This window comes from Rhinatrema bivittatum, chromosome 9 (assembly GCF_901001135.1).
Source record: "Rhinatrema bivittatum chromosome 9, aRhiBiv1.1, whole genome shotgun sequence".
Taxonomy (NCBI): Eukaryota; Metazoa; Chordata; class Amphibia; order Gymnophiona; family Rhinatrematidae; genus Rhinatrema; species Rhinatrema bivittatum.
Window position 1 is genome coordinate 207,589,696 of NC_042623.1, and position 144,179 is coordinate 207,733,874.

Sequence of the window (144,179 nt, forward strand, 5' to 3'; positions counted from 1 at the left end):
GGCCTTCTCTACAGCGGGGCCATCCATCTGGAATACCATGCCTCCAGATCTCAGACAGGAACCCTGCCTGTTGACCTTTAGGAAAAAACTCAAGACCTGGCTGTTCCAACAAGCCTTCCCATAACCTGATCCTAATTCTCTTAATCCCTCTTAACCCCCTACTCCTAATTCTCTGAACCTGTAAAGACACAATCTTTATCCATCTGTTAAACCTCACTTCCAGTATTTATTTATTTATTTATTTATTTATTTATTTATTTAAAGACTTTTATATACCGGTATTAGTGGGGACATCATACCGGTTTACATTTGAACAGCAGATAGAAATTACATGTTAACAGGGAGTTACAACTGGGAGGGGGAGTCACACAAGTGCAGAGTGGAAAATAACTTAACTTAAGCAACAAGTGAATAAAAGAGTCCTAAACAAAAGGGAGCAAGTGGGTCTTTAATAAAAGGAGGGGAAGGGGAGGTTTATGTGGGGGATGGAGAGAGCAATTAGGATTGCTTATGACGGGGATAAAAAGTGCATTGTCACTGCATTGCATTGTAGCCACACTTATTACTTTTGTATATAAGTTCCATATTTATAGCGTGTTCTATGTGTGATCCATGGCACAACCAGTGTTTATTTTGTTAAGATTATATTGTTAAACTTCTGTTATCTGCACTTTCAGTTATCCACGTTCCCATAACCCCCTGTTCATTGTAACTTATCTTCTTCTTTAATGTTAATGTTATAATACCCCTGTTCCATGTGAACTGATATGATATGATATGTTTCATGAATGTCGGTATAGAAGAGAGTTAAATAAAATAAATAAATAAAAATAAACTTCACCAGGTAAAGGTTCGCCATGAATAGAGGAGACGGAGTAATAATGGCGTTGGCATATGGACAGTGGGAATCCGAAGGTGTTCCATGAGTTGTCTGAGGATAAAATTTCCACCGGTTCCGGAGTTAACCAATGCCAGGATGTGAAATTCCTGGAGACAGGCCAAGTTAACAGAGGAGAGGGTGCAGTCAGGCCTAGGAGAAGTCCTCCAGCAGATCCTAGGCCTGGGAGTTTCCTGGACGGAGTGGACAGGAGGGTACTGCATAACCCAGTTGACCACAATATATGCAGAGACCAGACTGGTCTCTGCATGTATTGTGGTCAACGATGCTTTTCATTTGAGGATAAATGGCTACGGCCCATCTGCATCAGTTCCTCATCTTCGGTGTTCAGTGTAGTATGAGTGGAAAACATTGGGCGAATGTGTGGAGTACCCGACGCCATCCTCTTGGCTCCTCTGACCTCCTGTGAACGCTCACACAAATGACGATCAATGCGACCAGCGAGGTCCATAAGGGAATCCAAGGCCTCGGGGATTTCTCATGCTGCTAATTCGTCCTTGATACATGGACTCAGACCTTCGAGGAATATAGCACGTAGGCAGCCCAGGTCCCACTGCAATTCGAACGAGAGAGTCCTAAACTCGATGACATAGTCAGTCAGTCAGTCATCTGGAACCTTGTTGCAGATGTAGGAACTTAGATCTGGAGATGGGCTTTCGGCCTGGGTCATCAAAAACAGAGCGGAATAGGGTGAGGAAGCCTGGCAGCTCGTTGAGGATTGGATCCATTCGCTCCCAAAGAGGTGACGTCCAGGCCAATGCTTTTCCGTCCAGAAGGGACAAAATGTATGTAGTTTTGGAAACTACCTCAGGAAAATATGCAAGTTCTAAGGAAAAGTGCATGTTGTACTGGTTCAAGAAACCCCTACATAACAAAGGATCCCCTGCAAAATGAGGTGGTGCCAGCAAGGGCATTGGAGGCCGGAATGATGATGCATGTGCAGCTGAGTTAGGCTTGGCAGGTGTCAGGATGGAGTCCAGCTGATTACTCAGTTCATTTATGGCGTTAACCAAAGTCTCTAGAATCTTTTGCTGTTCTGTAATTCGCTAGTCAAGGCCAGGGATGACCTGAATTGCCAAAAACTGTGCCAGGTCCATGGACTTGGCAATCTGTTAGGATCTGTGGGTGTGTGGGCCCTGGGTGAGGTGAGAGATGGTACTACCCATGGGGAACTGTCTTCTGGGGGTTTGGATATTACAAATGAATTTGATACTGTAAGAAAAGCCCCATTCACAGTACCACTTACTGTATGGAGAATTGTCTATCACACACACACACACACACACACACACACACACAGTGTATTTGACTATGCTGTGTGCGCTAGTGCTGACTGACTCCACACACAAAAAAACCTGTTAAACACTAGGGATGTGCAGAGGGACGCCTTACGTTGCATTCGTGATTCGGATTCGTCAGGGAGCAGATACGTTGCATTCGGCCATATGGCGCCCCGATGCGTTAATACGGCGATTTCTATTTGTGTTCCAGCTAAAATTCAAATTAACTACAACCCCCCACCCTCCTGACCCCCCCCAAGACTTACCAAGACTCCCTGGTGGTCCAGCGGGGGGTCCGGGAACCATCCCCTGCACTCACACCCTCGGTGCCGGTTTCATCATGGCACCGATAGCCTTTGTCACAGGGGCTTCCGGTGCCATTGGTCAGCCCCTGTCACATGGCCATCGGCGCCATCTTGTGCTCCTACCATGTGACAGGGGCTGACCAATGGCACCGGTAGCCCCTGTGACATAGTATGGGCAAAGGCTATCGACGCCATTTTGAGTAGTGGCATCGGACGGCTGGAGTGCAGGAGGTCGCTCCGAGACCCCCAGGGACTTTTGGCCAGCTTGGGGGGGGGGGGGCCTCCTGACCCCACAAGACTTGCCAAAAGTCCAACGGGGGTCCGGGAGCGACCTCCTGCACGCCGGCCGGCCGATGCCAGTACTCAAAATGGTGCCGATCGCCTTTGCCCTCACTATGTCACAGGTACCGACGGTTGGCCTCTGTGACACAGTGAGGGTAAAAGTGATCGGCTGCCAGTATTCAAAATGGCGCTGATCGCCTTTGCCCTCACTATGTCACAGGGGCTGACCGTCGGTACCTGTGACATAGTGAGGGCAAAGGCGATCAGCGCCATTTTGAGTACTGGCTTTGGATGGCCGGCGTGCAGGAGGTCGCTCCCGGACCCCCGCTGGACTTTTGGCAAGTCTTGTGGGGGTCTGGAGGCCCTGCCAAGCTGGCCAAAAGTCCCTGGGGGTCTCGGAGCGACCTCCTGCACTCCAGCCGTCCGATGCCACTACTCAAAATGGCGTCGATAGCCTTTGCCCATACTATGTCACAGGGGCTACCGGTGCCATTGGTCAGCCCCTGTCACATGGGGGTCTCCGTCTGTCTCCTTCTCAAAACAAGCAGCCCTCAACCATGTTTTTTTGTATATAGTATTTAATTTAATTTGTATATTGTTTAACTGTTACTAATCTATCCTCTCTTTTCCTCCTTCTCCCAGTTCTGCTACCCTTGTTAAATGTAACTGCACCTTCGGTCACCACAGTTCCAGTTTGTTGTATCTACTGCACTCCTGTTTTATGTAAACCAGCAAGATATGTTTCTCATGATTGCCGGTATATAAAAACCTTAAATAAATAAATAAATAAATAAATAAATAAATAAATAAATGTTATTTCCTCCCCAAGTCAGCAGTAACAACTACTGGCCAGAATTGGCAGGAAAACCTTACTGAAATAATTGAAAACTCAGCTATAGAAGTATTGGAACGAGCAATGCTCCTGGTATCTTTCATTTCCCTATCAGATTTGCAATGTGTAATGAAAAAGTATTTCAGAAATTTTCCTATCATATATGAATGCGAATGTTAAGATTTACCCTGATCTGGCCGCATCTACACAAGCTAGATGTAAGGGCTTTTTAGCCCTCCGTCAGGAGGTTCTTGAATTAGATTTTTCCTACATGCTTAGATTTCCTTGTAAATGCGTGCTAAAGAGAGGGGGAGAAACCTTTATATTTTTCTCTTCAGAACAATTGAGGACTTTTATAGATGCGAGAAAACCAGTTACATCTACGCCCAATGTACGAGAAAATGAAAATGATTCGTTGTAAGCGTGCCTGTATTTCTTTATTGTCTATATACTTTGATTATGAATTTACTCTCTTTAAATTTCGGGAGCCCTAATAGAAATTATTGATTTATAGTTAACTGAGTATATATTTCTAAAAGCTTTCTAGGCTTTTTCCTTTCTTTGAACTTGTGGTTTGTTTAACTCTGTTTTTCGAACTTGCAAAAACGTTTAGTTTTTGTAATTGGAAATTGATAAAGAATTAAAAAAAAAAAAAATAACTAGCATAGCTGCAATTGCAATCTCCACAGTATCTCACACCCTGACCCTTCCCAAGTAAAGAGAAAATTCAAAATCAGCAGCAGTGCATTGCTTCGCTTTCTGGCATAGTGAGTGTATGAGATCATTATGTTAGGATCTGTGGGTGTGTGGGCCCTGGGCCAAGGTGAGAGATGGTACTGCCCACGGGGAGGAGCCCCTTGAGCCTCACCGTCGGGAGGTGAGGTCTCAGCTGACAGATGCAGTATACGTCTAGAGTCTATTAAAGAGGTAGAGCAGCACTACCCGTGGAGCGGGGGTACAAGAGTAAGGTCACACAGACACCGAGGTGCCACGGTCCTGTGGAATGGGTACTGCAATGGTCCGCAGAGCGGGGTGCACTGGAATGGGTACTGCAATGGTCCGCAGAGCGGGGTGCACTGACGAGGGTTCTCCAGCAGAGATGAGATGGTAGTGGTCCACGGAGCGGGGTACACCAATGAGGGTCCTCAGTAGATATGGTAATGGTCTGCAGCACGGGGAACACCGAAGAGGTCCTCAGTAGGTATGGCAATGGTTCGCAGCATGGGGTACACTGATGAAGCCCTCAGTAGAGATGGTGAGGGTCCTCAGTAGAGATGGTAATGGTCCGCAGAGCGGGATACGCCGATGAGGTCCTCAGTAAAGATGGTAACGATCCACAGAGCGGGATACTCACAGCAGGAGTAGCAATGGTTCTAGGGAAGCCCCGGGGAACAGGTCAGGCAGAAATCCAGGGCGTCAGGCCCTCTGAGGAGCAGATAGCCAGAGATGAAGAGAGGGCCCACAAGGAGCGGGTACCCAGGACATCTCACGCCAAGGAAGCAGGAACTGGAACGAAGGGTCCTTCTGTGAGCAAGGTGGAATCAGCAATGAGGGAACTCATTGCCAAGTCATCCGTAGGCAGGGCCAGTCGGCTTAAATGTCCTGGAGGGATGATATCATCCGGAGGGGATTCCCCCGAGGTTCCCACCATGATGTGTTTAATACAGGCCCATGCGTACCTAGGAAGATTCCGAGGGCAAGATAGTGGTCAGCAGCGTCCGTGCTGTCCAGGGAGGCCTGGGAGCGGTAGGCAGGTCGGCGTCAGCTGGCAAAAGCTGCAAGACTTCCCAACAGGGTCAAGTTTGTTGCATCCGTTGGGGTTAGACAGCTTCGCCCCTTATGCCTCACCTTTTTCTCGGCTCCTCCTGCTTAACTTGGAAAAAGGCTACTGCCGCGTCTATAAGTCGCCCTCTTCGGCGTCCCCGGAATGGCTATGGAGTTGCCTCCCACCATGTTCCTCCCAAGGGCCTACTAGGGTGCGCGCACGCGCACTACCCACGTCTTATTCCAGCTGGCATGAACCTCGGGGGTGTCCCCCTCAAGTGACGCCAGGCCATCCAGGTATATAGCCTGTACTTGTTTGCTAGCTCACTGAGTTAACAAGGATTGGTCTCGGCCAGTCTAAGCTACTCTGCCGCTTCCGTGCTGCTGCTGGAAGCTCTCTCTCTCTGCCCTTTGGGGTAATCTCTAACCTGGGTACCCGCTCCTCGGGGGCCCTCTGCTTTATTTCAGGTGCCTTTCAGGGATCAGGTACTCGCTCTCCCTGCTTCGGTGCCTGTACCATCTACTTCTGCCTGGTGGAATCGCCAACCTATAGCTACCATCTAGTGAGTATAACTCTCAGTCTGTCTCATCTATAGCATTGCCTTGCTGGGAAACCTACACCGGAATTCCCCTATACCAACGGGGTGATGTTGCGTTCATGCCTGCTCTTGCCCTCACTCCACCCTCTCTACCTCGGAGGCGACTCCCTTCATATGACAGGGCAAAGGTAGCGCCGGCGCCATTTTCTGTCAACGCCCCCGACAGTGGAAGATCAGAACGGGACCCCCCCCACTGGACCCCAGGTAATTTAAGACATTTTGGGGGGGTTCGGGAGGGTGGGGGATTTATTTTAATGGGTCGGGGTGGGTTTTAGGGATGTTTTAGTGTGCCGGTTTTCCCGCCCTCCCCCGATTTACGATTTACATGATATTTAAAAACACAAAACCGCGACGATCCGATTCCCTCCCCCCCCCCCAGCCGAAATCGATCGTTAAGATGATCGATCACACGATACACATCTCTAATGCTGTAGTGCCTGCTATGATGCAAAATGGCGCCGATAGCCTTGCCCTTACGATGTCACAGGGAACACCGGAGCCATTGGTCAGCCCCTGTCACATGGTAGGAACAATGGCCGGCCGGCGCCATCTTGTGCTCCTACCATGTGACAAGGGCTGACCAATGGCACCAGTAGCCCCTGTGACATCGTAAGGGCAAGGCTATCAGCACTATTTTGAATACTGGCAGCCGAAGGCCCGAGTGCAGGAGTCCCCCCCAAGACTTGCCAAAACTTCCCTGGAGGTCCAGCGGGGGTCCGGAGCGATCTCCTGCACTCGGTCTGTCAGCTGCCAGTATTCAAAATGGTGCCGATAGCCTTGCCCTTGCAATGTCACAGGGGCTACCGGTGCCATTGGTCATCCCCTGTCACATGCTCCTACCTTGTGACAGGGGCTGACCAATGGCACCGGTAGCCCCTGTGACATTGTAAGGGCAAGGCTATCAGCGCCATTTTGAGTCATAGCAGGCCTGATAGCCCGAAGGCATGGAGGGAGAAGATCGCTTGTGGGACCCCACTGGACCACCAGGAACTTTTAGTAAGTCTTGGGAGGGATCGGGATGGTGTGTGTGTGTGTGTGTGTGTGGGGGGGGGGGGGTGTAAGAAAGTAAAATTTAAGGGTTTGGGATGTTTTTTTTCCCTGTTTCGCATTTTTCCCCGTTTTTCCAGGTTTGGGTTCCAGTTTTGTTTTTGGCAAAAAACAATCCTTGGGAAAACGAGTTTTCCCACAAAGCGCCCGAACAGAAACCCGACCCAAGCAAGAAAAACGAAGCTCATCTCTGATGCTCATCACTGCAAGGCTCCAAATTTCCAGCCTGGTGACAAAGTCTGGCTATTCACAAAGCATTTAAGACTCAAACTACCTTCAGCACGTTTTGCTCCATGCTTCGTTGGACCCTTTCCCATTCTCCGACTAGGCAATCTCACTTACAGTCTGAAGCTTCCACCAGCATTGAAGATTCATAACGCATTCCATGTCTCACTATTGAAACCATTAGTCCTTAGTGAGTTCTCATCCAAGATGTTTAAAATCATGAGAGGTCTAGAACGGGTAGATGTGAATTGGTTATTTACTCTTTCGGATAATAGAAAGACTAGGGGGCACTCCATGAAGTTAGCATGTGACACATTTAAAACTAATCGGAGAAAGTTGTTTTTTACTCAATGCACAATTAAACTCTGGAATTTGTTGCCAGAGGATGTGGTTAGTGCAGTTAGTATAGCTGTGTTTAAAAAAGGATTGGATAAGTTCTTGGAGAAGAAGTCCATTACCTGCTATTAATTAAGTTGACTTAGAAAATAGCCACTGCTATTACTAGCAATGGTAACATGGAATAGACTTAGTTTTTGGGTACTTGCCAGGTTCTTATGGCCTGGATTGGCCACTTTTGGAAACAGGATGCTGGGTTTGATGGACCATTGGTCTGATCCAGTATGGCATGTTCTAAGACACCTGAAGCTACACCTATTGATGCAGAAGAAGACATCGAATACAAGGTGACGCAATTCTTGATGTGAGAAAGAGAGGCAGAGTATGGGAATAGCTCCTGTCATGGGAGGGTTATGGACCTGAAGAAAACTCTTGGGAACCTTTGGCTAATATCATGGATAAAGAGATGCTTCAGCAATACCACAGAATGCATCCTCAGAAACCAAGACCAGTTAGGAAGCCTGGAGGGCGCCCTATGAAGGGGGTGTACTGTTGCGTCCGTCGGGGTCAGACAGCTTCGCCCCTTATGCCTCACCTTTTTCTCGGCTCCTCCCGCTTACCTTGGGAAAATGGCTACTGCCGCATCTACAAGCCACCCTCTCCAGCGACCTCAGAACGGCTATGACGTTGCCTCCTGCCATGTTCTTCCCAAGGGCCTACTAGGGTGCACGCTTGTGCGCTATCCACGTCTTTATTTCAGCTATGGCGCGAACCTCGGGGGCGTCTCCCTCAAGTGGCGTTACGCCATCCGCGTATATAGCCTGTACTTGCTTGCTAGCTCACTGAGTTAGCAATGATTGGTCTCGGCTGGGCTAAGCTACTCTGCCGCTTCTGTGCTGCCACTGGAAGCTCTCTCTCTGCCCTTTGGGGTAATCTCTAACCTGGGTACCCGCTCCTCTGGGGCCCTCTGCTTTATTTCAGGTGCCTTACAGGGATCAGGTACTCGCTCCTCGAGGGCCTGCTCTCCCTGCATCGGTGCCTGTACTATCTACTTCTGCCTGGTGGAATCGCCAACCTACAGCTACCATCTAGTGAGTAATCTTTCAGTGTGTCTCATCTACAGCATTGCCTTGCTGGGAAACCTACACCGGAATCCCCCTATACCAATGGGGTGAGACGGGTTCCCTCTGCCGAGGGTCCCGAGACTGCTACATCTGGATCACCTCACTACTGCCACCTCTGGTGGTATACATCAAGCTGTATAATAAAAGATCTAATTCTGTGTTTGTGCATCCTGAGTCTAGCCCCGTGCATCCTGAGTCTAGCCCCTTGGGCGTGGGCATCTGCCACATTTCCCAAGAATCTACCCAAATGCAGCTAAACCATAACAAAGTTTGAGCAGAAGGAGGTGCACAAGAGTGGTCGCAGCCATCTGTGACTGATGGGCGTAACACATTGAAGCACAGAGAAGAGCTGGAACAACCTTTTATCAGAGCTAAATCCAAGTTTGCAGTTTTTTTTAAATCATGTGAGAGCATCTATTAGTATGTCCTATGTGCCAGGTGCTATATAGGAAATACAGAGTTTGTTCTGCATGTTCATATTTTATAGTGGGAGGATGTCAACATCACTTGATCCTGACAGTAGTAGTTATATGCTATTTAAAAAGATGCTGCACCATGATTGGTTGTCTGGCTAGTCTCCTTGTCAACTTGTCTCAGATCTGACAAGCCTCTGGCAAGGTGTTGAGGTCATTCAGGCAAGAGCTGGTTGCTAAGTTACCTACAGCTATTTATTTATTTATTTACTTAGAGCAGAGCCATAGACTTCAACGGGCCATAGAAATGAATGGGAAACATAAATGAACGAGACATAGATTATTTGCTTCATTTGTGGAACTCTCCATTTGTTTTGCGGGTCATGAATGAAATGAATATAGGCTACTTCATTATGCATTGCCCATTTAATTCAAATGAATGCTGATCCCTACTTTCAAAATTATTGCAAGTTTTCCAGTTGGTCCCAATTACAATGATTGCTGTTAAAATTAATAACTGCTGCTCCATGCAGATAACCCCAATCAACACCTAGGTTACTCCTTTTCTTCAATTACATTCTTTAGGCACTAGGGATCCTCTGTGTTTTTCTCACACCCTTTTGCATTCCATTACTGTTCTTCATTACCTCTTCAGGGAGGACATTCCCTGCATCCACCACCCTTTTTTAAAAACTTTTATTTCTTTTTTATAAAACAAAAGGCACAATGGTGATATCTTACATATGAAGGAGAAGTATGTAAGCACATACATAAACAATACCCAAACCATAGCATAAAACATTTAGCAATTGTTTATAAATAATTATGCTAACCAGCAGGTATTCTACCCCATATATAAGAACATAAGAACATGCCATACTTGGTCAGACCAAGGGTCCATCAAGCCCAGCATCCTGTCTCCCAGTGGCCAATCCAGGCTACAAGAACCTGGCAAGTACCCAAAAACTAAGTCTATTTCATGTTACTGATGCTAGTAATAGTAATAGTGTCGCAGCCTAGGTGGAAATTGTTATAGTCTAATTAATCTAAATTCTTTTCAGTTACATGTATGCTTATAGACATATGTATTTCCTTATAATGAGATAGATATGAACTTACAACAAAAAGACTTATATTAAATGACACTTCTTCGTGCAATTAAAGATGCACATAAAAAATAAATTGTGTTAAAATACACCAACAAAGGTACCAAGGAAAAATGTATTCTTTTACAGTTTACATATGCACAACCCAAATTTAAATTTTGATGTTTTCATTTTATTTTTTAAGAGTAAACAGTATAAATTATTTACCTACTGAGGGTCCAGCTCTGCAGTGTCACATGACCATCCAACTTCTCAGCACTTAGAAAATGGGGTTAATGAGTCTAGAATGCATTAGAAGCATAATGGACCGTATTTTAAAAATGCAATGGACAGAAAATGGGAGAAGCTTAAATGAAAATGATTCCCAATGTGTTCATGCCCTAAAAAGGGCATATAGTAATCCCTCATTATATAGCAATCTTCACAAAATGGAGTTTCACTATAATAAAATTTAAGTATTGGGATCTTAAATTCATATACAGAACGTTGAAATTCACTGTAAGAGAAGTTTGTCCTGGCATGCTTCCCATACTGCTGAGTTGCTTGTGGTTGATTTCCTGTCCTGCACAGAGAAGGGTGGTGATGTCGAAAGCTTACTGTGGACCAAAGACATTGAAACAGTGCCCTTGATCACAATTTACTGAACTGTTCTGTTCTGTCCTTAGAATGGGAAGCCTGGGGGTGCATAAACTGCCACAGTCCACAGACATTTCCAACAGTGCCAATTGCTGGTCTACCTGATACATTTATCCATACTCTGCCTCATCCTAAGGGACTCAAGCAAAGCAAATTTAAATGGAGATCTCTGTAATGTGTTCATTATTTGCAGGTAAGAGCAGAAGCACAAAGAGATAATGTAAAGTATTACCTTGTATGTGAAATAAGAAGTGCCTTGAGTCTGGTGAAAATCTGACCCAAATATCAAAGGCATAAGGACTTGCAACATCCAAAGTGAAAACAAACTGTGAAAATAAAGATAAAATAAAAGCAAGTTTAAAGCAGCAAAAGCTTTGTGTGGTTAGGCTGTCTTGCCACGGGAGGGATCACATGAAAACCATGGAAAGACAACACAATGTGTAGATCAAAGATCAGAGTCAACATAATCCCCTATAAACATCCGGAACTTATATTGCATTTGAAGTAAATTTTGAAAATGGGATGAATAAGCCTATTTTCAATTAGTTTCAAATTAACTGAAAATAACTGTGACAACAGGAACATTTTTGTATTTTTTCATTTTCAGCAAAAAATGCACACTAATTGCAAATAGCATGTGCTATTTGTGAATACTACACACTATTTGTAAAATAGTGCATATTATTTAAAATAGTGCACATTATTTTATTGTAGTTATATATTCTGCCTTTCAGCCATTTCAAAACAGATTACATTCAAGTAATTCACAAATAGTGTGCACTACTTGCCAAAAAACAAAAATATTAAAAAATGAGTTATAAGCCCCCAAAATGAAAAACAAAAAAATTCCCCAAAAATGAATAAAAAAAAACAAAATTAAAAATAAAAAACTGAATATGCACATCCCTAAAAAGTGGTGTTAAACCAGAAGAAAGCAAAGCTATAATCGGTTTTAAATCAAAGCTGCTTAGATTCTGTAAATCCAAGGACCATGAAGGGCTATACATCGCCAAATGTACCCGTGATTTAGAGGTTAAACTAAAAGCAGCTGTCTTTAGGTGCATTTTTTGCATAAAAAAAAAGCAGGGCAACAAACGTTCCTTCTCATGCAGAACAAGAAGAAGATGAGGCAAATGATCAACATGATAATGACTGTAATCCTAAGGAAGAGGCCGAGAAGCCAAAGGATCAGATAGACGAAGAAGGCATGGTATGGACAGGAGAAGGTAATAGCTCAACTGACCCTTCACCTCTAAAAAGAGAAAATCAAAAGTCATGGCTTTGATTAATTCTTGTGTCTGTACCTTTGTTCATTGGAATGCATCTCCAAGTTTTTAATGGGTGTCAGTGGGAGAATAGGTTATATTATATGGAAGAGAGTACATATATCTCTTATCAAAGAATTCCTGCACATTCAGTATTTTGGATGATCCTAAAAAACTTGATGCTTTAGCGACAGAAAAATATCAAATAAATAAATTAATTGATTAATTATATAGAATAAGAACTTGCCATACTGGTCAGACCAAGGGTTCATCAAGCCCAGCATCCTGTTTCCAACAGTGGTCAATCCAGGCCTTAAGAACCTGGCAAGTACCCAAAAACTAAGTCTATCCCATGTTACTGATGCTAGTAATAGCAGTGGCTATTTTCTAAGTCAACTTAATAGCAGGTAATGGACTTCTCCTCCAAGATCTTGTCCAATCCCTTTTTAAACCCAGCTACACTAACTGCACTAACCACATCCCCTGGCAACAAATTCCAGAGTTTAATTGTTCATTGAGTGAAAATAACTTTCTCCGATTAGTTTTAAATGTGCCACATGGTAACGTCATGGAGTGCCCCCAGTCCTTCTATTATGCAAAAGAGTAAATAACTGATTCACATTTACCCATTCCAGACCTCTCATGATTTTAAACACCTCTATCATATTCCCCCTCAGCCGTCTCTTCTCCAAGCTGAAAAGTCCTAACCTCTTTAGTCTTTCCTCATAGGGGAGCTGTTCCATTCCCCTTATCATTTTGGTAGCCCTTCTCTGTACCTTCTCCATCGCAACTATATCTTTTTTGAGATGCGGCGACCAGAATTGTACACAGTATTTAAGGTGTGGTCTCACCATGGAGCGATACAGAGGCATTATGACATTTTCCATTTTATTCACCATTACCTTTCTAATAATTCCCAACATTTTGTTTGCTTTTTTGATCTCTGCAGCACACTGAACCGACGATTTCAATGTGTTATCCACTGTGAAGCTTAGATCTCTTTTTTTGGGTGGTAGCTCCTAATATGGAACCTAACATCATGCAACTATAGCATGGGTTATTTTTCCCTATATGCATCACCTTGCACTTATCCACATTAAATTTCATCTGCCATTTGGATGCCCAATTTTCCACTCATAAGTCTTCCTGCAATTTATCGCAATCCGCTTGTGAATTAACTACTCTGAATAATTTTGTATCATCTGCAAATTTGATTACCTCACTTGTCGTATTCCTTTCCAGATCATTTATAAATATATTGAAAAGCACGGGTTAAAATAGTGGTGTTAATATCCGTGTTATCCCCTTATGTGCATGCTGTACACAGATAGTTTGAAAATTAGAATCTAGGGATATACTTGAGAGTGATTTGACCATTGTCACAAGAAATAGCAGTGGTATATGGACTCTGGTTTCCCTGGTTCTGTCTATTCTTCCACCCTGGGTGAGGTCATCTGCTAAACAAATGGGCTGTTACAAGTGCTAGCTGCTTATATAAACCATATCCAAGATAGTGTAGCAGTATAGAAAAGGACTGGAGATCCTCCATCTCATGGAGTTGTCATTATCTCCTCTGTGAGGCTGCTCCATGCATCCCCTACCCTCTCAGTAAAAAGGTATTTCTTAAGATTACTGTCGAGATCACACCCTATCACTCTCGTCCTATGACCCCCTGGTTCTAGAACCTCCTTCCGATCAATTGAGACTCGCCTCCCATGCATGGAAGCCTTTGAGATATTTAAATGTCTCTATCACATCTTATTTACTTATTTATTGTAAAAGCTTGTATCCTACACCTATCCTATATTCATGGTGGCTGTCATCATTTGCCCTTCATCCAGGGTATACATATTCAGATCCTTAATTCTACCATGCTTAATAATGAGGCTGCTGACCAACCTCAGGACATACTGCAACCAATTTATATACTTTGAAGGCGTGGTCTCCAGAATTGTATGCAGTATTCCAAATGAGGCTGCAACAGGAATTATCACATACCTGATTCTGCTGATCCTTGCTCTCCCCATACAGCCGAGTATGTATTTGGCTTATGCTGTTACTCCGTCCACCTGATCATCAGATGTGATCCCCCTCAGATCCCACTTTTCTTTCGTGTTTAGAATTATTTCACCCCTCTTCCTTGGGTTTTGCAGCCTAACAGGTAAATTTTCAAAGCTGTGCGTGGGCATCCATGTGTGCGCAGTTCCTGGCATGCGTATATGGACACAATGATTTTATAACATGTACACGGCGACGCAAGGAGGTTGCTGACTTGTGTGTATGCAAGGGGGGGAGTTTTGTAGAAATGTTCAATGACAGGACAGGGCCTACCCCAGTTCCCTCCCAGTCCGTTCCAATAAAGAAGCGGGCTGGGAGGGAACTTCCCTAATCCCCTACCCTTATTTTTCTTCTCTCTGCCCTGACCGCTAATCCCCACCTAACCTAATATTTTTTGGTTTTTAACTTACTTCCTCTCTAGAGCTGAAGTGCCAGCCCCCTACTTGCCCCTTTTCAAAAACCCAGCACTTCCACGCTTACTGCTCTGAAAATGCACTCGGCACATGCGTGGCCTGGCCATGCTCGTATCTCCCGGGATTGGCGCGTACCGGCTTTTTTTTTTATTACAGGAACTGCCTATGCCACATGCACAGGAAGAGTCACCTCTGAGCCATAGTGGAAAGTCATAGGTCCTCTTCCCAAACTATCTTCGGCCTAGCTAGTTTGCACATCTTGTAAGGTCTGCCCTCCAAGCACACAACCCTTAGATGATCCCGCTCCGCCTCACAGTTTGCAGGGTCCTTACCTATGGGGATGGTGCATAAACATTAACCAAAATAATGACTCAGGGCCACTTCTCCTCCATAGAGAAAGAAGCCCTCAACCTCACCTTGTTCCACCCAGACTTCTGGCATTCCAGAAAACGGCTACTGGGCCAGGCCATGTGGACTATGAGATGGATCACTCTGGCATTGGTCCAAACAAGGGAAAAAAATACTATCCTAGTGCAGAGGCAGCCCCAGACAAAGAACACAATCAGCAGGCTCCTCAGCATACCAGCCACAATGCTGACCCCCCACCCAGGAACCCCACTCGGTGCCAGAGAACACAGGCATCTGAGGAGGCTGCCACGATGGATCCTCCACACCAGTGCAATGAGTGACCGCCACCCAAGGGAGTGGATTGGGCCACCAGGAGCAGAGAGAGATGAGACTCTGGGTCAGGGCTGGGCCAACAAGCCTCTCCATCCTTTTCCTTCTTTTCTTTCAATGTAAACCAGCGAGCACATGCTATATGGCAGTCAGCAAGCTACAGACCCACCGCTTGCCGCCAAGAGGAGTCACTCAATGGCCTCAGGAATGAGGTTGGAGTAGGGGTGGGGCAGGGAGATACAACTTTGAGAAGGTCAAAAGAGCATGCCACAATCCAAGCCCCCTGACCATCACGGAGCCCCAACTGGATGCCTGTGCTTCAGCCATGCACCTGCCTCCCTCTGATAGGCTGAGACCAGCCAAAGGTGGCGGACGCCAGGACAAGCATCCAGAGCCATAAAGGAAAGGAAGAGAAGGGAAGCAGGAGATGGAAGGGTGGGACGCCAAATTGCGCAACCAGTCCCAGGGTCACCACCCCACCCAACCAGCATTATGCCGCCGAGTGCAACATCTGTGGATTGCCACCCAGGAAAAGAAATAGGGAAGAAGAGGCCCAGTCTCACCACCCATGAATGTAGTAGCAAAGACATGGAGCAAGAAAACGCCACATAGCCCAGAGAGGAGACAGCTGGAAAGAGCGAGCAGAAAATGTCAGTGGAACTTAAAATCTCCTGCCTGCAATGCCCCCACATACCGAGTCATTATGCTCCCTCTTGGACAATTGTGCAGTGTGGCACTGGCATCGTAGACTGACAACGTCGGCACACCACGTGCAGAGCCAATCTAGCTGCACTGTGCTGTCCGGGGCTGCAATGGGGAGTGGGAGGAGCCACCGCCTGAGCCAGCCATATTGACTTGCCACCAGTGCCATGATGTGCCGAAGGCAAGGAGGCCACAGCTACTGCGATCACCTCACCCAAAGGTCCAGAGGTATGCCAGGCCTGGATGGTCACACAGTCGGGTGGCTCATGTGCCCGTTATTCGCGGCACCCACACATCTGCACTGGGGGGGCCACCCATAAGTTCTGGTGAGAACAATCCTATAATATACAGGAAGTGTGAGCATCTAGTTTTGACTTCTTATCCTTACTTCATTTCATGGCCCATAAAATGTTCAATGCAGTTTCTCAGCTTTTTTTTATATAGAGGACTAACTTCACTCAAGCAACATTGCATGTTGAAAAAGGAACAATGATTGCATATTTATTGACCTTACTTTTCAGTTTTATATTTTCAAGGAAGTTTTCAGTCTTTTATAGTGAACAAAAATGGGAGAAAATCAGTGGAAAAAAATAAGCCAATATTTTCCACAGATTTTCTCCCTTTTTTGTTCACTATAGTAAATACTGAGAAATTCCCAGAAAAGATAAAATAAAACTGAAAACAAAGATTCCTAGGCATATTGTGACTAATAATACAGTCCAGGTTTTAGAATTCGTCCAGCCCCAAAATGCCCTTTTTTTGCTCATTATCAACCATATTACTGCTATTTAATATTCTGAACTCCTATGCTTATGGTATACATTTATTTTTTTTAATCGTCTGGCCTTCTTGACTCTACATCTTTGTGCAAAGGATGCACTTTCAAAAGTGACTTGTAGGCAAGTTTTTTTTTTTTTTAAATCTCTGCTTTTGCCTGAAACTTAAATCTGTTTCAATTTTGTAAACTAGCCATGGAAAAAAGGAAAGAATATCTAATAAAAGTCAGTCTTAATCTGTGTGAGAAAACTGTCCTGTTCTTGCTATAAATATAGAAAATGAACAGATGAGCATGGAGGAAATAGGTTGCATATGATTTTGATGGACTGCTGGATCCCTTATGGGACCATGCACTTTTTGTATGGGAGTGAAAAGACTTGACTTGAAGTTAAGAGAAGCCAGATAATCTATTTCAAGGAGAAATAAAGGAAAATACTAAAGAATATGAATATTATCATTGCACCCTTCATAAGGCTGAAACAAATGATGAGATTTCAGATCCAGTTGCTCCAATGAAAGAAGATCAGACAGTGCATCAACGAGAGAGAAGGAAAGATGATCCACCCCCCACAAGGCTTTTCCATATTCTTTCACCCTCCCTGGACCCGATCTTACCCCATCCATGAAGTTGTAAGCACAAGAAGCAGTTGAAAGGGTCAAGGTCCTATTTTCAAAATGCACCAGCTTGTCCTGAGGTCAGCATCATTTTTTTGTACAATCAGGGCCGGCGGAAGCTCTAGGCAAACAAGGCGGGGGCCTAGGGCACCAGGGTCCCAGGGGCAGCAGCCGTGACAGCAAGAGAAAAGAGGTAGCCACTGCCACGGTGGCAGTGGTAGTGGCAGCTCAGCAGCTTCTGGCAGGATATTTCACTGATAACCGACAAGCGATCCATCCGCCGTGCTGCCCCCTACCGGCTCGAATCAAATTATGACTCGAGCCGGTAGTTGGATCGAGTGAGGATGGAAAGGTCACTCATCAGTCAGCAGGAAGACAGGAGTACACAGGCACACAAGGGTATTAGGTGCCCTAGGTGCCATAAGCAAACTAATTTGACATGAGCCGGTAGGGGGCAGCGCAACAGAGAGGCAGCATGATGGGGGAGGGTGGGCGCAAGGTAGAAGGTTTGCCTAGGGTGCCTAATACCCTTGCACTGGCCCTGTGTGCAGTTGCAATACAACCTCATATCTGCTGACGCTATTTTTAAAACAGAAGCCAACAGGGCGGGAGGGGCTGGGAATTGCTCCTGCCCATTCTATCTGCTTATTATGAGGTGAATTTTAAAAGCCCAGTGTACGCATTAATTAGGGGATGCACAAATAAGTCAAGCTCACGTGCGCCGAGTGGATTTTTAAAGCCACCTGGATAATACACCTGCACATCTCTAAAGATTTCAAAAAGGTGCGGCACATGTGCATTTCTGGGCGTGAGCCAGAGATGTATGAGTAAATATCCCTCCTGGCATGCACCCAAGTCCCCTGCCGCATAACTTTACTTCTGCTATGGATGATGTGTAAGTTAAAAAAGTAAGGAAAAATAGGCAGATCTGCCAGGTTTGAGGGGTAGGGGCTAATTGGGGGGGGGGGGGGGGGAGTAAGGACTATTAAACTAGAATGGTTTTGAAGAACTTAACTGGGTAAACTGGGGCCGAATTGGTAAAACTGGGAATAGAGTCGGCGCGTGCCCCTTTTAAAATCCCCTAATTTATGCGGTAGAAGCAGCATCTGTGCACCAGCTTGAAAGATACCATCCTTGCTTTCAACACCACCAATGAGGCAAGATCAGGTTGGAGGAGGATGCCAGAATATGGAAAGGCACAGGAGAAGGGAGTCAGCTTTTTATTTTGGTAGTGCTTAGGGATGTTCACCCCATTTTCAAAACAAAAGGAAATAAATTTCACTAGAAAATGAATGCATATCTCTAGGTAGTTTTACCCGTATGTAGGGTCTTCTTGAGTACTTTGTTCAATTTTGGTGATCATATTCATAAGCAGATCATCAGAATATAAGTGATTCAATGAAATGCTACAAAAATCATACAGGGTCTGTAAAACAGACCCCATAAAGAAAGGTTTCAGGTGCTCAAAATATACTTACTGGAGGAAAAAAAGGAGAGGCAGATTTATTTATTTATTTAAAAGATCTTTTTTTTTTTTTTTTAATTCTTTATTTATGGGTTTTCAAAATAATTACAAGAATATACCTTGACTGAAATTACAGAAAATGTTAACAAAGGAAAATATATATTTCCATAGTACATATAATCATATATATGGATAACATAATGTTCATTCATTTGTTTTTACATAGGAAATTACGAGGGGGGGATACCCATAGGAAATAAGAGAAGACATTATTGAAACAAACTTATATATTAAACCGGCTTAGTGTCCTCACACTTCTTAACCCCCAATACTCATCTTATGGCCCTTCCATCTAAAAACTTTCTCAATTGGTCTGGCATAAAGAAAACATATAAATTTCCAGAGTATTTAACAATACATCTACATGGAAAACGAAGGGCAAAGCTAGCCCCTTTGGCCAAAACCTCCGGGCGCATAGCTAAAAATAACCTCCGGCGTTGTTGGGTGGGTCGCGAGAGATCAGGATAAACCCTCACCGGCCCTCCCATGAAATCATTATTCATATTCTGGAAAAAAGCTTTCATTAGGAAATTTTTTTCTACTTCTGTATAGAATTGGACAAAAAGGGTGGCCCTTTCTATGATTTCCATTTCTGAATTCTCCAAATATTGTGTTAAATTATTGGAATCCTCTCTTTCTTCACCCGTGGCAATCTGAGAACTACTCCTAAAAAAGAAGAGTTTTTTCACAGTAGGAATCTTTGTTGATTCAATCTTGAAGGTCTCCATTACGAAACGTTTGAAAGTCACCAAACATGGCTCCCCCATTACTCTTGGGAAATTAACCAGCCTTACATTTGCACAACGCAAATAGTTTTCAACAGACTCCAGCCTCCTTTGAGATGTTATACAATCCTTCATTATTGAGGAATTGAGGGACTGGGTCTGGTTAACCTTAGTAGTTAGATCTTGGATGCAAGTTGTATGGTCTTGTATCAATAGCAAATGTTCTTTTTCCACAGTTTCCACTTTATTTTCAAATTTGCCGATCAATTGGGACTGAGTATTCAGAGTCCGGGCCATAGTAGCCATAAGTTCCCATATGGCTTCAAGAGTAATAACTTCTGGCTTTTTTAACTCCAGGGGTTTCAGGATGTTCCCCCCCATTTGCTCCTGTGGGCTTTCTCTTGCTGTTTCCAGAGATTCTCCACCCTTATCCTCGTCCCCCAAAGTCCTCGAGGACCCTTCACGTACCTCCAACAGGTGGGGGGAGGGGAACCCTGCTCCAATCCGCTCAGAAAATCCCTCACGTTGATCTCCCGCGGCGAACTTAGCGCCCGAGTTTTCAACTTCTCTGTTCGGGCGGAGGGGAGAGCTGCTCAGAAGTCCTCGGGGGGCTGGTGGGCTCAAAGAAATCTCACCAGGCGATATCGCCGCTTCTCTCGGCTCCACCGCAGCGGCGTTAAGAGCTTCCACTATCGGAGACACCGAAGCGAACTCCGTGATGTATCGTTGCCCCGCCGGGCTAGGTAGGTTTGGAGGGTATACCCGTACCCTGCCTTTACGCTTGTGTGGCATTTCGAGTAGTTTGTAAACTTCCAAAAATAATTTAACGGGAAAAAAACACAAGCGGTCTGCGGAGCAACTCGGTTCAGCGTCTCAAGCCGCGGCCATCTTGGCTCCTCCCTCCTCACCTTAAAAGATCTTTTGTACCATTACCTATATGCTCGGGGAAGTTTACAATGTAACATTCAAAATTAAATATAATAAATAAAGCCAGACATCAAAGTAGGAACCACAAAATAGCAAATTAGTTAAAAAGCAACAATAAAATTGGATAACACCAAAAATAAATTACAATAAAGCATAACACAAACCAGAAAATACAGCCAGAAGATAGTATATATTGAAAACCTGTTTAAACATATACATTTCTTAAATTCCTTTTGGTCAGAGGTCATTATCAATGATTCTGGAAGAGTGTTCCATAATTTAGACCCAGAAATGGAAAAAGATTGATTTCTTGTTAAATCCAATTCTGCAATGTTTAGCGCTGGAACTTCCATTAAATTTTTAGCAGCAAATCGTAATCGCCTGGGTAGGCTTGTATGACAGAAGCAGTCAGATATTTCACAGCTTACAATAAATCGTAAGAAGGGGACATTTTCTATAGGCAAGGATTTCCAAGCAAGAGGGGGCAATCACATACATTTGGAGTCAGGAAGGTTCAGAGGAAATGTGAGGAAATTCTTCTTTGCTGAAGAGTTGGTAGGTGCCTGGGATAGCCTACCACAAAGATGTGGAAGAAACCAGTACTGTGGCCGAATTCAAGCATTCTTGGAACATAGGGGAGTGATAGGAACAGGGTTGAGAGGTTGCAGCAATGTAAACAATCCGTCCTTCAGCCCTTGGAGAACACTGCAAGGAAAAATCAAAGGGCACATAAAGTAAGCATAACCTAGGGATACTGCAGGCTATGGGGTTACTGGGATAGAGTCAGCAATTTCTAATACTTAAGTAACTGATCCAGTGCTGGTAGCAGCTCGATACTGTCTAACAAGGTGACAAAGGGAAGATAAAGAAAGCACAATCTAGCGATACTACAGCGATACTAGTTGGCACGAGCAGGCTACAACTCGCCAGAAACTAAATGATCGGTGTTAGCAAGTTTTTGGTGGCTGGGTACTGTCCAGCAAAGTGGGCTGAATTTAGGAATAGGCATAGGGAACATAGGCATGTGCCTCAGGAGCCGAGGTCTGAAGGTGCCCAGAAACTAGGACTCTTCCTGCTGCTCTCTGGGGGCAAAATCCTTCACCTCTGTCCTCTGCCTATGGGCACCATAATTTTAAATTCAGTCCTTGTAATAAGTACAAAACAAGGAGCAGATAAACAAAGCGTGACCTAGCAACTCCACAGGTTATGGGGTATCTGGGTTGGTACCAGCAGGCTAAAACTCCCCAGACACCAACCAGGTCAATTTCTGCAGATTGGGGTACCACAGGGCAATTTTGGTCCCTGTGGCAAGACCACAGGGACCAAAACTAGGCCATTAGTCTCAATATTCTTGGTAGCTGTTTATATTATTAAAACTGACACAGAATATAGGCATCGACAACTATTAGGGATGTGCATACATTCCTATTGAATGCAAAACTGCAAAGAATGCGGCCATTTTTAGTTAATTCCATAGCCTCCTACAAAAGTAACTGAACATTTTCGAGTATTTTTCTGTTTATGACATTAAAAAAAATAAATAAATGGGCCTTCAGCAGCTCTGACTGGGCCAAAAAACTAATTGGCCTACTCTGCAGTGTACCTGTGTTTTTTAAACCAGGATCCAGGAAAGAGGTAAATGAGGGTAAGGTAGGAGTTTCTCAACCCTGACACTTTTAAATAGGAGAGGCACCTAGCCCTTCCCCCAGCCCTGGCCCTGTCCCTCAGACTGGATCCAAGCAGGCCCTGCTGCCATGTCAACTGGGGGCAGGCCTGGGAAGGCCCAGACAAGGCCACCAGAAACCAGAATTTTTTTTATAGGTTTGAGGGGTTTTCTTGTTGTTTGTTTGGGGATTTTCTTTTCATGTTTAATATTTTTTTGGTTTGGCAAATGAAGTGAACCAAAAAAACAAAACATTAAACAAACTGAGAAAAAATGAAAAACAAAACCCAAAATTAAAAAAACATTCCTAAAACCATCAGAAATAATAAAATCCCAAAACAGAAGTGACAGAAAGTAAACAAGGGTAAAAAATTCAACATATATATAAAAAAACCCAATATAAATTAAACATAAACACAATAAACAGACGGTAATTTTCAAAGGTCCGCATGGGCATCCATGTGCATGTGGTTGTCGGTGCGCACATGGACGTGCTGATTTTAAAAATTGCGTGCATCGACATGCATATGTTATAAAATCTGCTACCTGTGCACACATGTGCGCACGATTTTATATTGGTGCTTGTGCATGTGCAGGTGAGTGCTGTCTTGCGCGCATAAGTGGGGGAAATTTAGTAGATGCGTGCAGTGACAGAATAGGCCTTTTCCCCAGTCCGCTCCAATAAAGGAGTGGACTGGGAAGGAACTTCCTAAACCCCCTATCTAACCTGCCTCCCTTTTCCTCTGCTAACTCCGACCCCAAAACTCTGCTAACTACCCTAGATATTTTTACTTTTCTACTTACCCGCAGTCTGGAGCAGCAGCAACTTGCACGATCTGGGTGGCTTCTGGCATACGCTTCAGCGGGACAGTGCCTAATGGCGCTATCCTGGCCAACCCATGCCCTGCCTACACCCTGCCGACACCCCACCTAGACCCCTCCTCTAGTCCATCCCTTTTTCAAAAAGCTTTTCTTGTACACGTACGGGCAGATATGCGTGTGGCTGCGTGAATTTTAAAATCCTCGTGGTGTGCGCACGTCCCATCCACGAGCATATCTGCCTGTTTTGGCATGCACCGAGCTTTTAAAATTCGGTCTATAATGAACATCAAAATACAAATTAAAAAATAGTTGCAACATATGTATATTTATGAATTTATTGTTATTAAATTTTATGACATTTTTTATGAGTTAATTTTATTTCATTGTTTATTGTATTAGCCCTTTATATTTTATTTAAATATTTTTACCTATTTAGATTACATCAAAGCTTGGTGGTAAGACATAGGGGATGGAGGCAAAGGTGGAAGAAAAGATAAAAGTTGAATTAATTATGGAATCTTGTATGCTCATCTATACAGGATGGGAGAAAACCAAGGAGAAAGACAATAAAATTGAATTGGATAAGCAGTGATATCATACAGGTGGTCAAGCAAGCTTCTATGAATGGAGCTGGGATATATCCGTAGCATTATGTGGGCAGGAATAACTAAGTTGATTAAATGGGCCAATATAGCTTTTCATACCATCATATATGACGTTGCTATGCTAAATCCCTGGGCAAAAGATGAGTAGACTGCATTTTGAAATTTTCACACATACTATGCAAGCAACATTCTACCTGAACATAAAGCAGGTACAAGTCACCACAAATTCTTTGTACCTACATCAGATTTCCAAACTGAAAGTCCTCATATCGTTTCCCTTTGAAAATTAGTGCAATATCTGTGGGTAAAAAGTATATGCAAACTTTGAACCAAGACGGGCAGTTTAGAAATTGCCCCAAAAATGTCGTACTCTTTTTTTTAAAATTTTATTTGCCTCTTGCTGTCATAAGCAAGGCCCATACTTACATTTTGAGAAAAAGTTGGGCAAGAAAGGGTACAAAAAGCCTTCTAGACAAGTTACTTGTACAGTTTCAAAACAGTACATACTTTACTTCCTCTGACTTTCATGTGCCCTTGAGAAGGCTTCCTCTCAATGTGGCTCAAAGCTATAGTGAGAGAGAATATTTTTCAGACATCAGATTTATGTGGGTAAGGTTCTTTGGAAATTGCCCTTCTCAGAATTATATATGTCCTCTATCTTGCTAAATCCTAAATTAATTTTCATCTCACATGTGCTTCTTGAAAGAATAAACCTTAGAAATAAAAGTTTTGCCTAACATACTTGGTTATTAATGTCATTTCCCATTCAACAGAAATTTATATATATATATATATATATATATATATATATATATATATAAATATTTTGAATATTTAGAGCCACTTGAGGATCATTTTAAGTTCAAACTCTTCTTTTCATATGATTAAATATGACAGATTTATTGTTTTATAAACTTAATCTTAATCCATTTCCCATAGAACTAAGTATTCAATATTTTAATGTGAAAGACTTCATTGAAATAAAAATCTCCTGAGGCCTGGAAATGGGGCACTGAAAAAGCCACATGGTAAGAAATCCAAATCCTACAAAAAAGCATGTAAACAAGTCAAACATCATTGGAATTATGCTAGAAATCAGACTACAGGGACTGTTCTATCCTCATACAAATCTAAACAATCAGGAGAGCCCAAGACAGCCAATCGGGCTGTCCCAAGCGGGCATTTAAATTCTCTTCGCTCCGGCGCCGCGCTCTCTTGCCTCGACCGACCCGACGGAGTGCAGGCCTGTGCGTTCGGCGCCGGAGACCCGCCGGGGTAAGGCCTAACAACTTTTAAACTCACCCCAGATGGGTCCCCAGTCCGACCACGAGGGTTCCACGCCGCCAGACTGCGCCCGAGCCTTCTTCTCGCTGCGCTCCTCTTCCGGCCGCACAGCCTCTTCCAGCCGCACAGCCAGCCAATCAGGAGAGCCCAAGACAGCCAATCGGGCTGTCCCAAGCGGGCATTTAAATTCTCTTTGCTCCGGCGCCGCACGCTGAGCGTCGCACGCCGAAGGAGCGCAACAAAGGGGCCTGCCCCTTTGTACGCCCCTTCGTACAGACCCTTTGGACAGACCCAACAAACACCTACTAGTTTGTTCACTCGAGCTATTTCTTCTCTACCCTCTCTCTCCCCCAAACTGCTTTACACTCTCACCCAGAGCCTCCACCCCTCCCCCTCCTATATCCTTCACCCACACACATAACACCCCACACAACTTTACTAGCAGCGATTAAACATGTGCTATTCAACCATACCAATCATTTTCAACAGCAAGAGAAACCCAACAAATACACAAGGCTCTCATCCCGCACAACAACCTAACAGGCTCATCCCAATCATGCTATCACCCCTGAATCAACTTTTGGGCTTCACACTTTTCACGTTGTCTCTTCTGAATGCACAATCCCTCTCAAAAAAAACCCACCTCCTGAATGACTTTCTCACAGATGAGCATCCCGACCTGTGTGCCATCACAGAAACGTGGTTAAAGCCAGAAGACACGGTCCTCCTCAATCAACTCCCGATACTTACCTATGATATATTCTCCATCCCAAGATTGAAAAAAAGAGGTGGTGGTCTTTTACTCACCGCCAACAAAAAACTTAAACTGTCGCTTCAAATATCTACCTCCTCCCAATCTCTCGAATTTGCTGTTTTAAAATCCCCTCAACTGCAAATAGGCCTCATATATTCCCCTCCAGGTCGTCTAGATTCAGACCCCCTCGCCCTTAATAGAATGCATTGCCAAACACATGGACACCGACGCACCAGCTATATTGATGGGAGACTTCAATCTCCACGTAGATGCCACACCTCGTTCATCCAACTGTGAAGCCTTCTTAAACACCCTCAACTTCATGGGTTTCAAACAGCTCATAAATGAACCGACTCATAAAGCTGGTCACACCCTGGATTTAATTTTCATAAACCAAAGCTTCACCCTCTCTTCCAACACAACCTGCCGGCCAATACCTTGGTCTGATCACAAGCTAATTAATCTATCTTTACTATACCACCAACCAATCCCCAAGGCCTCCCAGAAATCAACGATTCAATTCAGAAAACTTTGCAAAACTGAAACCCTCATCTCCCATCTAACCCCGGAGCTAATCCACTTGGACCTCACAGACGCTAACTCAGCATTAGCCTCCTGGTCCAAAATCATAAGCAAAGTGGCAAACATGACCTGCCCTCTAACTACCAAAACAATCCAATCCAACAAGGAAACAAAAAAACCATGGTATACCCCCAATTTAAAAACCTTAAAGCGAGAACTCAGGAACAGAGAAAAGACATGGCGCAAGAACCCCTCAACCTCAAATCTTGCAGCCTTCAAAGCTCGCATGCACCAATACAGGATATCCATTCTTCAGGCAAAAAAGGACTTCTACTCACAAAAAATACATAACTTTATCTTCGACCCAAAAGCCCTTTTCTCATTGGTTGCTTCTCTCACTAAACCATCCGCCTGCCCTATTCCAGACGACAAAGCAGCAAATAAAGCTACTGAACTGGCCACCTATTTCAAGAACAAAACTGCCAACCTATTTGACCCGCTCAAGGAAAGGATAGCCCCTTCCCCACCTCATATGTTTACCCCCCCCCCCCCAGCTACTCACCGCAAGCCTTGAGACCCTCGAGTCTGTTTCCACCTTAGAGATTGAAAACGTACTAAAAAAACTGAAACCATCATCCCACCCTTTAGATGCCATTCCAGCCAACCTCCTGATAGCGAGTGCCAAAGACATCTCAAATCCAATATCACAGATTATTAATGCCTCCTTATCACAGGGTCTAGTCCCTACCCCCCTTAAACTCGCTATTCTGAAACCCCTGCTAAAAAAACCAAATCTGTCACCTGATAACCCAGCCAACTTTCGCTCCATAGCAAATCTTCCGATGATCGCCAAAATCTTGGAAAAAATAGTCAATAAACAGCTTTCTGAATACTTGGACAACAACAACCTACTCTCGCCATCTCAACTAGGATTCCGTAAGTCTCGTAGTACCGAATCCCTCCTTCTATCACTTTCAGACAATATCCTCAGGAACCTTGAAAAAAAACAATCCTGTCTACTCATCCTTCTCGACCTACCGGCGGCATTCGACACAGTGAACCACGATATTCTCTTAGATCGCCTCTCAGAAATTGGCATAAAAAACACCTCCCTCAGCTGGTTCTCATCCTTCCTCCAGAACTGGTTCTACAAAGTTAAGGTCAACAGCAAAGAGTCGTCTCCGTTCAGATCCACACTCGGAGTCCCACAAGGATCTTCTCTATCTCCAACGCTATTTAACATTTATCTTCTCCCTCTGTGTCAGCTCCTTTCCAAACTCAATCTAACTAGGGATGTGAATCGTTTTAGGACGATTAAAATTATCGTCCGATAATTTTAATATCGTCTTAAACCGTTATGGAACACAATACAATACAGATTCTAACGATTTATCGTTATAAATCGTTAGAATCGTGAGCCGGCACACTAAAACCCCCTAAAACCCCCCCCCGACCCTTTAAATTAAATCCCCCACCCTCCCGAACCCCCCCCCCAATAACTTAAATAACCTGCGGGTCCAGCAGCGGTCCGGAACGGCAGCGGTCCGGAACGGGCTCCTGCTCCTGAATCTTGTCGTCTTCAGCCGGCGCCATTTTCCAAAATGGCGCCGAAAAATGGCGGCGGCCATAGACGAAAAAGATTGGACGGCAGGAGGTCCTTCCGGACCCCCACTGGACTTTTGGCAAGTCTCGTGGGGGTCAGGAGGCCTCCCACAAGCTGGCCAAAAGTTCCTGGAGGTCCAGTGGGGGTCAGGGAGCGATTTCCCGCCGCGAATCGTTTTCGTACGGAAAATGGTGCCGGCCATACGCGTATGGCCGGCGCCATTTTCCGTACGGAAAATGGCGCCGGCAGGAGATCGACTGCAGGAGGTCGTTCAGTGAGGCGCCGGAACCCTCGCTGAACGACCTCCTGCAGTCGATCTCCTGCCGGCGCCATTTTCCGTACGAAAACGATTCGCGGCGGGAAATCGCTCCCTGACCCCCGCTGGACCTCCAGGAACTTTTGGCCAGCTTGTGGGGGGCCTCCTGACCCCCACGAGACTTGCCAAAAGTCCAGCGGGGGTCCGGAAGGACCTCCTGCCGTCCAATCTTTTTCGTCTATGGCCGCTGCCATTTTTCGGCGCCATTTCGGAAAATGGCGCCGGCTGAAGACGACAAGATTCAGGAGCAGGAGCCCGTTCCGGACCGCTGCCGTTCCGGACCGCCGCTGGACCCGCAGGTTATTTAAGTTATTTGGGGGGGGTTCGGGAGGGTGGGGGATTTAATTTAAAGGGTCGGGGGTGGGTTTTAGGGGGTTTTAATGTGCCGGTTTTTCGATTTTTCGATTTTTAACGATTTTTCACGATATTTTACCCTCCCAAACGGCAACAATACGATTCCCTCCCCCTCCCAGCCGAAATCGATCGTTAAGACGATCGAGGACACGATTCACATCCCTAAATCTAACACACTACATTTATGCAGACGACGTACAAATCCTCATACCGATTAAAGACTCACTACACAAAACCATGCTTTATTGGAATTTGTGCCTGCTATCCATCAACAACCTTCTAGTAAAACTTAACCTGATACTCAACTCCAATAAGACTGAGTTCCTGCTCATCACACCAGACGGCAACTTCTCAGTATCTAACACAAACACCTTAGCCCTTCCATCCCTATCCCCACAGGTCAGAAATCTTGGAGTCATCATCGATAATCAATTTAACTTCAGAAGTTTCATCAACAACACCGTTAAAGAATGCTTTTTTAAACTCCAAGTCTTAAAAAGGTTAAGACCCCTACTACACTTCCAGGATTTCAGATCTGTGATACAAGTAATCATTTTTTCGAAAATAGATTACTGCAACTCATTGCTGATAGGTCTACCTGCTAACACATTGAAACCGTTACAAATGCTACAGAACGCCGCAGCAAGGATTCTAACAAAATCCAACAAAAGGGACCACATAACACCCATCTTAAAGAACCTACACTGGCTCCCAATCAAATATAGAATCCTATACAAGACCCTCTCAATCATCCACAAAGTCATCCACCACGCCACCCCAAATTGAGCTCACGATCCCATTACATCTTCACACTACCTCCCGACTGAGGAGACAAGGTCAGAGAGGCACCCTACAAGCACATCCCGTCAAAACAACACTAAGTAGAAGAACTCTATCCACCGCAGGCCCTATACATTGGAATTCACTCCCACCAGACCTCAGACTCGAACAATCGACACCAACCTTCAAAAAAAGACTCAAAACCTGGCTGTTCATCCAAGCATTCTCTTAACCCACTCATGTATATACAAGACATATGTATATAAATTGTACTCTCCCTGTTCATTATTAGTTTTTATCCAAGTTAAATCACCCTGTTCTATGTAAGACATTATAAACTATTCTTTATTTTGTCATTGTAATTGTTGAAATGTGAACCGAAGTGATTAGTAACTTTGTTACCTGAACTGCGGTATATAAAACTGTTAAATAAATAAAAATAAATAAACATCACCAATGGTATTCTCAGTGGATAAGGAAAAATGATCAATTCTTACTTAATACAGTAAACCCTTGTACTTATTGAAGTTAGTTACATTTGTTTGCATTTTGAGTGTAAAACATTTTTATTTTCACTCATGTTTCTTTTCACTTGCTAATCAAAGTTGTAACCAATTGTACTTACAAAATCAGTTTAAATGTAATCTGCTGTATCTAGTTACTACCAGCAATGGTTGTTTAACAATAATTTTGCACAAACAAAGGGACATGTGAACATTACATTATTCCTGGTTTCCTTTTCTGGTACAGAATTTAAATATAATTATGACTACTAGCCAATTATAGAGCAGCTTTCAAAATGCCTAATGACATCATAATGTGCTGTGATCTCCCTGAAATTATTGAATCTATTTCCAATTATTGAATTGCTCCTATTAGGATTTGTCTTTTATTTCATTAATATTACATTGGAAGTTATTGCAGATTAGTTTAGTTTACTTTGGTAAAAATTGTACAATTTGAAGTGTTAATCTGCATAATCCATATGTATTTTTCTTTAAATGTACCTGTATTAATGGTCAAAACTTAATAAATAAATTAAAAAAAAAAATAGAAACCGTTATTGTGCCAATACCTAATTGTTTTCTGTTTTATTTCAGGAGTCAATTGGTGCTGATGGAGTGACCTTAACGCACGCATGCTGAGGGAGTTGGTAAGAGTGCAAGGGGCGAGAGGGTGCAGGCCAGCGATGGCAGTTGGTGAAAGGGCAAGAGGGCACATGTATGTGGAAGAAGTTGGTGAGAGGGCAAGGAGCGAGGGGGCACAGGCCAGCAACGGCAGTGGGTGAAAGGATGAGGGACGCATGCATGTAGAGGGTGTTGGTGAGAGGACAAGGAGCAAGGGGGTGCAGGCCAGCAATAGCAGTTGGTGAGAGGGTGAGGACATCCACCTGCGAGGATGTTAAGGTCCTCAGGATCACAGATACAATGATGCATAGGACAGACTCCATTAACAAATAATATTTTATTAATAAATTCATTTTAAAAAGTCAAGAAAACCAAAAAAATAACTTTGGGGTGACAGGTCCATCACTCCATCAGCACCAATTGACTCCTGAAATAAAACAGAAAACAATTAGGTGTTGGCACAATAACGGTTTCTTTATTTCATACATCATCAATATCTGCCAAAAAATGAGTGGTTTTTGGTATCATTGGTAAGAACTTACACGAGAAATAATCATCAAAGACCATTCAGCGAACCTCTGAGCCCTGCAATGTTGTGTTCACCCCTGCTGCTGGCTTCATCCTCTTCCTGTCCGAAGTGCAATGCAATGTTATGTAGCATGCAGCAGGCTATAACAATGAATGCGACCTTTTCAGCACTGTATTGCAAGGCACTACCAGACAGGTCCAATCATCAGAATAGGCTTTTCAGCCCACCGAATGTCCGCTCAATGACAGATCTTGTGCTCATATGTGCCTTGTTGTAGCATCTTTCAGCCACAGTGCGTGGGGCCAGGAGCAGAGTAAGCAACCATGACTTGCAGCCATAGCCTCCATCACCTATAAAAGGGGTAACCAATATTGCATCAAAACAATGTCATGAGACCAGCAAACACAAACCCTACTCCAATTGCTAGCTGGCTCATTTAAAACCCCACCATCATACCAACACAATATGACTAAAAAATGTTCAGAAATCAACAGTATGCAATAACATACATCATGTTGGTGAGACAATGATCTTGTACTGGCCCCCACATTCCTCCATACCATTAGGATTTATATTACCCCTCCATATATCCACATTTCTGGCCCATAGCACCTGTTACTTAGCAAGCAGCCAGTCATCGCCATATTTCCCCACAGGGAAATCAATTCCAAGCAATGAAAGAATCATGGCAGCTGCCAGGAAATTGTGACACCATGTGCAGGATTCAAAGATGTGCATCACACACAACTTGCACAATCATGGAATGGAATTGCTTGCAGTTGCAGAATGCACTCTCCTGTTCTGTCTTCGGGATTACTGCGATATGGGTGTGGTCTATCGTGCCCAACACATTGGACATCACAGCTATTTCGAAGAAGCCTCTCAGGGCCTCCTGGATTTGCGCTTCATCATCTCCTTCAAGACTTGTCCCAAGTGCTGTGAGAATGAAGACTGATCGATCCCTCCAGCGAGTCCAACTGTATTCTGGAAACTTCCGGTTGCATAAAAATGCAAAGCACACAGAAGTTTCACCAACCCAGGAATGGCATGGTTATGAGAGGCGAGGGGGTCAATGTCCTCATGCAGATCCTCATAAAGGGTTAAAATTGACTGCAAGCTAAGACGGTATCTTCACACCACTTCAGTCTCGGGCAATCCAATGAGGGTTATTCGTAGACAAATGTTACTTTGCCTGCAGGGTCTACAGATGGCTCTGGCCTGTACCTAGGAACATAAGAACAGAATAACATAACACTTGGAACACAGCCTATCACACTTAAAACTGTGGCCTATCCATTTTTAAAAATGGCACCTGCCATCCAGTGGTCCCTCCATGTGACAGGGGCCGGCCAATGGCACAGATACTCTGTCACATGGTAAGGGCAAAGGCCATCAGCGCCATTTTGATTAGTGGCAGCCGACGGCCCGAGAGCGGGAGATCACTCCCGGGACCCCCACTGGACCACCAGGTACCTATAAAATGTTTTGGGGGGGGGGGGGGGGGGGGGGGGAAGCAAAGGGATTAGTTTTAAAGGGTCGGGGTGGGTTTTTTTGTTTATCGGCTCGGGCGCAGCCGATAAACAAAACCGCGATCAGGCCCGATGAAAAAAACCTCACATGTGAATCCGAACTGATTCCGGTTCCGATTCACATCTCTAATCACTAACCCTTGTACAATAACGCCAGGGAAAGGGCTGGTGCAAAATATCAAGCATAAAAAACTCATTATGGATGCACAAATTTTGGACACGTTATGGCATGGGTGGCAATGGCTAGTGAAGTGATTTAAATGGAATTTAAATCCCATTGTCGCTATTTGATACATGCTGGTTTATACGAGCATTATGGATGCAGTAATACTTTTATTGCATGGGGCACCAATTTTGCACGTCCAAAAAGCACATCCAATCACAGGTTTAGTACACCAGCTTAAGTGCATGATATTGCATCGGCCTATAAGTGAGGTAAGGAGAGCTAACATTCCCTGCATAAGCTGAATAGGAGTAAGAGTGTGACAAGCTGTATGTGAAACCTGATATCTTGGTTCCCAGTGTAGCCGGTCTCCCCTTTGTGCTGAGAACATCATCCAGGGATGCTAGGATGCTGGGGTTTAAGTACAGTGGGTGGAAAATGATCTTCCTGGACCCCTGGGGTGGTCTATATTTCTGATGTCTTATAGTTCACACTCCAGTTGGATGATGCTTATCAACTGCAGAAAAACCCAGAACAGAAGCAAGGAGGTGAATCAACAAAAAGTTTGAATAGCAGTCAGCCCACTCACCATACATTCAGCAAGGGCAAGGCAGAAAAATAAATCAATGTGGGTCCAACTGGTGTTCAAAACTGTTTAACAGATGAGTATCCAGGCCAAAATGAAGAAAATTAAAAATAGCATAAAAAAATATTAAAATGAGAAAAAACATATTTTCCTTGTCCATTCTAGGACTTCTTGCTGGTTTCCTTTCTTCTACACCACCATCTAAGTTTAAGATATCCTCCCCTTGTAGGGTAGGATAACTGGAGTATAGTTCCAGCATATATGGAAACATATCCCCAAGCTCAAAAGCTTCAACAATTCAACAAGAACAAAATATCCAAATCTCAAAAACTCTTCAGTTCTCCTCGTATCACAGCTCTTCAACTGCAGATCAAGACCCCAGAGATGAGGCAATGACCAAAACAGTTAAGCTCCTATTCCTCTTTTAGTTGCTTTCCCACCTCTCTCCAATCCTCTAGTTCCTTCCCACTGAATCACTGAGCATGAGCCAGGGGATTTTATATCCCATTAAAGACGCCCCCAGGAAGGTGGAACTACAGCTGGAGGAGGATTCCAAAAACATCAAAATCCTCCCCCACTAACCAAGCTGGAAAAATACTGGGGAGACAAATGCTGGTGACTGGCAAAGCCCCGCCACACCAGCAGTACGCTAAGGTCAAAGGTCATGCAATGAGGTTTCTTAGAAATGACGTTGGAAGCAAATGCTTAACTAGAAGCCAACCACCTCTGATCTGGCCATTGCCACAGAGCCGATTCAGTCCATACTGGGCAAGAACATAGGCACTGTTGCAAGATCCAGTTGCAGAGGATCATTCTTTTCTTCATTTTACCACTCCTATCCTTCCTCCTCTCTCCCTCCAATTGGCAAAAGGATAACAAAGCTGCTAGCTGTCACCTCAACCTTGCTGCCTTTTGAACAGCTTGGTGTTCCAGGATCTTCAGAGCACTGCACTAGTTAAAGAATGAAACAGCAACGCTGTAAAACCAGCAGCCAGCAAGAAGCAGGCAATGTGCTTCTCTCTCTCCTCCTGCCAACCACTGGGGGGGAAGAGGTTTGAAGGGAGCTGGGAATCAAGAGGAAAGAGGTAAGACAGCCCATGAACTCATGCTCATGATGATGGCAGCATTAAATTGCCTGTGCTGTTAAGCATTTTCAGATTAATGCGGCCAACTTAGCACAGCCATGATCTGCATATAATTAGATTTGGACAATGTGGCAAAAAGTCAATTGACTGAATGCAGTAAATGTGAAAGGCTACCCATGGTAACCTTCAAATTTTACTGCACTTTAGTACATGGGCCCCTAAGTCTCATTCCCAGAATTGGTTAGGGAATCAGTTACTTTTATCCTGATTCCAATTTGTCACTAAAATTCGGTCAATAAAAACACCACCCTGAAAAATACACAGATGGGATGCCACCATATTATATCAAGATTGTCGTGATCCAAAAATTAGCCCATCCCTAAAACAATAACATGTACCGTACTATTGAATACCTACTTATCATCACAGGCATAGATATTGAGATTGACTAAATGTGACATTTTACGTTTCAGTGATGGGCAAGCAAGTTGGACAAGTAGAGGTTCCCAAGTTACTTCTTCAGCCGCAGTGCCAAGCTCTAGGAGTCATATCTGTGCTGAATGAAACAGCATTCTTTGCAGTTTATGATACCTCTTAAAGATCAGCATAAAAATTATCCAAAGCCATTGTACAGGAGGTTTCCCAACCACACTGATTTCATCTTTAGACAAATATCTGAAGACGGGACCCATATTGTCTCCAAAGTTTATGGCCAACATTTTTGTATAATTCTTTGGCTGATCCAGTCAAAGGTATCATAACCTGCAAGGAATGCAGTTTTCCTATATTTTAGAACCTGTCTATAGTATTACAAGCCAGGAAATGCTGCCCAAGAAAAAGCATATGCAAATAAGAGTGAAAGTGAAGAGCAGCTTCGGGGAAAGAAACTGATGGATAAGATTCAGTGCACCGAGGTAAAAATGACTTTGCTTAACAACTGCAGGAACCTAAATCTCTTTACTGAGTGCTTATATTGATCTATTGAATTCTGTGTCTGTTGCTCACTAATAAACTCTTTTTCCACTGAATTTCCCAATAAACCATCTTCATCAGCATTGATTTAGCTCACCATTATCTAAAATGAGGCACCGAAGCCTGTCCATGAGTGTGCCCAGGGACCAAAGGAGTACAAATGGATCATCACCTATATCTGTGTATTTTTACTGGTGGCAGATCTAAGAGCATTTTTCTTAATTATATCTGGCATTTTACCTATTACAACCTCAACTTCTCTCAAGATAAAAACTAAAGAAAAAATGTTATGTACTACAACCGAAGAAAAACAGCTTTCAATAAATAAATCTCTAGAAATCTCTGAAATTTTACAGGGTCAAAGAAGAAGCATTAACAGTTAACATTTATCACTTTCGCTATGTTGTTTCCCTGCATGCATGCTGACAGCTGAAGTTGTCATCCTGTCCTGCTTCCTGTCTGCTGTGGATCCTCATGCAGTGCAAAAAGGTGGGGGAAAAGCAGGAGACTCTGGGGCCCATGCAATTATGTGCTCTAAAAGCGGGTGCTGACTTTTTCAGCGCCCGCTTTTTTAACGCACACATGGCGCCCGCAAGAGGGGGGGGGTGCCATGCAATATGCAAATTAGGGGTTCGTGCTAGGAAGGAGGCACTAGGGTCACTTGCGTGACCTTAGTGCCTCCTTCCTAACGCGACCTGCCACGGCTGCTGGTCATGAAAATGGCCGCCGAGTTTATTAGCTATTAACGCCTATTCCAGGCAGGCCGCCGAGTTTATTAGCTATTAACGCCTATTCCAGGCAGGCATTAACATCTGAGCTATAAATGTGCGTCTGAGACTCATAACTGCTAGATACAAGATTCGCTCATTCCTTCTCCCCCCCCTTTTCGTGACCCCTTTTCCGTTTTAACACTTTCCCACAAATCACACCACACTTTCTTTGGAGTAATAAAGGCCGCAGTTTATTCTTATATTAACCCGAGCCTCGCCAAGTACTTATAATATCATATAACAATCCCCCCCTTTCCCCCCCATTCGTATAACAGTCCAACAGCGCCCCCCACCGTTTCCAGTGGTAGAGCATCCCCAAGTAAACAGTCCAACAGCGCCCCCCACCGTTTCCAGTGGTAGAGCGTCCTCCTGTAAAGCCTCCGAGCATCGGCCCCCCTCTTGCTCTTTGGCAATCTCGTGCAGCAGCCCCCCCGCACTGCACAAGATTCCCCCCCCCCTCTATAAAGTTAACAACCCAATGCAATAAACAACCTTTGAGGCTCGGGTTTACCGCCACTGCGACGAATACAACAGTTCCCCAGAAATACACATTTTCAAAGTACAGGGTGGGAGGGTGGGCAAGCCTCAACCTGCTGCCTCGGTCATTCCTTACCGACTGGCAGTTATTTCCTCCCTCCTTTCCTTTTTCCTCCCTATCCTCCAATCCCGCGCTCCTATTTGAATTCTACCCCCCTCATTGGCTACTTTCTTCCTCGCTCTCACTCCCCCCCCCCCCTTTTCTCCTTCTCCCTTTACCTAATGCCCGCCTTTCCTTCTCTCCCTTGACTACAGTTATGTCCGCAGTGCAAGACAGGCTCGCCCTGCTTGGACTAACTGCTAGATACAAGATTCGCTCATTCCTTCTCCCCCCCCTTTTCGTGACCCCTTTTCCGTTTTAACACTTTCCCACAAATCACACCACACTTTCTTTGGAGTAATAAAGGCCGCAGTTTATTCTTATATTAACCCGAGCCTCGCCAAGTACTTATAATATCATATAACAATCCCCCCCTTTCCCCCCCCATTCGTATAACAGTCCAACAGCGCCCCCCACCGTTTCCAGTGGTAGAGCATCCCCAAGTAAACAGTCCAACAGCGCCCCCCACCGTTTCCAGTGGTAGAGCGTCCTCCTGTAAAGCCTCCGAGCATCGGCCCCCCTCTTGCTCTTTGGCAATCTCGTGCAGCAGCCCCCCCGCACTGCACAAGATTCCCCCCCCCCCTCTATAAGTTAACAACCCAATGCAATAAACAACCTTTGAGGCTCGGGTTTACCGCCATAAAACAATAACTACGTTAGTTGTCATTGTTTCCCCCAACTGCGGTCCTCATAGTACCAATTACCTGTGTTAAACCCTCTTGTATCGTAGTGTTAAACAAATCGATACCTATATCTGAGAGATGCACTCCATCGGAACGAAAATACCCCGGAATCACCTCCCAAGCCCACTCGTGTCTCACCCAAAAACCCCTTTGCCTAACTACCCACTTACCCACCTGTGTATTTAACTTTTTAACCCCCCTACACCACAATTTAGACTGCAGGAATTTAAAGCGAACAATGATGTCCGACCATCCCCAATGGGTATCGGGCATGGCATTCATCAAAGTGCCGAAGTCCTTCTTAATCTTAACGATCAAGTCCTTACAAGATCCTGCTCCCACGTCGTTTCCTCCCAAATGAATAAGCACAATTTTAGGAAGTTCCAAATCTAATGCACGTTGTTCCACCAGGGATAACAAGTTGTCCCATTTCATCCCTCGCTGACTGATCCATACAATCTTCCAGCTCCGCTCTTCCAATTCCAAGTTCAGCCCATACGGTCTACGTTGCGCTCTATTCGCGGCCCAATGGATAAAAGAATGGCCCACGACCCAGACACATTCTTGCCGTCCCCGCACTGACTTTTTTTTTCTGAAAAGAACATATTAGAATGAATACCCGCACCAACATTCACTTAAACCGTTAATCCATGTCATCCCACCATTCCCACAGGTAATCGTATTTTATTATTTACTTCTTTTTTTTTTTTTTTTTTTTTGACTGTTTGACCCATAAGCATCCTCCCTTACTTCTCCTGCCGAACGTAAGACTGAAAAGCCTCTGATTTCCATCTCCCTATGGATTGTATTGCTCTATCCGGCAATCCTCCTTCAGCTGCGGAAGTTGCTGCCCCTATCCTGAACGAGTGTGACGTGAAATGTCGTCCCTCCCAACCCAAACACCTCAAAGCTTTCTTCAAAACCTGAACGAACTGATAGACCGTCACAGGCCATCCATCCCTATGAACTAAGAATAACCCATCGACTGCGGGTCTCACTACCATGAACTTCTTGACGTACCCCACTGGACATACACACTCGTCCGCTGCTGGAATTAATCTTATTAATTGGCCCCTACCATATTGATCTACCTTGGACCGATGGATACACATGGTGACCATCCCTTCACCTACCCAGACATTTTGAACCTTCAAACCCCTGTCCCCGGCATTAAATTTGGAAGATGCTACCAACTCTCCTACCCGCATTGCTCCGAAAAATGCTAGTATGAACGCTGTCTGAAACAACAGCGCTTCATATTCGGACCAGCAAACCTCCGGCAAACATTCCACTATCAGCTTGAGATCCCTGTACCTGATGGGAAGACGCATGTCGGGCAACGCACCTTGCTCCCGTTTCCAGCCCCCTAAGATTCTTTTAATCAAAAAACTATTCCCCGGATTTCCCCATTCATATAACTTCTGGAAAAAGGAAAATCCTGTCAAGTGCGCCCGGACCGCCGCCAAAGAATAACCGCTAGTCTTGGCCCACAAAATGAATTGAACCAGCTGATCTTCCCGTATCTTTCCCCTGTGCCATCCTTCCCCATTTAAATAGCCCCTTACCATCCCATATCCTCTCACATATGCCCTCCAAGTTGACTGCGCCAGTGACTTCCGAATCAGCGTCCAAGCCTGCGACCCAACCGCCACAGCTGATCTGGGAACTTCTCTCCCACCTCCTTCGCTCCAGGCGCCGCTCTTCGGAATTCCTGCCACTTGCAACGAGAGAGAGCATCGGCTATCACATTTAATTCCCCAGGCACATGTCGCGCACGAATGGTCAAATTCAACTGTAAACACCGAAATACCAATTCCCTTAATAATTCAGATACCCTAGGGCATTTTGCTGACTGACGATTAATTACCTGTACTACTCCCAAATTATCGCACCAAAACGACACTCGTTTATTCGCCAATTGCCCTCCCCATAAATATAATGCCACCACAATCGGAAATAATTCTAAAAAAGTAATATTCTTTGTCAATCCCTGCTCCTTCCAAGCCTCCGGCCATTGCTCCGCGCACCACTGTCCACGAAAATATGCACCAAATCCAATCCCTCCTGCTGCATCCGTATACAGCTCCAACTCTGCATTGGAAACCTCGTCCTGTTGCATAATGCAAACTCCGTTAAACGAAGCCAGAAAAGCTTCCCACACTCCTAATTCCTCTTTTATTCTAGACGTCACTCTGATGAAATGATGTCCACTTCTAATGCCAACCGTTGCGCCGGACAACCGTCGAATAAAAGCCCTACCCATGGGAATCACCCTACAAGCAAAATTTAACACACCGATCAGGGACTGCATCTGACGTAACGTCACCTTTTTTAACTGCTTGGTCGACCCTACTAACCTTTTCAAAGTGTCTAATTTATCCGGTGGTAAACGCGCTTCTAAGGTTATGGAATCTATTTCGATCCCTAAAAACACCAAACGAGAAACCGGGCCCTCTGTCTTTTGAATCGCAATTGGCACCCCAAACTGGCGTGCGACCTGTAGGAAACCGTTCAAGAGCCTCTGACATCTATCCGTCCCTTCTGCACCAACAAATAAGAAATCGTCCAGATAATGCAAAATACCCCCTCCCCCCGTGCATTGTTCAGCAACCCAATGCAGGAATGTGCTGAATGCTTCGAAAAAGGCGCAAGACACCGAGCATCCCATCGGCAAGCATTTATCCACATAATACCGCCCTTCAAATCGGAAACCTAGTAAAGGAAAACAAGCCGGATGAATAGGTAGTAGGCGAAACGCTGCTTCAATATCTGCCTTTGCGAGCAACGCACCTCTCCCCGCTGCTAACACTAAGCTGACCGCTGTATCAAATGAAGTATAGCTAACTGAACAACAACTCCGCGGGATAAAATCATTCACCGAACTACCCGAGGGATGCGATAAATTCAATATAAAACGAAACTTCCCCTGTTCCTTTTTCGGTATAACGGCTACCGGGGATAAGTGCATGTGAACAAACGGCGGATCAATAAAAGGTCCTCCCACCCTACCCATATGAATTTCCGCCTCTATCTTTTCCCTTACCAGGTGAGCATGCTTGCTAGCCGACTGAGCATTCCTACCGGTACCCCCCAGAACCTGGACCTACGTAAGGAATTACAAAACCCGTCTTAAACCCGTCCCTTAAAAACTGTGCAACCTTTTATTCGGATACTTCTCCAACCAAGGGGTCATCGCCTGTACAGACACTGGAGAGTCCGCCACACTAAGTAAGGTATTAGGCCTTTCCAACTTTTCCTGGAGTGCCACTACTCCCTTGAACGCATTTAAGGGCCGAGTGTCCTCCTCCGCAAATTGAGCACACGTGTCTGAATTTACAGTCGGGAAACAAGCAAACTGCCCTGTTGAATCGCCAACAGGTATCATTTCCCGCCCCCTTTAGCTTCCCATCTGCCGTGTTGCGGGTGACTTGACCTCCCGCACGAAAGGGCTGACCTAATCCACCACTGAATCCTGTTCCCCCGCTACCACTCTTACCTGTACTGCCTGTGCTCATAGCCTTGCTCCCGCTGATCCCTTTGTACGTCATTTGTGTTAACCACAAATTAATATCTTGCACCGCCCAGGACATCCCTTTGTTGCCTGCCATCTTGTCTCGAAATTTTTCGTCGTAGTTGAGCCATGCCCAACCTTCGTAATCTCTGAACGCTCCAAGGATACTATCGGCGTATGATAGCAAAGCCCCATATTGAGAAGCGTCATAGTGCCCAACTACACTGGCAAGCCTCAAAAATCCACGTACCCAGTTAACTATATTCTTAGCCACCTTAACACCTTTAGGCCTAGAATGCTTCTTCTTATCTTTCTTCTTACCCTTCTTCACCCTCCTCCTCCCTTCCAACAATCTAAAAATATTCACGTACCGTCGTTTCCTGATTTTCTTGCGCAACTTCCTAGGGACCCCTTCCCATAATTCGGCCAACGTAGGACTAGCTGTCTGCCCGACTCCATGTAACGGCCCCTCCTCCAATACTTTCCTATATGTGGGGCCCGAATCAGAAGAAAACTCTGAAGACTCAGAGTCACTGGAGGATGAACTCGAGGGTGAGCAAGGTCTCTTGCGTTTGGACTCCCTGTTGCTCTTCCTAGACTTCTGCGCCTTCTTACCTGCTTCATCCGACTCCCCGCTCAACTGCTCCTCCACCGGATTCCTTCTGCGGCTGCCTGATCTACTACGCACCGGTCGGGGTAATCCGCCAGGGAACTCCCGCTCTCTCCAAGCTTCCTGTCTTGATGTCCCTGGAAACGCTTCCTCGTCCGGATCTGAAAAGAAACACACCTCTCTCCCTCCTCTATCTCCCTCTCCCTGGTTTCCTAGTAAACCCTGATGTCCCCCCCGGGGCGACGCAGGTGCCCTACTCACCCTACTCCCCGCCGGGGGCGAGAACCTGGGGTCAGGAACCCCAGGGGAAGGATAAACGTCCTTCACACCGGCTGCCGCTGGGCGGACGCTCCAAGCTGGCCATCCCCCAAATCCCTCCCGCTCTGGGGCACGGTCGATCCCCGTAAGGGGGAGCGCGGGTGCGCTGGGGGCAGCGCTGGGGAGTGGCCTGTGCCCAACCCCAGTGGCAACCTGGGTGGCTCGCGACCTCCCCCTACCCTGTGAGATGGGGATCCAGCTGCGATCCCCAGGGGTAGGACATTTACGCCGGGGAATTGCTAAGGGAGCAAAGCTGGGCCCGCGGGGGGGGTCCCCCCTCTCACTAAGGCCCGCATTGTTCCGGTTGCTGCCCATGCTAACGGTTGGAGGCACCGGAGGAGGCAAGCTAGATGGGAGGGAGGAAGGGCCGGCAGCGACGCTGGTGCTGCGCTTCCCCGGGGCATGGAGGCGGGGCCGGCAAGGGCGCGGGGTGTGGCCTGGGGCAACGCTGGAGCTTCGCTTCCCCGGGGCGTTGAGGCGAGGCAGGCTACGGCGCGGATTGTGGCCGGGGACAGCGCTGGCGCTACGCTTACCGGGGGGGTTGGAGCGCGGCAGGAGGGGGCGCAGCGGGGGACCAGCGGCCGCGCTAGAGATGGGTTAGCCTGCGCATGGGGTAAGGCGGGCGAGGGCGCCGCGGGGGGGCAAGCTGGCGGCGGGGGCCGCAGGTGAGGTCCGCTCCAGGGAGGATCAGGGGGGGGGAAGGGCCCAGGCTATATAAGAGCGGGCCGCTGGGCTGAGGCTGGCGGAGGCTGTGGCGGCGGCGGGAAGCAGAGGCGGGGGGGGCGGGGGGGAGAAGGGAGGAAGCGCGCGCAGCCGGATAGTCGGGGGAGCGGGTGGGAGGGGGGCTCGCCGCAGGGAGAAAACTAAATTCAAGTGCCGAAGCATTCAATGAAATTTCGGCCGCGAAAACGTCGGATTCGGCGCAGGGAAGGGGGGGATCCTCGGACTCGGGGCCGCTTTCGCCGGAATCCGCCAGCAAGGGGCCGAAGGAGGGGGGCACCGCCGGGGGGGGGCGACGAACGTGGAGGGGGGGGGGCCGGACCGGCGGACGGTTGGGAAACCCGCGATGGCCGGCGAAGAGGAGACGGAGCAGGCAGGTGAGAGGCCTGGGCGGGTGGGAAGGGTGCCCGGCGGGAAGCAGGAGCCACAGAGACGCGGCCCCGATCCCTGGCCTTCTTAGGCATGCCGCGGCGCTGGCAGAAAATTACCACAACAAAAGGTAAAATAAGAGCCAGTCAGGGAAAAAACTATGCAGGTATATATGTTTGTTTGATTTAACAGGAAATAGATAGTACTATCTGGCTTGCGAGATAACTTATAGTAATAATAAATTTTTTTTTTTTTTTTTTTTTATAGCCAGTGAAACTTCCACTTGGAAAGCCTACCTAGGAATAGGATTAGGGTAGCCTAATTACGGCTTCCCATATTATTTATACTTTAAATGAAGGCTTAATGAATTAACGTTGTATATATATATTATTTTTTTTTTTTTTTAATTACTCTGCTCACCCACCTGAAGACAATACAAGCCTCAACCTGCTGCCTCGGTCATTCCTCACCGACTGGCAGTTATTTCCTCCCTCCTTTCCTTTTTCCTCCCTATCCTCCAATCCCGCGCTCCTATTTGAATTCTACCCCCCTCATTGGCTACTTTCTTCCTCGCTCTCACTCCCCCCCCCCCTTTTCTCCTTCTCCCTTTACCTAATGCCCGCCTTTCCTTCTCTCCCTTGACTACAGTTATGTCCGCAGTGCAAGACAGGCTCGCCCTGCTTGGACCATTTATCTTTTTGCATTTGGAGTGGATGAGTAATAGGCTCATTCACATACATTTGCATGTGATGAGCGCACTCTCATTCACTCCGTGTCGGATGCGCATTAAATAGGCGCTAATCCCCCTATTGCATTAGGGGGTGGATTAGCGCCTATTTATCCCATGTCTGACTGCGGGTTATACAGTGCACTCGGCTGAGCACATTGTATTGCGTCGGTCCCTCTCTCAATGCAAATAGGAATAGTAACAGCAAATCTGAAAAATGAGAGTGTGCTGGGGTCTATGGTTTCCATGTTGGGATTAGTTATTCTAGGTTTATCACCAGGTATGTATATGCTATTACAAGAGTCCTACTACACCCATTTTCTTCAAAATATGGTCTGTTTCTTGGTAATATTATTTCTTTTCATTTACTTACTGTTCTCTTATTTTTAACATCAACAATTTTATTCCTCATATTTGTACATTTTAGAATTATAAAAACCACATACATTGGGGTAGATTTTATAATTTTGCGCGAGCGCGTACTTTTGTTCGTGCCTGGTGCGCGAACAAAAGTACGCTGGATTTTATAAGATACGCGCGTAGCCGCGCGTATCTTATAAAATCTGGGGTCGGCGCGCGCAAGGGGGTGCACATTTGTGCAACCTGCGCGCGCCGAGCCCAGCGCGCGCTGCCTGCTCCCTCCGAGGCTGCTCCAATTTCGGAGCGGCCTCGGAGGGAACTTTCCTTCGCCCTCCCTTCCCTACCTAACCCACCCCCCCCCACCGGCCCTATCTAAACCCCCCCTTACCTTTGTTGGCAGATTTACGCCTGCTGAAAGCAGATGTAAATCTGTGTGCGCCAGCGGGCTGCTGGCGCGCCATCACCCAACCCGGAGGCCTCGACCACGCCCCCACCGGTGCCACACACCCGGGCCCGCCCCCAAAACGCCACATCACGCCCCCGAAACGCCGAGTCATTTTCGGAATGCCATCGACACGCCCCGACACGCCCCTTTTACGAAGCCCCGAGACTACGCGCGTCCCAGGGCTCTGCACGCGCTGGCGGCCTATGCAAAATAGGTGCGCCGGCGCGCGAGGGCCCTGCGCGCGTAAATCCGGCCGGATTTACGCTCGCAGGGCATTTAAAATCCGGCCAATTTTATTTTATTAATTATGGACAAGCCCTTTGGAGTCAATTCAGACTCCATCCATGTGAAGTGCCAGTCATCTCCTTCCACCCTCCTGGTCAGTTTTGGTACCTCCTAATTTTTATCCAAACTGCTCACTTTGATAGATCCCTCATCAGAAGGTCATGTGAATCCCTGGCTGATGGGACTAGCTCACTTACCTGCAATAGGGAAAGAAAGAACAAAGAGAATGCCACCTTGAAAGCAGCATCTCATAGGTGGAACTGCACTATGTAAGCACGCAAGGGTGTTGTGCGTAATGGGTCCTCCAATCAGCTGTCCTAACTAGGCCCCTTTCTCTGTTCCATGCCTGAAGGAGTTTCTTAAGAAAAAAATGAACCTGAAGGGTCCCCCTCTCCTCTTAGCTTTGCCAGACAGAATATATTAGCTAAGGAAACCTTAACTGTGCTGAGAGGTAGACCAGATTCTCGGGCATGGGTCACAAAGGGAAATAGCTGGTTAAGGTTTACAGGCCGCATCTGTCGCATGGCCAGGACCTGACAGAAAGTACAGAACCTGTCTCACTCCCTAGAGCAGTAGTTTTCAACCTTTTTTCAGCCGGGACACACCCGACAGATGGTTCTCACGTGTGTGACACACTGAACATGTGACCGTCATGGGACTAAATGTAAACATGCACTCTACATCCACAGGAACCCCCTCGACCCCCAGCAATGAGTGCAGAGCAGATCTAGGGCATTACCCTGTACAACTCACCATACTAAAAAGATATTCTGGTTCTGATGACATCTCAGTAAAAGCAAAACAAACTCCTTTTATTACCAGGCAAAATAGCCTTCCTTATGAAAAGACAGTAATTTACCACTAATGCATATCCTATTGAGAACACAACAAATAAGCACAACAAATAAGATTGTTACAAATACCTACATGCTAGTAAAATATCTCACCTCGGTCACACACCCAGAACTGACCTTTACCAAGTACAGAAAAACCACAAATTATAAATATGGAGACAGAAACTGGAATGGAAAACCAAAAAAGCCACTCTGCATGCAGTGCAAACCTGGAGAAATGGTAAGAGAAATATAGCACCTAACATAGTCCCTGGTTCTGCAATAATGCACACAAACTAACCCGCACAAAGTTACACCTGTATTATGGAACACACTCAAGCAGTAACAACCCTATCTATGAAAAGGCAACACCACAAATATTAAACCAGGCCCTAAACACTGTTGCGTGTCCCGGCCGCGTTGGTGCCACAACCGGGCCTGTTCACCTCACGCTCCCCTCAACCAGCTCCGGCTCCTCATCCCTCTCTGCCACAGCAAGCTCTCCTCACTCGCGGCTTTCCCAGGCATCTCCAGGCCCATTTGGGCCTTCTGATTCACAATGCTCCTTGCGCCGAGGCTCGGCATCCTCCCCGGCACCGGTCCCGCCCCTAGGCATGCGCGCGATCTGTGCAGCCTTTTAAAGGGCCCAGAGTGGGAAACTGGCCGGCAGCACCTGAAGATGACGTCACATAGACTGGGTATATAAGGCGAGGCCCAGTCCCCAGAGCCTTGCCTTGGCAATCAGGTCAACACCTCGGTGTTACTAGTTTGCTGTTCCTTATTCCTGCATTACCTGCTTCTAGTCTTGTTCTAGTGTTCCTGCATTCCCGTGTTCCTGTCTTGTTCCCGTGCTCCTGTGTTCCTGTCTTGTTCCAGTGCTCCTGAGTTCCTTGCTCTCCTTGTCGTACCTCTTCGGACTGATTCACGGTACTGACCCCTGCTTGCCTGACCACGTTTGACAGCTGCCTGGAACTGACCTTTGCCTGCCTTCTGATCATGTTTGACCGCTGCCTGGAACCGACCACTGCCTGCCTTCTGACCACATTTGCTGCTTGGAACTGACCTTTGCTTCTCTTGACTATGTATGGACTGACCTTGGAACTGACCCTTGCTTTGACTGACCACCCTCGGATTGATAACCTGGCATTGAACCTTGTGCTACACTCGGATACTCTGTTTGCTCCCGTGACTACCAGACCAGCCTGCTCGGACACTACCCACAGCCTACATCTGGCTGAACCTATAGGCACCACCTATCTTGCCTGAAGTACCTTCATCTCTTGCTGTATTCCAGAAGTCTCCAGTGATCCTAGTTCCGGTCTTACTCCTCCATTCTTCACCAGTCACGCACCTTTGCTCGTGGTGGGAACACCTCTCCGCTACCTCTCCGGGAGACTCTACAAGGCCCACCTAAGTCCAGGAGGTCCGGGTACCCAAAGGCTCAACCTGCGGAAACCCCAGATTGCTATTGGTGAAGCTCCAGCTAGCCTCTGTCTCTTTGTGTGCTCCGCCTCCTGGTGGCAGGCACTCTCTGGGTCCGACCAGGTCAAGGGTCCACCTCCAGCGAAACAAGCACCAATATACCTCCTATTAGGAAAATAGAACAAGCCAAGCTGCTATAGATCCCCACACAGAAATAATTGTAAAACTATATGAATAAAAGTTACAAAACAGCTGTTAAACAGAATAACATCCAACAATTAAAAACTCCATAAAAATTATTAAAAATTGTCCAAATATCAATAAAATATTTCAAAACAGCAGACATTGCATAATACCCAATAATTAAAATGGCAGTCAATCAAGAAAAATAAACTTAAAAAGCCACCTTTACTTATCCTCTCCAGCAACTCTCCTACTCCTTTCTCTTCCTGGCCAATAGCACTCACCAAAAGCAGCAAGGGCTGCTGAAGCTCTATCCTCTTCCTTACGAGCCGATACAGTATAGTGCGCTCCAACGGACCGCACTGTTAACCCGCCATTGGACGCGTGTTTTCCCTTATCCCTTATTCAGTAAGGGGCGGAAAAAGCGCGTCCAACCCGCTGAACCTAATAGCACCCTCAACATGCAAATGCATGTTGATGGCTCTATTAGGTATTCCCGTGCAATTCAGTAACGGGCGGATTTTAAATGCCCTGCCCGCGTAAATCCGGCCAGATTTACGCGAGCAGGGACCTCGCGCGCCGGCGCGCCTATTTTGCATAGGCCGCCGGCGCGCGCAGAGCCCCGGGACGCGCATAAGTCCTGGGGCTTTTAAAAAGGGGCGTGACGGGGGCGTCATCAAATTACGTGGCATTTCGGGGGCGTGGCGCGGCGTTTGGGGGCGGGCCCGGGGGCATGTCGCCGGCCCGGGAGCGTTCCGGGGGCGTGGCTGCGCCCTCCGGAACAGCCCCCGGGTCGGGTCTTGGCGCGCCAGCAGCCCGCTGGCACGCGCGGATTTACGTCTGCTTCCGGTAGGCGTAAATCCATGGATAAAGGTAGGGGGGGGGGGTTAGATAGGGCCGGGGGGGTGGGTTAGGTAGGGGAAGGGAGGGGAAGGTGAGGGGAGGTCGAAAGAAAGTTCCCTCCGAGGCCGCTCCGATTTCAGAGCGGCCTCGGAGGGAACGGAGGCAGGCTGTGCGGCTCGGCACGCGCAGGCTGCCCAAAATCGGCAGCCTTGCGTGCGCCGATCCAGGATTTTATAAAATCCAGCGTACTTTTGCTTGCGCTGGTGCGCGAACAAAAGTACGCGATCGAGCTATTTTTTAAAATCTACCCCTAAGTAAAATGTGCAGCCAAGCCGCACATTTTACTTTCAGAAATTAGCGCCTACCCAAAGGTAGGTGCTAATTTCTTCAGGCACCGGGAAAGTGCACAGAAAAGCAGTAAAAACTGCTTTTCTGTGCACCCTCCGACTTAATATCACGGTGATATTAAGTCGGAGGTCCCGAAGAGTAAAAAAAGTAAAAAAAAAAATAAAAAAAAATTTGAAGTCGGTCGGCGGCTGTCGGGTCGAAAACCGGATGCTCAATTTTGCCGGTGTCCGGTTTCCAACCCCGTGGCTGTCAGCGGGCTCGAGAACCGACGCCGGCAAAATTGAGGGTCGGCTATCAAACCCGCTGACAGCCGCCGTTCCAGGCCAAAAGGAGGCGCTAGGGATGCGCTAGTGTCCCTAGCACCTCCTTTTGCCCATTTCTACCGCTGGGCCTCATTTAAATACTGTATCGCGTGCACAGGCGAGTGGCCTGTGCGTGCCCACTCTCCCGCAGACTTTACTGAATCAGCCCGTTAGTGCCCACAACCAGTCATGCACACACACACACACACACACACACACACACACACATACACATACCCACACCCAATTAGACCCCTCAACTAGTCTCTTTCACACACACTAGTAATCTTTCTGACCAATCTCTCTCACAGACACACACACACACACACTAGTCGTCTTCCTGACCAGTCTCTCTCTTTCTCAGACAGAAACATATCACCTCCCTGACCAATCTCTCTCTCAATCACACACAAATGCTTTCACACCCATTCAAATCAGCTCTTACCCAGACACCCATTCACACCCAAGCTCTCACCCAGGCACCCATTTACATTTACATTTATTAGATTTATAGACCACCTAACACAGAATGGTCTAGGTGGTTAACAATGAAACACGCATAAAATAATTGACAATAAAAAGAAAACATAAAATTACATTAAAAAGCATAAAAGAATAGCAATTAAAATACTGTTTCAAATCATAAAACTCAAAAATAGGCAGATTTAAACAAATGGGTCTTGAGAAGAACTTTGAACTTTTTAAGAGAGTCACATTTTTGTATTTCAAGTGGGAGGAGATTCCAGAACATAGGTCCGGCAATGGAGAAGGAGCATTCACATGTAATATAGTGGTGTGCTGCTTTTGGCGAGGGGACTTCGAGAAGGAAGTGTTGTGATGAGTGTACAGAACGAGTGGGTTGGATAAATTTGAGTAAGAGTTGACCCATTGACAAGAGATGTCATTCAGAAGTTTATATATTATTGTTCCCAGTTTAAATTTGATGCGTTCAGATATGGATTGCCAATGGAGATGAAATAGAGTCGGTGTAATGTGGTCTGAGCATTTTGTGTCAGACAGGAGTCACACAGCTGAGTTGATTAGGAGTTGGACAGGTAGTAGAGTCGCAGCAGGAAGATCAATGTATAAAGAATTACACCCACACACACCAGCTCTCACCCAGGCACCCATTCACACCCACACGCACAAGCTCTCACCCAGGCACCCATTCACACCCACACATACAAACTCACACCCAGGCACCCACACACACATGCTCTCACCCAGGCACCCACTTACACCCACACACACAAGCTCTCACCCAGCCACCCACAGACACAAGCTCTCACCCAGGCATCCATTCACACCCACACACACAAGCTCTCACCCAGGCATCTATTCATACTCCCACACACAAGCTCTCACCCAGGCACCACTCACACCCACACACCCACACACACACACACAAGCTCTCACCCAGGCACACACTCACACCCACACAAACAAGCTCTCACCCAAGCACACATTCACACCCACACACACAAGCTCTCACCACCAAACCTCTTCTTCCTTCACTGCAGGGATGGGCTCCAGTTCTGGTGCTCCTTTACTCAGCAGGCCTTTTTTTTCACTGCCATGGTGATGGGCTCCCGTGGCGGCCTTACTTGGTTGGGATCAGGTTTCCTCTTCACCACCACAGGGATGAGCTCCTGTGGTGGCCTTGCTTCATTGGGGTTTGACACTGCCATTCCTCCCACCCTACCCCCGAGCTATGCGATGCCCCATTCTTCCTGCCTCACCGGCCAATCAGAGGCTTCCTCCCTTCTTCCTACTCCCACTGGCAAGTAGAAGGGAGGAGGCTTCAAATTGGCCTGCGTGGGGGAAAGAATGAAGGAGGCTTCCCATTGGGCAGAGGGGGCAGGAAGAAAGGAAGCTTCCCATTGGCCCACGGGGGCTGGAAAAGGGAGAAGGGAAGTACAACCAGAGCAGTGGGACACCAGGAGCCACAACACATCTGCCAGTGTTTGGCGACACACTGGTGTGTCACGACACACCGGTTGAGAATCGCTGCCCTAGAGTATGCCTGCCAAGTAAATTTTACCAGGGTCACTAGGAATAGGTGCTGCACATCAGTGCTTCAAGGTTCAATACTGCTTTGGAATAGGTGTCCCATGCTTGTCTGCATCTGGTGCTAGCATCCTGAAAAGAAGACACTTATAACGAGCGAGAGCATCAGCAATTGTATTATGAATGCCAGGTATATGCCTGACCCTTACTGTTGTGTTTAGTTGAACACTATTCATGCATTAAGAGAACCAATAGAGAGTCTGAGACCATTTAGCTGTTTGGCTTGATTGTTGCAATGACAGCAGTACTGTCTAACCTGAACAATATCGTTTTGTTCACCAATTCCCCCCTCTCCCCAAAATTACCAAAGCAACCAGTATAGAGAGAAGCTGGAGAAGAGCAATATTTTTGGATGTCCCAGACTGCCATGCCACCTCCATTGCTCCATGCACCAATTATACCTAAAATAAAGCGCAAGTTCCATGCCACCCAATGCATTAGAGAATAATTCAAGATCAGAATTCGAGACCTCAGGCACCTGCTATGTTTGTTTGATCTGAAGAGAAACCAGACACGAGACTCTGTTAAAACCCACTAGGAAAACCTGCCAAATCTTTAGATTCTCTTTCCCTGCCTTGTTCAGCCTGATGAAATGATGTCTTGCCAATTATATTTGGTGTGGTTTGCATTCCTTCTACAGTAGTAGAAGGAATGCAAACCACACCAAATATAATTGAAAGTAAAACACAGGAGTGTGTTGCAGACTGTTTAGTGGTCTGGTCTACATATTGTATTCAGCAATTTTTTAATAAGTGACAACTATATAACTATTTGCAGTAATATTTAAATGTCCTCTGTTCCCCGACACTGGTCCATGTTTCGCTGTGGCTTCATCGGGAGGAACAGTGCATTCTGCTTTACAGAATTAAAAATTGTCACTTGCTGAAGACTGGTTGTTTATAATTACCCAGGAGTGTATCTGGAACATTGATGCTGGAGAGTACTGGTGACCACTGGGTAAGTTGCCTGAGTGGGGTGGGCCCCTCTTTGTTGTTTTGGTTTTTTTTTCTTTCTCCCCTGGAGTGCCATAGTAACTAGAGATGTGAATCGTGTCCTCGAACGTCTTAACGATCGATTTCGGCTGGGAGGGGGAGGGAATCGTATTGTTGCCATTTGGGGGGGGTAAAATATCGTGATAAATCGTTAAAATCGTTAAAACCCGCTAAAATCGTTAAAACCCGCTAAAACCCACCCCCGACCCTTTAAATTAAATCCCCCACCCTCCCGAACCCCCCCCCCAAATAACTTAAATTACCTGGTGGTCCAGCGGCGGTCCGGAACGGCAGCGGTCCGGAACGGGCTCCTGCTATTGAATCTTGTTGTCTTCAGCCGGCGCCATTTTCCAAAATGGCGCCGAAAAATGGCGGCGGCCATAGACCAACAGGATTCGACGGCAGGAGGTCCTTCCGGACCCCCGCTGGACTTTTGGCAAGTCTTGTGGGGGTCAGGAGGCCCCCCCCCAAGCTGGCCAAAAGTTCCTGGAGGTCCAGCGGGGGTCAGGGAGCGATTTCCCGCCGCGAATCGTTTTCCGTACGGAAAATGGCGCCGGCAGGAGATCGACTGCAGGAGGTCGTTCAGCGAGGCGCCGGAACCCTCGCTGAACGACCTCCTGCAGTCGATCTCCTGCCGGCGCCATTTTCCATACGGAAAATGATTCGCGGCGGGAAATCGCTCCCTGACCCCCGCTGGACCTCCAGGAACTTTTGGCCAGCTTGGGGGGGGGCCTCCTGACCCCACAAGACTTGCCAAAAGTCCAGCGGGGGTCCGGAAGGACCTCCTGCCGTCGAATCCTGTTGGTCTATGGCCGCCGCCATTTTTCGGCGCCATTTTGGAAAATGGCGCCGGCTGAAGACAACAAGATTTAATAGCAGGAGCCCGTTCCGGACCGCTGCCGTTCCGGACCGCCGCTGGACCACCAGGTAATTTAAGTTATTTGGGGGGGGGTTCGGGAGGGTGGGGGATTTAATTTAAAGGGTCGGGGGTGGGTTTTAGCGGGTTTTAGTGTGCCGGCTCACGATTCTAACGATTTATAACGATAAATCGTTAGAATCTCTATTGTATTGTGTTTCATAACGGTTTAAGACGATATTAAAATTATCGGACGATAATTTTAATCGTCGTAAAACGATTCACATCCCTAATAGTAACTTTCCCAAAGGCAGCTGCTATCCCTGCGGCAGCAGTTTTTGCTTTTTATGCTGACACTGGCATAACAACCCTCCCCTGAGGGTTCCTCCTCTGAGACCCTGCAGCAGTGATTCCTGGGGCAGGGGCCTTCATCTTGGTAGCATTCCTGGTTGTCCTCTCTTTAGGGACCATCATCTCCAGGGCTGTCCCTTACACCCAGATCACAATGGGACTCAGCAGAAGGGGTTCACCGGTCAAGATACCCCCCCAGGAAAGCTTGCTGCTCTTCAGTGATGCACCAAGAAATGCCCAAAGACACTCTCTGTTCTCCTCCCCCCCCCCCGCCCCCCATGGGAGACACGTGCTGTCACAGGCAGCGTGATGAAGGGGAACTTGTATGCTGACTGAGCCTGGACTGCAAAGCTGTGCCGGAACATGCGGCCACAAGGCTAGGAAGCCATCCATTGATCACAACTAGTGAGATTCAGTTGGGGAGATAACTGGAAACCGGCCCAAGCAGCATTCAGGGGAATTCTGCCAGAGGTTCCTTCTCCATTCAGGAAGGTGCCATGTACAGAGGGTGCACAGTGCCTGCAGTCCTCTGGAACAAAGAGACAAAGGACTGAGCTCACTTCCCAAGCAACCTTGTTTCAATGCCCTCATAAGGTCTCAATGATAACCTACACATGACATCTTCCTTGCCGGGCTGCCACCTAGTCAGCTTTATGTCCTCCGGCCCCAGCGCATCCCTTCTATGAATTCTGAATGCAGCCAAGCAAATGATGATTTCAAATTTTGATATTGTTTTCTTTCTGTTTGCATTGACAATGAGCAACCAGTAGCCATCCATCAGTAAAAATTATTATACTATGTTGATATTGTGGCGCAGTAATTATGGTAAATATTTAGGAGGGCAATTTTCAAATTGTTTACCTAGGTGCTTAAGGATTTACCTGGGCAAATTGGCCCGTCAAAAAATTGCCTCTCTCAGGTGACTAAAATTATACATGAGATTCCATAGAGTGTGGACATTAAGCCACATTATGAGGAGGTGGCCCTGAAGCACCTTTCGGATGGGAGAGGAAATGTAAACATGCTATTCTACATGCACCGTCCCCCTCCCAGTATCCCCGTTGGTTGCCACACATATAAAAGATGCAAAATGTGCAAGCAGACTTTACATTACTGTAGTTAATTCTCAAAGAGGAAACAACCTAAGAACATAAGAACATAAGAAATAGCCATGCTGGGTCAGACCAAGGGTCCATCAAGCCCAGCATCCTGTTTCCAACAGAAGCCAAACCAGGCCACAAGAACCTGGCAAGTACCCAAACACTAAGAAGAACCCATGCTACTGATGCAATTAATAGCTAGATTCCTTTTGAAAATAAGTGCACCTATATTTTGCATCTAGGTGGGCAGTTGAAAATTGTACCCCCCCCCCAAAAAAAAATGTGTCTGTATAGGACTGGCACCTGAAATGATTCAAATATAATATAATTTTATCATAAAATCACAGTACCAGTATATTAGACTCTAATAGAAAAGATCTCCGTTTTCTATTAAAATATTTTTATACAACATGAACAGAATGAAACTATGAATTAACAGTAGCTGGTAATTCACCCATTTACTCGTGTTATTTTTTTTTAAATTATGAGGATCATGGGTACCTTACCCCGATATTATTATGCTAAGGGTATATTAGCACTCTTAAGAAACAGAATCACCTGACAGCCACAGCACAGAGGTGGATGAAAATAACACAAAAGGATTCCAATCCCAAAGAAGGCCTTTATTTAAAGAAAATGATCATTATGCAAAACTTTAAATTGAAAGCAAATGTGTAAAAAAAGAATTACAAATTGTATGCCACTAATGACTTCAGTAACTGCACATGGGATATTACACAGCAGGTAGGCAGCCAAGTCTTCAATTTTATTTCAGTAGAGGGAAAAAGCAGTTTTAAGAACAAACAAGTAGGGCTTTCTCGCCAACAAATGTGCACAAATCTGTTTTGTGATGGGTTCTAAAGGATGTCAAGATATAAATAAATGAAACCTATCACAAGGTTCTGACATATAAAGAAAATAACTGTATTATTATGGTGCACAACAGACATGCTTTGAATATATGACTTGGTGAGCTAGTCTTCTATGATTAATGGCCATTTTATGGATAAATCTTGAATCATTCACAGGAAGATGTGCCATATGTCAAGTGTAGAAAGAATGTAAGATTGCATAGTAGTCTAACAAAAGAGCCCTGGAACTGCTTTTGAAATTAATTTTAAACTGGGCTGAATCTGAATACAATTAAAAAGTTGAAGCTTTTACAAGTTGTACTGTAAGCCGACAGTATCGAATATTATCCACACATGATGAAATAAAGTTAGTGATTCGTGGATCTCATAATTTGCAATCTTCCCAGCTAGTACCGTAATTCATAGTTTTTTAGGGGTGACTGAAATCATCCAACGGAACTGCAATAATAGTTTCTATCCAGGAATTACTTATGGTAAAGAGAGGTCCATGTTCAGCGCTATTTAGATGGATACATTTTGACTTATCCGGCTAACTGGTGGCGGCTGAAAATATGGGTTGGAGTTACTTAGCCGGATAACTACTTATCCAGCTAAATAGTTAGCTGGCTAAGTGGTGGGTAGGGTGGGGGCGAAACTGAGAGGAGCTGAGCTAGCAGGCAAGTTATCCGGCTACCTCCAGAATTGAGAGTTGGCCAGATAACATCCAGCTAACTCTGATTGTGCCGGAGACCTGTTCTAAAGTTAGCCCAATAGACTTATCTGGCTAACATACAGGCCGATACAGTACCGACGTGTAAAATAAAGTGTGGCAGTGTCCAGCACCTGCTCATTTGATGCACGCACATTTTGGTTCACAAAATCCAAGCAAATCCAAGCGGCGCCAAAGGCGTGCCTATTGCGCGGTAGGCGTTCGCTATCGATTTTACTGTTAGGATGCTATAGAACTCCTATATAGTATCCAGGGTGCAGTGCTTCCATACATGTCATTTCAATGAAACAGGAAATGTCATTTTTAAAATGTAACAAAAATGTAACAAATTCCAACCTTTTCATCGATCTGGAAACTTATCCCATTGTTCCCCCTTTGTGACATCGTCGCCGCATCATAATCCTACCTTGGACGTGTATATAAGTCGCATCGCCAAGTAAGAAAGTACCTTTGTATTTAGTTACAGCGGTACCTTTGGATATCTTTCGGAAGATCGGCAATACTTTCAGCAGGTAAGAGGCATACAAATGGATGCTTCTTTCCAACAGATCCTGCATGGACACCGCATGGACACCGGGAGTCATGTACACTCAGAGGCTGCTTCCTTGAGCACCCAGATGTCCATTATAGGAGGCCCCACTACCTTCCACGTCCGGGTGCTCAAGGAAGCTGCCATGGACGTTGGAAGGGAGCGGAGCCACCAATCATGGACGTCCGGGTGCTCAGGGCAGCCATGGACATTGGAAGGTAGTGAGGCCTGACTCAGACCACGCCATGGACGTTCCTGCCTCTTTCCGGATGTCCATGATCAAAGGCCCCGCTACCTTCCAACGTCCATGGCCGCTGCCCTGAGCATCTGGAAAGGATTGGTAGCGGGGCCTACAACATGGATGTTCCCGCCTCTTTCAGACCGACGTCCTTCGGTCGTGGGCCCCAATAGTCTGATAGTCCGAGCGATGATGTCCCCTCTCCTACTCTGGCGTCTGGATGTCATCCATTGTGCCGTCCATTGCTGGACCCGTGGAGCCCCAGAGATGCCTAATTCTAGACGCCGGAGGAAGGTCAGGTGCAGCGTCCTTCTCCCTGTGTCCATAGAGGCGTATGTGTCTCCGCTGGACCCGCAGAGCCTCAGAGATTCCCAGACAGAAAAATGCTACCGTTGGCTATTCAAAAAGAACACATATACATACCTCCTCCAGGCTTTGTGCCGGGTTCTCCTGTTGGCTGTTGTCTCCAATAGGCCGTCTAGAATTCGCTCATTCTCACCCATAGTAAAAAGATCGCCAAAGCCAATATATACATGTAGTCCATGACACTGTCCGATGCTGTCTGTTGGATATTCAATGACTGTCAAGAGCACAGCACCACACTAACGCCAGAGTCAGGGTAGGCGTTAAAAACAGAGGGTAAAGACACGGAAAATGTGCAGGTTAAAGACACGCTATTTTGGGCGCGCTTTACTGTATCGAGGGGAATAGCTAATCCGGTCATTAAATACCATTAACATACCATCTACATGCGAAGGGAGCTAATTGTAATGCGTCGTTTTCAGCACGCACTAAGGACGCGTTAGAGCATATACTGAATCACGCGTCCGTCTTACGCGCCTAAAACGCGCGTCTAATTCGCATTCAAAAGCACGCAAGCCTGGCCGCGCTTTACTGTATCGGCCCGATAGCCAGGGATATTCAGTGGCACAGCCTTGCCGCTGAATATCCTGGTTAGCCAGATAGCAGCTGCATATGTACCTCACAGCTACTCCACAGAACTTGTGCACATTCCTATTGCCTAATAGGAAGGAGTTTGGATGAGTCCCTGGGTTTGCACATATGTCTCTCCCTTTGCCAGTTGGGGCAGAGGAAGTTAAGTTTATGTATAGACTTAAGAATTTTTACCTGCCTCCATATAATAGTAGTGTTTTCTCTTTCTGGACATTTGAATGTATGCCCTCCAAATAGCTGAAAATGCAGACCAAATTATGAGCCTGATTGACTATTCTGTGTCTATGGGAAAAAAGCTGAGTAAATCCAGCCCTGTGGTTCATAGTGCTTGCAGCCCCCTGGATCTGGATCAAATCTACGTTGCATTATTTAAGTCCTAGGTGTAAAGTGGATCTTATTTGGGAGTGACAAGAGCAAAGCTTTTACATTCAAAACCTCTTTGGATTAAAGGGAGATACATCAATTCTATCCAAGCTTATGTCTCTTCAGTTATAAATTAAGTTTTCTGCGACATATTCCTCCTAAATGATATTAGAAGGAATGAAAATTCAATAATTAGCATCATCATTAAGGTTCACATGGCAAATAAAATCCATATTCAGTTAAGATTTATTCCAACCACAGAACACAAAGGTCCGGATTTTAAAAGCCCTACATGCGTAGGTAAATCCGTTGAAAATGAGCGCTTAAAGGTTTAAAGCCATTCCTACTGCTGTCCATATGCTGACCTGTCAGATGCACACCCTCTCCAGAGGGCAACCACTCCAACAAAGCTGCGCAAAAGGTGTCTGTGCTCGATGTAGGAACACACACACTGCCTGCTAAGGTGTATTGGAATGCAAGCTCAAGGGAGCAACCTCCGAAAGCATTGAGTGAGCAAGCCACACACAGCAGGTCAGTCACCGAGTCACACACTCACTTATGTTAGCAGTAGGGACTACATGTTACAGTTCCTGCTTGTACATATGGTCAAGGCCTATTTTCCAGCGGTTTTCCAGTAAACCAAAAACAGGTGTGTGGCAACTTGCTGTAGCAGGTCATGAGTCAGTGTGACACCTTCCTCCACAAACATTATCTATAGCTGCCCACAGGTAACACTTCTGTAACAGGCATATATCACCCCTACTTAGGTGGCACAAAATGCCTGCTTGTCAAGATGGCAACACCTAAAGGACATCATCAATCATGGCAAGCACATGATATCTGTGGGAGCAATAGGCCTATACAATGAATACTAAAGATGTGAATCGGTTCCGGAATCATTTCCGGTATCGTGTTCGTAGAACCGCGGGAAATCTTTGTTTCCCGCGGTTCTGACCGCTTTTTTTTTCGGCTGTCCTGAGCTGAAAAAAAAACAACCCACCCCGACCCTTTAAATCTAATTATTTATAATCCCCCACCCTCCTGACTCCCCAAAAACTTTCCTAAAGTACCTGCTGATCCAGCGGGGTTCCGGGAGAGATCTCCCACTCTCGAGCTGTCGGCTGCCAGTAAACAAAATGGCGCCAATGGCCATTTGCCCTTACCATGTGACAGGGCTATCGGTGCCATTGGCACATGGTAGGAGCATGGTAGGAGCAATGGACATTTGGCACCATCTTAAAAAATGGCGTGGGCCATCCATTGCTCCTACCATGTGATAGGGGCCAGCCAATGGCACCGATAGCCCCTGTCACATGGTAAGGGCAAAGGGCCATCGGCGCCATTTTGATTAGTGGCAGCCAACAGCCTGAGAGTGGGGGATCACTCCCGGGGGGGGGGGGGGTCGGGAGGGTGGGGGATTCTAAATAATTAGATTTAAATGGTCGGAGTAGGTTTGGGGTTTTTTTTTCTGTGTGCCCTTTCTTCTCCCCCCCCCCCAACGCTTGTTAGTCAAATGCCATTTCCTGAACCCGACTGTCTATTTTTTTTTTCTCATTTTTTTAAATTTTTCATCCTACTTAATATGACAACAATATTAAGTAGGAGACAGTATAGAAAAGCTGTTTTTTCTGCTTTTCTGTACTTTTTTTTGATGCACTTAGCTATTAACGCCTGCTCCAGGGAGGCATTAATAGATGACAGTTAAATGTGCGTCCGAGATGCACATTTTTTTTTTTTTTTTTTTGCATCGGGAGTAATGCCTAAGCCTCATTCACATGCTTTTGCATGTGATGAGCGCTATTAGATTCACTCTGTGTTGGATGCACGTTGAATATGCGCTAATCCCCTTTTTGAATTAGGGGATTGATTAGCGCCTATTCTACCCACGTCCGACTGCAGATTAACAGTGCGCTCGGCTGAGTGCACCGTCTTGCATCAGCCCCAAAATGGCTGTTGTGTATTGAAATGGGGAGGAGGAGGTAGCTGACAGGGTGATGCACCTGCTTGCACTACTCTCTGAGGTGGCCACTCTTTCCTGTGCTACATCCCCACAGTGCCTCTGTCTTTGGTGCTTCTCTTAATAAACCTTAGCTACCAGCTTCTTCTTCATGAATGTGAGGCACTGGGACTAGAGGGCAACCATTCACCCATGGATCACAATGTGTTGCAAGCATGTATGCATTGTTTAGTTTGATAGATTTCAATCTCTCATGTATCTGCCACTGCAAGGAGTTGAGAACTGCAAAACCACTACTTCCATTCCCTCTTGATCACATAAGTCCTCTTTTTTCCTCCAGAATATTTACTATAAGGATGACCCCACCCAGGGTCATGTTCCTGGAAATCATATCCTCTGTGGCATCTTTGAAGGGCTTCTTCACTACTCAATCTTGATTCCCCAGGGGGCAATGCACATCTTTCTTGTTTCCATAGTGTTGCACTGGTGGTGGACCCTTGGCCCGAGGTGGGGTTGACGCTACCTGTAGGGTAAGCCCTATGGGTCCCCACCGTCGGGAGGTGGAGCTGACTAGGAGATGGCGGCCAACTGGAGCTTCTCCAATACCATCCCTCATTCTCCGCAGGTTGAGCCCTTGGGTGCCGGGGCCGTCAGGTTTTAGGCGGGCCTCTGTGGGATGACTCCCAATAGAAGTGGTACAAGGATTGCTGGAACCAGAGGTATCAAGGGACTGACGTAGGTCCGTAGAGACAGGAATCCAGAGACCCGGGCACCAACAGGAACAGGGCAGAGACAGAGGGAGCCCAAGTAGTAGAGGCCAAAGCCAAGAGGCCAATTAGGTACCAAAGGCGTAGTCAAGGCAAGCTGAGGTCAAGGCAGGTGGCTGAGAAAGACAAGGTACAGAGTCCAATGGAGCGAGGGTCAAAGCGAGAGAGTCAGTCCAGAGCGTAGTCCAACGTAGCAAAGGTCAAAGCCAGAGTATCAGTCCTGAGCATGGTCCAGCGTAGCAAGGGTCAAAGCCAGAGTAGCAATCCTGAGTGTGGTCCAAAGTAGCAAGGGTCAAAGCCAGAGAAGCAGTCCTGAGCGTGGTCCAATGTAGCAAGGGTCAAAGCTAGAGAAGCAATCCTGAGCGTGGTCCAATGTAGCAAGGGTCAAAGTCAAAGGTCCGTCCAGCAAGACAAGGAAGGGACCAAGGTACAGGTCAGGAACAAGAACCAGAAACAGGATCAGGATCAGGAACCAGGAACGAAGTCAGAATCAGGAACCAGGAACAATAGGCAATGAGAATATGAACAAATGTGGAGACTTGTTGCCAAGGCAAGGAACTAGTGGCGGAACCCTGCCTTATAAATCAGGGCCTGACGACATCATCCGGGGCAGTGGGCTAGTTTCCCGCTGCAGCCCCATTAAAGGTCAGAATGGTGCGCACGCATGCACCTAAGGCCAAGGCCCACAGGGGGCTGAGCGATGGCATCTCCCCGCCGGGAACTGGGGAGGTCCGCGGAGAAGCCAGAAACAGCCGATGAGGCAGTAGGTGCTTGGGGGCGTAGGCGGCTGCCCACAGCCATGAGAGAAGATGGTCCAGGTCTGGAAGCATTGCTGCAAGGGTGAGTAAGCCCGGTTGCGGGCCTACCACGGACAGGGCATGCAACTCATAGACACATTGTGAAGAGGTGTCTGTTGTTCCACTAACCTCTGCAGCATCATATAGGTGGAATTACTGAGGGTGCCAACAACTTGAATCACATATTTGTGAGGCATCCCAAATTCTTTCTGGTTCTAACGAAGAAGTTTACCTGCCTTCATGTTTCGATGAACATGTCCTACACCTCTCTATCAGGGTCATCAGGAATAGATTCCTGTCATTGCCTCAGCTCCAAAGCAACCCTCACTGCCAGTGCAGCAAATATAAAAACAACGGATATCCTGAAAGCCCCTATCTTCTATTGCCTTTACCATATTTGTACCACAGTCTGTCACAAAGAAACCTGACTGAAGACTCCTGTCTCACCAGTCTAGCTGCCAACCCTCCAGCATGTATTTTTAGCTGATAGAATACTGCACAAAGTATGAGGGCCATGCATCAACTAGGTCTGCAAGAAAGTCCATCTGCACCCTGATAATCCATCCCTGCTAGAGCTTCTGCCAACCCTTGGCTCAGCAAAACCTCCAGTGTGCCTTCAGGGTGAGATAAGAGTGCATAGCATTCGTGCTTGTCCAGATATCATTGGTGAAATGTATGCTACTCCTCTCTGCCTCAGCTCGCTGCACCTGCATGCAATTATGGCAGCAACTGGTTGTACAGGATGGAAGTTCTACTAAATGTAGTCCTGGAGGGCACTTGGAAATTGAGGACTAACGCATGCATGTTCTCTTCTATATGTTGAGGTTGGTCATCAAGGATAATCGGTTCCCTACGCTCCTCATTACTGTATTAGATGCTGCATGACTCTTTCCCTGGGACAGTGCTATGGAACACCACCCCATTTCCTTTATGGTGGATTGCCACTTTAGACACATGGCTGGAGACTGTTGGCCTGCCACCTGACTGCTGGAAAGGGCTGTGGGATGAGCTTGGGGAAAAATCTTGTACGGATGGATATTAAGAAATTTTAATAAACTATAAAACTGTAAACCTTTTACCCCTTTCCTCTGGCTTTTGCTTGGAGTGGAAGAGGGGTCTCCAGGCTAAGTATTGATGTCAATGCTAGCAGGTGCTGCTTCTGCAGGTGATGCTGCATACTAGTATTTGTGAGATGGTCCACTTGCTTCCTTCGACTGATGACCTTTCAACAGTGAAAAAAAAAGGGGGAAAAAGCAGTACAAAGAGGAGCATCAATACACCAAGGCACCATGAGAGCACACTGCGGGTTTTCCCTCCAGATCAGGGATTTCTTCTGTGATCCCTTCTCTACAGACTTGGAAACTGATGCTGGCACTGGAATTGAGGTTGAAGATGGAGCCTGATGATAAATGCCAGGGGCATTGCTCACTAAGGGGTAGATTTTAAAAATTTGCGCGATCGCGTACTTTTGTTCGCGCACCAGGCGCGAACAAAAGTACGCTGGATTTTATAAGATACGCGCGTAGCCGCGCGTATCTTATAAAATCCGGGGTCGGCGCGCGCAAGGGGGTGCACATTTGTGCAACCTGCGTGCGCCGAGCCCAGCGTGCGCTGCCTGTTCCCTCCGAGGCCGCTCCGATTTTGGAGCGGCCTCGGAGGGAACTTTCCTTCGCCCTCCCCCCACCTTCCCATCCCTTCCCCTACCTAACCCACCCCCCCCCGGCCCTACCTAAACCCCCCCTTACCTTTGTTGGCAGATTTACGCCTGCTAAAAGCTGGTGCGCCATCACCCGACCTGGGGGCTGGTCCGGAGGCCTCGACCACACCCCCGGGCCGGCGCCACGCCCCCGGGCCCGCCCCCGAAATGCCATGTCACGCCCCCGAAATGCCACATCGTTCTGGGAACACCCCCGACACGCCCCCCCCCCGCCCCCTCCCCGCCCCTTTTACGAAGCCCCGGGACTTAAGCGCATCCTGGGGCTTTGCGCCCGCCGGCGGCCTATGCAAAATAGGCGTGCCGGCATGCGAGGGCCCTGCGTGCGTAAATGCGGCCGGATTTACACGCACAGGGCATTTAAAATCCGCCCCTCTATCTGTATCTCAATATCATCAACATAATCTTTCTTCTCCATCACTGAAATGGAGGCTGGTACTGACTAAAGTATCCAAATTCTATATTCAATATCTTCTGATTCAGAGATTCCTAGACAAAATTCTTGCTCAGAATTACTTGGTGCAAATACTGCTTCACTGCCTCAGAGAAGGAACCAAAGAGAAGCACATTGGAGGTTTAGAGTGTTGCTCTTCTGCTATCCCTGTCTTGTTGATGCCAGTTTAGGATTACTCTGTTTCCTTCTGCTCTAAAACAAGAGGGAAAGGAACAGGCAATAGTGGTACATGCTCTCCAAATTTCAGTTTCTTCTGCCTGGAGCTGCCTTCTCCTGCCATTCTGAATCTAAAAAATTACCTTTTCAATTTAGGTGCACAATTGCCATTTTTATTGCTGCCCCTGACTAACCTACTAACCCTACCAACATTCCCTCCTCTCTCTACTCGGGGGGGGGGGGGATATTACAAGTTAATTTGATACTGTAACTGTACCCCCATTCACAATACTGCTCCCTGTTTGGAGAAGTGTCACATACACACACATATATAGGGGCGGATTTTAAAAGGCCCGTGCGCCGGCGCGCCTATTTTGCATAGGCCGCCGGCACACGTAAAGCCCCGGGACGCGCGTAAGTCCCGGGGCTTTCGAAAAGGGGAGGGAGGGGGCGTGTCCGGGGGCGTTCCTGAAACAACGCGGCGTTTCGGGGGCGGGCCCGGGGGTGTGGCGCCGGCCCGGGGGCATGGTCGAGGCCTCCGGACCAGCCCCCGGGACCGGAGGACGGAACAGGGCTGCCAGCCGACGCGCGCAAAGTTACGCCTACTTTCAGCAGGCGTAACTTTGCCGACAAAGGTGGGGGGGGGGGTTTAGATAGGGCCGGGGGGTGGGGGGAGGGCAAAGAAAAGTTCCCTCTGAGGCCGCTCCGAAATCGGAGCGGCCTCGGAGGGAACAGGCAGGCCGCGCTGGGCTCAGCGCATGCAGGTTGCACAAATGTGCACCCCCTTGCGAACGCCGACCCCGGATTTTATAAGATACGCGTGGCTACACGCGTATCTTATAAAATCCAGCGTACTTTCGTTCGTGCCTGGTGCACGAACAAAAGTACGCGATCGCGTAGTTTTTAAAGATCTACCCCATAGTGTATGTGTGCTGTGCTATATGTAGTAGTACTGACTGAATCCCCTTTTTCATTTTGGTCATCCTTCTCTGTACCTTCTCCTTCACATCTATATCTTTTTTGAGATGTGGCAACCAGAATTTTACACACTACTCAAGGTGCAGTCTAACCATGGAGCAATAAAGAGGCATTATGACATTTTCCATTTTGTTGACCATTCCCTTCCTAATAATGCTTAATATTGCTTTTTTGACTGCCGCAGCACACTGAGCTGACGATTTCAATGTATGATATCTATTATGACGCCTAAATCTCTTTCCTGTGTGGTAACTCCTAATATGGAACCTAACATCGTGTAACTACAGCATGGGCTATTTTTCCCTATATGCAACACCTTGCACTTGTTCACATTAAATTTCATCTGTTATTTGGATGCCCAGTCTTCTAGTCTTGCAGGGGCCTTCTGCAATTTATTACAATCTGCTTGTGATTTAACTGAATAATTTTGTATTATCTGCAAGTTTGATTACCTCGCTCGTTATATTCCTTTCCAGATCATTTAATAAATATATTGAAAAGCACCAGTCCAAGTACAGATCCCTGAGGCACTCCACTGTTTACCCTTTTCCACTGAGAAAATTGACCATTTAATCCTAGTCTCTCTTTCTTGTCTTGTAACCGTTTTGTAATCCATGAAAGGACACCGCCACCTATTCCATGACTTTTTACTTTTCTTAGAAGCCTGACTTTGTCAAATACCTTCTGAAAATTCAAATACACTGCATTTAACGGTTCACTTATATCCACATGGTTATTAACCCCTTCAAAAAAATGAAGCAGATTTGTGAGGCAAGACTTGCCTTGGGTAAAGCCATGCTGACTGTTCCATTAAACCATGTCTTTCTATATGCTCTGTGATTTTGATCTTTAAAATAATTTTCACTATTTTTTCCTGGCACTGCAGTCAGGCTCACTTTAGTGTTGTTTTTGGAATGAATAATAATAGGGATAAGTATCATCTTAATTAACTTGACACAAATACTTTAGTTCACTGCTTAATCTGGACAATGTTCTTTGAAACCTTATTAATGAAATTATGGGTAGATTTTAAAAGGGCCACACATGAGTCCATAAATGCGTGCAAAAGTCCGTGCTATTTTATAAATATACACATAGGGGCGGATTTTAAAAGGCGCGCGAATAGCCTACTTTTGTTTGCGCTCCAGGTGCAAACAAAAGTACGCTGGATTTTAGTAGATATGCGCGGAGCCGCGCGTATCTGCTAAAAACCTGGATCGGCGCGCGCAAGGCTATCGATTTTGTATAGCCGGCGCGCGCCGAGCCGCGCAGCCTACCCCCGTTCCCTCCAAGGCCGCTCCGAAATCGGAGCGGCCTTGGAGGGAATCCTCTAACGCCCTCCCCTCACCTTCCCCTCCCTTCCTCTACCTAACCCACTCCCCCGGCCCTGTCTACACCCCCCCCTTACCTTTCTCCGGGGATTTACGCCTCCCGGAGGGAGAAGTAAATCCCCGCGCGCAAGCGGGCCTCCTGCGCGCCGGGCCGCGACCTGGGGGCGGGTAGGGAGGGCGTGGCCATGCCCCCGGACCGCCCCGGGCCGTAGCCACGCCCCCGTACCCGCCCCCAAAACGCTGCCGACACGCCCCCGAAACGCCGCGACGGCCGGGCCCGCCCCCGACACGCCCCCGACACGCCCCCCTCGGCGAACCCCGGGACTTACGCGAGTCCCGGGGCTCTGCGCTCGCCGGGAGGCCTATGTAAAATAGGCTTCCCGGCGCGCAGGGCCCTGCTCGCGTAAATCCGCCTGGTTTTGGGCGGATTTACGCGAGCAGGGCTCTGAAAATCCACCCCATAGGTTATAAAATACTCTTCATTCATATATGTCTGCAGCTCTGCACACATATCTTACATGTGGAGAGAGAGACATTTTATATGGACCATTATAAGGGGGCACTTTGTTTTGAGGTGAGTTTTCGGGAAGTGGATTGGGGTTTGGCATCTTTATAGAATTTTAGACCTTACAAGTGATGAAAAGAAGTTGATTTGTACAATGCATCTAGCAGAGACAGCAGTGTACAAATAAACTCTTCTTGTTAGAATTCTCATCACTTATATGGTCCAAAGTTCTTTAATGATGTCAGTTTTACAACGGATACCTCTGAATGTGTCTGTAACAACACCTCCCTAACCCCAACCCACCTCCTGAAAACTCACCCTGAAAAAGTGCCCCCTTACAATGGTCCATATATAGAGTATCAGGCTGAACCTTATAAAAAGTATCTCTCTCACTCTCTCACACCTATTGAGGACCTGTAGCAAACTAGCAAGTGTAACTCGTGCACCAGCTGATGAAAATTAGGGGGTTACGTGTGTCAGTGCGGGCCCTGCTCTTTTTCTGGGCCCGCATAAATCGATGCACGCGCGCCCTTCCCAGCTATTTAAAATTCACACTGCTCCTGCAAGGCCCACCTACATGTGTATGTGACTGTTTTTGCGCGTGCAAGGCTTTTAAAATCTACCTCAGAGCAGACAAAGCATTTGTGAGTCATTCAGACTGGAAATCAATGTACAAAAGTATGCCCTGTTTAGACAAGGGGTCATGACAAAACTGAGGGAAGAAATGATTCCATAAGTACCTTTCCATTAGAAAAGTATTAAAAGGAAAATGGCTGAAATATATAATGCAATGATTGCAAACGTTTCGTCGGTCACGTGGCAAAATGAGATCCTTACCTGGTATCTAATTTTGTTCCATCACATATAAGCACTTAATTTGTATATGAAAAAATATCAAACCTGGTAATAAGTGTATTTGATTCGAGCTCGTGAAAACAAAGCACTGAAAATATGTGACTGGGTCGTCAAAGGGCCAATTTACAGAGCCCCCTTACAGCTTGCATGTCCACAGGTACTCAATGCCTTTTTTTGAATTTGATTCTTCATTAGATGGGTTCCAATAAATTGAAGCTTACAGCTAAGACAGAGGTTTTTAAAAGACTTTCATTAAATGCTCTCCCCCCATCAATATTATTTTTAAATTGCGCCCTATTATCTGTGGGACTACAGACTCACATTCTTGGAGTTACCTTTGATTCAGAGTTGAAGTCTCTCATTTTACAATAGTAGTTCATGCCTCATTTGCACAGCTGCCTGTGATTCATCAGCTTTGTCTTTATTTATCTAGAGAAGATTTGGCGATGTTGACACATGAGTTAATCACTTTGAGGCTTGACAACTGTAACTCTTCTGTTATAGGATTGTCAATAAAGTAAAACAGCTCAACCAGAATACGGCAATTCATATGATATAAGGTCATTGCCTTAGGGAGCTTATCATTACATCTTTAAAATGGTCTTCCTTTGCTACTAATTCAGTTTTGAAATCAGTTTAAAATTTTATCTCTAGTCTTCAAGGTAGTAAACGATAGTGGTCCACAATAGCTTAAGGAAGGCTTATGTTTTATATGCTATGAAGAACACTGCCCTCTTCATAAAAAAAAGTACTTCTTCTAGCCCCACCTTTATTGGAGCTTAATTTAGCTGAAATCAACAAGAAAATATTTTAACGTGTTGTCCCAGAATATGGAACTATAGGAAACTAATTAAAATATGATTTTTTAAAATTCTGTCTTTCATTAATGCTAATACATATTTTTTAGTTTTTTATATTGATTGTATTCTGTTTTTTTGTTTTTCTTTTACTGATGGTGGAGTAAGGTTGTATATGTTGTTATTCTGCATTTTATATTACATTTTTATCCTGCATTAGATATTTGTTATTGTTTTTTTCAGTGTTTTTTGTTATTTTTTTTTGTTCTTCCTTTGACATTGATTGAAAAGGCAGTTATGAAAAATGCAAATGAATGAATATAAAAAAATATATTGTACCTGTGGACCTACAAGCTCATTTTCAAAAGAAAACTCCCTGTGGAATTTCCCTTTGAAAATTTGCCAGGAAACACACCATGGTTACAAAAATACCTATTGACTTTGTAACTGCAATGCAGCAGGAGCAGAGTATTTGCTGGATGGTATCAGCAGTGATCTCAAAATGGAATGACCATTCATACTTTTCCTCTCCAACCTAACCCCAACCCTTCCTCATAGCAAATGTGAATGTTATAAAATTGCATGGCCATGCACACATGTATGCCATATTTTAAGTGGGTGCTCCCAAGAGTGCACAAATGCCACTTCTACTGTGTAAATAGTAGGGATGTGAATCGTTTTAGGATGATTAAAATTATCGTCCGATAATTTTAATATCGTCTTAAACCGTTATGGAACACAATACAATAGAGATTCTAACGATTTATCGTTATAAATCGTTAGAATCGTGAGCCGGCACACTAAAACCCCCTAAAACCCACCCCCGACCCTTTAAATTAAATCCCCCACCCTCCCGAACCCCCCCCCAAATGAGTTAAATAACCTGCGGGTCCAGCGGCGGTCCGGAACGGCAGCGGTCCGGAACGGGCTCCTGCTCCTGAATCTTGTTGTCTTCAGCCGGCGCCATTTTCCAAAATGGCGCCGAAAAATGGCGGCGGCCATAGACGAACACGATTGGAAGGCAGGAGGTCCTTCCGGACCCCCGCTGGACTTTTGGCAAGTCTCGTGGGGGTCAGGAGGCCCCCCACAAGCTGGCCAAAAGTTCCTGGAGGTCCAGCGAGGCGCCGGAACCCTCGCTGAACGACCTCCTGCAGTCGATCTCCTGCCGGCGCCATTTTCCGTACGAAAACGATTCGCGGCGGGAAATCGCTCCCTGACCCCCGCTGGACCTCCAGGAACTTTTGGCCAGCTTGTGGGGGGCCTCCTGACCCCCACGAGACTTGCCAAAAGTCCAGCTGGGGTCCGGAAGGACCTCCTGCCGTCCAATCGTGTTCGTCTATGGCCGCCGCCATTTTTCGGCGCCATTTTGGAAAATGGCGCCGGCTGAAGACAACAAGATTCAGGAGCAGGAGCCCGTTCCGGACCGCTGCCGTTCCGGACCGCCGCTGGACCCGCAGGTTATTTAACTCATTTGGGGGGGGGTTCGGGAGGGTGGGGGATTTAATTTAAAGGGTCGGGGGTGGGTTTTAGGGGGGTTTAATGTTCCGGTTTTGCGATTTTTAGATTTTTAGATTTTTCACGATTTTTCACGATATTTTACCCCCCCAAACGGCAACAATACGATTCCCTCCCCCTCCCAGCCGAAATTGATCGTTAAGACGATCGAGGACACGATTCACATCCCTAGTAAATAGGGGGATTTTAAAATGTATTTATTTATTTATTTAAGTTTTTTTATACCAACATTCCCCTCCCAGTTAAGAGATAGAATATAAGAACATAAGACTTGCCATACTGGGTCAGACTAAAGGTCCATCAAGCCCAGTATCCTGTTTCCAACAGTGGCCAAGACAGGTCACAAGTACTTGGTGGGATCCCAAGTGGTAGAGTCTAAGCGCCCAAGAATAAGCAGTGGATTTCTGCAACTCTACCTTAATAACTTGTTCAAACCTTTTTTAAAAGGAGATACACTAATAGCTTTCACCACATCCTCTGGCAACGAATTCCAGAATTTAATTGTGTGTCCTCCAAACCCTCCTAGTTTATTAGCCTTCACTACCCCAGTAATCCCAGACCCTTAAAACCCCACCAATCTGCTACTTTTCTTTATTTTTTAACTTACATGTCATCTATAGCAGAAGTAAAGTTACATGGCAGAGGATCTTGGCGTGCACCAGATCACATCTGAGGTTCTCGCCCCTAAATGCCCAAGACCCACCCAGACAATACCCACACCCAGCCCCTTTTTGAAAACTTCCAAGATTGCTCGCTCCAGGAGATATGTGCGCATCTCGGCAGATTTTAAAATCCGCTCGGCTCATGCAAACCCGACATATTCGCACATCCCCTAAATTAATGTTCATGTAGGGATTTTAACATTCACCTTTACGGAGAGATAATTTTCTAAAAATTCTGACAGGGATAAGCACTTGTTTATCCGCAAAACAACCTTTGAATATTTTCCTTCTGGGCTTGCCATTTGTGTGGCTGGGGCTATGAAGCTAAATTTAGGTAATTATCGTTGAATATCAAGCTAACCAACTAACAGAGTTATTTTCCAACCTTGCGAAAGGCCATTATCACGTGTGTTAGGGCCTTATCGCGATGGTAGCATTCAAATTAGGTGGAGGGGAATTTATGTGGGTAGATTGCTGCGCGTCTCGTCTGCGTTCGGCCCGCACCCGGGCCTGCTCACCTCACCTTTGCTCCAACGAGTCCCGGGTCGTCCTCCCCCGCTGCTGCTGCTAGCTCAGCTCGGCCTTGCTGTCCTGTGGTCGGGACCGCCGGGCCTTCCACCTCCCACCAGGCCTCATGGCGGGGCTCGGCAACCTCCATGGCATTGGCCCCGCCCCTAGGCGTGCACGCGCGTGGACTGCCCGGCCTCTTATAGGGCCAAGGGTGGGTCCCAGCTCCGCAGTGCACCCTGATTGATGCATATACTTAAGGAAGTGGTCAGACACCACTTCCTCGCATTGGCAATCGGGTCGTACACTCCGGTGTGTCTAGTTTGCCTTCCAGCATCTCCTGTTCCAGTGTCTCCTGTTCCTTCGCCTCTCCATCCCTGGTAGTACCCTTCAAACTGATCTCATGGGACTGACCTTTGCTTGTTCCTGACTATTCTTGATTGGTTCCTGGATCTGACCTCTGCCTGTTCTCTGACTATTCGATCGCTGCCTGGAACCGACCTCTGCCTGACTACGGACATCTCCTGATCACTGCCTGGAACTTGACCCCTGCCCAACCTGACTACTTCCAGATTGACTACAGGTACTGACCACTGCTTCAGCTGACCATTCTGGACTGATACTCTGGCCTTGATCCTCGCTATACACTCTGACTTTCTATTATGGTCTCCTGTACCCTTTGGACCTTCTGCTCTGAACATTGACCATGCACCCTTGTTCGTGGTGAGCATGCCCCTGCGCTTCCTTTCTAGGAGATCCTGCGAGGCCCACCTAAGACCAGGCAGCCCAGGTAACCAAGGGCTCAACCTGAGGGAACCTCGAGTTGCTATTGGCGAAGCTCCAGCGAGCCTCTGTCTCCTCCTGTGCTCCGCCTCCTGGTGGCAGGGACTCTCCAGGTCCGACCACAGGGCCATACCAACCCTGCACCAGGCCAAGGGTCCACCTCCAGTGCAACATAGATGACTTTTGAAAATTACTACAATAGTCTGTTACATTTATACATGTAACTCTTTTGAAAATTTACTTGCAAGGGAGCAGTAAAGTATAGGGGTTTAGTTCTTCTGTTTGTAAGCCCCTTACAGGGCACATAAAATGACAGGAATATCTGATGCCTGTTTAAGAATTACTGAAGTACCAGTCTGTAGGCACACAAAAATAAAGATGATCCAGCAAATGCAAGAGGCACACAGACAAGGGTATTATTTATCGAGATGGATAGAGACCTAAAAATCCTCTGGGACCCCTCTGACTTCACTCCATTACATCCAAAATCTTCAGATCCTACTCCTCTTTCACTGAAAGATGCCTCTATCGAATCAACACCTTGGGATAAAGGAGTATCTCCCATCAAAGGTATTTTCAACAAAACAAAACTTTTATTTCTTAGGTTTCAAGCAGTCAGAAATGAACAATTTTAAAAATCATTGATGAAATCAGGGGTTCACGGGTTCTTACAGCATTGATTTGCAGCAATGTTATCAACAATAATAAAACATTCTTCCTCTAAAATACAAATGTATTTTTAGCTCTCATATCCTACATGGAATTCTTCTCAGTCACAGTCCTATCAATACAGTTCACCCACATTCCAAAAGGCGTCCACAAAGCTGCTGTGATCCATAATTGTTCTGGGTTACCACTGGACACCAAGAAGGAGCCCATTACTAGTTCACCCATGTCTTGGCCTTGCTGGATTGAGTAGACCATCTACCCTCTAAGATGCTGTGAGAGCTCTCCACTCAAAAGCAAAAGACCAAAAAGCCCTCCCCATCTGAACACTAGGGATGTGAATCGTTTTCCATATCGTCTTAACGATAGAAATCGTGTGGCAGGGCAAGAAAATCGTCTTAGGCACGATTTTTTAGTTAAAAAATCGTTAAAAATCGTTTTTTCCGATTAGTGCGCACTAACTCGAGTTAGTGCGCACTAACATGAGTTAGTGCGCACTAACTGGGAGTTAGTGCGCACTAACTGGGAGTTAGTGCGCACTAACTGAAAATGATACAATTTGACACTTTTCAGGTCAGTTAAGGTCAGTTTAGGAATGAATATGTATTCCTATTGGCTGCCCTCTTATTTATTCATGTTACCAAGTTTCCTACTGACAGTATATGGGGGATGGGAAATGGAAACAGTTGGTAGCTTGACAAAACAAGTAATGTGATCAGTCAATGTGACTAGAACTTGTGCCCTAACCCTGATACCAGGGGTATTGTGATCTTCCTGCACACAGTGCCCTATCCCTATTAATACCAGGAGTGTTGTGATCTTCCTGCACACAGTGCCCTATCCCTAATACCAGGGGTGTTGTGATCTTCCTGCACACAGTGCCCTATTCCTGATACTGGGGGTGTTGTGATCTTCCTGCACACAGTGCCCTATTCCTGATACCGGGGGTGTTGTGATCTTCTTGCACACATCCCGATATCAGGGATAGGGCACTGCATGCAGGAAGATCACAACACTCCTGGTATTAATAGGGATAGGGCACTGCATGCAGGAAGATCACAACACTCCTGGTATTAATAGGGATAGGGCACTGCATGCAGGAAGATCACAACACCCCTGGTATCAGGGATAGGGCACTGTGTGCAGGAAGATCACAATACCCCGGAGGAGTGAGGGTCAGGCAGCTCCCCCCTGTCTGTGAAGCCAGCCTCTCACTAGTAATGCAGGGAGGGAGCTGTCTCAGACTTCACCATCCTCCCCCCCCCCCCTTACCCACACACCATTCACTAGCTGGGACATGGGGGAAGTCAGGAGTGAGGGTCAGGCAGCTCCCCCCTGTCTGTGAAGCCAGCCTCTCACTAGTAATGCAGGGAGGGAGCTGTCTCAGACTTCACCATCCTCCCCCCCCCCCTCACCCACACACCATTCACTAGCTGGGACATGGGGGAAGTCAGGAGTGAGGGTCAGGCAGCTCCCCCCTGTCTGCGAAGCCAGCCTCTCACTAGTAATGCAGGGAGGGAGCTGTCTCAGACTTCACCATCCTCCCCCCCCCCCCCTCACCCACACACCATTCACTAGCTGGGACATGGGGGAAGTCAGGAGTGAGGGTCAGGCAGCTCCCCCCTGTCTGTGAAGCCAGCCTCTCACTAGTAATGCAGGGAGGGAGCTGTCTCAGACTTCACCATCCTCCCCCCCCCCCCTCACCCACACACCATTCACTAGCTTGGACATGGGGGAAGTCAGGAGTGAGGGTCAGGCAGCTCCCCCCTGTCTGCGAAGCCAGCCTCTCACTAGTAATGCAGGGAGGGAGCTGTCTCAGACTTCACCATCCTCCCCCCCCCTCACCCACACACCATTCACTAGCTGGGACATGGGGGAAGTCAGGAGTGAGGGTCAGGCAGCTCCCCCCTGTCTGTGAAGCCAGCCTCTCACTAGTAATGCAGGGAGGGAGCTGTCTCAGACTTCACCATCCTCCCCCCCCCCTCACCCACACACCATTCACTAGCTGGGACATGGGGGAAGCCAGGAGTGAGGGTCAGGCAGCTCCCCCCTGTCTGTGAAGCCAGCCTCTCACTAGTAATGCAGGGAGGGAGCTGTCTCAGACTTCACCATCCTCCCCCCCCCTCACCCACACACCATTCACTAGCTGGGACATGGGGGAAGTCAGGAGTGAGGGTCAGGCAGCTCCCCCCTGTCTGTGAAGCCAGCCTCTCACTAGTAATGCAGGGAGGGAGCTGTCTCAGACTTCACCATCCTCCCCCCCCCCCCCCCCTCACCCACACACCATTCACTAGCTGGGACATGGGGGAAGTCAGGAGTGAGGGTCAGGCAGCTCCCCCCTGTCTGTGAAGCCAGCCTTTCACTAGTAATGCAGGGAGGGAGCTGTCTCAGACTGGTATCAGGGTTAGGGCACTGTGTGCAGGAAGATCACAACACTCCTGGTATTAATAGGGATAGGGCACTGTAAGAGATGACTGTAGTAGATTGAATAAAGATCTGATGTTTCTGCTCTCCTCACACCAAACAAAAACAACACACAAGCAGAGAAGCCCTTCTTACAAAGCTGAGCTAGTGAGTTAAGTAGGAGGAAAAGTAAACATACTGGTGCCAGTGTGGCTACTTAAAAAATACACTTACCAACAATCAATTACATATATTTGAACTGTGTACAGTTCCAGCCAGGACCACCTTTCTAAAATGCACAGTGATTGGCAAATTCAACATGTACTAGCATTTCAGGTGCCTGCTAACAAAAATAATAAACAAACAAGTTCTAGTCACGTGAGTGCTGATCATTACATTAATTTTTTTGTCAAGCTTCCAACTGTTTCCATTTCACATCCCCCCAACCATATTGGTAACATCAATAGATAAGAGCACAGCCAGCCAATAGGAATACATACATACATATTCATTCCTAAGTGACCTTTACTGACCTGGGAAGTGTGAACACTTTGTTTCATTTTCTGTTGGTGTTCGTTAGTTTCCAGTTCCATTTCCCATCCCCCCAACCATCACCTCAGTGGTAACCTTGGTAACATCAATAGATAAGAGGGCAGCCAGCCAATAGGAACACATATTCATTCCTAACTGACCTTCAGTGACCTGGAAAGTGTTTATTTGTATCATTTTCAGTTAGTGCGCACTAAATCGAGTTAGTGCGCACTAACGGGGAGTTAGTGCGCACTAACACGATTTAACGATTTTTAACGATAAATCGTTAGAATTTCTATTGTATCGTGTTCTATAACGATTTAAGACGATATAAACATTATCGGACGATAATTTTAATCGTTGAAAAACGATTCACATCCCTACTGAACACCACCTTACATTGACCCAAAGAAATGCCCCCATTGGGCTATCCTTCAAAACACTCTCTAAAGGAATATATCACATCTCTTTAATAAACCTCTGCCTCATCACAATAACTCACAAGCAGATCCCTGACATTTCTTCCTGGAACAAATCTCTAATGTCAGGACCTGATGTAGTGTCCCCATCACGGGTGCACAAAACAGGAGCATATTTGATGATCTTAAGATGGCCAAATAAGTAAATAGGACAATGGAAAAAGCCAAAAGGATGGTTGCATTGGGAAAAAAGTAAAGGGGAGGTGATAACGTCTTTATAGAAGTCTCTGGTGAGTCCTCATTTGGAGTACTGTAACCCATTCTCGAGACCACACATTCAAAATGATATAAACCAAATAGAGTTGGTCCAGAAGGCAGCTACTAAAATGGTCAGTGGTCTTCCTAATATAGCACATGGAGATAGACTTAAAAATCTAAATATATATATCTTGGAGGAAAGCAGGGAAAGGGGAGATATGATTGAGGCTATTAAATACCGACAGGGAAAAAATGCACAGGAGGTAGACCTTTTTCCACAGAAAGGAGGCTCTGGAACGAGGGGTCATGGGATGCGAGTGAAAGGCAGTAGACTCAGGAGTAATCTAAATGAAATTCCCTCGTTGTGGGGTGTATCAACATTAGGCGGTCACAAAGTTTCCTGGTCTTCTATGTCTTGGCCCTTTCCTTTTCTCACACAAAGTTAACATGAGCCCCTTCAAATTTACTTAATTACAACCTCCCACAATCCCAAACCCCCCCCCCCCCCCAAGACTTACTAAAAGCCCTGGTGGTCCAGCGGGGTCTCGGGAGCGATCTCCCTTTCTCGGGCCATCGGCTGCCACTAATCAAAATAGTGCCGGTGGCACTTTGCTCTTACCATGTGACAGGGGCTACCGGTGCCATTGGTCGGCCCCTGTCACATGGAAGGAGCAATGGATGGCCCACACCATTTTCAAAGGGCCACCAGCACCATTTTGATTCCTGGCAGGCCCGACAGCCCGATAGTGGAAGATTGCTCCAGGGACCCTCGCTGGACCATCAGGGCTTTCAGTAAGTCTTGGGGGAGGGGGGGGGATCGGGATGGTGTGAGGGGGTTGTAATTAAATAAATTTGAAGTGTTGGGTTGGGTTGGGTTATTTTTTTTTTAAATGTGCATCTCCCCCCTGCTCTAACCTAGAAAACAAATTTTTCCTGAATTTGGGGGAAAATCAGTTTCGGGATTTGGGTCCTCCGAACCATGCCAAATTAGACAATTTCATTGAAATTGTCCAATTCGGCAAAAACAAATGCACATCTCTAGCAGTTTTAGACACAGTCATTAAATTCACACTCACCCCCACTCTTTAGGTTGGTGGGATTCTCAGGTGGAAAGTATATCCATTGGGAATTCAGGTAGCAAATAACCACAGAGCCCAAAGATGGTGTTCAAAGAAAATGTACTTAAAGTTTGAAAATAAGAATCCTGGCCAGAATGAAGAAAAAGTGGAACAGCATCAGAAAAATCATTATCAAAAAAGGCAATAGTCTCTTTGTCCATGTTAAATCTGCTAGTTGTTCTTCTCCCAACTGAACCAGCACCCTTGGAGGGTAGGATAACCTCTTTAGTTCCAGCATGAAACAAGGGCTGGAAAAGATGACAATCCCCTTGTTCAAAAAATAGATCTTCCACAGTCTCCACAAAAATCTCAAAATCTCCAATTTCTGCTATATACTGGTTGCAAAGGCAAAAGATCCAGAACCCAGCTCTTCAAATACACTGGGGGTTTAACCTTCTCTCAGATTGGTTCACAATCTAAAACAACATAAAGCTCCAGCACTCCTGGATCAATCCTTGGGGAGGAAAGACCATCAGCATCACAGTCCTCACCCTCTTTCTCTAAGCATGCTCCAGGGGCAATTTATATCCCTAAGCTACAACTCACAAATAGGTGGGCATAAAGCAAGGGAAGGACCCCCTAAATGGAAAATATAGGGAAAAATACGAGTGACAGGCAAAGCCGGGTCACATAAGGAAATATTTCTTTATAGAAAGGGCGATGGATGTATGGAATATCCTCACAGTGGAAGAGGTGGAGACAGAGCCGGTGCTACAGGGTGTGCAAACCGTGCATTTGCACAGGGCGGCAACTCTGTGGGGGCAGTGTCTCATACCAGAGTCAGGTCAGTGCGGTGTGCAGTGGTGGAAGAACAACAGCCCCGTTTTGTTCTCCTCCTCTGTACAGGCAGCAGGAGTAGCAGCGCATCACAGTGGAAATTTAGCCTAGATGACTGCCTTTATCGTTCTTTCTCTCTGCCTCGCTCCTCCCTTCCCACAAATTCCCTGACTGTGCCAGTCATGCTCAGCCTCTGCTTACCTGCACAAATGAAGATGGGTCTGCTGGAACCAGAAAATAGCCACAGTAAATGCTGTAATCATGGAGATGCAAAGGGTGGCAAGTGTTCCCTTAAAAAAGTTTCTTGCCACCCTGGTTCCATTCCCCATTCCACCATGCGGGAGTCGGGGGGACTAGAAAGCAGGAATGGCATGCTTGCAAAAAGACTGCATTGTCAAAAAGCAGCAGCAAGCAAACAGAAAATAAACGCGGAGCCGATCTGTGAGCAGGAGCACTCGTGGATTTCCTAGGTAACAGGAAACGCATGTGGAAGAAGGGGCAGGGCTGAGTGTTCCTGCTCACAGATCGGCTCCGCGTTTACTTTGCTTGAAGCTGCTTTTTGGCAATGCAGCCTTTTTTGCAAGCACACCCTTCCTGCTTTCTAGTCTGGAGTCTTCCTGGATGAGCTGAATCAAGCCAGGTGAGGGGAGACCTTAGGATTGTGGCCCTGGGAAGATGCTGGACAGAGAGGGAGCCATGGGAGACATTCTGGGAAAGGAGTTGTTGAAAAAGTGGTGGGAGATAATGGGAAAGTAGTTGAGAAGGAGAGAGGAAAGGTACTGGATGGGAACAGTAAAGGAGAGAATGGTGTGCTGGGGATGGGGAGACTGGCGGAATATGCTGGGAAGAGTGGTTGAAAGAGGGGAGCTGCTGGATGGGGGCTGTGTAGGAGAGAGGGGAGATACTGGGAAGGAGGCAGAGAGTGATGGGAGATGCTGGGAAGTGGGTTGGAAAGGTGCTGAGTGGGGATTATGGAGGGGATTATGGAGGAGAGTATGGTGGGAGATACTGGGTGGAGGTTTGTGGAGAAAAGAAGGTGCTGGGTAGAGGGATGAGGAGGAGATGCTGGGAAGTGGGGCAAAGAGTTGTTGAGAGGGGGAAGATGCTGGACAGGAGGTTTGGAAGAGAAAGCAGGGATGCTAGTAAGGGGTGACAATAATGGGAGATGTTGGGAAGGGGTTGTTGAGGAAAGACAAGAAATGGGTGTGGTTAGGGAAGAGGGGATGCTGGCAAGTGGGGAAAGAGAGGGGCAATGATGAGTAGGGGTTGGGGGAAGAGAGAGAGAGAGAGAGATGCAGGGCAGAGGGAAAGATAATTGTCAGATGATGTAGGAGAGGAATGAAGAAGACAGGAGGAAAGAGAAGAAACAGAAAATGGACAGGAAAATCAGAAGAAAGATGAGAAAAGCAGAAAACAGGAGAGTGGGACCAGGACATGATTACAAAACTAAAATGTCCAGACCACAAAGGTAGAAAAGAATGTGTTTTCACTTTGGTGCTTGAAATGTCAGTTTTAGTACAGGAGAAAATGTATTTCTGTATTTCTCCAGGGTTGCACTGCATGTAGAGTGGGGCTTCTTGGGGGTCCCATTTCATTTTTTTGTCTGAATATTTCATATTTGTGATCACTTATTTGGTATTTGGTGAGGTTCTACCCATGGTGTGCTTGTGTGACCGAGGTGAGGGATTCTGCTAGTGTGTAGGTTCTGTGTAGGGATCTGTCACAGTCCGGCTTGTTCTGTTTTCTCAGTAGGAGGAGTATTAGTGTTCTAGGCCCAGGGTAATTTTGCTGTGCTGCCTTTTCCTAGGGAAGGTTGTGTTGTTTTGGTATGGCAGGTTTGTTATGTATGTGCTGGGTGGGTTTTTTATTTTTTTATCTAACAGGATTTTGTATTCCATACAATACCTGGAAGTGAAGGGAGCTTATGTTGCAGTTACTGAAATGACACCAAAATTTGAATACTTTTGTTGTATTGTGAGTTGCAAAGGGGCAGGGGAGCTTCGGTGGGAACTAGTTTACCTGAAATAAATTATTATGTAAAATATTAAGGGACTTGGTTCAAAATGGACCAGGACCTCCTACACTGAATTTACATTTTGGGAACAGTAGAATTTTGTTGTCCGATTTGACTTTTCTGGTGGATAATAAATTCTTTCATCTGCAGGACACACTTGGCATCCCTGAAATGTTTGTATTGGATCTGAAATATTTTTGTGTTAAAACTTTGACTGTGAGGCCAATTTTCATAGTGTACAGACTCCTAACTTTCAGAGTTAGGCGCCCAAATTGGCCTTTATGAAAATAAATGAGCTGACTTTAAGGTTTTAGTTTCATTAGGATCCTACATTTAAGGAGCCTAAAACATGGGTTGCTACAGGGGTGGAGTAAAGGCAGGGAAAAACAAATTAGGAGCTCTGCTTTGATTTTTAGCTCTAGGCACCTAATTTAGGCTCCTAAGTCAAGGCAAATGAATAGCAGGCCAAAATGTAAGTGAATTTTCATCTGAAAACATAGCTGAACTTAGGCTCCTAACTTACGGGGCCATTCATTGTTTTGCGATGTGCCGTTATCGCGTGTGGTAGGGCCTTATCACACGTGATAAGGCTTTACTGCATGTGATAACTGCCTCATCGAGGCAGTATTATTAAAATTAGGTGAAGGGGAGGAGAGTGGGAGGGGTTTGGGCGGAGTTATCTCCCGGCAGTGCTGCGGGCGATAATATTTTTCACATTATCGCCAGCAGCACCTAGGGAAATAACTACAACTTTTCCCATGGTGCTATAGGGTGATAGTGTGCGGTGCAGCCGGTTGCCCACTATCGCCCCCATACCCCTTTTTGTTTCGCGACTCATCATTCCGCTATAAATATAAATATAGCAGAATGATGAATCTAGGGCAGGGGTGGGAAAGTCCGGTCCTCGAGGGCTGCAAACCAGTCGGGTTTTCAGGATACCCCTAATGAATATGCATGAAATAGATTTGCATACAACTGAGGCAGTGTGTATGCAGGTCTCTCTCATGCATATTCATTAAGGATATCCTGAAAACCCGACTGGTCTGCAGCCCTCGAGGACCGGAATTGCCCACCCCTGATCTAGGGGTTAGGCATTTAATTTATGAACCTAAATTTAGGAGCTTGGCTGCTTTTGAATAATAGCCTCTGTGCTTTTAAGTATACTTTGAGAGTAAATTACTGCAGTTTTCCATGGGGACAGTCCATTGGACAACCCCCTCCTCTTACCTTCCAATGAATGCTTGCTCAGTACTGGTACTAGGGAGGTGCAGAAGGACGCCATACGTTGCATTCGGGATTCATATTCGTCGGGGGGGAAGATACGTTGCATTCAGCAAGGGGGTCCCCCGATATGTACATGCATTAATTCTTATTCGTTTCCCAGCAAAAATTGAATTAAGTACAACCCCCCACCCTCCTGACCCCCACAAGACTTGCCAAAAGTCCCTGGTGGTCCAGCGGGGGTCCGGGAGCGATCTCCTGCACTCGGGCCGTCGGCTGCCAGTATTCAAAATGGCACCGATAGCCTTTGCCCTCACTATGTCACAGGGGCCAGCCATCAGCTTTTGGCAAGTCTTGTGGGGGTCAGGAGGGTCCCCCAAGACTTGCCAAAAGTCCCTGGTGGTCCAGCGGGGGGCCGGGAGCGATCTCCTGCACTTGGGCCTTCGGCTGCCAGTAATCAAAATGGCGCCGATAGCCTTTGCCCTTACTATGTCACAGGGGCTACCGGTGCCATTGGTCAGCCCCTGTTGCACGGTAGGAGCACAAGATGGTGCTGGCCATCCATTGCTCCATGTCACAGGGGCTAATACCGGCAGCCGAGGGTGAGAGTGCAGGAGATGGCTCCCAGACTCCCCGCTGGACCACCAGGGAGTTTTGGTAAGTCTTGGAGGGTCAGGAGGGTGGGGGGTTTGTTTAAATTGGTTCCTTTAGACAGCCGAATAATTCGGCGAAGATTCATTGTATTCGTGGGGAATTGCGATACGTTTTGCTTCCCCACGAATACAACGAATATGGCCGTATACAATGCGGATTACAAATCTGTAGGAAACTAATGCACACCCCTAACTGGTACAGGGAACAAGTGCTCCAGATTCACCCAACAAGAATCTGTTAGCCTTGCTCTAACCCTGCCACAACTGCCCCCTATAAATGGGATCAAGACACTTAAAATTATTGCTGAAAAAAAAAGAGAAGCATGTGAAGAGATCCAATTGAATACAGTGATGGTGTTGATGGCAGGGAGGTGGTGTGAGGGTGAGCAGCACAATAATAATTTGCACAGGGCAACAAAACAGCTAGCACCGGCTCTGGGTGGAGATAAGGACAGTACAGAAATTCAAGAGGGCATGGGACAAGCACAGGGGATCTCTGAGGGAGAGAAAGGGTAATAGATATACTACTGGGGATCTGACGGGTACTTGTGACTCGGACTGGCCACTGTCAGAAACAGAATGCTAGGCTCGAGGGACCCTGGTCTGACCCAGCATGGCACTTCTTATGTTCTTAAGGGACTAATAAGCTGAGCAGATGTGGATAGGCAGACTGAATGGGCCGTGTGCTCTTTATCTGCCATCAGATTCTATGTTTCTATATTTCTATGAATGTAGCATGTCAATGCATCCAACTCAAAAGTCAGCAAGGCTAATATTGACCCAATATACTTAAACATGATACATCCTTAGAAAGAGAAAAAAATGCTTTTTACTGAAGAGTAACTTCTCTATTCTATAGAGCTTGGTTCTTACTAGAGTTCTGGTGCCCCAGTACAGTACCAGTACTGTAAAGGCTCAGCAAGGATTACAGTGCAACTTGGTGTGTAGTACCAAACTAACCAGGTCATTTATCAAAATGCATTAGGGTCCTAATGCATGCGATAAATATTGCAACACACATTAGTATGCAAATTTTACATTTAGTATGCATAAGAACATAAGAACATAAGAAATTGCCATGCTGGGTCAGACCAAGGGTCCATCAAGCCCAGCATCCTGTTTCCAACAGAGGCCAAACCAGGCCACAAGAACCTGGCAATTACCCAAACGCTAAAAAATCCCATGCTACTGATGCAGTTAATAGCAGTGGCTATTCCCTAATTAAACTTGATTAATAGCCGTTAATGGACTTCTCCTCCAAGAACTTATCCAAACCTTTTTTGAATCCAGCTACACTAACTGCACTAACCACATCCTCTGGCAACAAATTCCAGAGCTTTATTGTGTGTTGAGTGAAAAAGAATTTTCTCCGATTAGTCTTAAATATGCTACTTGCTAACTTCATGGAATGCCCCCTAGTCCTTCTATTATTCGAAAGTGTAAATAACCAATTCACATCTACTCATTCAAGACCTCTCATGATCTTAAAGACCTCTATCATATCCCCCCTCAGCCGTCTCTTCTCCAAGCTGAACAGCCCTAATCTAACCTCTTCAGCCTTTCCTCATAGGGGAGCTGTTCCATCCCCTTTATTATTTTGGTTGCCATTTGCTGTACCTTCTCCATTGCAACTATATCTTTTTTGAGATGCGGTGACCAAAATTGTACACAATATTCAAGATGCGGTCTCACCATGGAGCGATATAGAGGCATTATGATATTTTCTGTTTTATTAACCATTCCCTTCCTAATAATTCCTAACATTCTATTTGCTTTTTTGACTGCTGCAGCACACTGAACCGACGATTTCAATGTGTTATCCCCTATGATGCCTAGATCTTTTTCCTGGGTGGTAGCTCCTAATATGGAACCTAACATCGTGTAACTACAGCAAGGGTTATTTTTCCTTATATGCAACACCTTGCACTTGTCCACATTAAATTTCATCTGCCATTTGGATGCGCAATCTTCCAGTCTTGCAAGCTCCTCCTGTAATGTATCACAATCCGCTTGCAAGTGGGAGGAGCTGGGAAGGACTTAATGGAGACGGGGGTCTGCTAGCACTCTCTTTTCCTTTCACTGAATGAACTATTAAAGATTAAAAAAAACAGTAGGTGAAGGATCATACATTCTATACAACAAAATTAGAAATGTTGAATGATACAGAGTAAAGTAATGCAAGAATAGGTTGTAGATCTAAATTTTTGGAATCAAGAGTCAAACGAGCTAGCTAGAGACTGCTTTGTACAAATCAACTCCTCTTGTTGGTACCTTTCATTGATTCAAATGATAAAAATTCATCATTCATATCAAACTTGCAGTTAATTCTTCTGACTGTAAATGTAAAACCATTCTTCACCCCCCAACCCCTCAAACCTGCCCCCAGTTGAAAATGTCCCCTCTTATAGTGGTATATATATATATAGCATGTCATATTGACTCTCTCTCTCTCTGCACATTATGATCCATGATAATATACTATATGTGTTAAAAACAATGGGCTAGATTTTAAAAGCCCTGCGCGCGTAAATCCAGCAGGATTTACGCGTGCAGGGCATTCGCACGCCGGCGTGCCTATTTTGCATAGGCTGCCGGCGCGCGCCGGGGCTTCGTAAAAGGGGCAGGAGGGGGCGTGTCCGGGGGCATGTCCGGGGCGTGTCCGGGGTGGATCCAGGGGCGTGGCAACGGTTTGGGGGCGGGCCGGGAGAGTGGTCCCGAGTCCCCCGGCACTGCAGCCTGTGCCGGGGGATGCCGAGGCGGAGCGTGCAAGTTATGCCTGCTTCAAGCAGGCTTAACTTGCACAACAAAGGTAGGGGGGGATTTCAGTAGGGCTGGGGGTGGGGTAGATAGGGGAAGGGCGGGGAAGGTGGGGGGATGCGGAAGGAAAGTTCCCTCTGAGGCCGCTCCGATTTCAGAGCGGCCTCAGAAGGAACGGAGGCAGGCTGCGCGGCTCGGCGCGCGCAGGCTGCCGATTTTGCGCAGCCTTGCTTTTGTTCACGCCGGTTGCGCGAACAAAGGTACGCGCGTGCGTATTTATTTAAGATTCACCTCAGCGTGCATTGCGATATTTATCAATACGGTAACCCTACAATTTGCCTAACCACACCCATTTTTTATTGTGGTTGCTACGTCCACTATATTTATAGCAATTTGATGAATCTAGGGGTAATAGACAAAATTTTGTAAAAGCTGTTTTCTTATTCTAAGGCTTTTCTCCCATTCTGTGTCTACGGGAAAATCAGGTCCTTTAAGTGTGCATGGTTTTATATCTTAGCATTATGCATTTTTTTGGCAGTATTTAAATATCATAGTTTTTGAGACAGTTAGTTTAAAGTACTTCTTCAAACGCAATTCAGGGTAAACCTAAACTGAAAAATAAGCATAAAAACATTGAACAGTAAAATAATGTATTTTATAAACAAAACAAATTAAATATATCTATCTTTCTATCTACCTATATACACAAATTCAAAGGATTCTTTTCTGCAGGCACAGGACTCCCAATTCTCTCACTGGACTGAGAGACAGAATTGAATTTGAGTAATAGCTGCATTAAAGCTCTTTACCAGAAGCCAATTCTTGTGGTCTCACTGGGTCCAGCTGCTGATGACTCACAGAGGAAGTAGCAGAGATTAGAGTACATAAGGAAAAATCAGAACAGTACAGCACTAAAGCAAATCAACCAAGCATTACCTTTCATATAAAACAGAACAATGGGTTAACCACCGAGGTTCAAATTGATTCATCTTATTCCTCTCATTTGTGCCATTCCTGTTGTACAGACCACCAGGAAATGTGAATTGCAATGGAATACACACTGTAATCCATGGCACATCTTAATTAATGTTCTCTCCTGACTACTGCTAGAACAATACATGGCATCAAGCAGTTTAATCTCCGGCAATAATTCCTTTTGTATGATGGAGGTTTTTCCCTTAAATTAAGGTTTTAAGCTAGGATTTATAAAAAAAAAAAAAAAAATAGCTAATTATTCTGGACGCTTAGCAGTAGATGGGTTGCAAGGTTCATATGAGCCATAGGTAAAATGCATGGAAGTGTTCTAATTGTTCGATTTTTCAGAAGTGCCTTCCCGAACAAATTTCCTGTTTGAGTGTAATAGGGTTGATTTTAGATAATGTTTCATAGTAAAAAAAAAAAAAACCTTAATTCTACAATATTATATATGGACCACAATAATAATAATACTATGTAAATGTATTTTTCTTTTTGCTTTTGGAATGTTGTTTATATTTTGTGAATGTTTTTATTGGGACTTTTGGATCTATATAGCATATGAATTAAAATTAATAAATATACAAATAATCATAATTTAATTAAAAATTGTATATGGTTTTTGTTGCCACCAACATGTTACATTTGTTACATCAGCTTTCAACTCTCCACAATGGGCTCATATATTTTTATAAATATATAAAATGCTAAATACCTTAATGAACAAAAAAACAATTTATGCAGTTAGACAAATCATATTACATATGTTCTGCTTTTTTCAATATAAAACCTTTTCTTTCAAGTTATTTTTTATTTATTTTTTTTAATGTAATTTACCAGAGATGAAATTAAATCAAATTCTGCATTTAACTGAACTTATACAGAACAAGATATACAATGAGGCTGCAAAGTAATTCTTCCCACATGAATTAGACTGCATTTTAAAGACTAGCAAGAAGCCTTTAGAAATGGAAAAAATATTTAAATTGTGTATGGTTTGTCATCAATCAATCCATGCATCTGGAGTCTGGTTTTGTTGGTATATTTGTGGGTAAATCCCCTTTATCTGGGCAGATGAATATTCACCTCCAGAATTTGACTCTGATCCTCCAAAAGTTAGATCGACAGCCAGTCCCTGTATTGCCTTATTCTGTATCACTCAACATTTTTAGTTTTGTTGTGTAGCAAGCACGCTCTTTCGTTCAGTGAAAGGAGAAGAGAGCGATCCAGAATGTGCTAAGAACCATCATTATTTTTCTCACATTCACAGTCTGGAGTGACACCATGCTGCTCTCCAGCAGGTGCTTTCATGGGCTATAACCAATTGACAATTGATATATCAGAAGCAGAAGCAGCAACAGGAAATCTCTCAGATTCATATTTGGTGGGTGTTTCCAACCTATGAAACCTGGAGAAATAGGAAGCTGTTAATATTATTTCTATAGCTTTATCAATTAATACAGGTTATTTTATTTCATAAGACTGTTTTGGAAATAGATGACACAGTAAGATACAGATACACATGCAGAAATGTAGTTTTGTGGCTTGTAACACTAGAAAGAGATCCATGTCTCACTGAAATCATGGTCTATAGCATATACAAGCTTAGGGGTCCATCTCAAAGAGAGTAAACAACTAACCTACTAGAGCCTGATTTAGTAAGGCTTTTTTTCCCCATTCTCTGGCCTAGAATTATTTTGTTATAAATAATAGGGATGTGAATCGGACTTCGGACGATTGAAAATATCGTCAATATTTTCAAAATCATCAGAAATCGGGGGCTCCCCCTAAATGATAGGAAAACCCCACGATATTGATCGTGGGGGTTCTCTTATCATTTTGGGGGAGGGCGGGAAAAACGGCACACAAAAATAACCCCTAAACCCACCCTGACCCTTTAAAACTAATCCCTTTGCTTCCCCCACCCTCCTGACCCCCCCAAAAACATTTTACAGGTACCTGCTGGTCCAGTGGGGGGTCCCGGGAGTGATCTCCCGCTCCCGGGCCGTCGGCTGCCACTAATCAAAATGGTGCCGATGGCCCTTTGCCCTTACTCTGTGACAGGGTATCCATGCTATTGGCCAGCCCCACTCACATGGTAGGAGCACTGGATGGCCCGTGCAATTTTTAAAGATGGCGCCAGTGCCATTGGTCAGCCCCTGTCACATGGCCATCGGTACCATCTTGTGCTCCTACCCTGTGACAGGGGCTGACCAATGGCACCAGTAGCCTCTGTGACATGGTATGGGCAAAGGCTATCCGCACCATTTTGATCCAGGCAGGCCTGAAAGTCAGACGGCACGGAGAGAGAAATCCCTCGCGGGACCCCGCTGGACAACCAGAGATGTTAGTAAGTCTTGGGGGGGATCGGGATGGTGGGGGGGGGGGGGGGGGGGATTGTATTACAGTGAATTTTAATGCTTGGGGTGGGTTTTTATTTAAAAGAATAAAATTTGCCCCTCCCCCCGTACAAACCTGAAAAACTAATTTTCCTCGTAGTTTGGGGAAAATCAGTTTCGGGGCCCCCGACCCCCGACGAATTAGGCAATTTCATTGAAATTGTCCAGTTTGTGATAAACGAATCACACCTCTACTAATGGCCCTGCCACAGTAATTACACCAAGGAAAACACAGGTCCTCCATCACTTTAAAGTGGCTCCAGATCGCAGATGTCTTTCATGATCCTCCCTTCTGTATAGCCTTGGGGGTGGATGCTGGCACTGGAGCTGAAGTAGTGGGTGCACCCTGAGAAGCAATGCCAGGGGCCTCAGTCACACTCTGTGCCTGCGCTGACTGCTCTTCCTCTTCATCATCATCATCAGTTTCATCTCTCCCCTGCTGCACTGAAGTGGAGGCTAAGACAGGACTAACTGATCCTCCTAAAACTTCGTCAGCTATTACTTCTTCCATTTCTGATGAGAATCCCACACAAGATGATTCTTCATCAGAATCAGAAGCAAACAGTGCCTGTGCTACATTGTCAACATTAAGTCAAGACTGCTGTCCCACTGCTGCTTTTGGGTGTCGACATTTTGTCTTGCATGACTCAGCCTCCCCTTCCCTCACCTCCACAACTACAGGGTCAGAAACAGGTGGTGGCGATGCATCATGTTTAGATTTCATTTTTTTCTGGATGGAACTGCCAGTGCCTGCCCCTCCAAAGAGTTTAGATTGCAATAGGTCCCTTTTTAACTTTAATGGGGGACTGGCACTAGTGCCTTTTGATGTGCCTCCTCTGCAAGGCCCAATCTCTCGATCACATCTAGCTTTCCTTGACATTATGGATTTAATGTCACTGCCTAGTGCCTACTGGCTGCCCACTGGCACAGTGACTTGATATGCACTAATGTAACGTGTGTCCACACCAGAGATGTGCTTTGTTTTTTACTACCGGGTCGTTTTTTGAGTCGGATGCTTCGGGGTAAAGTTCGGTTTTTCTCGGTTAGTTTTTCTGACAAACGAATAAAAAAACTAAGGGAGAAAAATGAAACTGGCTCAAAATACGATGCGGGAAAACGAAGCTAAAAAACCCCCACCCCAAGCATTAAAACTTACTATAAAACATTAAATACAACACCCCCCCCCATCCCGATCCCTCCCCAAGACTTACCAACATCCCTGGTGGTCCAGCGGGGTCCCGCGAGCGATTTGTCCCTCCATGCCCAGTGTGCCTGCTTCGCTCAGAATGGCGCCGATAGCCTCGGAATTACTATGTCACAGGGGCTACCGGCGCCATTGGTCAGCCCCTGTCACATGGCCATCAGCGCCATCTTGTGCTCTTACCATGTGACAGGGGCTGACCAATGGTGCCGATAGCCCCTGTGACATAGTATGGGCAAAGCCTATCAGCGCCATTTTGATTACTGGCAGCCGACGACGAGATCGCTCCCGACCCCCGATGGACCCCCAGGGACTTTTGGCAAGTCTTGGGGGGGTCAGGAGGCCCCCCCCAGGCTGTCCAAAAGTCCCTGGGGGTCCAACGAGGGTCCCGGAGTGATCTCCTGCCCTCAGGCCGTCGGCTGCCAGTAACCAAAATGGCACCGATAGCCTTTGCCCATACTAGGTCACAGGGGCTACCGATGCCATTGGTCAGCCCCTGTCACATGGTAGGAGCACAAGATGGTGCCGATGATGCATAAGAACATAAGAACATAAGAAAATGCCATACTGGGTCAGAACAAGGGTCCATCAAGCCCAGCATCCTGTTTCCAACAGTGGCCAATCCAGGCCATAAGAACCTGGCAAGTACCCACCTGGCAAGTACCCACCTGTTTGCAGATGACACAAAATTATTCAGAGTAGTTAAATCACAAGCAGACTGTGATACATTACAGGAGGACCTTGCAAGACTGGAAGATTGGGCATCCAAATGGCAGATGAAATTTAATGTGGACAAGTGCAAGGTGTTGCATATAGGAACATCTGTATATAAAAATTAAAAATAAATAAATAAATAAATAAGTCCGAGGAGGCAGAGTAGCTTGGACGGATCCATATACCAAGAACGAGTATGATTCGTAGTCCTTCGTAGTCCTTCGTAGTCCATCGGAGTCCATCGGAGTCCTTGCTAACTCCAATCGCAAGCGCACGTGAAGACCTTTTATGTTGGAAGTGGATGACGTCAATACAGGGGGACGCCCCTGAGGTTCGCGCCCTTGCTGGTACATACTTCAGAGCGTGTACGCACGCCCTACGTCATCAGGAACATGGCGGATCCGCAGCATCGAGCCGGTCCGGGGACACAGGGGGGAAGCGGCATGAAGACGCCTTGGCAGCAAGCCGTCCATCAGGCCCGTAGGGAGTCACCACAGAGGTAGAGAGGGTGGAGCGAGGGCGAAGAGCAGGCCCGAACGCAACATGGCTGTGGCCAAACTGGGCCACAATTACATGAGAAAGCATTTGTGCTGTGATAAATAAATGTGCCGCCGTACAGCCGTGATAGTTTGTCAGGGAGGGTCCAATCATGGGGACACTCCTCTGCGATAAACTATCATAGCATAGTAAATCTCCCTATTAGAACTGAAAATCATTGGTAGGTGCTAGCCTCCCACTTATCTTTAGATGCTTATTGAAGTTAGGAATCTAAATTTAAGGGCTCAACCATAGTCAATTTTCAAAGGCACCAATTTAGGCAACTAATTCCATGAGGGGGTCAAATACTAAGCTGCCTTAAGGTTTTACTGCATTAAAATGTTGTGTAGTAAATGCATAAATACAGGTATAATGCACAGAATTAGAAATTCTTCATGTTATTCACCCCCCAAAAATTCTGGTGCTATGTATTAAAATGAGCTTATTTGCATGCAAATGCAGAAAAATCAGCTCATTACTAGTGAAATTTATGCAAATAAATGAATGTGGCTTGCCTTAAAATTCAAAAGCCATGTTATTTGATCAAAAGTTAGCTACAGCACAAGAAGTGTAGCTAAATTTCCTCAGGAGTTTTGGAACCCTAATATACCTCCCAATGTTCTTGAGCTCAGGTCTTAAAGGGGCAGGCAGGCGGCCCTCGGTGCTCCATCTGCTTAGAGGTGTAAACTCAAAAGGGTCAAATGAGAACCCCCAGCTCCTGATCTCTGAGGTGACCAAACTTTTAAGTTAAAAAAAGTGTTTTTAAAGTACCCTCATACTAGTCCAGAAACTACTTGGCATAAAAATTACTCAAACCCTTCGACTCCCTTCTCCCTCCCTCCTCTAGACTTCTTATTTGTAGACCCTGGTGGTCCAGTGAAAGGTTCTGGAATGTCCCTAGGCATCTGTGTGAATCAGTCACATTTCAAAATGGCATCAGCTGGCCTCATGTGTATCATGCCCCCCCCCCCCCCCCCCCCACATACACACACTGATAACCAGAGAAATCTTCTGGTGCCACCTACTTTTTGGGCTGTGAAATTTATCAGCCTTGTGAAAAAAGGTGTCTAAATTTAGCCACTGAGGTCGGGGAAAATTTCCCCCCTTAGAATTTAGCCATCTAATTTAAGAACATAAGATAATAAGAAATTGTCATACTGGGTCAAACCAAGGGTCCATCAAGCCCAGCATCCTGTTTCCAACAGTGGCCAATTCAGGCTACAAGTTCCTTGCAAATACCCAAAAACTAAGTATATCCCATGATACTGATGCCAGTTATAGCAGTGGCTATTTCCTAAATCAACTTATTAGCAGTTAATGGACTTCTCCAAGAACTTCTCCAAACCTTTTCTAAACCCAACAACACTAAGGGGCGGATTTTCAGAGCCCTGCTCGCGTAAATCCGCCCAAAACCAAGCGGATTTACGCGAGCAGGGCCCTGCGCGCCGGGAAGCCTATTTTACATAGGCCTACCGGCGCGCGCAGAGCCCCGGGACTCGCGTAAGTCCCGCGGTTTTCGGAGGGGGCATGTCGGGGGGCGTGTCGGGGGGCGGGCCCGAACCGCGCGGCGTTTTCGGGGCGTGTCGTGAGCGTTCCGGGGGCGTGTCTACGGCCCGGGGCGGCCCGGGGGCGTGGCCGCGCCCTCCGGACCCGCCCCCAGGTCGCGTCCCGGCGCGCAGGAGGCCCGCTGACGCGCGGGGATTTACGCCTCCCGGAGGGAGGCGTAAATCCCCCGACAAAGGTAAGGGGGGGGGTTTAGACAGGGCCGGGCGGGTGGGTTAGGTAGGGGAAGGGAGGGGTAGGTGAGGGGAAGGCAAAGGAAAGTTCCCTCTGAGGCCGCTCCGATTTCGGAGCGGCCTTGGAGGGAACGGGGGTAGGCTGCGCAGCTCGGCGCGCACCGGCTATACGAAATCGATAGCCTTGCGCGCGCCGATCCAGGATTTTAGCGGATACGCGCGGCTCCGCGCGTATCTACTAAAATCCAGCGTACTTTTGTTTGCGCCTGGAGCGCAAACAAAAGTAGGCTATTCGCGCTCATTTTAAAATCCGCCCCTAACTGCATAAACCACATCCTCTGGCAACAAATTCCAGAGTTTAATTGTGCATTGAGTAAAAAAAATGTTCTCCAGTTAGTTTTAAATGTGCTACTTGCTAACTTCATGGAGTAACCCCTAGTCCTGCTATTAAGAAAGAGTAAATAATCGATTCACATCTACCTGTTCTAGACCTCTCATGATTTTAAAGACCTCTATCATAACCCCCCTCAGCCATCTCTTCTCCAAGCCGAACAGCCCTTACCTTTCCTCATAGGGGAGCTGTTCATCCCCTTAATTATTTTGGTCGCCCTTCTCTGTACCTTCTCCAGTCCAACTAAATCTTTTTTGAGACGCAGCGACCAGAATTGTACACAGTACTCAAGGTGCGGTCTCACCATGGAGCGATACAGAGGCATTATGACATTTTCCTTTTTATTAACCATTCCCTTCCTAATAATTCACTAACATTCTGTTTGCTTTTTTAAGTGCCACAGCACACTGAGCCGACGATTTCAATGTGTTATCCACTATGATGCCTAGATCTTTTTCCTGGGTGGTAGCTCCTAATATGGAACCTAACTTTGATTACTGTTATGACCGTCGGCCGCGGCCGACCCAACTCACATCCTGCCATGCCTGGCCCTCCTCTCCAGGGGAACTCACGGCTCTGGCCAGCCATTGTTGCTGCACAGTTCCTGGCCCTCCTTGCTCCCCATGGCAGCTGGGACGCCGCAGGCCCACGCTCCAACTTCGGGCCTTCCTAGGCATGCGCACCACCTGTTCTCTATTCAAAGGGCCAATGGTGGGAATCCCTGGGCCATCCCTGAGTGATGACATCATTACTTTGGGATATTTAAGCACCTCCTTTGGCCTATGCAAACTGACTTGGCAACGAATTCCTTCACCTCACTGGTGCTTGTTCCTGTCTTTCTGGACCCGTGGTTCCTGTCTTGGATCTCCATCTGCTGATCTGGACTCTGGCTCGGGGGCCCGCTCCTCCGAGGCCTGCTTGCGCTTCCTTCGGGAGACCTGGTCTCCAGGCTTCCCTGTTCCTCGGGGTAGCTCCTGCGCTCCTCACTAGAGGTCCTGCCGACTAGCTCCTCAGCTCCTCGAGGTAGCCTCACCACTGTCTATCAGAGATCCCATCCCTACACTTCCCCACTGCTCGGGGCAGCCTCTCCGTCACTTTATCAGAGACTTTAACTCTACAGTTCCCCACTCCTTGGGGCAGTCTCAAAGTCTTTACTCTACGCTTCCCCGCTCCTCGGGGCAGCCTACGTCACTACATCAGACACTTGACTCTGTGCTTCCCTGCTCCTTGGGACAGCCCCGCCATCATCACACCAGAGACTCCATTGCTACACTGTCCCACCCCTCGGGACAGTCTCTGTATCACTCCTTCTCCGCACTCCCCGCTCCTTGGGGCCTGCCTAGCACACCTTTGCTTTACAGGTTCCTTCTCTGGTACATTATATCCTCAGTCCTGCCTAGATACTGTGACCCCTCTGAACTGTGCCTCTTTGTCCCGCTCCTCGGGGTGCCTCACAGTATATCTCAGTGCAGGTACCTGCGATCATGTGGCAGTGATGCAGGACATTCTCACTCTACTGAACTAAAGTCGTGTCCCCTGCGGCAGCTGACCTTGCCTCCTGATGGTGAGGACCTGTGGCCCCTCAGGTAGCATCAACCTGCACCTCGGGCCAAGGGTCCATGAAACCCACAAATCCTAACAGCTATTGTACCCTATATGCAACACCTTGCACTTGTCCACATTAAATATTCATCTGCCATTTGGATGCCTGATCTTCAAGCCTCACAAGGTCCTCCTGCAATTTATCACTGAATAATTTTGCATCATCTGCAAATTGGATAACCTCACTCGTCATATTTCTTTCCAGATCATTTATAAATATATTGAAAAGCACCGGTCCAAGTACAGATCCCTAAGGCACTCCACTGTTTACCCTTTTCCACTGAGAAAATTGACCATTTTAACCCACTATCTGTTTTCTGTCTTTTAACCAGTTTGTAATCCACGAAAGGGCATTGCTTCCAATCCCATGATTGGAGGCAATGGGATCCCAGCTCCTCACTATCTCTCATCCCTTATCTCTCTGTTATGAAAGCTCTGTTGCTAAAGCTGGGAATTAGCAATCTGTTATTAACGGAGTTGTTAGAGATAGCAATCTGTTATTATTTAGAATAGTTGTGGGTGGATCCTTGGATCAGTGGCAGGTGACCACGCCCTCGGGGGAGCTCCCGGGAGGGACAACTGGTCAGGCTTAGTATAGGACAGTGGTTCTCAACCCTGTCCTGGGGACCCCCTCAGCCAGTCGGGTTTTCAGGATATCCACAATGAATATGCATGAGAGAAAATTTGCATACACTGCCTCCATAACATGCAAATTTTCTCTCATGCATATTCATTGTGGATATCCTGAAAACCCGACTGGCTGAGGGGGTCCCCAGGACAGGGTTGAGAACCACTGGTATAGGAGACAGACACACACTAGTTCTTTTATTAGACAATATATTAAACCACCAGAGGTGGCAGTAGTGAGCTGGAAGCGCCCGGCTGGGCTGTAGTTCCTCAGGTACTGGAACAGCGATCCCAAGGTGGCTGAGCTGTAGAGAAACTAAGAAAGTGAGTAGGCAAGACATGCAGAGTTCAGGAACAAGTCCTTGATGGTAACACTCACACAATAGTCTCTTGAGGCAGCCCAGGAGTTGGAATGCAGTAGGCCCTCGAGGAGCAAGTACCTGGTCCCAGGGAAAGCTCTGAGAGATAGATGGAACCTCACTAATGTAAGCAGCGATGACTTCTTAGCAGAAGTGGTATTCAGGAGCTGGTCCTGGATGTGGACCCTCGAGGAGCGAGTACAAGTTCCGGACTGCGACCTGAAAAGAAAAAGAGAGAGCGAGGCCCCTGAGGAGTGGGTACCTCTAGTGAAGTCCAAGGAGGCAGAGTAGCTAGGTTTCCGGAGAGCGAATCCCATCCGCAGCGACCTGGAGGAAGCGAACCCTTGCTAACTCGTCTTGTTAGCGAAAACTGAGACCTTAAATATTTGGAGCTGATGACGTCATCTCAGGGGGATGCCCCTGAGGTTCGCGCCAACACCGGTACATCAGTCGGGCCGCACGCGCGCGCACACGCCCTTAGGCATCTGGTCAACATGGCGGCTTGCAGCATTGAGCTGGTCCGGGAACGCTGGAGGAGGATGGCCTGGAGACGCTGCAGCAGCTAGTCTTCCATCAACCCCGGAGGGAGTCGCCAACGAGGTAAGGTGGAAGGAGCAGAGATGTCGGACAGCGACGGACACAACACTCTCTACACCCCTCCTTGTGCACTCTCCTCATCAGGCATGTTATGATCACTGTTGCCAAGTGGCCCCACCACCGTTACCTCTCTCACGAAATCCTGCATTCCACTAAGAATTAAATCTAAAATAGCTCCCTCTCTTGTTGGTTCCTGAACCAATTGCTCCATGAAGCAGTCATTTATTACATCTAGGAACTTTATGTCTCTAGCAAGTCCTGATGTTACATTTACCCAGTCAATATTGGGGTAATTGAAATCTCCCATTATTATTGCACTGCCAAATTGGTTAGCTTCCCTGATTTCTCTTAGCATTTCATCATCTGTCTGACCATTTTGTCCAGGAGGACAGTAGTATACTATCACTATACTCTTACTCAATACACATGGGATTTCTATCCATATAGATTCTAGTGAACATTTAGTATGATCTTTATCCTGTTGGACTCTATACCCTCCCAGACATAAAGTGCCACACCCCCACAAAGTTGATCCTCTCTATCATTGCAATATAATTTTTACCCTGATATAGCACTGACCCATTGGTTATCCTCCTTCCACCAAGTCTCTGTGATGCCAGTTATGTGAGTCTCATCATTTACTGCTATGCACTCTAACTCTCCCATCTTACTTCTTAGTCTTCTGGCATTGGCATATAGACATTTCAGAATGCGTTATTTTTGTTTGTATTAACAACCTGCTTTTCAGTTGATAGGGATAATTTGGAAAGCATTAGCTTCGGTGATTTTTTACATATAGGCACATGGACTACGTTTGCTTTTATTGGAACCTCTCTGTTGGGATGCCCTAACTCTCCTGTTTCATTAGTATCCTTCAAAGATACATGCATCTGAACCATGCATTACTGAGTGACTGTCGGCTTTCCCCCTTGTTCTAGTTTAAAAGCTGCTCTATCTCAAGTTAGTGCCAGCAGCCTGGTTCCACTCTGGTTAAGGTGGAGACCATCCTTCCTAGATCGCTTTGTACCGAAAGCAAGTAGTTTATGGTTGATAAAGTTTTGTCACAATATTATTAGATAATAAAAAGGTTAATATTTTTCCTTCATATTTGGGAGGTACCATGAAGATTGGACACCAAAGCTGGAAGCCAGAATTTTATCTCAAAATGTGGTATTAAAAAGTACTTTACCATAGATTTACATGAAAAGTATTATATACATACAAAGTTTTATCAATAATATTATTGATGACAGAGAATCACATTGAGATCTGTCACAAAGGTAAACTCAAAATGTCAATTGATCATGAGAACCTGTGTATTATGTATGGTTTTATCCCCAATACGAGACTGAGAGATATTTTAGAAATGTAGTAAAATGTTTATTATAGGAAATAAATGATTGCCAATCACAATATAAGTGTCTGGGAAGGAAGAATGCAGGCACACCAAGTCACTAGATGCCTTAAGCATATCCTTCCGTAGCTCACATTCTTACAAGGTTTATATACATTTTTTCTGATTTCCTTTACCAAGTATTGATCATTTTTAAATGCATCACTCTGGCCTGGTTTCCTTGCCCTAGACCACCTGTACCCAGCATTTGTTCTCTTTCTTTCTTTCAGGTTCAAATATTCATTCTTCTATTTCCATCTGCTCACATTACCTTGGAGGAAGACTTCGATCATCTCTTATCAGTGTCTGCACTTTTTCCTTTGTAGTTGATTTCCACACAGATCACACATGTATCCTATGTGGGTCATTCACATGTCCTTCATTTTTTGCTGCCCAGCCAACATCCCGCATCTGTCCTTGCTGCTCGCACGTACTGACACATACTGGCACACAAGCTTAGTAGGACACAGTTCAGAAGACAGCTTTATACAATTACTCCTACCCTCTTCATACTCGGGCGGATTTTAAAAGCCCTGCTTGCGTAAATCCACCCGGATTTATACGAGCAGGGCCTTGCGTGCCGGCGCGCCTATTTTCCATAGGCCGCCAGCGCACGCAGAACCCCGGGACGCGTGTAGGTCCCGAGGTTTTTGGAAGGGGGCATGTCAGGGGCGGGGCCGAACGACGCGGCATTTTGGGGGCGGGCCGGGGGGCGTGGTTTTGGGCCAGGGCATTCCGGGGGCGTGGCCGTGCCCTCCGAACTGCCCCCGGGTCGGGTCTCGGGGGGCAGTTCGGAGGGCGCCTCCGGGAGGCGTAAATCTATGGATAAAGGTAGGGGGGGGTGTTTAGATAGGGCTGGGGGGGGGGGGGGTTAGGTAGAGGAAGGGAGGGGAAGGTGAGGGGAGGGCGAAAGAGAGTTCCCTCCGAGGCCGCTCCGATTTCGGAGCGGCCTCGGAGGGAACGGAGGCAGGCTGCGCGGCTCGGCGCGCGCCGGCTGCCCAAAATCGGCAGCCTTGCGCGCGCCGATCCAGGATTTTAGAGGATACGTGCGGCTACGCGCGTATCTTATAAAATCCAGCGTACTTTTGTTTGCGCCTGCTGCGCAAACAAAAGTACACGATCGCGCAGTTTTTAAAAATCTACCCCACTCTTTGGGAGGTAAAGGTTCATAGTAGTCGGGGAAGGTTTTTTTTTTTCACCAGGACTCCATTTGGCAATACACATTCAGTCTGGACTTGGCCCACCCAATCATCTCTGAAGACAGAGCAAACCCCATCCTTGTGGATGTTTCTTCCCTTTCGCATATCATAGATTTTCCTCTCAATAGCCCTGGGGTATTTGGGATGGCTTCTGACAAACTGCTTGCCCTTTTTATCTTTAATAATGACTTTGTCTGCATGTCCCCACATCTGTTCATCCTGGTGCCATTTGTAAAAGGGATGAAAGAATTGTGTTTCTCTGTTTTTCTGTTTTCCCAATTAATTTCTATCAAGTCAGACCATAAAAATGATTTTTGCACAGAGATATGCAAACAGTTCAAAGCTGAAATCAAACCAGGTAGATTTCTGCATGGACTGAATTCAGTGGGATTTTCTGATTTTTCCTAAATCCTTCGAAGAATGCCATTAGATTATTACCGATGGATGGTGAAAATTCAAAAAGCAAACAGATTCTACAAGTTAATTTTAATTTATGTGCAAAACCCTAAACAGAGATCCAACCCAATAAAATCAATTTCCAATTTGTAAAAATTCTGAAGTACATTTATTTAATGCATTTCAGATTTCTTCAAAAGGTTTCAGGGAACTTGTAGAATAAAACTTCAAGATGTTTCTGGGTCTATCAAATTGCACCTACAATAAACCTTTTTCTAGTTTTGAGCATATGTGCATTAGGCATCATGGCAATTGAATTGTGGGCATTTTTTACTTCTTTAATATAAGCTGACATCAGAGCAGAAAGATGGTCATTGTACTTCCCGATATAGTAATATCTGGAGAATGACTCTGCATATTGGAAAAAGGATAACAAAGATCACGCATATCATAATATTTTCACTGTGGGATTGTTGTATTTTTTAGTATAGGATGTGATTGATAAATAAATATCTTTGTGTCATACATGTTTTTAGGGATTATTTTGTAACAGCCTGAAACAATTTTAAATGAAATATGCACATTATTACCAGTTTTTAAAGGGAAAGCATGTGCATACATTTCCTTTGACAAGTATCCAATCAAAACTACCTGCACACAATTACACCTGCTAATTTGTGCACAGATTGAAAGTGCGTGTGAAAGCACCATATTGTACAGTGCTATGCAAATTTGAAAAAGAGGAGGAGTTAGCCAGTCTGTGAAGTGCTATTGCACAGACCTAATGATGATTTTAACTACACTTTTTTCAGTAGTGTGGCATTGTGTTTTGTGACCTGAGAGAGAGAGAGCGAGAGAGAGAGAGACTAGCCATGGTGTCCTCTCCCTAGATAGGTATTTGTATCCCTATCGGTGGTCCACCTAGTAACTTGAGGTGAGGTTTAGGTATCAGTGTAGGGGGTTAGGGCCACTTTGACATTCAACGTGAGACGTACGAACAGAACAGTGGTCTCTTGTGAAGATTTGATGACCTACGGAGAGAGGAAACTCACCAAAGATGAGATCTGGGCAATGTTCTCTCCACCTAGCTTGATGGACTGGGTAACATCAAGCTAGGTGGAGAGAACATTGCCCAGATCTCATCTTTGGTGAGTTTCCTCTCTCCGTAGGTCATCAAATCTTCACAAGAGACCACTGTTCTGTTCGTACGTCTCACGTTGAATGTCAAAGTGGCCCCTAACCCCCTACACTAATACACACTCTCTCTCTCTCTCTCTCATCTGAGCTCCCTGGGACCATTAACAATGGTTCCCTAGTGGTTAAATGCAGGACATACAACAGTTATTGCAAAGTATGAAAATGTTATTACTAACAGGTCGATCCAGTATCGTCCGCTCGAGGATTGCCCGTCTGTAACGTGCTCGTAGTGCACAATTCGGGCGCGCAAGGCAATTCGGCGATACAGTCTCCAGTTTCACGCGTCCGTATCGCTTCTGAAAACAGACGCATAACCCTTTCCGCACCCGGCATGTAAATGAACGAAAAAGCTGTATAATGAAGGAATTAGCTATTCCCCTGCGATACTGTAACGGGCGCTGATATTATCTCCTCCGTAACCCGCTGTTCTGCCGCGGCCTTAACCTGCTAGTTTACCGCCTCCCCCTAGTAGGAGTTAGTGTAGTGTAGTGTAGGGTAAAAACATTGCTTACCCGCCCTGGTCCCGTCCGGTCTCCTGCAGCCCCGTCCGGACCGGACGGGGCTGCAGGAGACCGGACGGGACTAGGGCAAAAAAAAACAAACGAAAAAGTAGCAAGGCTCGGGCCTGCTATGGTAAGTTTAAAAAGTGTAAAAAACAAAAAACCTGTGTGTTATATAAAAAATAAAACAATTTTAAATACCTGTCGGAGGGCCGTGGGTCCCGGTGGGTGGCGGGCAGCCATCAGCGGCATCCGGTAGTCCCTTCTCCCTTCCTCCCTCCCTCCCCTGCCTGGATGAGCGCCAAAATCGCACGGGGGGGGGGGCGGCAGCGGGGGGGGGCGGCAGCAGGATCCGGGAGCGGCGGGTAGGCGGCAGCGGGGTCCGGGGGGGCAGCGGCAGCGGGGTCCGGGGGTGGCAGCGAGATCTGGGGAGCCAGCAGCGGCAGCATGTTCGATCGGGCAAGCAGCTAGGTGGCAAAGTAAAGATGGCCGCCTGCACGGGAAAATCGTGCAATTGGCCGCTGAAGACGTGACGTCACACCCCGTGACGCCAAACGTCGTGACGTCACGTCTTCAGCGGCCAATTGCACGATTTTCCCGTGCAGGCGGCCATCTTTACTTTGCCACCTAGCTGCCTGCCCGATCGAACATGCTGCCGCTGCTGGCTCCCCAGATCTCGCTGCCACCCCCGGACCCCGCTGCCGCTGCCCCCCCGGACCCCGCCGCCGCCTACCCGCCGCTCCCGGATCCTGCTGCCGCCCCCCCCCCCCCCGCTGCCGACCCGCCCGTGCGATTTTGGCGCTCATCCAGGCAGGGGAGGGAGGAAGGGAGAAGGGACTACCGGATGCCGCTGATGGCTGCCCGCCGCCCACCGGGACCCACGGCCCTCCGACAGGTATTTAAAATTGTTTTATTGTTTTATATAACACACAGGTTTTTTGTTTTTTTACACTTTTTAAACTTTTTTACACTTCCTGGTGCCTGTCATTTCAAATGTCATTTGAAATGACAGGTACCAGCGCACCCAGGTTACTGTATAGGCGCTGTTACAGCGCCTATACAGTAAAATGGGTTGCGCGGGCATAACCCTTCCCTAACGCTTCACAGCCGCGGCATGCATTTGCATGCGATTAGAGGAGAGTATCGGGGAGTTAGTGAAGAGAACTGTGCGTGCGGGGAGGAAGGGTGCGCCTGACACTACCTCACTGTTTTTACCGCGGCCTTACTGGATCGACCTGCATGTTAGCTCTTTGCATAGGTAAATAGCACAAATTGCGATAAACTGTATATTAGCATAAAACACACCCCTTTTGCTATCACACGCGATACATATCGCATTGTGATAAATCCAGGCCTATGTGGCTCTAGCTCAGTGAAAGTTGTGCAAAGCCACATAAGTGGCTGCAGTCAGGCAGGGAACTTGTGGCTGGAAAACCAGATAGCACAGTCAGCAAGAGCCTGACAGTGTGTGTTTCTGTGGCCACAGAGAAACCAGTTGGGAGCTGCATGCAACTACACTAATTGCATTTGAGAAATATTGTCCCAAGCAGTCTGCAAGTCTGGTAGATCTCCCATTTTTAGCCCGGAATCTCTCCTTTGTAATGCTGTGTAGATATATTAGCTTTGCATAACCCTTCCTGAGCAGCATTCCCTTAGTGCAATATGTGTTCCTTGTTAAGATGCAAAGAAATGATTTGTGATAACACAGTGCATATTAAAAGGGATTTGTTTATGTTATAATTTACTTGAATAGAAATGAGAACCCCCAGCATTACATCTGAGACAAAGGACCTTTACTGATGTGAAGATGTATGAAACTGGGCTGAGCCAAGCAACCTACAGTTTCTAGTGCAATCAGGATGCTTTTATTATTTTATACTTATCTTAATTATTTTGAAAGGAGTATATCTGTCTAGTAGGGTTGCCAACACTGTTTGGGTTTATTCCTGGAGGCTTCATCACATGATGGTAATGACTTTAAGAACTGAGCTTATTGTAAGTCATTTATTACAGTGAGAGCAGCTTACTTACAGCTTGTCCTGGGAGAAAATAAGTACCAATGTGTGTGTGTGTGTGTGTGAGTGTGTGTATGAGATATTTAAAGCTCACACAAAGTTCAAGTGCATTACATATAAAAACAGTATTCAAAGTTCATTTGTAATTCTGTGAATTTTAATTTTACTTACTTTAATGCATGTTAATGGGTGTTTTAATTTTATTCAGTTCCTTAAAGAAACATAAAAAATAAAATACTATGTTGTTTTAACTGATATATCCAAAATGCTTTGATTAGACTAAAAAAAAAACAGTAAGAGACCAATATTCAGTGTTACCTAGCCAGATAAGTATAGACTTATCCGGCTAAGTGAAGGCCACTGAACATCTAGTCCATTCAACGGCCAGCACTTAGATGGATAAATACTTATCTAGCTAATTATCTAGCTACGTATCTATCTAATTAATTAGCCAGATAAGTGGTGAGTGGGATATGGGAGTGCTAGGGAGGAGCTATTTATCTGGCTAACTTATAGGGTCACTCATCAAATCACGTTAGGGTTTTCACGGGTGCTAAATGGGGTCTAGCTCATGTAAATTGTGCAATATATATTGCATCGCGCAGTGGAATGCAAATTTGATAAATATGCAGAGGCTAGAAAATTATGCAAATTTGGGGTTCCTATCACATAATGCAGGTTTAATGTGGGAAATAACATTTTTTTGTGGTAGAGGGCAAAAAAGTATTTATCGTGCCACAGCAACCGTTATCATGGACTGCAGCTATTATCATGGCTATTGTCGCCTGCGATAAAATTGAGGCCTTCTATCAGACACGCCTACCAATCCCTTCTGGGCCAATAGAAACACCTTTTCTTACCTGATCTGTCTTCCTAAAGCTACAATGTTAGGGGAAAGTCTACATGTAGCAGGATACTGGCTGCTTTGGGCTGCTCGGCGGCTACGATAGGAACAAGAACCACAACAATAGGCAAAGGAAGTTCAAACCCTTCCTAGGAAAGTGTCAGCACTGGAGCCAGAGACACTGGGCCTGCTAGTTGAGTGTCCTGGCCCTTGGCAGTGCTGTATTAATATCACAAAATGTATGACATTCTATCTAGACAATTAAAAACTCACTAATCAAAAAAACATCCATCCACTCACATTCACACTACTTTTAAAACCCTATAACACCTATAAACATAGTGACCCAAAAATACACAGTTTATTATTTGTACAAATATCTTTTTACACCAATGTTCTTCAAAACCTTATAGTGGCTTATATCAGTAGTGATTATATTCTGTATCCACTCCTCCAATTATGAATCAATCTGAAATTCTTATCCAATCCTCTCCAATCATATTCTCCTCCATGAATAGCGATCATGGTCCGACAAAGATCTTTGTTTCATCCCCTACCCGGGGCTTCCTCAGGGACTCACCAATATAATAATGTCCAAGGTATCCTCTTTCCACACCTCCAATTCTTAACTCATAATTGCAAAAAGACTTTACTTCAAGGCATCAATCTCATCTACATTCTTCATTGTCATAGCGTATACTGCATGTTTTCAATCTGATTATTATCCAACTGGAACCAACAAGCGTACATGTCAAAAACGTAATCAAGATTGAAGATTGTATGTATAATTCATTCTCTGTGTATACGTATTGAATAGATAGATAGAGGATAATTTCACAATATCCTTGTGTGTTTTATACCTTGGCAGTGCTGGCCATGCAAGAGAGCATGGTGGTGATACAGGGAGAGCATCTTTTTATCCACGAACCACATTGCTGTGCATGTTGGAGGAACACATGGTTAGCAGGTATCACCTCAGCTTTCAGGCTATTATGGAATTATTTGAAGAACTCAGAGGGGATCTGGATCCAGTCACGGAAAGATCCCACACTATACTGGGCCTCACCAAACATTTGTGCACCCTATATTTCAAGGCATCTGGCTCCTTCTAAACAACAGTTAGTGTTGTCAGAGCAATGTCCCACATCTCTTTTTCCTACTGTCTGCACCAGATCATAGCAGCTGTACGTGACCGCATTAATCAGTACATAGCATTCCCTCATGAAAGGCAGATAGAATTGAAGAGACGGTTTTATGCCATTGCAACTTTCCAAATGTTCTGGGAGCTATTAACTGCACTCACGTAGCCATTATCCCACCCCGTAGCAGGGAGGAGATCTACCGAAACAGAAAGCTCTTCCACTCCCTCAACATGCAAGTTGTCTGTGATGTTCGAATGTGCATCTTCAACATAGTCACCAGATACCTGGGAGCTGGGCATGATTCCTTTATACTAAGGCAATCGACCCTGTTTGAATTTTTTTAAGATGGCCTCTGTGTGTGATGGTTGGCTTGTAGATAAGAGCAATGCTTCTTTCTATAGTCCCTCTCCGGCTATGTGTTTCCAGCAAATGAGAATGACACAGGGATGTGACAGCCTAGGTGACATGACAAGTGGTGTGTACCGTTAGGTTGATAAATCATCAAGCAGGGCCCAGCTTTCTCTCCCCATGCCAGAGAGGCCTGCTAATGTGGCATGCCTAAACTATTTATTTATTTATTTATTTAGGATTTTTATATGTCGACATTCGTAGGGACATCATGCCAGCTTACATCGAACATTATTAGCAGTAAAAGGAGAAAGTTACATGGAACAGGGAGGGGGCCTCTGAGGATCTTCAGAAAAATAAGCTTTACAAGGGAAATGATAGAAGCAGCAATAACAGTAACGAGTTAACAATAAAACGCAATATTATGGTAAGAGAACTTACTTACATGAAGCAGGGCAGGGCTTTACAAGGGAAATGATAGAAGCAGCAATAACAATAATGAGTTAACAATAAAATGCAATGTTAACGGTAAGAGAACTTACATGAAGCGAGGTAGGGGAATCAGAGTAATAAACAGGGAAATGGGTTTACAAGGTGTATGGTAGAAGCAGCAGAATAACAATAATGGATTAAGCATTAGTGCAATGTTAACAGTAAACAGGAGTTACCTGGAGCAGGGATTCCAAGATATATAGAAGTCGCAGTAGTTAACAATAATGAATTAAGCATTAATGCAATGATAACAAAGAATGCGGTTTCCATGAAGCGGTATTCATGGCCGTGATTAAGGGTAAGCTTGTTTAAATAGCCATATTTTGAGGGGTTTTTTTTAATTTATGGGTATCTGGCTCTTGTCTAAGATCGGGAGGCATGGTGTTCCAGGTGTGGGGGCCAGCTATGGAAAGTGCTCGTTCTTTTGTTGTGTTAAAGTGAGACTGCTTAGGTGAGGGGTTAAATATAATGCCCTTATAGGAGGATCTGGTTGGTCTGTTGGCGATGTGATATTTGATGGAGTCATTCAACCATCATATGTTTTGGTTGTGGAGTGTTTTATGAACTATTGTGAGTACCTTGTAAATTATGCTGTAGGAGATTGGGGGCCAGTGGAGATCTTTGAAGATGGGGCTGATGTGATCTGTTTTTTTGGAGTTAGTAAGAATTCTAGCAGCAGAGTTTTGAAGCATTTGTAGGGGTTTAATAGTGGTTTTGGGTAGCCCAAGGAGAAGGGAATTACAGTAATCTATTTTGGATAGTACGGTGGCTTGTAGAACGGTGCGGATATCATTAAAGTGGAGGAGAGGTCTGCGTTTTTTCAGGGTGTTAAGTTTAAAGTAGCATTCTTTCATCGTTGAACCAATAAATCTTTTAAAGTTGAGGTGATTATGATGACACCAAGATCCCGTGCCTGCTGTGAGAAGGTGATAGATTGAGGGAGGGAATTTATTGGGTTAGGAGTTGGGGTGAGAATGATCAGTTCTGTTTTGGATGTGTTGAGGGCAAGATTTAGGCTGTTGAGGAGTGAGTTAATCGCACATAGGGCAGTTTCCCAGGTTTTGAGGGTGGTGACCAAAGAGTCTGGATTGGGGATGAGTATTTGAACGTCATCAGCATAAATAAAGTGGTCTAATTCAAGATCAGAGAGGAGTTGACAGAGCGGCAAAAGGTAGATGTTGAAGAGTATAAAAGAGAGAGATGAGCCTTGGGGAACATCCCTGGAGAGGTGTATATGGTTAGATTTAAAGTTGTCTATTTTAACCTTGTAAAGTCTATTGGTGAGATAGGATTTAAACCAGTGGAGGGGGGACCAGCTATTCCGATTTCATTCAGACGGGATAGGAGAATGTGATGGTTTACTGGATCTAAGGCAGCAGATATGTCAAGTAGGGCGAGTAAGTAAGAGTGGCCTTTGTCAAAGCCTTTTAGAATAGTGTCGCTGAGGGAGATTAGGAGCGTCTCAATATTGAAAAATCTACGGAAGTCGCTGCAAAGGTCTGTGTGTGACCAGGGACTACACACTTTCTATTAGTTGACTTTAGGCAAGAGGATTATCAAATACTCCCATGTGGAGGTGCTGAAATCTCACTTGTAAAGCAAAACCATTTAGTGTCCACAGTGCTGGGACTCTGAGATCAGATGTGCCTTGTTAGTGATCTGTCAGCCAGGATATCAGCCACAGTTTGCTGGATCATCACAGGGGTTAAATTGAATCTGGGGGCTATGCATTTAGGCCCTATCAGAATCACTGTGTCATGTAAGACAAATGTGTATCTCTGGAAGACATACTGCAGTACAGTTAGGGATATGCACAATCATACCACAGGATTGTTGTCTTTCTGTTATGATATTTGTGGCAGCTGTGATGTACATTTTCAGTGTTAGAAGAGTGCTAGAAATGTTTACCGAGAGCTGGGTTGTTAGTGTCATGGACATATTGTATACGAACCCCACAAGCTGTTCCCATTCGGGAAAATCTGATGCAGCATAAGCAAGCACTAGAATGTTCATATTGTGTTACAGTAAATGGTGGCATAGACTTAGGGTTTGCCAGTAGCCTTTTAAGGCTCATATCAGTTCAGAGCCTAGCTTCTATTGTCTGATAGCATGCTGTGTGTTGGTAGCGAGACCACAAAGTCAGGGTGGTTTGAATGATACAACCATTTTCTGTTGCCCGCAGAAGATTCGGTATACAATTGCAGGATGTGGCTTCTCACACCAATCACTGTTCCCAAAAAGCTGGTGGAAATAAGATACAATAAGGCCTTATGTTCTTCCCGCTGTGTCATAAAATGCACCTTCAGAGTTCTCAAAAGTAGATTTTGCTAGTTGTACAAAACAGGGTGAGCTTTAATGTCATCCCACCGAGAGTCACTGAGATAGTGCTGCTCTGCTGTGTATTCCATAATCTTGCTATACGGCATGGCCTCCCAGTAGATGTCATTCTCAATCTAACCCAGAATCTTCCGTGTCCCCCTGCAGAAGCCAGGGAGACTACACGGACTGGGAGCCAGCTTCAGCAAAGCATCATACGATGCTACTTTGCCTGTTAGTCCTCATTTACTTCTTTCCCCTTCCATGGAAGAGAGACCAGCAGAATGTTTACAGCTAGTCTCGGGGTACATATTCAAAAGTAATTTAGACGGTTAATGGGAAAATTATCTGTCTAAATAGCTTAGCTGCATTTTTTAAATGCTTACCCTAGCCGGGTAAGACCTGGGGAGACCAACTTGTAGAATGGCTAATTCCCAAGCAGAGTGGCCACATTTCAGGTCTTTTATGATTTGAGGTCCTTGCTTGTCCACATGGCTGCCAGGACTGGTGGTCAACCTAGCAAAATAGCTGTCTATAGTAGGGATGTGAATCGTTTTAGGACGATTAAAATTATCGTCCGAGGGTTCCGGCGCCTCGCTGAACGACCTCCTGCAGTCGATCTCCTGCCGGCGCCATTTTCCGTACGAAAACGATTCACGGCGGGAAATCGCTCCCTGACCCCCGCTGGACCTCCAGGAACTTTTGGCCAGCTTGGGGGGGGCCTCCTGACCCCCACAAGACTTGCCAAAAGTCCAGCGGGGGTCCAGAAGGACCTCCTGCCGTCCAATCGTGTTCGTCTATGGCCGCCGCCATTTTTCGGCGCCATTTTGGAAAATGGCGCCGGCCGAAGACAACAAGATTCAGTAGCAGGAGCCCGTTCCGGACCGCTGCCGTTCCGGACCGCCGCTGGACCCGCAGGTTATTTAAGTCATTTGGGGGGTGGTTCGGGAGGGTGGGGGATTTAATTTAAAGGGTCGGGGTGGGTTTTAGGGGGTTTTAATGTGCCGGTTTTGCGATTTTACGTTTTTTCGATTTTTTACGATTTTTCACGATTTTTCACGATATTTTACCCCCCCAAACGGCAACAATACGATTCCCTCCCCTCCCAGCCGAAATCGATCGTTAAGACGATCGAGGACACGATTCACATCTCTAGTCTATAGTGTTTGAGCATTTTGGACATTGTGGATACCGAGACCAAGGCAGGTGTGTTGGTAAACTCTCACTCATCAGCTCTGTGCATAGCATTAAGGCTAGGGAAGGTTTTGTCAGCTGATGACCTCAGGTGCCTACACCCAGCCTCTTTCTAAAGCCTGGCACTGTGCTAAATGTATGAGCAAATTCTCCCAGAGGTATCCTGTAATAGGCATTCTGGCATGTTCACTTTCAGTGCTGTATGTAGAAATTCAAATATTAGGAGCCATCGGAGCGCTGGAGGGGCCCATGTCTAGAACTCAGACATTTTAGTTATCATATATGCTTCTAACAGATGTCTGTCATGCTGCCAGGTGTAGATAATGTTCTGTGAAGAGTAATGGCTCAGTAGCAAGTAGGAACAAGCTTGGCACATATATCATTGATAGTTGATGGTGAACAAATCAGGAACATCCCATTTGGGCATAGGTACTGGAGGTAGTCTGTACAAAACATTCTCACCTTACCCATTCCCCCTGAAATAATAAGCCCTATGGCATCAAATTTCTTTTTATTTATAAAAGGCTTCAAATGCTAGCACTCTGACTAGCCATTGATTATTTTATGTATATTTTAAAAATTCATTTATTTTTGATTATTTTATGTTTTATTTTATCCTTGTAAACCATTTTGACAAAAATTTATTTAAAAAAAAACAGTATATAAATGCTTTCAAATAAAATAAATAATAAAATAAATTGTCAGAACAGATCTGTAGGTCTGTGTGCATCTGGGTGAGTGATGTGCTGTGTTAGCCGCTGTCTAAATCAATGTCTGGGGGTGATGTAGGACTAGTTGTTCCCTCCCTTACCACAACAATGCATATACCAGAGCATGCACTGTGTGTGCACACATTTAGCACACAGTGACTTTTGAAACAATAAAGCCTGTGATTCCACTGTTTATAATGGATGCCTCAAATAGGTGAATGTGTAGGATGGGGAGAAAATGCCCTCACGCTTTGTTACTAGGGATGTGAATCGTTTATCTGACGATTGAAAATATCGGACGATATTTTCAATCTCGTCAGATATTGGGGGGTCCCTGATAGTGATAGGAAACCCCACGATTAATTTCGTGGGTTCTCTTATCGTTATGGGGGGGGGGGGGGCGGCGGGAAGAAAGGGCACTTACAAAAGCACAGCACGACCCTTTAAAATTAGTTCTTTAGTATCCCCCCACCCTCTGGACCCCTCCAACCCCCCACAAATTTTTAAGTACCTGGGGGTCCAGTGGGGGTCCCGGGAGCGTTCTCCTGCTCTCGGGCCATCAGCTGCCAGTAACCAAAATGGCGCCGATGGCCCTTTGCCCTTAGCATGTGACAGGGTATCCGTGCCATTGGCCGGCCCCTGTCACATGGTAGGAGAACTGGATGGCCTGTGCCTGTGCCAGTTGGAGGGGTCCGGAGGGTGGGGGCTACCAAAGAACTAATTTTAAAGGGTCGGGCTGTGTTTTTGGGTTATCGGCGGGATTGAACCGCGGGAAAAATAATTTCCCGATAGTCCACAAATCAGAAACTGGAACTGATTCTGGTTCCGATTCACATCTCTATTTGTTACCTGATTCCACCTTGGCCGTACATTGTTTATTCATAGAGTTGAGATGGGGGGGAGGGGGTTAAACTTGGCAGAGTCTAAACTCAGATATGCTGTGGCACTTTGCCAGATGAGTACATGTCTGAATGTAGTGTACACCTCCCCCCCCCCCCGGCACTGATAACTCAGGCTCTCGCACCCATTAAAAGTAGGCCTATTTGTACTGGTATTTGGGGGTGTGCCTGTTTGGAACAGCTTCAGCTGCCAGGGAGACTGTGTTGTTGTTTTTTTTTTTTTGGGGGGGGGTGGGAGGGGTGTTAGATGATTCTCATTGAATTTGGAGTTTATGAGATGGAGGAAAGATGGGGGGCTAATGGCACTATCAGGTTCTACTGATAAATGGTTTGGGGGAGAGCTCTGTGCCTGCATGTTGATCATAGCTAGTTACAGGGGCTAGCAGGAGTCTTGCTACCACCCCTATTGGAGGTTCCACTCTTCAAGACAGAGGCCTACATAAACAATTATCTGTATAACATATCCTGGTTACTGTTGCATCGGAGGTGGACCCTTGGGCCGAGGTGAGGTTGATGCAACCCATAGGTAAGGACCTATGGGTCCCCGCCGATGGCAGGTGGAGTGAAATGATAGGCAGAGGCTGCTGGAGCTTCACTTACACCAGCCCTCGTTCCCTGCGGGTTGAGCCTTTGGGTGCCTGGGCCAGCAGGACTTAGGTGGGCCTCTGTGTATAACTGCAGGAGTGGTTAGGTTCAGCCCAGAGACAGCAGGCGAGATACGGTACAGTCTTACTTTGAACTGGATAATGTCCTGGAAACTCGGGCGCCAATGGAACAAAGGCAGACAGGGGGTGCTCGAGCAAAGGTAGGCTGAAGCCTGATGAATCCATGTCCAGGGAGTAGGCAGAAGAGGTGTCCAATGGTAGGCTTGAGTCAGGGCTGGCGGCGATCCAGAGGCAGTGGCAAGCAAGACTGAGGTCTGATCACAGAGATAGTCAATAGCGTAGTCAAGCAAAGCTGAGGTCTGATCACGAAGATAATGGATGAAGCAAAGGTCTGGGTCTGGAGATAGGCAATGCATAGTTGGACAAAGCAAAGGTCTGGATCTGGAGATAGGCTGTAGCATAGTCAGGCAAATCAGAGGTCTGGGTCTGGAGATAGGCAATGGCAACATCAGGCAAACCAAAATCAAAATCCATGTAGTCAATCCAAAGCACAAGCAGGGCAGGAACAAAGAGACAGGAACCAGGAACAACAAGGAACAGGAACGTAGGAATGACCAACGAGGAGACCTGTTGCAAAGGCAATACTAGGGAGCGGAGAGGCTTGACGAGCAGTGGCAGCAGGACTGGGAACGCCGGGGACTGTGGCAGAGCTGGCGGCCCACCGCTGCCAGCGAGGAGGAACCAGAGGCTGCCTGTGGAAAAGTGAGGGGGCCGTGCCACGGGTCTGCCACGGATGGCATGCGTAACAGTACCCCCCTTTACGCCCCCCCCCTTGGAGTTCGGGGTTTGCCCGCATGGGCACGTTGGTAGTTCAGGAGGAGGGTTTTGTCCAGGATGTTCTGAGCTGGTTCCAAAGAAATTTCTTCAAGTCCATAACATAAGAACATAAGAACATAAGAAAATGCCATACTGGGTCAGACCAAGGGTCCATCAAGCCCAGCATCCTGTTTCCAACAGTGGCCAATCCAGGCCATAAGAACCTGGCAAGTACCCAAAAACTAAGTCTATTCCATGTAACCATTGCTAATGGCAGTGGCTATTCTCTAAGTGAACTTAATAGCAGGTAATGGACTTCTCCTCCAAGAACTTATCCAATCCTTTTTTAAACACAGCTATACTAACTGCACGAACCACATTCTCTGGCAACAAATTCCAGAGTTTAATTGTGCGTTGAGTAAAAAAGAACTTTCTCCGATTAGTTTTAAATGTGCCCCATGCTAACTTCATGGAGTGCCCCCTAGTCTTTCTACTATCCGAAAGAGTAAATAACCGATTCACATCTACCCGTTCTAGACCTCTCATGATTTTAAACACCTCTATCATATCCCCCCTCAGTCGTCTCTTCTCCAAGCTGAAGAGTCCTAACCTCTTTAGTCTTTCCTCATAGGGGAGTTGTTCCATTCCCCTTATCATTTTGGTAGCCCTTCTCTGTACCTTCTCCATCGCAATTATATCTTTTTTGAGATGCGGCGACCAGAATTGTACACAGTATTCAAGGTGCGGTCTCACCATGGAGCGATACAGAGGCATTATGACATTTTACGTTTTATTCATCATTCCTTTTCTAATAATTCCCAACATTCTGTTTGCTTTTTTGACTGCCGCAGCACACTGCACCGACGATTTCAATGTGTTATCCACTATGACACCTAGATCTCTTTCTTGGGTTGTAGCACCTAATATGGAACCCAACATTGTGTAATTATAGCATGGGTTATTTTTCCCTATATGCATCACCTTGCACTTATCCACATTAAATTTCATCTGCCATTTGGATGCCCAATTTTCCAGTCTCACAAGGTCTTCCTGCAATTTATCACAATCTGCTTGTGATTTAACTACTCTGAACAATTTTGTGTCATCTGCAAATTTGATTATCTCACTCATCGTATTTCTTTCCAGATCATTTATAAATATATTGAAAAGTAAGGGTCCCAATACAGATCCCTGAGGCACTCCACTGTCCACTCCCTTCCACTGAGAAAATTGCCCATTCAATCCTACTCTCTGTTTCCTGTCTTTTAGCCAGTTTGCAATCCACAAAAGGACATCGCCACCTATCCCATGACTTTTTACTTTTCCTAGAAGCCTCTCATGAGGAACTTTGTCAAACGCCTTCTGAAAATCCAAGTATACTATATATACCGGTTCACCTTTATCCACATGTTTATTAACTCCTTCAAAAACGTGAAGCAGATTTGTGAGGCAAGACTTGCCCTGGGTAAAGCCATGCTGACTTTGTTCCATTAAACCATGTCTTTCTATATGTTCTGTGATTTTGATGTTTAGAACACTTTCCACTATTTTTCCTGGCACTGAAGTCAGGCTAACCGGTCTGTAGTTTCCCGGATCGCCCCTGGAGCCCTTTTTAAATATTGGGGTTACATTTGCTATCCTCCAGTCTTCAGGTACAATGGATGATTTTAATGATAAGTTACAAATTTTTACTAATAGGTCTGAAATTTCATTTTTTAGTTCCTTCAGAACTCTGGGGTGTATACCATCCGGTCCAGGTGATTTACTACTCTTCAGTTTGTCAATCAGGCCTACCACATCTTCTAGGTTCACCGTGATTTGATTCAGTCCATCTGAATCATTACCCATGAAAACCTTCTCCATTACGGGTACCTCCCCAACATCCTCTTCAGTAAACACCGAAGCAAAGAAATCATTTAATCTTTCCGCGATGGCCTTATCTTCTCTAAGTGCCCCTTTAACCCCTCGATCATCTAACGATCATCCCATGAAAGGAGGTATTCTCACCGGCGGCCCCCATGGTGGACGTCGAGGACTACATGTACCTTGTACATCGTATCAGTATCAGCCACGAGTAGAGGTGGTTCAAGAGCCTTTCAGGAAGGCCAGGATACAACCACAGGTTTTAAGAGAGATACGTGAAACGTATTATGTATTCCCACCGTAGGAGGCAGCTGAAGCTGGTATGTAATGGGTCCAAAGCATCAGGTGACTGTAAAAGGTCCAATGTACCTTGGAGCGAACCTTTGGGAAGGTATTCTGAGTCGGATATAACAAGTACTTAACCAGACTTTCTGGCCAGGGAGGAATTCAGGAGCCGAGCACTGTGACTGTCAGCAGTTCTCTTGGCCCGGGAAGCGGCTTCACGTAAGCGAAGATTTGCCTGCTCCCATAAAGTCTTGAGGGCATCCGTGTTGCCTGTGCAGCAGGGGATGGTACTGACAAAGATATGGGCAGTGGTGGTCGTGGTTGTTTTCCATAGATGATAGAAAACAGTTACGTGCCTGTAGCAGTGGCGATGTAGGAGTTGTGAGAAAACTCCGCCCAGGATACAAGTTCAGACCAATTGTCTTGGCGGTCATTGATGGAAGCATGCAGGAAGGCTTCAAGGAGCGATTCATTTGCTAGGCTTGTCCGTTAGCTTGGGGATGATAGGCAGTGGTTAAACTGATATTAATACCGAATTTTCGGCAAAGAGTGCACCAATATCTAGCAACAAACTGTGGGCCTCTATTAGAGACAATGTCCTTGGGTAGGCCATGCAATTTGAAAATATGGTGAAAAAATAGGCATGCCAATTCTGGAGCGGATGGTAGGCCCGGTAGAGGGTCGAAATAGGCCATTTTTGAAAATCGGTCTATGGTTACCCATATTATGGTATGACCCTTTGATGGAGGCAAATCCATGATGAAATCCGTAGACAGGTGGGTCCACGGTTCCTCGGGAGCTGGAAGTGGTTGCAGGAGACCCCAAGGTCGACCGACCGGGGGCTTTTGCTGTGCACAAGTGTTACAGGATTCGACGTATGCTTTAGCGTCAGAGACCATAGTAGGCCACCAGAAGAACCGCTGGAGCAGTGCCAGGTTCGTGCTCGCCCTGGGTGATCGGCAAACTTAGAATCATGCACCCAGTAGAGAACTCTGTCTCGGAGTCATCGGGGCAAGACAGTCTTCCCAGCAGGGACTGGGTGAGTAGCAGACAAACAGATACAGGCTGGGTCTATTATATGGCTAGGCTCTTCTGGAGAGTCTTCAGGCTCGAAAGAGCGTGATAAGGCATCTGCCCAGAGGTTTTTATCAGCTGCACGGTAACGAAGCTCAAAATTGAACCTGGAAAAGAACAGAGCCGATCAAGCTTGACAGCATTGAGACGTTGGGCCTGGCTCAGATGTTCCAGGTTCTTATGATCGGTGAACACAGTGAACATATGTTGCATACCCTCTAGCCACGGGCACCATTCTTTGAGGGCCAACTTTATGACAAGTAACTCACAATCTCCTATACTATAGTTTTGCTCCGCAGATGAGAATTTACGGGAGTAAAATGAGCATGGGACTGTAGTACCAAAAGAAGTGCGTTGACTGCCCCAGCTCCAATAGTGGAGGCATCTACTGAAACTTGAAATGGACGGTTCAAGTCTGGGTGATGTAGGCAAGACCCCACCTGGAAGGCTTCTTTGAGGTGGTGGAAGACTGCGACGGCTTCCGGAGTCCAATTTCTAGTATCCTGGCCCTTACCAGTTAGGGCTGTCAAAGGAGCAGCCAGAGTGGAGTAACGCGGGATGAAATGGCAATAGTAGTTTAAAAACCCTAAAAATCACTGGAGAGCTTTAAGACCCACAGGTTGCGGCCAATCCCAGATTCCTTTTAACTTAGCCGGGTCCATGGAAAATCCTTGTTGGGAGATAATGTATCCGAGGAAAGGCAGACTGGATTTCTCAAACAAGCATTTGTCCAATTTTGCAAACAAGTGGTTCTTGTGAGGTATTGGAGGACGGTCGGACATCAGTGCGGTGGGTGGCCAGGTCTTTAGAAAAGATAAGGATATAGTCCAGGTAGGCCACAACCTTGGTATACAGTAAATCTCTGAAAATTTCGTTCATCATTCGTTGGAAAACTGCGGGCGCGATACAGAGGCCAAAAGGCATCACCAGGTATTCATAATGCTTATCCCGGGTGTTAAAAGTAGTCTTCCAAATGTCATCGGGACGGATTCGTACCATGTTACATGCCCCGCGTAAGTCCAATTTTGTGAATATAGATGTTAGCGCTCACCCCGCCAGGAGGGCAGAGTGAGCGATCTGATAGCAATCAGCTCCTCCCGAGGGGAGGAGTTGGCAATCTGATAGGCTGGGCTCCTGTAGGAGGAGAGGTTAGCAATCTGTTAGTGCTCTGCTCCCCCAGAAGGGAAGAGTTGGCAAAGTGTTATGCTTTGTTCCTGTAGAAAGAGGAGCCAGCAACCTGTATGATCCTCACGGGGAGTAGGCTATCTGATATTGTCTGATGTGAGTTGGCTCCCACAGAGTGGCAGATGATGATACCGCTCTATTAGTGTAAGGAGTAACACTTAGTAGAAATAGTGAATCCCTGGGCCGATGGCAGATGACAGCACCCTCAAGTGCAGATCCTGAGAGGGACCACCAGATAGGCTGGAGTATTGAGACAAACACAGAGTTATTTATTAGACTGGAAGTAGAACCACCAGAGATGGCAGTAGTGAGTTGATGTGCCCGGCAGGGCTGAAGACCCTCAGATACTGGAATTACGATCTCTGAGTTGCTGAGCTGAAAGGAGAGACTATAGTGAGTAGACAGGGTATGCTGGACATATAACCAGTGGTAGATGATACACTCACATTTGTAGATATCTGTAATGTCTTCCTATGCAACAGAGAGTCTTCAGTATTCAGGAACAGGAGCCACAGGCGAATACTGGTTCCTATAGGCAGTCTGAAATAGAACTCACAATAACTGTGTATGGGATGGCTTCTGGAATGAAAGAGAGGTTAGGAGAGATTTAGGAACATAGGCCCTCGTGGAGTGAGTGCCAGTTCCTATCTGTAGATCTGTAATAGTAATCCATAAGTATGCGATATCTTCTGAGGAAGAAGAGAGTCTGAGAAAGTTATTAGGAACATAGGCCCTTGTGGAGTGAGTACCGGTTCCTATCTGCAATCTGCAATGGTAACTCTCAATCTCTGTACCTGCGATAACGTCTTAGACTGAAGGGAGTCTTAGAGATTAGGAACATGGGCCCTCGTGGAGCGAGTACCGGTTCTTTCTGAAATAGGACTCACTGTGTTCATGTCTGTGATCGCCAGGCAATAGGAGTCTTCTGAGTATTCGAGAACGTAGGCCCTCGAGGAGCAAGTACTGGATCCCATCCAACAATCTGAAATCAAGAAGAGAGAGAGCGGGGCCCCCGAGGAGCGGGTACCCCTAGGTGAGTCTGTAGAGGCAGAGCAGCGGAGAAAGGATTCCCCGAGAGTTGCGAGGAAGGGGTTTCTACCCTTGTCCTTGCTAACTCAATTCGAATTAGCAATCAAAAACCTTTTATGTTGGAAGCGGATGACGTCACTACTGGGGGACGCCCCCGAGGTTTGCACCCTTGCTGGTACAAAGTCTGGAGCACGCACGCACGCCCTTATGTCATCAGGAACATGGCGGATCCGTAGCGTCATGCCAGCCCGAGGATTCCAGGAAGAAAATGGCGAAGAGAAGCCGCGGCCACATCTGTCCGTCAGAGCCGAAGGTGAGCAAGGGCGAGAATAGGCACGAACGCAATAATAGATGCACTCTGAAGACGATCGAATAGTTCTGTGATAAGTGGCAGAGGATACTTGTCTTTGCTGGTAATGGCATTTAGGCCACGGTAGTCAGTACACAGCCTAAGTGAACCATCTTTCTTGGTCACAAAAAAGAATCCCGCCCCAGCAGGAGAGGTAGAGGGGCCGATGGATCCCTTCGCAAGGTTTTCTTGGATGTACTCTGTTATAGCCCTTGTCTCGGGCAGAGACACCTTCCCCAGCGGCGGAGGAACGGGCTGAGCTATTTCTCGGAGCGGCGACTCGTCTGCCCTTTTCTCCTCCCCTCCGTGACACCCAGCACGTAGCACAGAGCTCTATGGTCTGCACATGTGCGGTAGAGCTGCTCTCTACTGCGCATTTGCGGTCCGTCGGTCAGAGATAGCGTGTGTCACTTTTACATCTAACAGATGGCGCTGTTTTTCACGAAAAGCATGTTTTTACCTGTCACAGGTGTGACATCTATATAATATAGGTATATAAAAACACGTGCGAAATCGAATGCAACATTGTGTGAAAATCTGAAAGCAATCGGTGAAGAACTTTCGGAGATATAAGATTTTGAACAAACGAACATTTACATTTTTATTTATATAGATGGACATTATGGTGTTATCATGGGCGTTGGGGCCCTAGTGTCTGCGATAAGGCCCTAACGCAATTTGATAAATGACACTGATTATTGGCTATGTTTTAATATCTAAACTTGTATAGATTATTTTGCATTTTGACTAAGGATGTTTAGTTGAAAATGTTTTTGTCTGTGTTGCTTTATTTTTGTTTAATTTTGCATTGTTTCATTTTAGTGCACTCTAAATAGTATTAACACATGTTAAACCCATTTGGCATGTGTTAATATGGTTTGTGTGCTTTCACTTTAGAGCAAGTTTATCATTTTAGCATGCACTAATTAAAGCACAATTAACAAAATGAAATGAAAATGACAGCACATGCCTACATTTGTAGCTGAGTGTTTTTGTTGTGTGTTATACAAGGTGGCAAATCCCAACAACTCTGTCCCCCTTTCAAAACTTGTCACCACTCTCAAATAAAACATTAAGATAAACTTGTTTTCTTTTCAACAGCAGTCTCATGCTCCTACTTTAATTTTACAAAATATTAAAAAAAACATCTATCCCAACACTGCCTATGCAAAATGGGAGGGAGTAGGGACTGCGGACAGTTACACACAGGAGGAGGAAAGGGTAAAAGAGTCGCCGAGCCAGTCTGTCCACTGCCGGGGAAGGGGGGGAGGGAGTTGGGATGGCTGGAGCACCTGGCCACCATCTACAAACCTGTTCTATCCGTCCAGGAAACTTCCCGGCCTTTGTCTATGTAAAAGGCTTTATTTTATTTATTTATTTATTGTTTTTATATACCGACATTCGATCGAAATATCACATCGGTTTACATATAACTAAAACAAATAAGACACTGCCCCCAAAACCTAGCCCAACACCAAAACCTCACCCAGAGTTACTAGTTGCCCCTCTTACAGTGGTATAAAAAGTAGACTATTATGTATGCCTCCCTGGAATCTCTCTCTCTCTCAATGTGGCCAGGTACAGCTAGTGATAAATAATACATGAGATGTGTATGCAAATTTTAAAATATTTCCCAAATGGGAAAAGTTTAGGCAGAGTAGATTAAAATGAGGGGTGCTTAGCATTGTGTGTGATCGCATAACGCATGCACAGGTTTCAACACCGGAAAAAACGACACCTTTCTTCCTGGCGTTATGCTGTGCAATATGCCCGAAACTGTGATGGGATTTGTGATTTTTAGCACAATACAGACACAGAACGGTTTGTGTCCGCTGGAGGCACTCTTCTGGTGTCAGTCGCCCACGACCCAACTGCATGGGCTCTTCCATCTTAGCCACAGTAGTGTCCCTGCCGAGGCGGGGTTGGTGGTCGGTGGCGAACGGGACTGAACTCGAGAGGGCTTCTTGGGCATCCGACTCTCCCGGTGATGCTCTTGGAGATGGTGTTCAATTCGGCCTGTCGTCTAAGGTCCTTGTGAGAGCAGCCAACTCATCCTTGTGAGAGCAGCCAACTCATCCTTCAACTGTGAGGAAAGTCCATCCAGGTAGATAGCTCGTAGGCAGTCTTCCTGCCAGGTGAGCTTGGAAGCCAAAGTCTGAAACTCGATGGTATAGTCGAAGATACTTCTTTGACCTTGACGAAGATGTAATAAGCTGGTGCTTGCCACGGCATGCCACCCAGGATCATCGAAGGTCCGTCAAACCACAGCCACAAACTGATACAATTCCCTTAAAAGGGAGTCTGACCATTCCCACAGGGGGGAAGCTCAAGCCAGCGCCTTCCCTTCAAGATGAGAAGGATGAAGGTGACTTTGGTCAATTCATCCTGGAAGACAGAGGGCTGCAGTGCGAATTACATATAGCACTGGTTAATGAACCCTCCGCAGATTCTAGAGTCACTGTTGAAGCGTGGGGGCACTGGTAGGGCCATCAAGGCTCGAGGCATCGATGGTGATGGCTGTGGATGAGGTGGAGCTGGGATAGAAACTGGATTATTGGTGAGGGCATCAAGCCGGGCGTAAAAACAATCCATGGAGGAGGCCAATGCCTCAAGAAACTGCTGCTGTTCTTGTACCTTGGATGCCAGACCTGGGATGGCCTGGAGGGCACGCGGCTCCACTGAGTCTATGGCCTTTGCGACCTGTTGCTTTGGAGGTGGACCCTTGGGCCGAGGTGGGGTTGACGCAAACCGTAGGTAAGGACCTATGGGTCCCCATCGTCAGCAGGTAGAGTGGGCTGATAGGCAGTGGCCGCTGGAGCTTCACCTACACCAGCCCTCATTCCCTGTGGGTTGAGCCTTTGGGTGCCAGGGCTGGCAGGAGTCAAAGGTACGAGCAGCACAGTACAGTACACATAAATGAAGATTTGATGTGATGAAGTATTGACAGGTACACAAGGATGAGATTTGTACAATGTACATCGACCTATTTGTACAAATCTCATCTTTGTGTACCTGTCTTCACTCCAAATCACATCAAATCTTCACTGATGTGTACTGTGTTGTTCGTACCTCTGACTTTGCATGTAAAACTGCCTCCAAAACCTAGCCCAACACCAAAACCTCACCCAGAGTTACTAGTTGCCCCTCTTACAGTGGTATAAAAAGTAGACTATTATGTATGCCTCCCTGGAATCTCTCTCTCTCAATGGGATTTGTGATTTTTAGCGCAAATCCAGTTTCGGGCATATTGCACAGCATAATGCCAGGAAGAAAGGTGTCGTTTTTTCCGGTGTTGAAACCTGTGCATGCGTTATGCGATCACACACAATGCTAAGCACCCCTCATTTTATTGGGACTATGATTGTAAAATGTGGTAGTTTTCTCTAAAAGGCATGTTCCTCAGAATCTTTCCACTTATAATGGCCTACAAAAATTAAAATTGAAAGTTTTTTATTGGCTAGTGTTTGCTTTTGTGTTTTGGGATTCTACTAACATTTTTGGAATTTATTTGTTGTGTGGCATCAAATAGCATATGAAAAACATTTTTAATTTATAGATGATAAACCCCAAATATTCCATCAGTTTTCCTCAGTGATAAAATATCACTTTATCATGAAAGGCTAGGATCTGTGTGATAACAAGATTTGTCAAGACCATAGGGAAAGCTGTTGGTGTGGCTCACCATTGGGATGTTTGTTGCTCTTCTATTCATGAGCATATAAGTACATACTAAGATTCATCCCTTCCACAAGGTTAAGTATAGCTTTCTTACAGGCCGATGTAATAATGTGCAACCAGCCTAGCACATGGTTTTGCTGACAATTGGGCGTGAGTTTTGTGTGTGTAAAAATAACTATTAATACAGAAAGGAAATTAGCACATTGATAATGCACACACTAACAAACACATATCCAATAGAGATGTGAATCGTGTCCTCGATCGTCTTAACGATCGATTTCGGCTGGGAGGGGGAGGGAATCGTATCGTCGCCGTTTGGGTGTTTAGAGTATCGTGAAAATCGTGAAAATCGTGAACCGGCACACTAAAACCCCCTAAAACCCACCCCCGACCCTTTAAATTAAATCCCCCACCCTCCCGAACCCCCGCTGAACGACCTCCTGCAGTCGATCTCCTGCCGGCGCCATTTTCCGTACGGAAAACGATTCGCGGCAGGAGATCGCTCCCGGACCCCCGCTGGACCCCCAGGGACTTTTGGCCAGCTTGGGGGGGCCTCCTGACCCCCACAAGACTTGCCAAAAGTCCAGCGGGGGTCCGGAACGACCTCCTGCAGTCGAATCGTGTTGGTCTATGGCCGCCGCCATTTTGCGCCGCCATTTTGCAAAATGGCGGCGCAGAATGGCGCCGGCTGAAGACAACACGATTCAATTGCAGGAGGCCGTTCCGGACCACCGCTGGACCCCCAGGTAATTTAAGGCATTTGGGGGGGGGGTTCGGGAGGGTGGGGGATTTAATTTAAAGGGTCGGGGGTGGGTTTTAGGGTGTTTTAGTGTGCCGGTTTTCCTGCCCTCCCCCTTCCCCCGATTTACGATTTTTTGACGATAAATCGGGGGAATTGGTATTGTATCGTGGCCCTAACAATTTTTGATGATTTAAAATATATCGGACGATATTTTAAATCGTCAAAAAACGATTCACATCCCTAATATCCAATTGCGCCCAATGAATGTAAATTCTATGGAAATGTAGACATTAGCTATTACTGTCCAATGCTGGAAAGTGCACCCAAAGGCTGGGCGCCCAATGCATATTTTTTTTAATGTGGGAAAATTAGCTCCAGCTCTGGAAGTGGAGTAAAGATATCTTGCAGTCAAGGCCTCATGAGAAACATTAAAAGAATTGGCCGTCTGTGTTGTGATAAATGTGCCCCTGGTAAGGTAGGGTTGTTTAGAGAGATTAGTATAAAATTTAGTGATTTCAGGTTAGAACAAAAAAATAAGAAAATGTATATAGAGAGTGTTAGAGAGGAGCAAGCCGATTGGCTAAAGGACACCTTAAAATATCGTGGATAATTCCTTTTCTTTTAGTAAGCAAGAGGCATTGCAGATTAACATATAGAAACATAAACATAGAAACATAGAAATGACGGCAGAAGAAGACCAAATGGCCCATCCAGTCTGCCCAGCAAGCTTCACACATTTTTTCTCTCATACTTATCTGTTTCTCTTAGCTCTTGGTTCTATTTCCCTTCCACCCCCACCTTTAATGTAGAGAGCAGTGATGGAGCTGCATCCAAGTGAAATATCTAGCTTGATTCGTTAGGGGTAGTAGCTGCCGCAATAAGCAAGCTACACCCATGCTTATTTGTTTTACCCAGACTATGTTATACAGCCCTTATTGGTTGTTTTTCTTCTCCCCTGCCGTTGAAGCAGAGAGCTATGCTGGATATGCGTGAAGTATCAGTCTTCTCCCATGCTGTTGAAGCAGAGAGCCATGCTGGATGTGCATCGAAAGTGAAGTATCAGGCACATTTGGTTTGGGGTAGTAACCGCCGTAACAAGCCAGCTACTCCCCGCTTTGTGAGTGCGAACCCTCTTTTCTTCTCCCCTGCCGTTGAAGCAGAGAGCTCTGCTGGATGTGTGAAGTATCAGTTTTTCTTCTCCCCTGCCGTTGAATCAGAGAACTATGCTGTATATGCATTGAAAGTGAAGTATCAGGCTTTTTTGATTTGGGGTAGTAACCGCCGTAACAAGCCAGCTACTCCCCTCTTTGTGAGTGCAAATCCTTTTTTCCACATTTCCTCTTGTTGTTGAAGCTTAGAGCGATGTTGGAGTCACAGTAAGCATGTGTATGTTTATTTAATAAGGGTATTGACTCCAGGCAGTAGCCATCATTCTGGCGAGTCACCCACTCTTCATTGGCAGCATCTTGACTTTATGGATCCACAGTGTTTATCCCACGCTCCTTTGAAGTCCTTCACAGTTCTGGTCTTCACCACATCCTCCGGAAGGGCATTCCAGGCATCCACCACCCTCTCCGTGAAGAAATACTTCCTGACATTGGTTCTGAATCTTCCTCCCTGGAGCTTCAAATCGTGACCCCTGGTTCTGCTGATTTTTTTCCTATGGAAAAGGTTTGTCGTTGTCTTTTGATCATTAACACCTTTCAAGTATCTGAAAGTCTGTATCATATCACCTCTGCTCCTCCTTTCCTCCAGGGTGTACATATTTAGATTCTTCAATCTCTCCTCGTACGTCATCCGATGAAGATCCTCCACCTTCCTGGTCGCCCTTCTCTGTACCGCCTCCATCTTGTCTTTGTCTTTTTAAAGATACGGTCTCCAGAACTGAACACAGTACTCCAGGTGAGGCCTCACCAAGGACCTGTACAAGGGAATAATCACTTCCCTTTTCTTACTCGATATTCCTCTCTCTATGCAGCCCAACATTCTTCTGGCTTTAGCTATCGCCTTGTCGCATTGTTTCGCCGACTTCAGATCATTAGACACCATCACCCCAAGGTCCCTCTCCTGCTCCGTGCACATCAGCCTTTCCCCCCCCCCCCATCACTTCATGTAAATAATGCCCTTTTGTTAGGTATGCATAATTTAGATGTCTGTCTGCCCAATGCAATCAATTTTTGAGTGCCAGAGATACTCATTTCTCCATTAGGGCACCTTTTTTTACGCCAATCCGATTTTATGCTCACTTGAATATTGCATCAGGCACAAAGTAGATGTGGTTTTGTGTACATTAGGAAAATGGGCATTCATATTGGGCACTTGTTTTTTGCATGCGTCTTATTACATCAGCCTGTCAGCCAATTATTAATTGATTGTTGGGAACATTTAGGCCATTTGGTTTTACCATTACAATGCATTGTTGGTTTAAAATAAATACAAGCAGACACTAAGTCCTACTAAGGCAATGGTACATACTGAGCCAATTAGTATTTTCAAACCTGAGCCTAATCTCGAAAACCATGATCCAAGGGATCCAAAAGGATCAGTGACATCCAGTCCTTTCCAAGTTTGCACAGGCACATGAGCAAGAGACACCATATTTTGGGTGATTTCTTCCATTACTTCACCTTTGTTGTTGATTTGTAGGCAACAGTTACTGAGGTTGAATTTTCCACATAGTCCTCCTTCAGAAGCTAGTATGTAGTCTAACGCTAGACGATTCTGATAAATGGCGCTCTGGCAACCCTTTTGCTGTGCAGCTAATATTCTCAGCGCTTTAGCAGTTTCATTGGTAATTATTTCAACAACAGTTTGCAATCTTATAATACGATTTAACATATATTTCAGAGTTCTATAACCCCAAGAGCCATCCTGAGCCCAGGAGGCAGGATCGTAATAAGCTATGATTCGTTCTGGGGGCCATTCATCATCTTTCCAATTACCTATCTTAAGTTCTCTCTTGCGTCATTCTGAATAAGTACTGTACAGGGGCATCCCTAGTTGTTGATCCATTTTTAGGGGAATCAAGAAGAATGAGGGATGAATGGTGCCCATGGTACAGGTGCCAAACCATCCTTTAGGCAGGGAAGTATGTGCATAGGTGCCACATATCCAGTATAGTCCATTTGGGGCATACCAGCTCGGGGGAGTTAGTCCATTTCTTAGGGAGAGGAAGGGCTCGACGTCCCAACCAGTAAAGTTCGGGGTTACAGAAGAATTAGGCCAATGAGAAATAATCATGTGAGCTCTCGCAGTATGGTTGTGGGATGATTGTGACAAGCAAGAGGAGTTACTCACAGCTATAGTATGTAATGCTGTATATGATCTATGAATGCACCATGTTGCAACAATGGAGTGGGCCAATACCCATTGTGATTTCCCATATCTGGGTGTAACTGAATACTGGAGACATTATAAGGTGTTTTCCAATCCCATTCTTTCGCTTCCCAAGGCCAATTATCTCCCATATTGGTTCCCCCACAAACATAGCAGTTAGAAACATTTAGAGAGGTGGTAATAGCATTGGCAAGGGGCCACAGGAAAAGGTTCTTAGACATGTTGATAAAACTCTTTAAAAATAGCGTAGTGATCTAATGGGCTTCTGTGGGTAGTTACCTTGTGGACATAGAAAAGGCCACCGGGATCAGTTCCTGTAGCATAGATTCGCATACCAAATACATTTCCCCAGGTTTGGAGGAATTTTGAGGGTGCTAGGAGGGTGAAGTTTACCTTATTACAAGTATTGAGTTCACAGTTTGACATGCTCGGTATAAGTGTTAGGGAGGCCCATTGGGCCCATTTATGATCCCACGTGGTAAAGGCAACGCAATCCCAATAGGCACAATAAGAGTCAGCCTTACTTTCGGCACAGTGAGAAGTAGGAGAGCCAGTGTATGGCCTTCTTTTGGGGCATACATACTTGTGGTTATGCATGTAGGTATAGTACCAAGCCAAATTGTTGCCGCATCTATAGGACATATCCCAAGATGCGGGTAGGGTACATACTTCAAAAATAAGGGATACTGGCTCATCAGTAGGGAGCAAAAGGGCAGATACCATAAGTGGACCCTGAGGAGTTTCTCCTTTATGGACTTGTATCCATTGTTGGACAGGCTTTTCAGTGGGGTCAAAACAAGTGATTGTATTCCCAGTCGTGCATATACCGTATAGTGTGGAGTTGTATGTGCAATACGTAATAATCCCTCCACATTCGTATTGGGACTTGTACAATAGGGTGGAAGTTTTGGTTATGCCGTCTATCGTTATGGTGATGCATGCTGCACAGTCAGAGTCAGTGCTGTACATAGGCAATAGGGACAGGCCAACCCAAATGGACCACATATAGAAACAGCAAAACATTATTTATTTATTTATTTAGCATTTTTCTATACCGATCTTCAAGGTTAAATACCATATCAGATCGGTTTATATCGAACGGGGACAGAATAGTAAATGTAAACAACTTATTATAATCAGAAGAAACAAAAAGTTACATTTAACAAGGACTGCAAAACTTGGAAGCTTAAACAGCTGGAAGGAAAGGCTTGAAAGGGCAATAAATTAATAGATTAAATTATCACGGGTTACAGAATATGAATGCCAAACTGAAAATATAGGAACAGGCTAAGGGAGGTAAAAATGATAAACAGAACCAAAATTACATACATTCAGGAATCAAAGGAGAGAAACAGGGGTTGTTGGAACATTTCAGCATTTTAAATGTTTGTCTTTGTCTCAGTTCAAATCGTCAGAAGGGGCAATTGTTCTTCAGGGTCTGCGTCAGGTTCAAGGTCGGTAAGTTGTGGCTGCGGGCGGATGTCTCTTAGGTGGGTCCACACCGTGTCTTGTCCTAGCTTGACAGCTGTCAGGGTAGTAGCAGAGACCGAGAATGGTCCTATGTACACGGGATCTTTCCAACTCTTATGCGTGTAATTCTTTCACCACACTAGGTCCCCCACTTTTACTCATGGAAGATGATTGAGATTGTTTCGTCGAGATCATCTGGGGTTCATGAAAAAGAATGCATGTAGGTCAGAGCATCACATAGATTTTTCCAATATGCAGGGAGACGGTCCATCATAGCCGTACTAGGAGTTACCCAAGGCATAAACCTACCTGTCTGTAGTTGAAATGGTGATAGGCATAATTCGGACAGAGGTGCATTTCGCAAATACAACAATGCCCATGGTAGACAGTCTAACCACGAACCCTCAGTTTGTTCCATTAGTAACCGCAGTCGTGTCTTCAATAGACCATTGTATCGTTCCACAAGACCGTTGCTCTGAGGTTTGTAAATAGCCACTCTACGATGGTGGCATCCCAGTAATTGTGTGATGGTGTCCACCAACTTGTTGGCAAAATGGATGCCGTTGTCAGTAACTATGCAGTGTGGAAACCCATGTTGCGGTATGATTTCTTGACACAATGCTTTTGCCATCACATCGCTACTCTCACTTCTGCAGGGAAAAGCCTTTATCCAGTGTGAATACCTGTCGATGCAAACCGAAAGAAAATGATGGAATAGCTCTCTGCTTCCCATGTTCGTAAAATTACAGTGCCATTCTATACCTGGAGCCTGCGGTCGGGGGATGTGTCCAGGATTAATAAGGGGTCCTCTTCGTGGAATGTTACCCATACAAATATGACACATTTGCACGGTCTCGTGACATATGGTACAAATCTTCGGATTCCACCATGCGGACAATAGTTCTTGCATGAGCTGTGTGGCTGGCCTATGAGCTGGCAAATGTAAACTGGAGGCAATGTGTCTGATCACTGCTAAGGGTAAACAAGGCTTTCCATTATGGATGGGTATACAGGAAACAGTCTTCACTGGGGTGGCTGATAGGCATGGCCCCGGCACTTATCCATTCGTCAATTTCAGCACCAGTTGCTTCTTGTTGGAATTGATAGGAAGTTTGCAGGGGAGAGGGGACATCTTCTTCTGGATACCAAAAGGGTGTTTCCTTGTCTTCCTGAAGTGGGCCATGAGGGTGTGTAGCTTGTGCTTCGGCTCTCGCTCTAGAACGTGTAGTTGCCATGATGCGATAGGGGTTGGGCATACTGTCTTGCTGATGCTGTTTGAGGTCTTGGAGTTCCATGTCAACTAGGTAATTACCCAACGCTTCCCATGATTATGACGGCTTCTGGTGACCTTTGACCCATCTAATCGCGACATGTTCTCCCCTGTCACCAAATTCTCAAGAGACGTAAACAGTTTCTGCCATTTCTGTATACTATTGAGAGAGGTGCCCGTACTTGTCGTCATTCCTCTCTTCTTCTATTTGTGACAGTGTTGGTGTACAGAAGAAAAAACGTAGTGCGAGTCCGTGTAAATAGTGACAGGGACCAATGGATAATGGTGTTCCAGCAGGTGGTCCAAGACCCATGTAACTGCAATTAGTTCTCCTTCTTGCACACTCATATCTGAGGGGAGTGAAAACATGTATTTTTCCAAAATCGTATCTGATTGACGTAGGAGTTGTAAAGCAGCAAAACCTGTAGACGTCAGGAGGGTTCCTCCAGCATCAGTAAACCAATATTCTCCAGTTTCCAAGGGAGTGGCAAGTAAAGGAAGGTCATCTGGTTTAGGAAGCTGCCGGGCACAAGTGTGAGGCGAAGTGTTGAAAGGATCCGTGGCTGATAAAATTATGCCCAAAGAAGTAGCCGTGGTGGACATTGTCTTGCCCCATGGCTGTAACGTAGTGGCAGAGGAGGTGAGAATAGCTTTATACTTTCCAGTACAAGAGGCAGTTAAAGACATTTGGGAAGGTTTGAGAAGAAAGCTAAAATCATGTTGAGTGTGGAGAATCACCGTGGCGTATGGGATATAGTGGTTCAATTTTTCTGGTGCTGCAGCACAGGCGACCACTCCTTTTTCGCAAGTAGTCATGCCTAATTCAACTGGGGAAAATTTACCAGAAAGGAAGATAACAGCTTCCATTTGGTCTTGTGTACCAAAGGCAGACCAAGTATGTGTCCAGCTATGACCCAAAGGTGCAAAGACTGGGTATGTTGGTAAGACAGTAGGGTATTGGCTTGCATAGCCCCGGTAATAAGGGCTTTCAGGCGGGATGTGTCTCGAGCAGTGAAATGTACCGGCTGTGAGCCTTTCACTTGTTTTTGTAGATGTGTACAGGAAAAGGGCCTTTTGACTAAAGGCAGGAATCCAGAGACGACAAAAATTAAGTAAGCCCAGTGTAGCTCGTCTGGGTAACCGTGAGGGGTGGAACAGGGAGAGACACCATGGATCATACTAGGTCTTCATTAATAGAGTGCACTCCACTTCCCAGGTGAACACCTAGAAAGGGAACAGAAGTCTGGGCCAACAGGAATTTGCAGCGATTAACCTTATATCCTAGGTGATATAGGGTAGTCAAGAGCTGAACTGAAAGTTGGATACAGAGGGCTTCATCCATAGCCGTAAAGAGCAGGTCGTCAACGTATTGGCAGAGGCTAGCGTTCTCAGGTAATGTGGCCTCAAACAGTTCTAAATCTTTTCGTAACTGGGTATTAAAAATAGTTGGGCTGTCTCGGAAGCCCTATGGGAGGCACGTCCACTGAAAAGTGCGTGGTCCAAATTGAAAGGATGTCAACGGGTGACAAGAGGGGTCAAGGGGAATAAAGAAGAAAGCGTTGGAGAGATCAATACATGTCTTAAATTGGTGAATCAGTGTGCAATGTAGGAGAGTCACTGGGTTAGGGACATTGGGATAAATAGGTATAGTAAGATCATTCAACACCCGTAAGTCTTGAACCAGTCTCCATCTCCATTTCTTTTTCTTTACTGGGAACAAAGGTGTATTATAGGGTGACTCACTGGGTTCCAGCACTCCTGCTGTGAGCAAACTCTGAATCTCTACTTCTATAGAGGGAAGGGCTTCGGAGGGTAGTGGATATTGAACCTGTTGGGGCCCTACATTGTCGTCCTTAAGGCGAATACAATAAGGATGTGCCGAATGGGAAAAATCCAAACTCATTCTCACCATCCATGGACCATAGGTCTTTGGGGGCTGAAGTCAGTGCAGAATCGTGTTGATCTGTGAAATGATCCAAAACCGCCATAATCAAAGAGGTAGGGGAGTGAGAATGGGAAAAATTCAACTGCACTCGAAATTTAGAGAGGAGATCTCGACCCAGGAGGTTCACAGGACAATTAGGGGCATATATAAAACGACCATCATGTTGTTCATCTCCACATTGGAGGGAACATACTTGAGTACATCTTAATAGGGTGAAGGTACCCGAAAGACCGGTAATGGGCTGAGATGCAGAAGATTTATTTATTTTATTTATTTAATTTCTTTTACTATACCGATGCTCAAGACTAGGTCTTATCGTACCGGTTTACAATGTAACTGAGGGGAAACAATTAACATCAAGGTAGATAGAGCAACAGAAGGTGGTAGGCAACAAAGAACAGAAATAGAGGCTCCCGTGTCTACTAGGAATCGCACGAGGTGTTTGCTATTCAGTATTAGTTCAAGAGTAGGCGCGTGCGAGTCATCAGGGATAGTTATTGGTGCAACAAGAGATGACGCAGTTCGGCATCATTGGGGAGGGTATTGATGCTTTGGTCCTGTCCATGTACGAGGATTGAACGTCGGGTATGGAGATTGTCCCCTAGGGCTTGGGTATGAGGGGCCTCTCATAGGATTCTGACTGTCCTGTCCAGGAGGATTTGAAGAAGGGACTAAGAAGTGACAATCCCGAGCATAATGACCAAATTGGCCACATTGGTAGCATTGTTGTCCTGGCCCTCTTCTTTGAGGTGTGGGCCAGTCGGGGGCGTAATCCTGGTGTTCCCAATCACGGGGTCTTATGTCACAATTCCAGGTCTGTAATGGGCGATGCAACGATGACCTTCCCTTAGTTCCGCGGAAGGATTCCTGAGGAGCCGAGGTTTGGAAGAAACAGGAATCTTCAGTGGAAGTATCTGGCTTGGGGGTTTTGCGATTTTTAATTATAAGTGCACTAGCCTTGATCCGCGTCTTGATTAGATCCTCTTGCGACTTGTCTCTGGCATCCAGGAATTTCTGAATATGATGTAGAATATTACTGTGCATGAGACCCCACATCATATTCTGTAAGCCTACAACGTTACCCAAGGCTTGGCGAACCTTATCGGGTAAGGTTTGAACAAGCATGTGACAAAACATAGGCAAGGAATTGGTATCACAGTAGGATCCTCCCACTTCCTGATTAAACATCTCCTGGCAATTATGCAAATAGGTGTCGAATGGCGTAAATTTGGGGTCCCATCGGGCGGAGGTCAGTTTGGAAAAATCTCGTTGTTGTGGAAATAAATGGCGAAGGGCGTCCCACGTGGCGGAACGATGTGAGTTAAAAGAATCTCCATTGTGGTCCTGTGTCAACAGTACGGAAGAACGCTGGGCTGCAGTCCAAACAGCAGATTGGTCTAATCCAGGGGTTTGTGCAAAGAGGGCCTTGATGTCCCCAACCGCAAGCTGCATAGCCGAGGTGAGGCTTTCAAATTTATGAATCCAGGCAGTGGTGCCATGAGAAATAGAAGGAAGGCTAGAAAGGATATTGTGCAGGTCCGTGAAGGACCAAGGTAAATATGACTGAATGGGAGTACCTCTGTGCTGTGCCTTAGTTAGAATAGGGAGAACAACAGCAGGGGTCGAGAGAGCGGGGTCTATGGAGGTTGCTCATGGCTTCCGCAGCAGTGGGGTACTGGCCTTCATATTTCTCCCACACTTTCAATCCTTTGTCTATGTAAGCTTGAATTTTTGTGGACCAGGAAGGATTCGGGTTACCTCTAATCGCGTTACGAGCAGTGTTCATATTGGCAGTGATAAGAGATCCGGCTTGTGGGTAAAGTCTCATTTGGGGACTTAAGGCTTCTGTCCAGCCAGCCAAATTATCTAACCAGGGAAAAACATACTGGTACGAGCGTTCTTGATGCGCTACGTAGTCACCGGGGGTTAATGCTGGCAGAGACGGGGAAGAAGTAGTGGCAGGAATTTTAACTGAGGTAGCAGCAGCAAACGTCAAAGGACTGTCATAAATCGGCTTACTCGGGGGGTCATATGGTCGGTCAAGTGTTGTCGTAAAGCTGAAACAATCTGACTTTCTGCTACAGAAGGTTGCAATGGAGACGAAGTAGGTGGGTCTTCAAATGCTAGCTGTCCCAAAAGGTCATCAGAAAGAATGGAAGTGGGGCTGCGAGGAGGAGGGGCGAAGGTATTATGATCGGGAGAAGCTGCAGGGGGACCGGAGTACAATATAAGGTACCGTGGACAGAAATGAGGCCTCCTTCATCCTCTTGAGGGAGTGGAATCGAGGAGATGGGGGCGGGCGCTGTGAGATAGGAGTACTAGCAATGGGTGTGGGCTGTTATGCAGATGGAGATGGCTGTGGGATTCGGTCTAAGACTAAAGGGGTGTAGCCAATGGCAGTCATGGGGGCGGGACATTTGAGGGGTGTGGCTTGGACAGGGGTGGTGGCAATGGCGGAAAACGCCATTTGCTGAAGGCGTGCCTGTACGTCAGCGTATGGGTGTGGGTTGGATGATGTATCATAAGGGGGTGGAGCACCAAGAGGCATATCTCCAGTATCATCGACAGTCGTAGGCAGGGAAAGGGGCATTGTAACTGGATCCAGAAGAAGAGCAACAGGGGGAGCCGGAAGAGGAGCCGGGAGCACGTGGGCTCCGCCATCTTTATCTTTCGGTGAGGGAGAACTTGCATTTTCAATAAATGATTTAACTAAAACAAACCAACTATGCACTTGACAATGTTCTTTCAGCTTATTGGCGTCAGAGGCGTTCTTATTATTAATAAATTCTTTCAAACGGGACAACAAAACAGTGTCGAACGAGCCATATGCAGGCCAGATGAGGAAGGCTTCCTTCGCTGCCAACGTGACCCATTTAAAGTGGCAAGTCCTAATCAACTTTTCATTTGGGCGAAGGAATGCAAGCACTCGAGTAAGCGGCACATCAGCATCAGAAAAGGTAGGAGTCTTTTGCGAACATAACTTAGTGAACATCACGATCTAAGAAAATGGCGAACGAAACAGAAAAGAAAGTGCAGACGAAAGCGCAGAAAAAGATCTACTTTTACACAAGCGTACAATAACAGTAATAACAACAGGGACCTTTTTATGAGAAGGGGTCCTAAAATCTTACCTGTTCCGACATCTCGGGCGAGGTTATTAAAACTAAATCGAGCTCCGGCCACACGCACGGCCCTGAGAAAAGCACCGCTCCCGCATGCTGATTACCGACGCCAGCCGTGCTTGTAACACCTGGTATTAGATGGTAGACTTGGACGGCTGCCGCACGCCCGATACCTGAGACAGACGTCCCGCAGAGGTTTGCACAAGGCCTCCTGGGAATCCAAGTCATGGCATCATATGTTTAAAAACCTCGATAAGGAAAGACCAGTAAAGACCAGCTCTAAGAGTCAATCTAAGAAATTTATTATAAAGAAAGGCGTGGTTTCTTTAGGAGCAGTGAGCATTACAATCAAGCAGTGCAAGCTCAGACTCTACTCAGTGTTCTATTTTCTGTGCACAGCATTATAAGGGTTTACCTTCAGCCAATCAAAAGGTGTCTGTGTATACCCGCCCCCTTATCCCTTGACCAATTAGTACATTTTCACACATGTACCTTTCTTGTTACTAGGGGTGTTAACACTGTTCCTCATGTAGCTTGTGACATGCGCAGAAGCTGGATCCATTCCTCTGTTTTTAAGTTTCATTTTCACATTCTGGTATCTTCTGGCAACTTCTGTTATGTTACTATCCATACAATAGTTAGAAAAAAATTGAAAGGAGCAGCTACAAAGGTAAAAAGTGTGCAAGAGGCATGGTCATTGTTAAAAAATACCATCCTAGAAGCACAGTCCAGATGTATTCCACACATTGGGAAAGGTGGAAACGATTACCGGCATGGTTAAAAGGGGAGGTGAAAGAAGCTATTTTAGCCAAAAGATCTTCATTCAAAAATTGGAAGAAGGATCTATCAGAAGAAAATAGGATAATGCATAAGCGTTGGCAAGTTAAATGTAAGACGTTGGTAAGACAGGCTAAGAGAGAATTTGAAAAGAAGTTGGCCGTAGAGGCAAAATCTCACAGTAAAAACGTTTAAAAATATATCCGAAGCAGAAAGCCTGTGAGGGAGTTAGACCGTTAGATGATCGAGGGGTTAAAGGGGCACTTAGAGATGATAAGGCCATCGCGGAAAAATTAAATGATTTTTTTGCTTCAGTGTTTACTGAAGAGGATATTGAGGAGGTACCCATACCAGAGAAGGTTTTCATGGGTAATGATTCAGATGGACTGAACCAAATCATGGTGAACCTTGAAGATGTGGTAGGCCTGATTGACAAACTGAAGAGTAGTAAATCACCTGGTGGTATACACCTGATGGCATATACCCCAGAGTTCTGAAGGAGCTCAAAAATGAAATTTCAGACCTATTAGTAAAAATTTGTAACCTATCATTAAAATCATCCATTGTATCCAAAGACTGGAGGTTGGCTAATGTAACCCTAATATTTAAAAAGGGCTCCAGGGGCAATCCGGAAAACTACATACCGGTTAGTCTGACTTCAGAGCCAGGAAAAATAGTGGAAAGTGTTCAAAATATCAAAATCATAGAACATGTAGAAAGACATGGTTTAATGGAACAAAGTCAGCATGGCTTTACTCAAGGCAAGTCTTGCCTCACAAATCTGCTTCACTTTTTTGAAGGAGCTAATAAACATGTGGATAAAGGTAAACCGGTAGATGTAGTGTACTTGGATTTTCAGAAGGCATTTGACAAAGTTCCTCATGAGAGGCTTCTAGGAAAAGTAAAAAGACAGGTGGCGATAGGTGGATAGGTGGCGATGTCCTTTCGTGGATTACAAACTGGCTAAAAGACAGGAAACAGAAAGAAGGATTAAATGGACAATTTTCTCAGTGGAAGTGAGTGGGCAGTGGATCTGTATTAGGACCCTTACTTTTCAATATATTTATAAATGATCTGGAAATATGATGAGTGAGGTAATCAAATTTGCAGATGATACAAAATCACAAGCAGATTGTGATAAATTGCAGGAAGACCTTGTGAGACTGGAAAATTGGGCATCCAAATGACAGATGAAATTTAATGTGGATAAGTGCAAGGTGATGCATATAGGGAAAAATAACCCATGCTATAGTTACACAATGTTAGGTTCCATATTAGGTACTACCACCCAAGAAAGAGATCTAGGCGTCATAGTGGTTAACACATTGAAATCGTCGGTTCAATGTGTTGAAGCAGTCATAAAAGCAAACAGAATGTTGGGAATTATTAGAAAGGGAATGGTGAATAAAACGGAAAATGTCATAATGCCTCTGTATCGCTCCATGATGAGACCGCACCTTGAATACTGTGTACAATTCTGGTCACTGCATCTCAAAAAAGATATAATTGCGATGGAGAAGGTACAGAGAAGGGTGACCAAAATGATAAGGGGAATGGAACAGCTCTCCTATGCTGAAGAGGTTAGGGCTGTTCAGCTTGGAGAAGAGACAGCTGAGTGGGGATATGATAGAGGTCTTTAAAATCATACGAGGTCTGGAACAGGTAGATGTGAATCGGTTATTTACTCTTTCAGATAATAGAAAGACTAGTGGGCACTCCATGAAGTTAGCATGTAGCACATTAAAATCTAATCGGAGAAAGTTCCTTTTCACTCAATGCACAATTAAACTCTGGAATTTGTTGCCAGAGGATGTGGTTAGTGCAGTTAGTGTAGCTGTGTTTAAAAAAGGATTGGATAATTTCCTGGAGGAGAAGTCCATTACCCATTAATTAAGTTGACTTAGAAAATAGCCACTGCTACTAGCAACAGTAACATGGAATAGACTTAGTTTTTGGGTACTTGCCAGGTTCTTATGGCCGGGATTGGCCAGTAGAGATGTGAATCGTTTTTTGACGATTTAAAATATCGTCTGATATTTTTTAAATCGTCAATAATCGTTAAAGAGTGCGATACAATAGAAATTCCCCTGATTTATCGTGAAAAAGTCGTTAATCGGGTTAGTGTCCATTAACGGAAGTTATTTGGGGGGAGGGCAGGAAAACCGGCACACCAAAACAACCCCTAAACCCACCCCGATCCTTTAAAACTAATCCCTTACTGGATGGCCGGTGCCATTTTTAAAGATGGCGCTGGCCATCCAGTGCTCCTACCATGTGACAGGGGCCGGCCAATTGCACAGATACCCTGTCACATGGTAAGGGGAAAGGGCCATCTGCGCCATTTTTATTAGCGCAGCCAACGGCCCGAGACCGGGAGATCGCTCCCGGGACTTCCGCTAGATCACCAGGTATTTGTGAAAAGTTTTGGGGGGGTTCGGGAGGGTGGGGGAAGCTAAGGGGTCAGTTTTAAAGGGTCGAGGTGGGTTTTTTGTTTATCGGCTCGGGCGCAGCCAATAAACAAAAACGCAATTGGGCCTCACTAAAAAAAATTAACGATGTGAATCGGAATTGGAACCGATTCCGGTTCCGATTCACATCTCTATTGGCCAGCGTTAGAAACAGGATGCTGGGCTTGATGGACCCTTGGTCTGACCCAGTATGACATGTCCTTATGTTCTTATGACTTACACAACATCCATAGCAGAAGTAAATTTACGTGGCAGGGGACCTTGGCTTGTGCTGGAGCTCATAAGTATTTACATGTGCAACTCATTGCCAGGCCCTGAAATGCCCATGCTTCACCTAGATCATGCCCACGCCCTGCCCATTTTTAGAAATTATTGAGATGTGCGCTCATTTATGTGCATATATGGGCACTTTTAAAATATGGTCAGTGAGCATAAATCTGAGTTCTTTGCACATCACTTAATTTTACTATGTGCTGGGCTTTTAAAATATCACCTTAAAGTATTCATTGAAAATATTTATCTAAACTATTATAAATAAATGCTTTCATAAAATCACTTCCCTTATGATGCTGTCAGACAGTACTCAACACTAGGCATGGGCATTTGGGAAAAACAAAATAGGAAATCAGATGAAATATCCTATTTTGTTTCATTTCATTCTCAAATCAAAATGACTGAAAAACTGTCAAAATTTCGATGGTTTTATCTTTTTGGTTTGAAAACGGATCCATTGGCCCTAGGCCCAGGACTGAAGCCGGAGTCTCACCTAGGTAAAAGGCTGAGCTCCAAACCAGAGGCCTTGGCCTATGTCTGAATATGACGCTGACTCTGGGGTCTCTCCTAGGCGTAGGCCATGGCCCGATTCAGGATCCACAGCCTAGTCCTGAGCAAAATGCCGGGATCTTGCCGAGACCCCAAAAATTGAACAAACTTACCTGCTTCATTGGGAATCTAGCATTGCGATCCCATCCCAGGCCCGACCCCTGGCCTCGGCCAGACCCAGGCCCGATGCCGGGGCCTTGGAAATATTCAGTCTTCAGTCTTCTTTATTCTTTGCCAAAATGACATCTTCCATTTGGGAGATGCCGGAGTTAATTAACTCCAGTGCATTCTACCAAGCAGAATGTGCCATTTTGATATTTGGCTTCTAGGCCTCAACCTTGCATAGGCCTAGGCCGCAGTAGGTTACTGAGACATTGGACTAGGCCCTATGCAAGGCCCAGGATTCGGCTTGGGCATAGGCCTCGGTGTCAGATTTCCTCTGGACTAGGTAAGTGGAGGCTGGGAAAGATCCTGGCCCTGGAATTTTTCAGGTGGGATGAATGGGTGGGGGCATGGGAGGCCTTGAAGCCCCGTTTCTTTCTTTTTTCATTTTTTTAAAATGTTTATTTTGGTTTTTTTAATGAAATAAAATAAACATTAGGTAAAATGAAATTGTTAGAAAACCAACCCCCCAAAAACAAAACAAAACAACCTTTTTTCTTCTTCTCACTCCTACTCAACACATCCATGTTTCAAATCTCTGCTTCAGGAGCACATGTCTCCTAAGATGTATAATATGCACACTATGGGCCTCATTTTCTAAAGTATCGCAGGCCTGCGATACTTTAGAAGATAAGGGGCGGGAGGCCGAAACAGGGGGAGGGCCTGCGCTAGCCGGCAGAGATCGCACCGTCGCGGTGCGATCGCTGCCAGTTTCGCACCCAATAGTGCCACCATAGGAGGTGTAGCTATTGGGAGCGAAAGCTGCCGCGAAAAGGCACTTACCTTTTCGCTGTCTGCGGTGTCGGTGCAGAGTTGGCACCGGTGACGCCCCGACTCCTCCTCTTCCGGGGCCGACTCCGCCCCAACTCCGCCCCCTTCCTGGTATCACACGCGATAAGGGACTTTTCGCGCGCGAAAGGTCCCTTATCGCGTGCGAGCGGCGTGGAAAATGAGGCCCTAGATCTCATCTGGGTACAAAAAAGGCAGAAGACATTCTTAGCATTCCTTCTTGAAGTGTGTTTCTAAAGCAGAGAAAAATGCAGTGTTTAAAGAAGACCTCATTATCAAAATTCTAAGAAAAAATGTCATATGTCTATAGCAAGGTATTCCATTCTAATTCTTTATTGATCCCAAAGTACGCCATAGTTCTTAATTTACAAATCCTTCATTTCATTTCATTTATTAACATTTATTAATCGCTTACCCCTGAATAGGTCTAAGTGATTTCCAAACCATACATTTCTACAAAAATTTAAATATCTCCTCACTGCTGATGATCCTGCGCTTGTTTAATTACAAACCACTGTAGTTGTTGAACGCATGTTTGTGCAATAAGCAATGTGAAATTAAAGGAGCCTCTAAATGTATATTTTTCAAGCAGCAGTGATGTTCCATGAGTCTTACTTTCAAAGGTCTTCGTATATGTCCCACATACAGTAATTGAGAAATTGCCACCAGGAGCTTTTAATAACATTTTGGAGGGGCAGGAGGACTGCACATGGGCTGTGAAACCCATTTATTTTATTTATTTATTTATTTATTGATTTATTTATTTATTTTTAGATTTATATTTAAATCTCTGCAGCAGTTCATGTAAGCTTCTGCTTCCCGGGCCATGCCGCGAAAATAACTACTCCTCTCGAGGTGTAAGGATTTTATTTTTTTTTTACAAAAACAGACCCATGAAGCCTTTCTTACGTGCCCATTTTTGCAAAATGCTAAAGTAATAATCTGCTTTGCATGATTTTGCATCTCAATAGCTCATTAATGCGCCATATGAATAAACTTTTGTGTATAGTAGACTACTGCAAAGTGAAGAAAAAAATGATTTTGCAAAAGATGTTTTCACAAAAAATCTGCACAAACCTCCCATATTTTTGCAAGTCTCTGGGTGTTTCACAAAGTTTTGAATGCAAAAATCCTTTTTGTGAACAAATTTTGCAGTTTAATGCATTGGCCTCTCGTTATGTTACTATTAAGTTTACTTATAGAAAATTCATTCCTCTGTTTTTATAATCACACATGAAATATTTACTTGTTACTGGAGGAAATGAAAAAATTGACACACATGGGTTAATGGGCTGCTAAATATTCATATTAGTAAATGTGAATTGTACCCCTTCACCCCTGTGACCTCAAAAGCTTAGGCCATTCGTGGGGCAGGAGTGAGCCTCATTTTCTCATGCCCTGTCTGTGCCCGGTTAAAAAATGGCATTCGCCAACCACAGAAACTCCTTTGATGAAGCAAAGGAACACCTTCAGTCAGCTGACACTATTTTGGAATTGAAAATGGAGTGGACAGGGCAAGATCACTACCCCTATGGGGTAAGCTTATGGATGAAGGTTGGAAAGATCAACTACTAATTTCGATTTTGAGTGATTTGGAGGAAAAGGGGTGGAACTTGACATACAGTGGCCTTCAACTTGGAGATATGACAGAGGTAGATATGATAGAGGTCTATAAAATGAGTGGACGTAATGGGTAAAAACAAAATGGTTGTTTACTCTTTGAAAAAGTATTAAGACTAGGGGTCATTCAATATAGTTATTAGGTGATACATTTAAGACAAATAGGAGAAAATATTTTTTTACTCAATGCATAATTAAACTCTGGGATTTGTTGCTGGTTGATTTGGTGAAAAGTATTAGTGTAGCTGGGTTTAAAAAAGGTTTGGACAAGATCAGAAAAGAAAAAGCCACAGGTCCCATGTGCTAAGGAAGGGGGGAAGAGCAGGGGAGGCCCCAATGGGGGAGCCCAGTCAGGGAACGTGTCCAGGTAATGCGGGATAGCTCTTTGGGCAATTTGAAGTCCTGGACCATCCTGAGGAGTGGGGAAGATGTGCGAGGAAACACCTGGTCAGCTTGCCGTGCACCCGGACCTTTTATTCCCTGCGCGGCTGCCTCCCCCAATGCGCAATCAGAGGCACTGTTAACTGTCGAAGGTGAGTCCAATGGGGGGGTCGTCGATGACAGAGGGTTTGCAGAGCACCATTGCTGCTAATGCTAGTTTAATGGCTCTGAACACAACAAAGCAGTAGTGGCAGGGCATCCCACGTTTACTCCGGCGTCGCCTATGCCATTGCCAGTATGTTGATATCTATAGTCTGATGGAAGGGCGTAGAAAGACAGAAGGGTCACATAAGGCTCAAAAGTGTATGAAGCTCCTTCGGGTCCCAAGTGGATCTCAAGGAACATTAATAACTAGAGATGTGAATCGTTTCCGGAATCGTTTCCGGTATCGGGTTCGTAGAACTGCAGGACATCTTTGTTTCCCGTGGTTCTGAATGCTTTTTTTTTTTTTGGCTGTCCCTAGCCGAAAAATAAAAACCCACCCTGACCCTTTAAATCAAATTATTTAGAATCCCTCACCCTCCCGACCCCCCAAAAACTTTTCTAAAGTACCTGGTGGTCCAGTGGGGGTCCCGGGAGCAATCTCCAGCTCTCGGGCTGTCGGCTACCAGTAAACAAACTGTCGCCGATGGCCCTTTGCCCTTACCATGTGACAGGGGCTATCGGTGCCATTGGCCGGCCCCTGTCACATGGTAGGAGCAATGGACGGCCAGCACCATCTTAAAAAATGGCACTCCCGGGACCCCCGCTGGACCACTAGGTACTTTAGAAATGTTTTGAGGGGGTCGGGAGGGTGGGGGATTCTAAATAATTTGATTTAAAGGGTCAGGGTGGGTTTGAGGGTTGTTTTTCTGTGTGCTCTTTCCTTCCCTCCCCCCCCCCCCCGAAACGATAAGAAAACCACACGAAAATGTTGTGGGGTTTTCCTATCGCTTTCGGGGACCCCCCCCCCGATACCTGACAGATGAGAAAATATCGTATGATATTTTCATCCGTCAGAAAAACGATTCACATCCCTATTAATAATTGGCTCCGATCCTTTGTGCATCTGGTGTAAATAGTCGGCTGAACTGATCTCTCTCAGCACTTAGCATTGTGGTCTTACTTAGACACCATCGTCAGTACTCACTTCACCTAAGAGGAATTTGCCTGGTTGAATTATGACGAGTGGTTCAGGGAAAGGATGGCAGACATCTCATCCATGTCCTGGGGCACACAAATTGTCTGAGCAAGCTTTATGTTTGTTCGATCTGTGAATTGCTTACTCTACAAGCCACTTAGAATATTTGTATAATGCAGCATAGAGTTTTTTTTTAAATAAAATAAATGACAGTCTAGTCCAGTGTAAGTAAAGATTAAATTACTAAACCAGCCCTCAAACCTGCAGCTTGTTTTCTGGATCATCTATCTGGATCCCAAGGATACACTTTAGAGAGTTCTTATGCACATCCCTATAAATATAAGCATATAAGCATTCAAGGTATACTGTGTTGCATAACTGCGAGCTAAATATATAGGGAGAGGAAAAACCTATAGCTGATGTGTCATATTTGTGTATGCTTGAAATGATAGAGCCTGATTTTAAAAAGCATTTACATATGTAAAACTGGGTTTTACTGAAGTAAATGCATTTCACTCATGTAAGTGGGCTTTTGAAAATTGCTACAATATATACCATTAATTGTCTATAGCATTTACTCGGGTAAGTGCACTTTACTCGAGTAAATGGCTTTTGAAAATTGCTATGATAGTTATGTTATATTTACATACGTAACTCCTTTGAAAATTACCTCCATAGTCTATTAAGAGTGTATTTCATATAAAATATAGTGAAATTATTAAATTTATTTCTTGACTAAAATGTATTTCCTGACTTTTGTTTTTTTAGACATATCTGCAACAAATCTCAGACCATATCCCTGCTCCTGGTATGGAGGAGTAGCCAGGGTACTTTGCTCCTAGGCTTCACCAGAATGACCAAGTGTTTTGATTGCTGTAGAAGGACCAAGGAGGGTACCTTGTATCATGGGGGTAGCTATGGAAGTTGGTGAATACAGTTTTGTTGAATTATTTTTTATTCCTTACATATCTGAATATAATTGGCTATAAGGGTGAATTTACATGCTGCTTTTTAATAGCATGCATTCATTTCATTACTGATTTGTCTATTTTGTGCATGTGTGGCCAGTAAGGCTGTTTCATGCTCAAGATGATTGTCTTGTGCTTTCCGTGATATGTATATGAAATGGTATCAATCAGTTAATATATGTTTTCTGATACCACCTCCACCACCAACCACTTTGTGCTCAAAAAAGCAGTTGGGCATAATAATTATTTTGTGAAACATTTTCTCTTCAGTGTTGTGTAAATAATATATTTGATACATTTAATCTTTATGGACACAGTTCCTGCTAAATCATGTTTTGAATGCAGAGAGTGTCACAATAGATACAGATATTGAATAATTTCTAGTAGTTGGGTATGTATGGTATGAAGTAGAAGTATAAATGAAATGAGAGCTTAGTAGCTTTTTTGAAAGAGAAATGTATGTACTAGAGCTATCAGTGCTCAGTATGATTGAGGTGTTCTTATAAATATAGCTGTGAAGTACATTATTATATATTTTTTAATATCTATACAAGACTGAAGATGCATAGTTTCCTGGAATGTCTGCTCGAAGTGGAGATGTAAAAAAAAAAAAAAAGGGTTGCATCCAAGTAGAAAGCATATTGAGTTCAAATATTAGTATGTGTGGTGTGAATTAATGAACGAATGAAAGAGGAGGTGAAAAGTTGTGTAATAAAAGAAAAAAAAATTAGATTAGGAAAACAGAAATGTGGAAATCTTATCTCAGTGAATTAGGTTTCAAATTAGGTCACAGCATTTAAAAAAAGTTGTTATGGGACCAAGCCGTGATCCCAGAGGCCTGGAGACATAAACACAACCTGATTTCAGCCTTTCTTGAAACACTTTATCTTTATTTGCCATTTTAACACAAACACATTAGTAGACTGTCATTACCTTCAGAACAGTGTACTCCAATTAGTATCGCTTCCCTCAGTACCCGTACAGCTTCAATTCCGCTCAGTGGACAGCAATAGTCTACAGGAACTGCCTTCCTCCTGAAGACCTGAGCCTGGTCTGTCTAACCCACCTGGGTCCCAGCTCTTATTCCTCCCCTGTTGGGCCCCACCCACAGAGCTCTCTCTCACAAGGGGAATTAAAGGGGACCAGGCACCTAGCATGGTCCTGCACTGATTTAAGGGGGCACTGTCTCATAGTTGAATACTACAATCTTAGCTGAGAAGAGTGCTGCTGTTCTTTTAAAAGTGACTTTTGAATGTTAAAATTATATCAGCTGAGTAATGACCTAGTGGTTAGACCAGAAGGCTGAGAACCAGGGAAGCCAAGTTTGAAATCCTACTTCTCCAACTGATGCTTCTTGTGATCTTGGGCAAGTTAATTCATCTTCTGTTGCCTTGGGTGCTAATTTAATTTATAACCTTTAAGGCAAGGAACTACCTACTTTATCCAAATTGTAACTTGCTTTTAAGTCTGGGACTGGAAAGATGAGTAACAAAATTCAAATCAAAAGAGGAGTAGGTTGTCAAAAACGGTTTAATGTTAGGTGATAGAGTAAAAGAAGAGGATTTATTCCAGCTACGTCTCCTTTTCTCCCCAAAGTATAAATGCATTTAAATGTCAAAATTGTTCCTATATAATATAACAGGCACTGTGTGACAAGAAAGCATTCTGGCCTAGATTTACTTCACCCTGGAAAAGGTGTATAATCAGGTCTGATGGTTCCTTCAGGTGGATAAAAGGCATGTATATATTTGTGGACATGCCTGTGGGGAGAATGGAGAATATAAATGGATTGCTTATGGGAAGCATCTTCCTCCTGCTTGCTCGCAATGTATATTTTTAGACTGGTAAGAATATTTTCTGTGTTTTATTCTGTTGAGGATCAGCTTTGGTGATAGTTGCTATTTGTTTTTGTATTCTCAATATTTGCCCTCCAGAGGCCAAAAATATTTATATTTTAACACTCTTTTTTTAAAAATGTCTTTTTCAGATTATTGTTCCACTCAGATTGACACATCATTCTAATCCCATGGATAAATCAAAGAATTTAAGAGTTAGATTGTGCACAGCTTGCAGGCAAAAAAAAAAAAGATACGAATAGAGCTGACATTCAAAAAATATAGAGCGACTCAAGGATAAATTCTGCTGGGATGAGCTTAATTTATCAATGTCAATAACAACGGTGAACAGAGAGCAAGAATACATGCATATTAATTGAAAATAATTCAGATTAAATCACTGCTGT